Genomic DNA, 136,763 nt, shown 5'->3' on the forward strand with positions numbered 1-136,763 from the left:
AAGTAAAGTCTAACACTGCTTCCACTGTTTCCCCATCTATTTCCCATGAAGTGATGGGACCAAATGCACTGATCTTAGTTTTCTGAATGTTGAGTTTTAAGCCAACTTTTTCACTCTCCTCTTTCACTTTCATCAAGAGGCTCTTTAGTTCTTCACTTTCTGCCATAAGGGTGGTGTCACCTGCATATCTGAGGTTATTGATATTTCACCTGGCAATCTTGATTCCAGCTTGTGCTTCTTCCAGCCCAGCATTTCTCATGATGTACTCTGCATATGAGTTAAATAAGCAGGGTGACAATATACAGCCTTGACATACTCCTTTTCCTATTTGGAACTAGTCTGTTGTTCCATGTCCAGTTTTAACTGTTGCTTCCTGAGCTGCATATAGGTTTCTCAAGAGGTGGGTCAGGTGGTCTGGTATTCCCATCTCTTGAAGAATTTTCCACAGTTTATTGTGATCCACACAGTCAAAGGCTTTGACATAGTCAGTAAAGCAGAAATAGATGTTTTTCTGAAACTCTCTTGATTTTTTGATGATCCAGTGGATGTTGGCAATTGGATCTCTGGTTCCTCTGCCTTTTCTAAGACCAGCTTGAACATCTGGAAGTTCACGGTTCACGTATTGCTGAAGCCTGGCTTGGAGAATTTTGAGCATTATTTTACTAGCGTGTGAGATGAATGCAATTGTGTGGTAGTTTGAGCATTCTTTGGCATTGCCTTTCTTTGGGATTAGAATGAAAACTGACCTTTTCCAGTCCTGTGGCCACTGCTGACTTTTCCAAATTTGCTGGCATATTGAGTGCAGCACTTTCACAGCATCATCTTCCAGGATTTGAAATAGCTTACTGGAATTCCATCACCTCCACTAGATTTGTTCGTAGTGATGCTTTCTAAGGCCCACTTGACTTCACATTCCAGGATGTCTCACTCTAGGTGAGTGATCACACCACTGTGATTATCTGGGTTGTGAAGATCTTTTTTGTACAGTTCTTCTGTGTATTCTTGCCAACTCTTCTTAATATCTCTGCTTCTGTTAGGTCCATACCATTTCTGTCCTTTATTGAACCCATCTTTCCATGAAATGTTCCCTTGGTATCTCTAATTTTCTTGAAGAGATCTCTAGTCTTTCCCATTCTGTTGTTTTCCTCTATTTCTTTGCATTGATTGCTGAGGAAGGCTTTCTTATCTCTCCTTGCTATTCTTTGGAACTCTGCATTCAAATGGGAATATCTTTCCTTTTCTCCTTTGCTTTTCACTTCTCTTCTTTTCACAGCTATTTGTAAGGTCGCCTCAGACAACCATTTTGCCTTTTTGCATTTCTTTTCCATGGGGATGGTCTTGATTCCTGTCTCCTGTACAATGTCATGAACCTCTGTCCATAGTTCATCAGGCACTCTATCAGTTCTAGTCCCTTGAATCTATTTCTCACTTCCACTGTATAGTCATAAGGGATTTGATTTAGGTCATACCAGAATGGTCTAGTGGTTTTCCCTACTTTCTTCAATTTAAGTCTGAATTTGGCAATAAAGGAGTTCATGATCTGAGCTACAATCAGCTCCTGGTCTTGTTCTTGCTGACTGTATAGAGCTTCTCCATCTTTGGCTGCAAAGAATATAATCAATCTGATTTCGGTGTTGACCATCTGGTGATGTCCATGTGTAGAGTCTTCTCTCGTGTTGTTGGAAGAGGGTGTTTGCTATGACCAGTGCATTCTCTTGGCAAAACTCTATTAGCCTTTGCCCTGCTTCATTCTGTACTCCAAGGCCAAATTTGCCTGTTACTCCAGGTGTTTCTTGACTTCCTACTTTTGCATTCCAGACTCCTATAAAGAAAAGGACGTCTTTTTTGGGTGTTAGTTCTAAAAGGTCTCATAGGTCTTCATAGAACCATTCAACTTCAGCTTCTTCAGCGTTACTGGTTGGGGCATAGACTTGAATTACCGTGATATTGAATGGTTTGCCTTGGAAATGAACAGAGATCATTCTGTCATTTTTGAGATTGCATCCAAGTACTGCATTTTGGACTCTTTTGTTGACTATGATGGCTACTCCATTTCTTATAAGGGATTCCTGCCCACAGTAGTAGATATAAGGGTCATCTGACTTAAATTCACCCATTCCAGTCCATCTTAGTCCACTGATTCCTAGAATGTCAACATTCACTCTTGCCATCTCCTGTTTGACCACTTCCAATTTGCCTTGATTCATGGACCTAACATTCCAGGTTCCTATGCAATATTGCTCTTTATAGCATTGGACCTTGCTTTTATCACCAGTCCCATCCACAACTGGGTGTTGTTTTTGCTTTGGCTCCATCCCTTCATTCTTTCTGGAGTTATTTCTCCTCTGATCTCCAGTGGCATATTGGGCACCTACCAACCTGGGGAGTTCATCTTTCAGTGTCCTATCTTTTTGCCTTTTCATATTGTTCATGGGGTTCTCAAGGCAAGAATACTGAAGTGGTTTGCCACTCCCTTCTCCAGTGGACCACATTCTGTCAGACCTCTCCACCATGACCCATCCATCTTGGGTGGCCCCACACGGCATGGCTTAGTTTCATTGAGTTAGACAAGACTGTGGTCCTGTGATCAGATTGGCTAGCTGTGATTATGGTTTTAGTGTGTCTGCCCTCTGATGCCGTCTCGCAATACCTACCACCTTACTTAGGTTTCTCTTACCTTGGACGTGGGGTATCTCTTCACGGCTACTCCAGCAAAGCACAGCTGCTGCTCCTTACCTTGGACGGGGGGTATCTCCTCATGGCCGCCCTCCTGACCTTGAACGTGGAGTAGCTCCTCTTGGCCCTCCTGCTACTCAGCAATAAAAATGAAATATTTGCCAACACATGTAATACATTGGCAGACACATTGAGGGAGAGAAGCCAGACACAAAAGAATACCTGGTAGGAGATTTTCCTTAATACATGCAGAAGGAAGACTAATCTATGGTGTCAGAAATTAGATCAGTGTCTGCCTGGGTCAAGTCAGGTTCGGGGAGGAGATCTGCTGCAAAGAGAGAAGTCTCTGGCATGATAGGAGTTTTCTGTATCATGATCTGGGTGATATTTACATGAGTATATATACTTGTCAAACCTCAACAAATTGTAAACTTAAAATGTATAGCAATGATACCTTAATAAATGTGACTACCAAGAAAAAAACAGAAAGACCAAAAACCAAGGTGGGAAATGGCAAAGGGCTCGGCTATCGGACCCCAGGAAACACTCAGGGTGTGAGATGAGAGCATCTCAACCTCCGGGTCCACGGGGAGCACGGACAGAATCACTCGTGAGGTTGACCCGTCGTCCGGGTTGGCACAGAACAAGGGGCTTCACTGGCCTGGCGTTCTGGAGGACCACTTGGCCAAGTTCATTTAAAACATGAAAACACACACCGCGTAACTCAGCGAATGTTTTTCTGATCATTTGTTCTACAGAAGAACTCACCTGCTCACACAGAGTGCCTGGCAGGTTTTTAATGTAACTTTGTTTGAAATAACAAAACTCTGGGGCTTAAAATAGAAGGAAGAGGCAGCCCTTTTTCGGAAATCAGGCAACAAATGGAAAGGAACAAGGGGGGAATCACCAGGACATGAAACTGAAAGTGTTAGTCGCTCAGTCGTGTCTGAGTCTTTGTGACCCCATGGACTGTATCCCGCCAGCCTCCTCTGTCCATGGCGTTCTCCAGGCAAGAATACTGGAGTGGGTTGCCAGGCCCTCCTCCAGCAGATCTTCCCAATCCAGGGATGGAACCCAGGTCTCCTGCATTGCAGGCAGATTCTTTACCAGCTGAGCCGCCAGGGAAGGACATAGGGCCCAGCTAAAAATGCACAACAATGTGCCTAGTAGACCCAAACTACTAGGGTCTCTCGGCTGCCCAGAGACGACTCACAGAAAGTTCTAGAAGGGTATGCCTGCAGTGTTAACCTCAATACTCTGGGTGGAGGGTGTGATTTGAGGTGTGAACAGGGACTATTTTTTTTCACACTTCTGAATTTGGTTGTAGCAATCACATATACATTACTACTAGAGAAATTTTTTTAAGTTTTTAGGTTAGGAAGTTTTAAATTTTGGCAGTTGGTCATGCAAACTGGATCCTGTCTGACAGCAGCGGCCTTCAGCCTACTGGGGCCTCCGCCCACTCAGGCAGGGGCTGCAGCAAACACTCCCCCTGCCTGAGACCCTCCTGAGGGTGGCGGACCCTCCTGAGTGGGCAGGCCTGTCACCTGTCCAAACCAGGCACCTGGAAGCCCCAGGGTCCTGGCCCACCCGCTACCCTGCACATAACAGCAGTCTGAGTGACGATCGAACTCAGCCCTGGCAGGGGACACATTGCCGGGTGTCCCCTGGCTAACGGCTGCAGGGCTGGGGGGCCAGGACAGTGGGAGAGGGCTCTGTTTTCAAAGTGTATTTTCTACAACTGCAATTTAGTTTAAATACCCCATCTAGACAGTTTGAAGGTGCAGACGTAGAAACGGCCTTTGGGTGAGACTAGCTCCTTCTAGGAAAATCTGCAAGCAGGGTGGGAAGGAGCCTGAGGCTAGGGGTCTCTCTGAGGCAACGAGAGGGTCAGCAAGCCTGCTGGCCGGAGACCACGGCTCTGAGCCCCATTCTGAATAACTCTGAGGGGCGTGTCCCCTCCCCACCGGAAAGGCCCCCGAGGATGAAGAAGCAGGATGTGTGGGGGGGTGCCTTCATGGTCTGCACCAGAGCACGGGGTCCACGTGCAGGGTGAATGCTCGGCTGAGGGCCAGCCTGAGGGTTCAGGGCAGAGGTGAATGCCTCCCAGGAGCTGCCGAGCTAGGCAGCCAGAGCTGGGGTCAGGGGAGGAGGGGGCAGGGTGCAGCCTCGCTCACCTGCGGCTGGAGGAACAGCAGATGCGTCAGCTTCCCCTCGAGCTCCAGGCCCCCCATGGCCCACGGCCTGGCAGGGACGTGTCAGCAGCACCTGGGGCGGCCTCTATGGCAACTTGACGTTGCGAAGACGTGGCTCTAGTTTGTTCTGCTCTAGTTTGCTCCATCCCCAGGGTCTGGGAGTCTAAACACTCAGCGTTTGAGAAGCTCTCCTCTTAGGCGCTGTCCCTGCCCACCCAGACCCTCTCTCCATCCAAGGAACCTGCCTTCAGGGGCCGGGGGAGCTTCGAGGTGACAAACGCAGGTCTCCATCAGGTCTGGAGCCATGGTGGACACACAACTCCGGAGTGCTGCCCCCATCCTGGAAGACGCTGGTCTCAGGGACGTCCCAGGGGATGGCTCACACCAGGCACCCTCTCAGGCTTCAAACAAGTTAACCAGGTGTACAAAGGATGACAACCCTGGTTTGGGGAGGGAGGGGCGGGGTAAGAAAGTTCACACAACATAAATTAACCGTTTTAAAGACCCAGCGGCATCTGGGGCATTTGGAACATCGTGCAACCGCCACCTCTACCTGGTTCTAAAACTCTCTCATCGCCCCAACAAGGTCACCCCAACTGACCCCGTGAGCAGTCAGTCCACGTTTCCCCTCCCCCAGTCCCTGGCTCCCACCAACCTGTTTGCTGTCACCAGAGATTTCTCTCCTCCAGACATTTCACGTAGGAGGGGGTTCCTGTGACCGGCTTCTTTCATGGAGCCTAACGATCTCGGGGTTCAACCAGGCTGACGGCTGAGTCAGCACTTCCTTTTTATGGCCAAATACAACTCTGCTGGAAGGCCAGAGCACATTTGTTTATGCTGTCATTAGTGGGGAGACATCTGGGTTGTTCCCATCTTTTATCTCCTGTGAATAACGCTGCTGTAAGCAATCACGTGCAAGTTTTTAACCACTGTTTTCATGTCTTTGGGGTACATGTACCTAGGAGTACGTGAGCTCGGTCAAAAGGTATTTCTGTTCTTCATTTTAAGGGCCCGCCAAACTGCTTTCCCAGGGGCTGCACCATCACACACATGTGTCAGCAATGCACGGCGCTTCCGACTCTCTGCATCCTGGACAACGTCAGCTACCTTCCATCTTTTTTATTATATCCACCCTGGTGGGTATGAAAAGGTACCTCATTGTGGTTTTGATTTGCATTTCCCTAATGACTTAACCACGCTGAGCCTCTTTTTATGTACTTTTTGGCTATCTACATATATACACGTGTATCAAACTTGTCTATGTATTAATTTGTTGGTATTATATACACACTAGATTTTTATCAGAGTGTGAACTGCAAACGTTCTCTTCCACCCCAGGGGCTGTCCTTTCGCTTGCTGCATAGAAGTTTCTAGTTCTGATGAAGTCCAGTGTATCCATTTTTTTCTCTCATCAAATGTGCTTTTGGTGTCCTGTCTAAGAACCTATGGCCAAATCCAAGGTCATTAAGATTGACCCGTTCTCTTCAGAGTTTTAAGGTTTAGCTCTTCTCTCTGGGCCGCTGACCAGGGGGGGCTGGCTCTTGTGTGTGGGGAGAGGCAGGGCTCTCCCTTCGTGGCCCTGGCACCACGTGTTGAAGGGACTAGCCTTGCTCTCAGCGAACGGCCCAGCACCCCTGTGGGAACCGGCCGGCCACAGACACCCACGGGCTGACTTCTGTCTCACCGGTCTGTGTTCATGCCTGGGTCACGCTGTTTCATTACGTAGCTTTGCAGCACGTTTTCAAATTGAGAAATGTAAACCCCACCACACACAGACTCTGTTGCTCTTTTTTGGCTACTTGGCTATTTGGGGAACAACCCTGTATTGTGCCCATTTTTCCTACAAGAAAATGGAGAAAGGAAGAGACACGTTGCCCTCCTGGAGCAGCTCAGCTGGCCACTGTCGGTGTCGGGACCAGCAAGGCTGCAGGGGACGAAGGCGCAGGCCTGGGGGCCAGGCCAGGGTCTGTGGGGCCAGGAGCCCCTTTGGGGGCTGCCTCACCCCAGCTCTGGGCTCCCTGAACTGAGGCCAAGGGCACAGCGGGCAGGCGTCCCCACTGCCCTCCCCGGATCCAGCCCTGGTCTCAGGCCTGGGGAGCACTTGGATCAGGGCTGGTGTCAGGAGCCACATGCTGGTCTAAGTGCCCACCTGCCTCTGGGGGGGGGGGGGGACACTTGACCTCCAGTGCCCCCTCCTCCCAGCAAGGGTGGACCCCCGCCCTGTCCCACTCACCCAGAACTGGCCAGGGCTGGGCACTCGGACTGAGCTTGGCCGTAGGGCTGACCCCATGGCCGGTCATGGCGCAGGCTGTGGCCCCGGGCCCCCCCCTTCCTCACCCGATTCCAGCAAGCACCCCTTTACGTGTGGGGACGTCCCGGCTGTGCTGGGGGATGGAAGAGCTGCAGCCTCCAACGAGCAGTGCCGGGGCTGGGACCCCACACCCTGGGCTGCACCCATAACAGCCCCTTCCCCCAAGACCTGCAGCGTAACCCTGACTCTGGAAGCGCCCCCCACCCTCCACGGGCCTCAGGGCCTCCTCTTCCCGCCTGCAGCCCGTTCTCCTGGGCCGGGGGTCCTGGGCTCAGCATCAGATGTCCCCCCCACCCTGGAGGACTTTACTCTTGCACATTCAGGCCCCAGCAGTCGCAGCGGCAGACCGCGGGGGGCTGGAATCTTCTTGCGGCCTCACCTGCCAGTGCCTCCCCCCAGGGTCCAGAAGACCCCTTAGTTCACACCCAGGTCTCAGCCCTCCTGCCGAGGCTGCAAGACCCTGCTCCTGGGACCTTGCAGAGCAACACCCCCCCAGCCCAAGAAGGCTCCTCCCTGGCCCTGCCCTGCCCCCCCAGCCCCAGACTGGGCAGGCGGGTCTGGGCCCTGACCCCACGCAGGTGGGTCCTTCTCAGTCTGCGGGCGGCCCGCCAAGGCCGCCGAGACCACAGTCACCTCCTGACTCGCCAGCCCATGGCACCTGGCTCCCAACAGGCGGATGGATCCTCCAGGCAGGCCAACCAGGGCCCCACCCCAGCCCCCTCCCTCGCCCTCCCGGGAGAAGACAGTTGAAACCACAGCCCTGCCCCCCCGGCCCCTCTGTCAGGAGCAGCAATGGTGGGGCCAGCCAGCCAGCCAGGGTCTGTTCCGGGCACCCCTCCACAGCCACGTAGCCTGGCGGAGTCCCTGCATCCCAGGCCCAGGGCACACCTGGGTGAGCGAGCAAGGTCACCTCCGGGGGGCAAGGGGATGGCCTGTTTCAGACGCGGGTTTGTTTCTTCCTAAAAATGACGGCTGGGATCCCTGGTCTCCTCCGGCAATGTGGTGGGCCTTCTGGGCCAGCTCCTCCCCAGGGTGAGTCCTCCACTGGCTTCTCAGAGGACACCTTGAACTTGGCCAAGCCCTGGAAACGGCTCTTCGTTTGGGGGATCCAGAGGGCTGTGCACAGCCTTTGGGCGACGGTGATGAAGAGATGCCAGGAGACCTCACATTCAGGAGACCACATTCACCAAGACCCTCAGGCGCCACCCCTGCCTGGACACACATGCCCTGGGCCCCAAATCTCTGGAGATGGAAGCAACCTCAGACCCGCCCTGAGACTAGTGGAAGATTCCAGGGCAAGCCGTGGACGTCTGGGGAAGAGAGGCGGGCCTGGTTTGGTTCAATGCGCCGGTCAGCCGCGAGGTGAGGAGCGGCTGGGAGCTCTCCGGCATCACTAGCAGGCAGCCTTTGTGGGCTTTTCATGGGAGGTGGTTGCAGAACCATCAGCCCAGCGGTGCAGAATGGAGACGGAAAATCTGAGAAGTCGGCGACGGTGCAGGATGGAAGGTGTGCAGGAGGGACAGACAGAAGCCAGGCGGGCAGGGAGGGCTGGTAGGGCCCCGGAGCACAGCAGCTCCCTTGCCAGGCACACCAGGAGGGCCTCGCCCCAACACATCAGATACTGCCTGGGCGCCCCGGGTCCCAGCGCAGCCCTTGCTCCGGGGCCAGGCCAGGAACCGGGCAGGGAAGGAGGCACAGGGGAGGCTATGCCAGGCGGGCCCAGAGCTGAGCGTGAGGCCACCTCCTCCAAGGGGTGCACGGACCCCACACTCGCCCGCAGTTCCTGCCCCGCCCCGCCCAGGTGCCCGAGCCTCGCGAGCTTGGGAGGCCTGCCCCAGTTTCTGGCTGATCAAAGGGCCCCTGCGGAGCTGAACGGGCTGCCAGGATGTCTGCCTTGAGGTCCAAGCCCCTGCAGGGGTTGGAGCAAGGGACAGGGGACAGGCAGGACCGCCCTTGGGGGCAACGGCACCCCCGTTTCATCTGACCTGCAAACCCCGTGCTCAGCATGGGCCTTCGCCACCCTCCCTGCTTCTGAGGGGTGTCCCCCACCCCGGTTTGGGGGAGCGATTCAGACTCAGAGCCGAGTCAGCCTTCTGGGGGTCAGGGACGAGGCCCTTTTCTGTGGGGCCTCCAAGATGCTGCTGGGAAGAGCCCAGGATGGTGCCACACCTCGGGGACTCTGCACTGGGGCGACCCTGGGGCGAGAGCCTTTATAAGGACAAGAGCCGCGTTGCCGAGTGGATGCGTGGGCGACTAGGAGCGTTTGCCCACCTCCCCGTAGAGGCAAGGAGCGCAAGCGGACCAGCGGCAGCCACGAGGCCCGGGGGGCTCCCCCTTCGCCCCCAGGCTCAGGTAGCCATCAGGGACACCGGTGATGCCTGCCCGCAGAAGCCCCTGCTCCACCAGAGTCCCATTCCTCTCCTCCGGCCACGCCCGGGGCACCCACTTCCTCTCTCAGCCTGCTGCCCGGGAACCCCCAGGGCCCTATGGAGGAAGGGGACCCTGTGTCCTCCGCCGACCCCCAGGGCATCACAGCAGCTCTGGGGCCCCAGCAGGTCAGTGGCAGCCCAGCTGTCCTGGGCCCAGCGCCCCCTGACCCCGCCCCGCGGGTCTCGTTAGGGACACGGTGGGCAGAGACAGTCCCGTGGATGGAGGCGACCGTAACTGCTCAGTCTACCTGGACACTTGCCTCGGGGGGGGTCCCGAAAGACGCCCACCAGAACACAAACCCCGTTACTCCCCAGCAGCTGCGGGGGGAGCCCCAGCCCGCGGAGTCCGGGGTGGAGCCCAGCAGGCCCGCAGCCTTAACAGCTGGCCCCTCACCGGCCAGAGACAGGAAGTGGGGGGCAGGGCGCTGCCCTCTGGGACTCGGGGTCACTCCTCCAGGAGACGGAAACGTGGGAGAGCACACGCCCCCTTCTGAGATGCCTCTAAATGGTCCTTTTCTTCTCAGCTCAAGCTTGGTGTCAGCAGAGGGCAAATCCAGCCTCCGTCACACACCCACTCGACGGGTACGATGCTGTTTCTCTTTATGAGCAAACCACTCACTCCTTCCTCCCTTCCTCCCTCCCTTCCCACATCTGTGCCCCACGTCTGGCGGACCGGGACTCCAGAGCAGAAGGTGGCGGTCTTGGCCGGAGCCACAGCAGCCACCTGTGGGCTCACGAGGCCCTCCGCAGTGTAACCTAGTCCTAGATCCCAAAAGCCCGGGCTGTGCGCTCTCCCAGGGGGGCGCTCAGTCTGCACGGCAGGCCCAGGGCCGTGAGAGGGGGCCGCGCACAGGCCGCTGTGTCTCCGGAGCAGTGGAGCCCCAGCAGCTGGCACTGGGGTGTTATGACCCCGAACAGGGCCCCTTCCCTCGCCCAGTAAGGTGTTGGCGTCTGAAGTCTTGAGAGCACGCCCCTGGATGGTGCAGCAAGGAGGGAGGCTCTGCGGGGCAGAGAACAGGGAGGGAAGAGAGGAAGGAACTTGGGGGTGCAGGTGGCACCTCCTTCCAGGCCCCAAGGCCTGTGACCTGCTGCCTTCAGCAGAGCCACCCCGAGCCTGACCACCCAGCAGTCAGCTGCCCCCGCGCCTGACCTCCAGCTCCTGGTCACAAGGCTCCTGGCAGGTGCTGGACCCATCTGGAGCCGGGGGGACAGTCCCGCCTCCCTCCCTGTGGGACACGGGCCAACACCGGGCCCTCCACAGCGTTCCGAGGACAGGCCCCGCACCGGATCTCCGCAGCAGCACCCGGCCTGTGTGGGCACGGCCAGACCCCCTGCCCTCGATCGTCACGAGGAGACACGGAACCCGGGCAAGCGCAGCGTCGGCAACCACACGGCTGACGAGTGTGGGGCCGGGACTTGGACTCGGGTTTGGAGCTCTCACTCCGGGACGGAACCAGGGAGCCCGCTAGTGCCGGCGACGAGACAAATCATGGGCTTTCCTCCCACCACTTTGTGTCACCTTCAATCAATGACCTGGTGATGGAGAACCGGAAAGACTGCACCCGCTGGGGGGGGCGGACCCTGGTCCTCTGCCCACACCGCACCCTGGCCGCCCCGCCATGCCCCAGGCGCATGGAGGCTGAGCACCCAGGCGGCCCCCCAGCGTGGGGCGGAGCAACAGCAGCACAGCCAGAGCCCCGAGCCACGGGAAGGGGGGCCACACCCAGCTGTCCTCGCAGCTCTCCTCCAGAGGGGCACCGTGCCCCTCACTTGCCCGGCTCCCCTCCACGTCCTGGCAACGAACGTCAGAACTGCCTGGGGACAGCTCCTCACTAGGGGAAGGACCCTGGCTCTGAAGGGGAAGGAACACAGGACTGTAGGGCAGTGGTGAGGGTTCCTCTACGGGGCGGAGTCGGCACACACCTGGGAGGGGCTGGGCAGGGGCTGTGTCCACGACCACCACATCCGGGATGCCAGCCCCGTGAGAGTCGCCCACCAGGCTCTGCACCGCACTGACCCCACCCTGAGGAATCGCACGGCCTGGCCGACATTACAGGGGACAGACTCCAGCGAGGGTGGGTGACCCCATCACACCTCAGGCCAGGTTTAGCCCTCCGGCTCCTGCCTGATCCGGAAGCAAAGATGGGGGGAGCCCGAAGCTGCTGCACGGGGATCCCCGAGTCACCGGCCCGACAAAGCAGCAGGTACAGGCGGAGAGCTGGAGGCCTGCACACCGTGGGGGCCTCAACCCCGTCTCCACACGACTCGGGGGTCTCTGGGCGAGGGGCTAGGAGACCCTCTAGGGCTGCCGAGGCCACCACTCTGGGAGCCCCAGGGGATGGATGGGGTCCTCCCTCCTTCCAGGGTGGACAGACTTGCTCCTGAGAGGTGAAACGATAGGGCCCCAGGTTCAAGGTCCAGGCACATTATTGGCTCACCGTGATCTCGGGGTCCTCTCCCAAGGGTGCTGGTTTATTTGCTTTCACCCCATTTCTGCCTATCAGGCAACTGGGCTTGGGGCCTGGTGGCCTCTGGGTCCTGCCCTCACAAAGCAGGAGGGCAGGAACGCGAAGCAGGGGAGGGCAGCCGCTGGGAGGAAATGAAGCAGCCCTCCGGGTGCCAGTACCCAGCTTCTGACCTCCCTTCCCGCGGCCCCCGCCCCCTCTCCCTCCTTGGCCGACAGCACTGCGAACCCCCGGCGCGGTACCGGCCAGCCCCTCCTTCTGCGAGCGCTCCCCGCCCCCATACACCTGACCTGCTCTTGGCCCCGACCCCACCCCTTCCCCAAGAGGTCACCTGCCACCACCCGGCGGCCCCAGCCCACAGACAAGCCCCTGCCCCCCTCTCTCGCTTCTCGAGCATCCAGAGCATCACGTGGAGGGGACAAAAACCGGCCGACGATCTCCGACAACTAAGCAGTGGGTTGCCTCTGCGCGTGAAGGCGAGCGGATGCGGGCTGCTCTCTTGGCTCGTTTCCCGCCTACAGCCCCCCCACCCTCCTCCACAAAAGAATCAAGAGCGCGCTGGAGCCGCGGGTGAGGAGGCTGAAACGGGCGCGAGGCGAGGGGCCGGTGAAGGGGTGCGGGCCAGGTGCGGGCGGTGGACAGAGGGGTCCGAGGAGGCTGCGGGACCCGGCGCGCGAGGCACGCTGCCAGGGCGCAGGCCGGCAGGGCCGGCGCGGAGCCCGGGGAAGAGGGGAGGGAGGCCGGCTGGGGGCGGGGAGGCCCCTGATAGGCGCGCGGGAGGCGTGACGTCACGTCCGGCGGGGGAAGCCCTGCCTCAGCGCCCCCGCCCCCGCCCCCGCAGGTGGTGTCGCCGCCCCGGGCACCGGGCGTGGGGGGCCCGCCCTCGGGACCCCGGACGCGGCCCCCCGCTCTCCCGCCACCCCGCTCTCCTCCTGCAGTGGGCAGACCCGCGCGAGCCGGGCAGCCCCCCGCCCCAGGCCCGGGAGCCGGAGGGGCGCCCCGTGCGCCCGGGATCGCGCCCCCGCGCCGCGCCCCGCCCCGCGCGCCCCGCCCCGCGCGCCCCTCCCCGCCCCTCTCCCCGCCGCCCAGGGGCCGGGCCCGGACTGCGCGCTCGCCTGCCGCGCTCTGGGGCCGCCCGAGCCAGCGGCAGGACCTCGCGCCCCGCGCGCCCTGCGCCCCGCGCCCCGCCGGCTTTTGTTGTCTCCGCCTCCCCGGTCGCCGGCGCCTCCGGACCGCCAGCCGAGTGCGCGGGGACCTTGGCTCTGCCCTTCGCGGGCGGGGGCTGCGCGGGCCCGGCCGGGGGCGCCGCCGGCCCCGCCATGGAGCTCCGGGCCCGAGGCTGGTGGCTGCTGTACGCGGCCGCCGCGCTGGTCGCCTGCTCCCGCGGGGACCCTGCCAGCAAGAGTCGGAGCTGCGGGGAAGTGCGCCAGATCTACGGGGCCAAGGGCTTCAGCCTGAGCGATGTGCCCCAGGCGGAGATCTCGGGTGAGTGACCGGAGCGCGGCTGCGCCCCCTCCTCTCTCCCGCCCTGCGCCCCCGCGCCGCCCTCCCTCCGCCCGGGTTTCTCCACTCCGCTCGGCCTTCCCCGGTCCCCGGCGCGCACACACCGGCCCCTTCCCGGCGGAGCTGTCCTCGCCGCGCAGCCAACTGGGCGCTCCCCGGCCCGGTGCGTCCTCCAGGGCAGCCTGGGCTAAGCCGCGGAGTCGAGGCGCAGCCGACCGCGGCCGTGGGCTCGGGACTCCCCCCGGCCGTGCGGGCCTCCCCCGGAGGCCCATGGGGTCGGGCCGGGGATTCCCGGGGGTCCCCAGCAGAGACAGCCTAGGGGCCCCGGCGAGGCAGGGAGCGAGCCGTGCGCTTGAGGAGGAGCGAGGGCCGGGCCGGACGGGCGCGACCTCGGCCAGCGGGAGCGGAACGCCGCCTCGCAGGGACTCCTGCCCGGGGAACTTGTGCTCGCCTGGCGCTCCGGGCCGCCTCAGGCGGGGAGTCCAGCTGCAGGTGGTCGGCGCCTTGGATCCCGCCCAGGGGCCGTACCGTTTCTTTGTAAGAGCAGCGCCGTCGCTGGCGGCCTGGGCCCTGCAGCTGCCCGCAGTCCTGCACACCCTCCCTGCGGGCCTCGGAGGAGCTGTGGGGACCGGAGCGAGGGTAGGGGGGAGCGCGGAGCCTGCGGAGCTCGCAGACACTCCCCCCAGCCCCAGGCTCCTTCCTCAAACTGCAAACGTGTCCAGAGCCACACCGGGTGTGCACGGAGGGGCAGGGTTCCCGGGACACGGGGTGGGGGGGGGGGCGGCCAGGAGCAGAGCTCCAGGCTCCTGCCCTGGGGAGGCCTCCCAAGCCGGGGGGCGGGGAGAGACCACACTCAAGTGGTGACACGGGGGACAGGGAAGGACCGCAGCCACAGGAGTTCTGAATGAGAGGAGACAGGCCGCGTCCATGGCCGGGCCTGGCTGGGGAACGGCGAGGGGGGTGGGGGCAGCCAGGCCCTTGACCCCTGCCCGCAGGAGGGCAGAACCCACAGATCACTGCCTGGGCTTCTTGACAGCCCCCTGCCCGGGGCTCTGGAGATCCCCCCTCTCAAGTCCCCCAAGGCAGGCTTTCGTGTGCTTCTGCTGATGGAGCCCTGCCATTGATCGTCAGAGCTGCCTCCTCCCTTGGAGGGAGGGCAGTTTTGGTGGGTGCGTCTGGGCACCCGGGACCAGCACAAGACCCCCTGCACAGTCAGTTCAGGCTCTTCCCCGACCCTGCCCCATGCGGGGGCCGATGCCTGGAAATGCTTGACCTTTGGGGTGAATCCCTCCCCAAGCCCCAGGGTCTCCTAGCCCCAGTTTGGCTGGCACGCCCCCAAGTCCCCTGGACCCCATGGCCCTCCCTGAGACGTCCACTCCGACTCGGCCTTTGTGTCCTTGGGGGCCATCCTACTCTCGATCGCATCCACAGGCCTCTGTCCCAGTTAGGCTGAGACAGAGTGGCAGAGTTTGGGCAGCCGCCAAGGGCTGGGAGCGCGGCGGGCAGGCTTGGGAAGGCGAGGTGGGCTGGCGGCCGGGCTGTCTCCGCCTCCTTGGGCTGCAGGGTGCAGGGGCTTCGGGGCCGGGATAGGCAAAGCGCGCTGCTGTGCGTGTGATGGGGGCTTTGCAACTGGGGAGCGTTGTGCCAGCCGGAGCTCCGGGTTCCGCCCTCACGGGGCCTCCCTGCCTGGACTCCCTGTGACTCCTCCGCCCCAGCTCCCTGGGGTCCTGTGGCTGCACCCCGCCCCCCGTGAATGCCCCGCAGGGCCCCGGCACCGAGAGGAGTGCCAGCGCCACTTGGGGTGAGGGAAGCAGGGTGACCTCCCGAGGCAGTGGCCGACCCTGTATCCGCTCCTGCTCCGGCAGCTTGGCGCGGCTCCGCGGGCCGGGCGCCCCCTGGTGGCCGCGTGGCGGCACGACGCTCTCCGGGAGCCGGGCCTTCCGTGTTGAGTCTTGGGGGCCGGCGGGTGGACTCCTCTGGCCTGCGGGTCCCTGGGGTGGGCGTCCGCGTCAGCTGGTGGTGAGGAGGCTCCGTGCTTCCCAGGACTGGAGGGGAGGGAGGGCAGCCCTGAGCCTGTGGGCGACCTTTCCAGCCTCCACCTCCCCTGGAGGCGGGAACGCCATGGGCTTAAGGAAGAGGGGCCATCAGAGCACAAGGGGCTTCTGTTGGTGACCTGTGTAGTTTTTCAGTGGACAGCCCGGCCCGGCCAGGGTGAGGAGGGCAGTCATCCCATTTTACAGGTGGGCCTTCCCCTAGCCAGAGCCCTGCGTAGAAAGTGAGAGGGAGCTGCCCCTCAACCTCGATCCGTCTGCACCGTTGGGGAAAAGCCCAGCCCTGGGCTGCATCTCACTCACACATACACGCACACACACACGCACATGCACACATACGCACATGCACACATGTGCACACCCACGCACAATACACGTCTACATGTGTGTGCACACGTGTACATGTATGCTTCACATGTGCACCCACATGTGTACAGGTGCCTGTGGTCTTTCGGCCTCCACCTAGAGGCTTGCTCCTGGGGTGCCTGCTGGCTCTCCTGACCCTTTGATGCCGTGGTTCATCATGATCTCTCTGACCCTTCACTGGGGTCCTGGGGGGCAGAGGCGCATCTGTCTACTCTGTCCTCTGCGGCAGCCGCAGAACCTCGCCCAGTTCCTGGCACGGGGAGTAGGTTCTCAGTCCACACCCACACACGTCCCACTTTATGCCAGCCATGGTGGGGGCCTTGGGAGACGGAGGGCCCGGGCCAAGGACCAGGGACCTGGCTGTCCGCCTTTGGGGTTGGAGGTCGGAGGGGAGCCCGGTGCTGTCAGCGGCTCCTCTGCTCCTGGACCCCAGCTGACCAGGGGCCCCCAGCAGGAGCCACCGCTCAGGTCTCCCAGCAGAGGCCATTGCTTCTCTGTGCCGCCTGCCCAAGGCTGTCGCTCGGTCGTGGTCAGCAGGACTCTCACAGACCACCTGGTGCCCAACCAGCCCCAGACCAGACAGTGCGCGTACCCCACCCCGTTGAGGGGGCAGAGGCCCAGGTGCCCGCCTTGGGTCCCCAGGTGGTCCCCAGCCTCCGCCGAGCCACTGATCAGCCCCCCCACCCCGGAGCTGCTGTGGTTTCATCATCCCCAGCCTGAGGACAGGGCTGGAGGGTGGGGGCCCAGGGGAGCCGGGAGCCGACAGGGCCACTGCATGATGCAACGGCCTGGGCCCCTGCTGGAGCCCCGGACACGCCGCCGTGCTCCTGGGAGGGACAGGGCGTCCTCCCTGGGCCTGGGCGCAAAGGCCAGCCCTGTTGTTTCGCCCGCCTTCTGCCACCTGGGCTCTCTGGGCCCCTGTTTCTTCACGTGTAACAACGGGCATAGTCCCGAGCCCCCCGAAAGCCACAGGAGGGGTAGCGTGCTGACCTCGTGTGCTCTGGGGGCTGCCTCCAGCCCTGGAGCCCATGTGGGCCCTTTCTGCAGTGGTGTCCAGCAGGTGGGCGCTCCATCCTGCCCCGGACTCACGGGGTCACTCCCCGCGACCGTCCGGTGGGTGCAGTGGGTGGGGGGTCTGGACCTGATTCAGGGGTCACTCCCTAGGACCATCCAGTAGGTGAGGGGGCTCTGGACCTGATTGAGGGATCACTCCCCGGGACCATCTGGCGGGTACAGAGGGTGGGGGGTTCTGGACCTGATTCGGGGGGTCACTCCCTGGGATTGTCTGGCGGCTGTGGTGGGTGGGGGGTCTGGATCTGACTCAGGGGTGCCCGAGGCCAAGAAGACGCACCGCTTCTCCAGCTCCACACGTGCCCACTGGGAGCTCAGGCCCAGAGCCCGGTGTGCTGACCCCCAGGCCCGTGGCACTAACCGCTGAGCAGTGCTGGGCTCCGGGCTTCTGGACACCTCACGCCACCCCAGCCTGGAGCCCTGCTGCGGGGCCTCCAGGCCCAGGCCTTGCTGGACAGCCAGCTGCCCTCTCCACGGCTCCCCCAGTCCCAGCCCACCTCTCAGGCTGGGTGGGAAGCCTCTGCACAGACCCCTCCCCGGGGCCTCCCTGCCCCTCCCTCACCGAGCTGACGGCGGCCCTGCCTTCCCCGCAGGCGCACCCCTGGCCAGCCCCGGCGCGTGTCCAGTGAAGGCCCGCTGCCCCTGCCCTACTCAGGAGGGCTCCTCCAGGGGCGGGACCCTTGGGGCAGACCTGGCGTGTCCCCAGCACCACAGCAGGCCCGGTCCCCCGGCAGTCACGAGGACATCCTGTCCGTGGTGGGTGACGGGAGAGCTGGCTGGCATTCTGGGTAAACGGGCCCCATGCTGGCCCTAGTTATGAACAGCGTGAGCCTGCAGTGGACAGGCCTCCTGGCAGAGGGGCTGGAGCACGCTGGCCAGGCAGCAGGTGGACCCCAGAGCCAGTGGTGGGGGGAGCACAGAGGGTGTGTGGGTGCACCGGACCTGTGCTGGGCCCCCCAGAGACATGGGCACAGATGTCGGCGGGCCGGGCCAGGCCAGGGGCACAGGCCAGGGCTGGGGGACAAGGCAGGCCAAGGGGCCCGGCCAGGGCTGGGGGACAGGGCAGGCCAGGGGGACAGGCCAGGCCGGGGGGCACAGGCCAGGGCTGGGGGACAGGCCAGGGCTGGGGGACAGGGCAGGGCTGGGGGACAGGGCAGGCCAGGGGCACACGCCAGGGCTGGGGGACAGGCCAGGCCAGGGCTGGGGGACAAGCCAGGCCAGGGCTGGGGGACAGGGCAGGCCAGGGGGACAGGCCAGGCCAGGGCTGGGGGACAGGCCAGGCCAGGGGGACAGGGCAGGGCTGGGGCACAGGCCAGGGGGACAGGCCAGGCCAGGGCTGGGGGACAGGGCAGGCCAGGGGGACAGGGCAGGGCTGGGGCACAGGCCAGGGCTGGGGGACAGGCCTCGCCGGGTCATGTCGGGCCTGGGCCAGGACTTGCCCCCTACAGCGAGGCCGGCCAGCTCTCCCCGAGGCCTCGGCTTATTTCCGGAGCATTTCAGACCAGGGCTCAGGACCAGGCCCGGCCTGGCTGACATCTCCTTGCCCGGTGCCTGCCCTGACCAGGTCCAGCCACCAGGCTCGTCCTGTGGGGCCAGGCCCCTGCCCACGTTCGGGTAGGGCTCCAGCGCAGGGCCACCCACCCCGTGCCGGCTGGCGGCCTTCTCATCACGAGCGCCTAGGAACAGGTCTGGGCAGGAGCCCCGAGCTGCCTGCAGCCTGTGCAGTTCGGGCGGGGCGGGGGCTGTGGTCGTCCCCCGTCTCCCCCTGTGGGGTGGGGGGCGCCGGCCTGTCCTCCCAGCGTGGCCTCTGCCCGGGGGCACAGCTGGGGCCTCCTGCTCTCCTGACTGTTCCTGCTCCAGCAGTGGGCGCCGTGGGCACCCTGGGACCGAGGGGTGCGGGCCTGCTCCGCTGGCAGGAAGCGTGGGAGCCTGGGCAGGTCGGGAAGCCCCTGCAGGGCCAGGCCAGCCTCAGCCCAGCCCGCGTCTGCCTGTGGCCTCGGTGTCAGCTCCCCCTGTCCTGACACACACGCCCCCTCCCGCAGGCTGGCCCACCTGCACCATCCTCCCTAGGGGGTGTGGTGCCCGGCGTCCCGAGCACGCCCCCCCCCGGGCTCTCTGCCCCCCAGGGTGCTCCCCCAGACCGGACAGCCGCAGCAGTGAGGTCTCTGGGCACCGGCTGCGTGGTGCCGGGCTGGGCTGGGCGCTGGGACCCGGACACGAAGCCGCTTCCCCGGGGCTGCCCACAGAGGTGCCCCAGGCTGGGCGGCTCCACGGGAGGGGGCTGTGGCCTTGCACTGCAGGGGCTGGAAGTCCGAGATCTACGTAGTTCCTCCCAAGGCCGTACGGGAAGACTTGTTCGGGTCTCCTCTGCTTCAGGAGCTGGTGGGCAACCTTTGGTCTGCGGGTCTCTGCCTCATCTTTAGGAGGCCTGTGCTAGCCTACATCCGGATTCCCCCTTATGGAAATACGGACACCAGTCCCATCAAGTTAGGAGTAGAGCAATTGCGTCTGCAAAGAACTCACACTCAAACGAGGCCCCGTTCTCAGGTCTGAGGGCTTAGGACCGATGTGTGGACTAGAGACGGGGTTCAGTCAAGTGTCCGGGGCGCTTCCCATCCAGTGAGCAGGGGTCCTGGGGTCCCAGTGTTCCGTGGGGCATGGGGGGCTCCTCGGGCCAGGGCCTCCGTGGAGCTGTGGGGCCTTGTGACAGGGTGGGGGGTCAGGCCATCCTTAGCTCGCTCCTCACCCGCACCGGCCCGCAAGCCCTGCCCCCGTGGGCCTGAACATCCCCACGGGAGGCGGGTGGGGGGCAGGGAGCAGGGTCCTCTGCCTCTGACCTTCCCGGCGGTAACTGCTGCCCTGCTGAGGCGTCTGCCTGGTGGCGGGGCCCACCCAGAACCTGGTGCACAGTGAGGGCCCGGCGTGAACACCTCCACAGGAGTCAGGGCCCCCGGGCTGGGCCCGTCGTGACTCAGCGGCGCCGCTTTGCGTGGACAGGCTTGGGGTCCCTGCCGACGCGTGGGAGGCCCCGGGAGGGGACACAGCGTGCGGGGCGGGAGTGAGTGTGGGGGGCGGGAGGCTGGGTCCTGGCTCCGCGTCCTCAGGACCCGGCTGCTCTTTGTGCAGAACACTCCCTGCGTTCTGGAGGCTTGGCCGGGTGACCGGGCAGCCCCGGGGGGTCCATCACGCGCTGTGCCCCCGACCTCAGCCCCCAGAGGCCCAGAACCCCACCTGCTGCCCCCGCCGCGGCTGGAGGAAGGGGCCCTGGGAGGCTGGCGGGGCTGGCCAGCAGGTCTGGGAGGCAGGCCCCGTCCACACGGGGTTGTGCTGTGCCAGGCCCCGGGGCCTGCAGGTGGACCGGGTGAGCGCAGCCAGGCCTGGGGCCGAGGAGGGGATGGGGCTGGAGCCGGCCGCACAGGAGGCCCTGCGGGAGCGCCGACTCTGGGCCCTGCCTTCCGCAGCCCTGCTTCCCACCAGGTGCCCATGAGCCCGGCCATGGCCGGGTTGCGGCCCTGCCTCCTTCCTCCATGCCCTGGCCTGTGCCCGGCCCTTGCCTGCCAGCCAGCCCCGCCAGCCTTCCGGAGCTGGCAGGTCAGGGGGCTTGTGGGGCAGGCCGAGTTCCACCTGGTCCAAGCGCTTAGAGTGTCGGTGGGGAAACTGGGTCCCAGCGAGGGGTCCCCACCGCTCAGGGCCCTGTCCCTGGAGTGGCTGCTCCCCCATGGCCTCCCCGCCCTGGCCCCACTGTGCCCCCGGTGTCTGGTGTGGGCACCAACGGGGTGCCCCAGAAGGGAGCAGGTCAGGGGCTGGGCCATCACGCCGCAGGGGCGCTCGGGGGGCATCTGTGTGGCTCTGTCCGTGGGCACTGGGCACGCGTTCCAGGCTGCGGGGCGTGGTCGGTCAGAGGAGGTGAGGGCAAGGTCACAGAGCCCCTGGCACCTGCCTGCAGAGACGGGCCCTGGCAGACCGTGAGGACCAAGGTTCTCCAAGGCTGGGGGGCAGGTGGCCAGTCCCAGGTGGGACCAGGAGAAGAACAGGCCAGTGAGACCCCCACATGGACTTCGGGGTCCTCCTGAAGTCAGAGCCGGTCCTGCTGACGGTGCCCGAGGTTCGAGCCCCGCCCACCAGGAAGGCCCGGCAAGAGGCAAGGACCCTCACCCTCCCACCCACCTGTCCTTCACTTCACCGCTCTGCACGCATCCAGAAGCCGCGGGCCCCTTCCACAGGGGCAAGGTCTAATGAGAAGCTCGGCCAGGGCTGCCAGGCCCCCCCACTCCCCCAGTCCAGAGCCCGGCCACCAGCAGCTGTACCCCACGCCTCGTGTGCCCAGCTGTTGGCCCCGGGGCGCGTGTGACCACAGTCACACCCTCAGTTAGCCCAGCAGCTGTACCCCACGCCTGTGTGCCCGGCTGTTGGCCCCGGGGCGCGTGTGACCACAGTCACACCCTCAGTTAGCCCAGCGGCTGTACCCCACGCCTCGTGGGCCTAGCTGTTGGCCCCGGGGCACGTGTGACCGCAGTCACACCCTTGGTTAGCCCAGCAGCTATACCCCGTGCCTGTGTGCCCGGCTGTTGGCCCCAGGCGCGTGTGACTGCAGTCACACCCTCAGTTAGCCCAGCGGCCTGAGGGGTAGGCCGGCACGTCTCCCTCCCACGCGGGCAGCCAGCCCTGGACAGGTGCCCCTATGCCTCCCCCGTGGGGACATTCTTCCGGCTCACTGTCAGCCCTGGAGCCCGTGGCGGCCGCCTTCCCCAGCACCGAGGACACGGTCTGAGCCTGGCAGTGGCCGGCCGGGCTGGTCCCTGGGTCTAAGCACGTCCTGGGCACCCGGGGCCGCTATGCTGGGCCACGTGCTGCGTCTGTGCGTCCTGCAGCGATGGGGCTCTGGGTGCCCGTCCAGGCTCTGGGCTGCGGGGAGTAACTCCCGCCACCTGTGACCGCCCGCAGGCCCCCCGGGACAGGATGACGCCACCTGCCGCAGGGTTGGCTCAGGCGTTCACGCCCGCCCCCTGTTCCCGCGGAGCTCGGGACACACTGGACCCACAGACGTGTTTTAGAGTCTCTTACGACGTTTAGCCCCACCATCCCTGACCTCCTCCCTCGGCCTGGCAGTGGCAGCCCCCAGGGCACTCAGGAGCCATGGTAGCCTCTCAAGTGACCTAACTAACACCCAGGGACCGCCACCTCCCTGTCACCATGTATTCGGGGGCTAGGGGGACACTGGGGCGGCTGCAGGTCAGACGCACAGCTCACCGTCCTCCGCCCCGGGGTAAAGCGGTGTCCCCGGGCCGGAGCAGTTCCCTGGGGTCGTGTCTGGTCGTCGTAGTGTGCAGGGGAGGGACGGGGAGACCAGGGGCCCCATGAACTGCAGGCCGCTCCTGAGCAGGTCGAGGGGCGGCTTCCAGAAACACCGGTCACTCCTCACGGGAAGCACTTGAACCACAGCTCTAGATGGGACGCAGTATGCGGTCAGGGGAGTGGAGGGGAGGGGACGGCCCTCTGCTTGGGGCCAGGACAGCCTTCCTGGTTGGGGGTGGACTCAGCTCTAGAAAGATCGGCGAACTGCGGTGGACAGATTCGGGTGTAAAGGCAGGTCATTTGAGGCTAGGGTCCTTAACCAGGGTACCCAGGGGAGGCTCAGGCTTAGAAATCCAGGAGTTCATGAACTCAACAGAAAGACAGTACATCTCCTTTTTTGCTCACCTTTAGCCAGGATTTAGCATCTCTTGTCATTATGAACAAGGCAGCGACAGCATTCTGGACTCCATGCTCGCTCACCGTGATCCGCTGGGTCCCCTGCCCCTTTGTGTCTCGAGCACGTGTCTCCAGGTGCCGCTTCCACTCACGCAGCTTCGCGCTCCCAGTGGGTGTCAGCCAGCTCGAAGGCACCACCTTGCTCGCCCGTCCTCATATTTCAGCAGCTGCGTCACCGCACCTGGGGCTTCCTTCAGGACCCCCTGCATAATCTTTTCTTTCATAAGCGTTATTCTGAGAAGGGGTCTGCAGGCTTCAGCGGACAGTCAAGGGTGCAGAGGAAAGGAGGCCTCTGTGTGGTGGGCTGGACCCTCAGCCCAGGCGGGGTGCTGGCAGGGCCCTATCTGCTCCAGGAGAGCCTTCAGGCCTGGAGGTGGGAGCCCTGGGCCCAGCAGCCAGCCAGCTGCCAGGGGTGGGGGTGTGGGGCACCCAGATCAGTCTGAGTCCTCCGGAGGGAGTGTCCTTGAGCTCCTACTGTGTGCTGGGTGCTGTCCTTGGTGCTGAAACGCAGCCACACCGCTCTCCGCAGGGTCTGGGCGGCTGTCAGAGGTCTCACATGAGCTGCAGCTCTGCTGGCCGTGGTGACCACATGTTACTTTTGTAAGTTACAAGTGAAGAGAACGTGTGCAGGTTTAGACGGATGCATGTGGCTTACAAGAGCGTCACAGGTGGTAAAGAACCCGCATGCCAATGCAGGAGACATAAGAGACGCAGGTTCGATCCCTAGGTGGGGAAGATCCCCCTGGAGGAGGCCACGGCAACCCACTCCAGTATTCTTGCCTAGAAAATTCCATGGACAGAGGAGCCTGGCAGGCTATGGTCCATGTGGTCACAAAGAGTCGGACACGACTGAGCGCCTTAGCACGCACATGTGGTGTGCCATCATACATGCCCCCCGCCTTGACTGTAGAGCAAAGACCTCCCTCAGCCTGGGGTGGCCCAGGGCCCCACGCTGCACAACCGCTCTTGCTGAGAGCTGAGGTCTTCCCGCCCCATCCTCCCTGGGGACTTGAGATGCTCGCTCCCCTCCCAGCCCAAAGGCCCTGTGCTGCCCGTGCAGGACTCTTGCCCTGGGTGGACCTCCCGCCCCCAGCGGTTCCTGGCCCAAGAGCCCAGCCCCACCCCCTCTACTATCTGGAGTTTCCAGCTGGAGGCCAAGGGTCGTGGGTGCCCTTGGTGTGCAAGGCCAGAGACGGAGGAGGACGATCCCGAGACTGGGCACCCAGAGGGGGGACACGGAGGGCCCCTCTGAGGAGGGCGGGTGCTGCCCACAGGGCTCTGAAGGAGGCAGCCTGCTGGGCTAATGGGCAAGGCCCCTCCCCTGGCCCAGGGCCACGTCTTTTGGATCCAGTGGCCAATGTCTTAGGTTTTAGCAGAAGCTAAATAAAACCTGGCTGCCTGGACCCAGCCATCCTGCCAGGGTTCAAGCCCAGCTTCAGGCTCACGCGCTGTGACCTTGAGCCATCACTGAACCTTTCTGAGCCTCAGAATGCCTTTCTGTATAATGGGGATGGAGCAGCACCCGCCACGTGGAGTGAGACTGGGTTCTCGCGTGGCGCACACAGCCCAGGGCGGCCAGAGTGCATGCGTGTTGTGGGGGCGTCACGTCAGGGCGGCGCCTGTTGGAGAGGCAGGCCCAGCCTGTGTCCAGAGGCGGGGAGACTGCCTCCTGGGGGGGAGGGAGGTCGGCCTCCACCAGCCAGGCCCAGGGGCCACGCTGGGGGTCAGAGGGGTGCGGGCTGGAGGTGGGGGACCCCTCCGTCACCATTGCCACATCCTGGGGAGCACCATCTCAGTGTCTGTGCTCCCACTTGGCTGGTCCAGAGAAGCTGGGAATTTCAAGATGTGTTAGCTCTGGGCCTCCCAGGAGGAGCAGCCCACAGTGTAGGGGGGTCCGTCCCGCCCCCCGAGCCCAGGGCCAACCAGGAGGGCTGTTTATCACTTCACTGGACAGTGGACGCTTGGGCTGTTTTCATCGTTTGGCCTTCTGCCTAAAGCTGCTGCGCACAGGGGTGGACAAAATTGTATTCAGGTCCTTGCTGTCAGCGCTTTGGGGCCAGACACTTTTATTCTGGAAGATAATGCATCGTTGATCTGAAGTGCACATTTAACTGTGTCCTGACCATATCTGTGCCCCACCCCAGTCGTGCCTTCGGGGCTGGGCTTGGAGGCGCCCACGCGCGGGAGGGAGGGGGGCGATGCTGCTCCTGGAGGTGCTGCCTGGGTGGCAATGCTGAGTCAGCACCGGGGGGGGGGGGGGCGGGCACCCCACCTGCTCCTGCCCGGGGCCCTCCGGGCGGGCCAGCCACGGGTGACCGGCTGGGTGGCAGAGCGTGTCGGCTCCTGCCTCGGCCTCCGCCCTCCTGCTCAGGAATTCCCCTGGGACTGGAATTGAGGGCGGCCTTGTGCTGGGAGAGGCGGGGAGGCCTGGGTCCTCCTGGGTTCTATGCACTCCGGGCTGAGTGCCCTAGGCCTGTGGCTCGAACTCCCTGAGTGGCTCCGGCAGGAAGAACAGGAGGGGACAGTCGTGAGCATGAAAGGCTCCTCGGACCCTTGTGGGCCCCCAAGAACAGGAGGGGACAGTCGTGAGCATGAAAGGCTCCTCGGACCCTTGTGGGCCCCCAGTGCGCGCTGCACCTCGTCAGGTGGTGGTGGGGCCCCTGGAGGAATAAGGGGGTCTTCACGGGCGGTGGAAACGCCCCACGGACCCCCGTCGCACCAGCAGGGAGCACCAGCTCTGGGGAGGGGTCAGTCAGGGAGGTGCTGGCTTTCCAGCAGAGGCAGAGGCCCAAGGTTGTGGGTCTGCAGCCACGTTGGTGTTTAGCCTCATCTCCCGGAATGCTGGCATGGCCCAGAGAGTCTCTCTTTGGACACAGGTCCCTGAGCACCAGGTCCAGCTTGGGCCTGGGCAGAGAGGCCCCACCGGCAGGCCCAGCAGCTCTTCTGCTGCCAGGGAGGGTGGCCAGGCGGGAAGCCCCCACTGAGGCTGCTCACGCTCCGGGAGGTCAGAGGCTGGGCAGGCGCTTTGGCCCAGAGGAACCTGGAAGGCTTCCTGGAGGAAGTGGGAGATGAGTGGGTCTTGAAAGAAAGAGTAGGGCAAAGGGGAGGGTGCGTGTGACCCGGGGGCTGGGGGAAGCAGCAGGTCAGATGGGGCGCCAGCAGGGGCGGCCGTGACCTTGGACTTGGCTGCCAGGTTTCCTGGGGAGCAGCCGGGTTGGGGGGTTGGTGAGCAGCCGAACCCATTTGTCTGCTCCATCCTCATTATTGGGCGTGGCCAGGGATGACTCCTGTCCCTGCAGGCTCCTGCAGTGGCACCGGCGTCTGCTGTGTTCTGGCCCCACCGGAGCCTGTGTCCACCGTCTCTCTGTGATGGACAGACGGGCCAGTGTGGGGCCTTTGTGGGGAGCCTGCTGAGAGGACCCCGGGGCTGCAGCACCCCGTTCTGCTGTTCTGGGATCGCCGGGGCAGACACAGCAGAGGGGGCGGCACCGGTCCGCCTCCTGGGCTGCTCTTGGCCCAGCGGCTGGGTGGTTGGGCAAGGGAGATGCAAGAGCTGTACAGAGCCCGTGTTCCCCAGGGCCCCTGTCAGGGACAGGTCTGCAGCGTCTCGAGTGAGTGCCCTCTGCAGCCTGGCCTGGGCCCAGGATGAGGGAGCCGCACGGAGCTTGCCCTGGTGGGCGAGGCTTCCAAGGGGCACCTCACTCTCGGGCCCCGAAAGGACCACCTGCCCTGCAGCAGGGCCTGGGTCACGAGCAGAGCAGACACCCCTTCATCCCCAGTTTATCCCGAGGCCTCGGTGTGAGCCCTGGACCCTGAAGCACTGTGGGAAGGCCAGTGGGAGGGGGCTTGGCCCCTCAGCCAGAGCTGCATCCAGGCCCACACCCAGGGGGGCCTACCGCCTCAGCAAGGCAGCCCCCAAGGCCAGTGCCCACTGGCAGGGTGGCCTGCTCAGGGGTCTCTGAGCAGAAGGCAGGCCGCAGGGAGCAGCCTTGCGAGCTGCCTGGTGGAGCCCCTTGATCCGGGACCTTGGGTGCTGTGGGCTGCCTTGGACAGGCCACTTTGCTGAGAGCTGCCTGTCCAACAGGTCTCTGCGCTGCGGGGAGGTGGGCCTCGGCGGGCGGGCCCTGCAGTGGGTCTGGCTCGCGCTGTGGCAGCCAGGACCAGGGCTGGGGCTGCAGGGAGTGGCGGGGAGGGGTGAGAGCCAGCCATGGTGACCCTAGGTGTGTGGGAGGGGGACCCAGGAGGTAGGGACTGGGCCAGGCGGGGGCCTTGTATTTCCCAGGGGAAGCAGACAGGACGTTAGGATGCAGGCTAGGGGCGGCTAGAGAGTATGGATGACTGACGGTGGCCTTTGAGCGCCCAGCGTAGGGCTCTGGTCGTAGTCATAGGGAGAGGGGGCTCGCTGGCGGGGAGCTGCCGTGCTCCTTGGGGAGCGAGCTGGCGCTCCCTCCCCTCGCATCCCCGTGCCGGGAGGAGCCCCGTGGGGCAGGAGCCAGGCAGAGGCCCGGGCCGCGGGAAGCTCCGGGGCAGAGTGCTGCTGTCGCGGTTTCCGGGGGGGACAGGGGCGGCGCCGCGGGGCGGGGGCTGCGGGAGGAGGCGGCCCCGCGCGGGAGCCGCGGCCCCGGACCGTGCGCGCCGGGGCTGCGCGGGGCTGCGCGGGGCGGCGGCCGCCAGCGCGTCCCGCTCTGCTGCGCTTGCCCTCTCCCGCTCCGCCGCTTCTCCCGGGCGGACCCCAGACCTCCACGCACTAGAGCCCGGAGTCGCACGCCGCCTGCCGGGACCACCGCCGCCGCCGAGAAGGGGGTTCGGGCTAAGCCCGGGGGCTGGGATCCAAGCGCGGAGACCCGCCGGCGCCCTGCACCATCTCCGTCGCCCGCGTCCCTCGGCACTTCCATCCCGGGCGGGCGTCACCCCGAACCCTCCTCCCGACCCTCTCGCCGCTCACTCTGTTGCCCCCATCACCACTGCCCAGACCCCACCTTCAGTCCGGCCTACCCCACTCTCGCCCCCAGCGCAAGCCCCTCGCCGTCTCCGTGTGCGCCCCATCGGCCCCGTCCTCACCGCGCCCATCCGTCCCCCACCTTCGCCCCGTTCCCACGCCCCCCTCCGCTGCCTCCTCGCCACCCCTCCCCCTCCTGCCGCAGCCCCCTCCTGCAGCAAGCCCCCCTTCCTCCCCATCAAGCCCGTTCCCCTCCCCTTCGCTCGCCGCAGCCCCCGTTCGCGCCCCGCCTGCCGCCCCCAGCCAGGCCCGCCTCGCCCACTGCGGCAAGCCCCTTCCCCGCCAATCGCAGCGCCCCCGGCCCCCCTCCTGCGGCGCGGCCCCCCTCCCCTCGGCGCTGCCGCGCCCACTGCGCCAGCGCCCCCTCCTCGCTGCGCCAGGAGCGCGGCTGCCTCTCCAGACCGCACCGGCTGCGGCTCCGCGCGTGCGGCCCTCTGTCCCTGGCCGGCGGCCGCTGAAGCCCGGGCGCTCGGCCTTTGTCCCGCCGCCGGCGCTGCCGCCCCGGGGCGGCGGGGTCCTGGACCGGCCGGAGGGCCGGACCCCTCCCGCCGGGCGCGGGGGTGTCGCAGGCGACACCCCTGGGTTTCGGGTCCCCGCCGGTGACGGAGGCGCGGCGGTAGGGCCGGCTCGGTGATGCTGGCAGGTGGCCGGAATGGTGGAGGGATTTGGGGCCGGCGGTGAGGTGCTCCGAGGGGGCTAGGGGAGCGGGGCGGGGCGGTGGCGGGGTCTGTTGTCGCGCTAGGAACCGGGGAGGGTGGCGGTTGAAAAGCCCTGTCCGCGGTGGGCCTGTGGCTGTCCCCCGGGTGAACCCCAGCCCTCAGGGCTGACCCTGCCGCAGACAGAGGCCAGGACAGACGCCTCTCTCGGGTGGCAGGTGGGGCGGGGTGAGGAGATGCGAAAAGGCGGCCTGGGGCTCCTGCGGTGGGCGGTGCCCAGGGAACCCGGGCGTTTCTTGTCCGGTGCCTCCCCACCACCTGCAGGCTGGTGGACGTGCTCGGGGGCCCTGCAGCCCATCGGAGCAGGAGTGGGCACGCACAGTCGTCCAGCGAGGGCTCTGTGGCTTGGGGAAAGCCTCTGCCCACCCTCTGCCGGAGGCCCGTGGGGTCCCGGGCAGAGTGGAAGGCCGGGTGGCCAGGGGCCCCTCCCTGCTCTTACAGCCCCGGCCTCCCCGCTGGTGTTTGGGGGCCTGGGTGCCCGGAGCTGCCCGCATAGCCGTGTTCCCCCCGGGGTGGGGGGGTGTCCGGGGAGGCTGGCTGTCTCCACTGAATTAGCCAGTGCATCCTGGGGGTGGCTGGGGGAGCTGGTGCCTAGCACCCAATCGTGGCTTCAGAGGCCAGTGCCGCAGGCTGTCTGCCTGCTCCTGCGTGAGCCACAGAAGCTTCTGGAAAGATGGGCTTGGCCTGGCGCCATCTTCCTGCTGCAGTCTCCTTGGGAGGGCTCCCGGGCACCAGTCAGGACTGCCGGGCTGGGCCAGCACGGATGCGCGCTCTGTCCAGCCTTGGAGGCGAGGACCGCCACTGGCATGGGGTCTTGGGCTCCAGTGCTGGGGTCACAGAGCTGGTGGGCGTGAGGAGGGCTGGGGCTGTGGCCGTGAGCGCAGGCGGCAGGAGGCTGAGCCTCAGAGACGTTTAAGCCGTAGATTGATGGGGCCTAGCACCCCAGGAGCAGGAGTCTGGGGGGCCCCCGGGAGGTCTGAATATGGGGGGAGCTGGCTGCTGTCCAGCAAGAGGAGGACCTGCCCTGGGGTCAGCAAGCGAGTGTGGGTGTTTTTAACCTGGGTTCGGAAACGTGGGGTGGGGTCCGGAGCTGGGGGAGCAAACCCAGCATGAAACAGCCCTCCCCCTCTCACCCAAAACCTGGATCTCGAAAGGAGGTATGGCAAAGGCTGAGGAAAGGGAGAACTCTAGAAGGATCTAGTCGGCTGTCAAGAGAGCAGCAGCTACTGAGAAAGGAGGGGCTGTTGTGGACCAGCCTGGGGCCGGGGGGGGGGGGGGGTCAGTGTAGGTGGGAGGGGTCAGCGGGCAGAGGGGCAAGCTGATGCCTCCCAGTGGGGATGGGGGGGACAAGAGGGGGAAAGCGGTGATGAGAGGGGTGGACTGGGCACCTCTAAGGTGGACAGGAAGCCAGCCGTGCCCCCACCTGGCCCGAGGATCCCCTCTCCAGTCTCCAGGCGTTTAGCCGAGAAGAGGTGGGGTTTGGGGATGGGGGTTTGAAATGATGAGAAGAGAATTGCATCCGTCCACCTTGCATATCTCCAGGGACCCGGAGCTCACGCCCCCCTCACACTGGCAGATCCCCCAGCCCCCTGCTATTTGGCTAACATCGGGGGAGCAGGCCTGGTGTGCAGAAAGGCGCCCTGCAGTCTACCCTCTGCCCAGCAGGTGTCCCGACCCACAGGTGACCCCAGGGCGCGTGGGCCACCACGTCCGCCCTGCAGCGGCTCGGGGCGCCTCGGCCCAGCCCGCCCGGGGCCCCAGGCCGGCGTCCAGGCTCTGGCTCCGTGTCTTCACTCCCGTGTGTGTCCACCGAGGGAGGGAGGGACGGGGGCTGTGCTGGGGCGGCCGGGAGAGCGCGGGCCCCCGGGCGGCTGGACGAGGTGGCAGGGGCGGGGGGGGGGGCTAGGGCGGGCAGCTCCCAGCTGCGAGCAGTGGGTGGGTGGGCCCACAGTGCCCAGGAGCCCCTCCAAACCCACCCAGAGGAGGCTTCCTGTGTGTCCTGGATCGGGGGTCGGGTTCACCAGGGACCGGGAAGGTTGGGGAGGGGGGCCAGCCAGCCCAGGACGCCTCCCCCAAAACCCGCCCCGTGGCACAAGTGCTTAGGTGCGGCAGCCTGCAGCCCCCTGCCCGCCCCACACGGGGCTGGTGGTCCCAGGCAGCAGGGGAGACTCAGGCCCGTCTGGCTGGGTGCACAGCCTCCAGCACCTGGGAGACGGCCAGTCTCTGCCAGCTGGCCCCGCAGAGACCCCGGGCCTGCTGTCCTCCCCCCACCGACCCCCCGCTCCCGCTGTGAAGGGCCAGGCTGAGGTCAGAGTCAGCAAAGGTCCCCCGAGAGGAGGAGGAATCACCTCCTGGCGCCTCCTCAGGCCCCAGCCCACCGGCCTGGTGCTGTCTGCTCACCTCCACCCCAGGCTGGCACAGGAGGAAGTCTCCTCCTGCACTCCTTAGACAGGAAGTGTGGCCTGTGCGGGGTGGGCCAGGGTGAGGGGTGGGCCGGGGTGGGCCGGGGTGGGCTGAGGCAGCCCAGTGGGGGTGGGGCCTGAAATTGGGCAGCCTGAGCCGCTTGGCCCCTCGCTGTGTAACTTTGGAAATGAAACCTAACCTCAGCCAGCCTCAGTTTCCTGGTCTGCAAAGTGGGCTCACAGCACCCACTCAAAACCCGGACCGGCACGTTTTGAAAGGTGCGCCCTGCACAAGGGCCACAGGGCCAGCCTCAATGTCGCCCCTGGCGCTGCTGTAAGCTGGGCCCCCAGGAGCCAGGGCTGGACAGCAGCAGGGGGCGGCGGGCGCCCTGAGGGGCGCAGGTGTGTCCTACCGATCGGGGTGGGGCTCATGGCAGGGCCCCATCGGACGTGCGTCCCGCTTGTCCTGACGAGAGGCCCCTGCCTCCGGCCAGCCCAGAACTGTGGGTGGGCAGCCCCCCTGCCTGCAGGGCCCCCCGCCCTCAGTGGGAGCTGGTGCCCCGAGCTGGTATGGGGGAGGCTGGGGCTGTCCTGCCCCTCAGCCCCTCTTGTCCCCCTGCCCTCAGCCTGGACGCAGGGGAGGGCCGTCCGCAGTCCTGGATGCCCCCCACACTCCCCATGAACCTGGAGTCTGACGGGCCCGCCCCCCACAGGCCCTGCAGCCTCTGTGTTGAGTTCAGGGGTTGAGCCGAGCTGCTCGGGGCGCCTGGGACACCTCCTCACGTGGATGGGGGCAGCGAGGGGGCCTGGGGGGCGAATTCTGCTGAGGGAGGGCGGCACAGCCCACACGAGGCCCGGCCCCTTCCCGGGTCTGCCTCCCCCAGGCGGCCCCCCACCCCCGCTGCGCCTCCTCCCGGGGCCGCCCCACCGCGACCCCTCCTCTCCCTCACGCCAGCCCCTCCCCACAGGCGAGCACCTGCGCATCTGCCCCCAGGGCTACACCTGCTGCACCAGCGAGATGGAGGAGAACCTGGCCAACCGCAGCCGCGCCGAGCTGGAGACGGCGCTCCTGGAGGGCAGCCGGGCGCTGCAGGCCACGCTGGCCGCCCAGCAGCGGGGCTTTGATGGTGAGCAGGCCTGGGGGCCGTGGACACTCACGGCGGGAGTGGGCACCTGGGGCATCCCCCGGGGGGCGGGTCAGAGCGGGCGCGGTAGCAGGTCGCCTGCAGGCCTCTTCCTCCACCCGAGGAGCCAGCGTGTCCCATCAGCCCTTCAGAGGGGACCCTCCGCCTCCAGGTGGCCCCCCGGCACCCAGAGCTCTGCCAGCGTCTGCCAGGACCAGCCTGGGGCTGGCCACCATGCTCTGGAGCCGGGAGCTCTGCGTGAGGACTGCAGGGCGCAGCGAGTAGGGCCCGTGGCGTGGTCCCAGCATCTCTGGGGCAGCTGTGTGTAGGTCAGCGGTTCCCTCTGGGCTTGGCCGTCATGTCTGGGCCCGGAGCGAGGAGTGGTGGGACGACTGGGTGATGTTTAGAGTGGGCCCCTCGGAGGGGGCGGCGGCAGGGGCCCCCGGAAGTGACTGAGCTGCCGTCAGAGCCTGCACGTCACCCACATGGGATGCTCACCTGTGTGAAAGGCGATTCTTCACCCGCTTCCAGTCCCACCTGGGCCCCCCACCACTCTGCGTGCCACCTCCCACCCCAGCCCCACCGCTGCACCTGGTCAGGTCACCCACCGCAGGGTCCCTGGTCTGCAGCTCCCCAGGCCCTGAGCCCAGCGGGGCTGCGCTGGCTGTGTTCCAGGACATGGCTCTCTAGCCGCAGCCAGGGCCGTCATCTCCTGAGGATGGGGCGGGGGGCAGGGGGCCAGGCATGCTCGTGGCAGCCCCACGACCACCCTGTGTGCTGCTGGGCTGGTCGCTGAGCTGCGGATGGCCTGTCTGGAGGCCGGGCTGGGGTGGGGACCAGGCCCCCAGGGCCATGGTGGGAGTCGGGACGGGAATATGGACTGGCTGCTTCCTCCCACAGCTCCCGCCCTGGGGGCTGCAGGGCTCAGCCAGGCCTGTGCCAGGGTCTCCTGCCCGAGGCCCTGGGTGGGGCGGGTGTGGGCACTGGTCCGGGGGCCCCAAGTCTGACATCCCCGCCACCTCGGAGCAGATCTGAGCTGGCCTGGACACCCGAGGGTGGGCCTGGGTGGGGAGGGGTGGCCACAGCTCATGAGGACGCATCTGAGCAGGCGGGCGATGTGCCACAGCTCCTGGGGTCTCCCTGCTGAGAGAGGAGGATGATGTTGGGGCCCTGGTTCTCAGCACACAGGGCAGAAGCATTTCCCCCAAATCCCCGGGGTCTGCTGTCCACGCTCTCCCCCGACCTCCACAGCTCTGTCTGGACTCTGGGAATGTCCTGAGGGCTGCAGGGGCCCCTCTGGAGCCCCCCAGGCTGGCCGGCTTCCAGAACCAGAAGGAGCTCCCTGTAGAGAGGCTGGAGGGCAGGAAGCCCAGGAGAGCCTCAGAGACCCGTGGGGTGGAGGGTTGGGGGGGGAGGCGGCAGCTCAAGACTGCCCTGGACTGGTGGCTGGCTGGGTGACAGGCGGGGGAGGAAGGAGAGCTGTTGGGAAAGAGAGCAGGTGAGGGGATCCCAGGGCCTTCTCCCCCAGTGGGTCCCACTCCAACTCTGCACCCTCCTGCCCTCGGAAGCAGTCCCTTCCAGGTGCTCGCATGCAGCTCAGCTCAGAAATAGATGCTGGACACTGCAGCCCCCAGGCCAGGAGGGGGAGGGCTCAGGACCCCGTGGGGGCCGGCATCCAGCGCCCCCACAGGTTCTGATGACTCAGAGCATCGGGGGAGTTGGGGGGGTCGCCGGCGGAGCCCCCGGGAATGCCGGTCGGGGCTGCCGCAGCATGTGGGTGGGCAGGGGGCCCCCAAAGGCCTCACGCCCACCTCCCCGCGCACCCAGATCACTTCCAGCGCCTATTGAACGACTCAGAGCGCGTGCTGCAGGAGGCCTTCCCGGGCGCCTTCGGAGAGCTGTACACGCAGAACGCCAAGGCCTTCCGCGACCTGTATGCCGAGCTGCGCCTCTACTACGGCGGCGCCAACCTGCACCTGCAGGAGACGCTGGCCGAGTTCTGGGCGCGCCTGCTCGAGCGCCTGTTCCGGCAGCTGCACCCGCAGCTGCTGCTGCCTGACGACTACCTGGACTGCCTGGGCAAGCAGGCCGAGCCGCTGCGGCCCTTCGGCGAGGCCCCCCGCGAGCTGCGCCTGCGCGCCACCCGCGCCTTCGTGGCGGCGCGCACCTTCGTGCAGGGCCTGGGCGTGGCCGGAGACGTGGTGCGCAAGGTGGCCAAGGTGCGTGCCGCGGCCCCGCCCCTGCCACGCCCCTGGGCACCGGGCCCAGGCCCGTCGGAACGGGAAGGGGAGGGGCCTGGGGCTGGACGCCCCGGGGGCTCCAGGGGTCAGGTGGACGGGACATGAGAGGGTGGCCCGCTCCCAGGCAGAGCAGCTGTGTAGGGGGGCATAAGCGTCAGACCCCTGCGGGCCTGGGTAGAACTCGTCTCTCCACCCCCGCCCCCGCCAGCGAGGGCCCTCAGCAAGTAACCCCAGCCTCGGGGCCCTCGTCTGCATGGCGCGCAGGGTTCCCGCTTCCCAGGGGAGGATTCATGAGCGCAGTGTTCCAGGGGGAGTCCCAGCACGGTGACCGGACTGGTTGGACTGTGCGCCCCCTGCCCCCGCCCCCGCGTGGGCCGCAGGCCTGCTTGGTCATCTGGGAAGAGACAGGGCCCCAGAAAAGGCCCCACCGCGGTAAGCTGGGCACCGACTCCCGCCCGGCCCTGCCCGGGGCTCCCGCCCGGGGTGCGCACGCGGTGGCGCGGGCTCAGGCTGCCTTGGCCCTGCAGGTGCCCCTGAGCCCCGAGTGCTCGCGGGCCGTCATGAAGCTGGTGTACTGCGCCCACTGCCTGGGGGTGCCCGGCGCCCGGCCCTGTCCCGACTACTGCCGCAACGTGCTCAAGGGCTGCCTGGCCAACCAGGCCGACCTGGACGCCGAGTGGAGGAACCTTCTGGGTGAGCGCCCACTGCCATGACCCCTCGCAGCAGCCTGGCCTCTAGAGCGGCTGGTCCCCGAGGCTGGGGGGCAGGGTTCCCTCTGAATCTCCCAGAGAGGGCGGTCACGGCCAGCTGCCTGGGAGGGCGCCCCGGGGGTCAGGTTCCTGTCCTTGCCCAGTGAGCGAGCGTGCCAGGGCACACACGTGGGACGCGCGGCAGGGCGACCTGTGCGTGAAGTCCCTTGTGCGTTGCTGCCACGGGGTGAGCCGGCTGGTGTGTGCTGACACGAGGTGGGTCACCAGACATGTGCCGACACGCTTGCACTCCTGTGTGCATCTGCTCGTGTGAGGTGAGCCAACACACACACATGCCGAAACACATGCTAACGTTGGACGTGTGATGGCATAACGCGAACATTGTGAGACACGAGGTAACGTATGCACACAGTGGGCCAGGTGTACGTGTGTGCGCTGACAGGTGTAAGCTTAGACACACGTGCTCAACCTACACGCATGCCAACACGCAGGAGCTCCTATAGGTGGGCTGGCCTGCAGTGAGCAGACATGCAGAAACACTGTCGTGTGGGCTGACGTGCCTGCGCATAGCACAGCCATGAGCCAGCGTGCATCCGTACAAACCGCCCCGTGTTTGTGTTCACACCTGGGCCAGACTCCATGGTGCTCATCACGGACAAGTTCTGGGGCCCGTCGGGCGCAGAGAGTGTCATCGGCGGCGTGCACTACTGGCTGGCCGAGGCCATCAATGCCCTCCAGGACAACAGCGACACGCTCACGACCAAGGTGTGGCAGGGGGAGAGCAGTGGGCAGGGGAGGGGGGCCCCCGGATGTGGCCTCGTGCCTGTCGGGACCTCTGTGTGCTCCCCCAGGTCATCCAGGGCTGTGGGAACCCCAAGGTGAACCCCCAGGGCCCCGGCTCTGAGGAGAAGCGGCCCCGGGGCAAGCTGGCGCTGCAGGAGAGGCTGCCTGCGGGCACGCTGCAGAAGCTGGTGAGCGGCCTCACCGGGCGGGCCCCGGGGGGCGGGCGGGGCAGGCGGGAGGGGTCGACTGGTGGCCTAACTGCCGCCCCACAGGTCTCCGAAGCCAAGGCGCAGCTCCGAGACGCTCAGGACTTCTGGATCAGCCTCCCGGGGACGCTGTGCAGTGAGAAGCTGGCCATGAGCTCAGCCAGTGACGAACGCTGCTGGAACGGCATGGCCAAGGGCCGGTGAGTGTCCCGCCGCTCCGGCCCCTCGGCTTGTCCGTGGCCCCGGGTGCATCGTGCCCTGGGCCAGGTCTGACATGGGACACCCTGCAGGACCCAGAGCCAGCACGAGGGCCAGGTCCCCACCTCACACACACACACTCAATGCTTCCACGCTCCGCTGTGGGGCCCCATGTGGGCTCCCGGCAGCCCTTGAAGGCCTTGGGTGGGGGGTGGTCTCAGGCTTGCCACCACCCTGACTGGAGGAGGGGCCTGGATGGGTGTTGCTGGGGCCAGGCCCCTTTGTGGGGAGCAGGGCAGTGATCCAGAGCTTGTCTTTCTGGCTTCCAGGTACCTCCCGGAGGTAATGGGTGACGGCCTGGCCAATCAGATCAACAACCCTGAGGTAGAGGTGGACATCACCAAGCCCGACATGACCATCCGCCAGCAGATCATGCAGCTGAAGATCATGACCAACCGCCTGCGCGGTGCCTATAACGGCAATGACCTGGACTTCCAGGACGCCAGTAAGGGCGGGCCGGGGGGCGGCTGAGCGCCCGGGGTGGGGCCCCGGGGTGGGCGTGGGAGTGCCAGGGAGCCCCTAGCTGGGAAAGGTGTGGGGTGGGGGAGGCCCTAGATGGGAAAAGGTGGGCGGGGGGCAGCCCCTCCAGCCCCGGGCCCAGGTGACTCTGAAGGCCCGGCTCCTGCCCAGCTGTGGTCAGGGTCCCCCCGCCCTGTCTCCGGCACGGCTGTGAGCCGGCCAGGATGTCCGCCCAGCCTCGGCAGGCCCCAGGAACCGCCGTCCCCGGCACGGGAGGCCCAGGCAGAGGGTCGCGGCCCTCGGGGTCTCCCAGAGCCTCCTCTCCTTCCCAGGCGACGACGGCAGCGGCTCAGGCAGCGGCGAGGGCTGCCCGGACGAGGTGTGCGGCCGGAAGGTCGGCAGGAAGAGCGCCAGCTCGCGGACGCCGCTGACGCACGCCCTCCCGGGGCTGTCTGAGCGGGAGGGCCAGCAGACGTCCGCCGCTGCCCGCCCCCCGCCCCGCGCCTGCCCCCTGCTGCTCCTGGGGCTCGCCCTGGCCTTTCTGGCAGCCGCGCCCCGGGGGCGGTAACTGCCCCGGCCCCAGGGACCGCGGCCAAGGACCGACTTTGCCAAAACCCGCAGCAGACGATATTTAACTCCCTGTGCCGGGAGGCCCCAGGGCAGGACAGGATGGGTTGCCGAGGGACCCGGCTTGTGACTGTGCTGGAGGCGGGGCGGGGGGCTTCGCCCGGCCCCCCCCGAGCTTTTACTTTTGTACGGGGCCCTCAGGTCAGCCGGGGACGGTGTCCCCCAAAAGCCATGCGTTTCAGGGACCTCGAGGTGCCGCTGGCCGTCTCTCCCCCCAGCCCCTGCGGCACCGGGCGGGTGAGGCCGCCACCTGGGCGGTGTCCCGCTGAGCGCGGGCTGTGCCCTCCTCCCCTGCCACCAAGCACCTGGAGCTCGGGTGTCTGAAAGCCAGGCCCAGGCCTCAGGCCCAAGAACCCCCCAGAGGGGGTCAGGGTTCCCGCCAGCCAGGGCCGAGCGGGGCCTTTGGGATGATGCATGAGCCCTGACCCCACCCCCAGGACCCCGTCTGGGCCCCTCTCAGCTGCGGCGCTGGGCTGCGCTCCTGGCTGACCGCGAGGCCCGAACGCGGACTTCCGGAGACGCCAACTGTCCCCGCCCTTCCCCACCCCCACCCAGACCAGGGCCACGTCCCAGCTCAGGACGACGCGGGCCAGGGCCGCAGCCGACCCCTGGCCGCCGCCTGGCCGCGGGGACGCTGGGTGGCTGGGGAAATCTGAGCTCAGGGCCAGCGAGACCCGGCGCCCACGCCGAGGGCCTTCCTTTCCCTGACCTTGCCAGCCGCAGGCCAGGGCGCTCCAATAGTTAAGGGCTTTCCCAGCCATGCCTCCTCTACCGGCTCCTCCTGCCCTTCTCACCCAGAGCTGCCTTCTCGGCTCCTCCCCGGAAGCTTCTGAGGGTCCCAGGTGACCTTCCGTGGCCCAGGGTCTCTGCAGGCCCCTCCCCAGGCCGGGGCCCGCCCTCCTAAGCCCCGTCCACTACAGGGTCTGGGGAGGGGCCGGCTCCCTGCAGGAGAGGGCTCGGGCCGGGCAGGGTGGTCTTGAGGGTCGGGGGATGCCGAGCCACGTAGCCAGGCCAACATCCTGACCAGCCCCTGTGCCCTGAGAAGGCTGCTTCCTGCCGCTTTGCTTTTCCTCACTGGGTGGAGGGCTTCCGGCCTCGGACATGCGGGGTCCAGGGCCACTCCCACAGACAGGCCAACGCTATCAGAGCCTTGTGCCAGGGTGGGGCCGGGTCGGAGCTTCCCTGTCTGCGGGTGGAGACCAGCTGGACTCTCGGCCTGGGGCAGCATCACCCGTGTGCCCGGACAACCACTCGGGCCCGCCCACCATTCGTCTCTGGACAGGTCAGCCCTGCGCGGTCAGTGGCCAGGCCGGCTGCGTCTCGGGCCACACGGCATCCGCAGGTGACGTGTGTTCTTCAAGTCCTCGTATGAATAAAAGGCTGGAGACCGCGTGTTGCTGCAGTGACCCCGGCGACCCCGCCTGGCCGCAGGTGTGTGCCATGGGCATGCCCGGCACGCTGGGACCGGTGGGGAGGTGAGGGCGGGCTCGCCCACAGGTCTCTCCTGGTGATGTGGCTCACGGCTGGGGAGTGTGCGGCCTGGCCCTGGCCCTGGCCCGGGTCCTCCTGCCGTCCACCCTCCTGCTCCCCGCTCTGGATGCACACATCGGGGCACATCCAGGAAACTTCCCGTTTCCAGTTCCTGCCGAGCAGCCTCAGAGATACCTCGGAGGCCACAGCATGGAGGGACCAGCGTTATCCCGTGGCTGGGGCTGGCCATACATCCTGATGGTCCCGTTAGCCCCCAGAGCCACAGAGAGAGCCCTGCCTAGCTGGCATCTCTCACCAGAGCAGGGACCCCTGCCCAGCTGCCCTGCCCGCCCAGGCACAGTCCTGCACAACCCCTGAGTGAGGCCACCAGCCCTGCCCTTGTACCCCCACGTGCCCTGCAGCCCCAGCGGGGCGGCCTCTCCAGCATCACACCGCGTGCGGGCCCTGGACCTCAGCCAGAGGCTGTAGCAGAGGCACGAGCCACTGACAGTCACTTTATTCGGGCATCGCCGCCCACACTGGCTTGCCGTGCAAGCGTTCAACAAAGCTTCTCGGTTGTCCGGGCCCTGGAGCGCCAAGGGCCCCCGGCTCAACGAGGGGCCGGGCAGCACACTCCGGGAGGAGGAGGTGGCTCCTCGGAGGGAGACCTGCAGGGCGCGGCCCAGGCTTCCCGTCGGGCCACGTGGGGTGCTCACCTGCCTGCCCCTGCTCGAGTCCTGACGGGCCTCGGTGCCCAGTGGCCCAGCTTCTCCCGGAGGCCAAGGTCGCTGTGAAGGCCGTCTTCCCTTGGCAGGCCAGGAGGAAGCCTCGGGGGCTCTGAGAGCCCTGTGGAGTCCGCGAGGCACCCAGACGCTCACTCGTGACTATAGGTGGAGTATGAGATGCAGCACCTCGACTTGCTTGAGGGCTTCAGGGCCTCAGACCCCTGGGGCTCGTTGCCAAGTTGCTTCAGGGGTTTCTTTATGAATGCCATTGGGTACATTCTCCCTGTCAGGGGAAAGGAGGGCACAGGTAAGGCAGCGTCCAGCACGGGACAGCCCCCAGCTCAGGGGGGGAGGGGGCTGTCCTTGTCCTAGAGCACTGGGCCCTCCCCGCCCTGGGTCAGGCCCGGGGAGCTCCCAAGCGCTGCCCGCTCCAGGCCAGGTGCTGGGCAGTGAGAGGCTCCCTCGTTGCCTCCTGGTCCTGTTCATTTCTCGTGGGGATCCGGAAGTCACAGACATCCTGACCCACGCTGATGGGTGCAGAGCAGCCAGCGCCTCGGAGCCGCCTGTGCGTGGCCTGGGCACGGGTACACACTTAGGCACGCATGCGTACACACACACACACACTCAGCATTCCTTTACCTGGAGACAACCCTTCTGTCTAGAAATGATGGTTATCATCACAGCGCAGCTACTCAGGTTCTGAATGGAGAACTGACTCCCCAACCCTAAGTCCCTAGTGAACAGTGGAAGAATGTCTGTGTCCCTATGAGAAAGTGAAGACATCGCAAGTCACGTGTCAGAGCCATCAAAGATGGGGCACGTGGGTGGGACCCCTGCAGACACCCCCTGCACGGCAGGGACTCCTTCCAGAGAGGAGCCAGCCCTCTAAAGTGAGACCTGTGTGTGCGCACTAAGTCGCTCAGTCGTGTCCAACTCTTCGTGACCCCATGTACTGCATCCCACCAGGCTCCTCTGTCCATGGGAACTCCAGGCAAGAATACTGGAGTGGGTTGCCATTTCCTTCTCCAGGAGATCGTCCAAGCCAGGGATCAAACCCAGGTCTCCCGCATCACAGGCAGCTTCCTTACCAACTGAGCCAGTAGGGAGGCCAAAGTGAAACCTCCATGACCCTGTTTCCCTCCTTCCTCTATTGGCCTAAAAAATAACAAGAACCTTCCCAGTTTCTATTATACCACAAACCTATTTCTATACCCAACCTGGGAAAACAGAGAAAAACCAGCAAGAAACTTATCAAAATTCTCAAAATATGCACCAGCATCTACCTGGGGAATCAGACCGACTGGCCCAAGGTGAGAGTATCAAGAAAGAGAGGTAAGTATTCAGAAATGTCTATTTTGAAGAAGTCATAGCAGCATGGTAACTGTTGAAATGACCGCATTCCTGGCAGACACATCAAAATGTTGGGCAAAATCAATGTTTATTAATATAAAGTCAATGGCCACCTGAAGTCACGGGAGAGCTAAGTCCCACACACTTAAAAAACCTGTATGGCCGTAGTGAGTGTGTGGGTGGATATCAGATGCAGAAGTATCTCCTTCAGGGCATCACAGGTATGGACCTGGCAGCCCTGTGCGGCCTGGACTGTGGAAGGAAGAAAAAGTTTTCCCTGTGGGCAGAGGGGCCAGGAAAGCTTTGCCGCCAGGGCTCTGAGCAGAAGAGACTTCCAGGAGGGTGGGCATCCCACTGGTCCTCAGCTGACAGTGGAGAGGAGCAGATATGAAAGAAGCCATAGGATTCGCCCAGTGTCAGGCAGAATGTGATTCACTTGGGGAGAGAGGGAATAGAAAATCCCCCTTGGTAGGAGCTCAGGTTTTAAAATTCCAACACACCAGCGGAGAGAGCACACCGAGAACATTAGGTATTAGGGAAACTGGCACAGTGGATAAAGTGTGGATAAAGCTCCCACGAGGACGTGCCTTTAAAACCGGCAAAAAGTTTGCATAATTTCGTAGAGACAGAGAAAGCCAAACAAACTGAGGAGACAGAGGAACATGTTCCAAATAAAAAAACAAGATGAAACCCCAGGGGGAGAAAGACCCTGAAGAAACACAGATAAGTAATCTACTGGATAAAAAGTTCAAAGCAAAAAAAAAAAAAAAGTTCAAAGCAACAGTCCAGAGAAATACTGAGCAAACTTGGGGAAAGAATTTAGGAGTACAGTGAGAACTTCAACAAAGAATTAGAAAATACAAAAAAAAGAACCAACCAGAGCAAAAGAAGTCACTGAAATGAAAATCACACTACAGGGAGTCAACTGCAGACGAGCTGATCCAGAGGAACACATAGTGACCTGGGAGACAGTCACGGGGATCACCCAATCAGAACAGCAGGAAGAAAACATTTCTCTTAAAACGAGGACAGTTTAAAGAACCTCAGACAACATCAAGCATACTAACCTTCGCACTGTAGGAGCCCCAGAAGGAGGGGAGAGAAAACAGGGCAGAAAATGTATTTGATAAAATAATGGCTGAAAACATCCCTTTCCTGAAGAAGGAAGCAGATATCCAGGTAAAGGTCACAGAGGGTCCCAAACAAGATGAACAAGAGGGACACACACCGAGACATATCATAAGTGAAATGGCAAAATGTGAAGGGAGAGAGAGGACGTTAAAGGCAGCAAGAGAAAGTCACAAATAAGGGAACCTCCATAAGGCTACCAGCTGACGTTTCATTAGAAACTCTGTAGGCCAGAAGGGAGTGGCATGATGTATTTAAAGTACTGAAAGGGAAAACCTGCAACCAAAGATACTCTACCCAACAAGATCACCATTCAGGACTGAAGAAGAGTGCCGCAGACAAGCAAAAACTAAAAGGCTTTGTCACCACTGAACTAGCGTTACAAGAAATGTTAAGGGGCCCTCTTTAATCAAAAAAAGAAAAGGCCATAAAAAGAAATAAGAAAATCTATGAAGGAAAAATATTTCACTGGAAAGGCAAATATATAGTAAAGGCAGTGGATCAACAACTTAAAATTTAAGCTATTACAAAGGTTAAAAGACAAAAATCATAAAATTACATACAACTACAATAAGGACTTAAGAGATACACATAGAGATGTAAAATATGACATCAAAACAAAATTGTGGAGTGGGGGAGTAAAAAAAATGTAGTTTTTAGAATGTGTTTGAATTAAAATGATTATCAGTGTAAAACAAATTAGATAAAGAGATATAGATAGACATCAGTTCAGTTCAGTTGCTCAGTCGTGTCTCTTTGCGACCCCATGAGTCACAGCACGCCAGGCCTCCCTGTCCATCACCAACAGACACAGTTATATAGAGACATATATATGAACCTCCCAGTAACCACAAAGCAAAACCCTACAACAGATACACACAAAAAAGAGAAAGGAAAGCAAAAATAACATTAAAGAAAGTTATCAAACCACAAGGGGAGAGAAAGACTAAAAAAAGAAAAGATCAGAGAAGAACTACAAAAACAGCTAGAAAATAAGTAACAGAATGGCGGTAAGTACATACCTGTCAAGAATCACTTCCATTAAAAAGATATTACATAGCTGAATGTGTTTGTTTAAAAAAAAAAAAAAACCCTATCCATATGCTGCCCATAAGAGATTCATCTCAGAACTAAAGACACACAGGCTGAAAATGAAAGAATGGAAAAAGATATTCCTTGAAGACAGAAACAAAATAAAGGTGGGTTAGTAATATACGTATTAGACAAAACAGAATTTAAAACAAAGTCTATAACAAAAGACAAAGAAGGCATCATATAATGATACAGTAACTATTCCAAGAACAGGATATAACGTTCATAAACATATATGCATTTGACATAGGAGCACCTAAAATATACAAAGCAGACATTAAGACAGAAAGAGAAAAGCTGAAAGTAATACCTGACATACGTCAATGAATTGTTCATCCAGATAGAAAATCAATAAGGAAACAAGGGCCTTAAATGACACACTACGTCAAAAAGACTTGATAGATGTCTATTGAACATTCCATCCCAGAACAGCAGAATACACATTCTTTTCGAGTGCATGGGGAGCATTCTCCAGGACAGATGACATGCTAGGCCACAAAACAAGTCTCAACAGATTTAAGACTGAAATTGTATCAAGCATCTCTTCTGAACACAGTGGTATGAAATTAGTACTCTATCGCAGGAAGAAAGTGGGTAAAAAACATGTGGAGACTGACTGACATGCTACTGAAAAAGAGTCCATGAAGAAATCAAAGATAAAAAACACCTCAAAATGAATGAAAATAGAAACACAACTCTCCAAAATCTGTGGAATGCATCAAAGCAGTTCTAAGAGGTAAATTGGTAGCAACATAGACCTTTGTTGTTGTTCAGTCATTAAGTCCTGTTCAAATCTTTGCAACCCCATGGACTGCAGCACACTAGGCTTCCTGTCCATCACAATCTCCTGAAGTTTGCCCAAACTCTTGTTCATAGAGTTGGTGATGCTATCCAACTATTTCATCCTCTGTCTCATCCCCTTCTCCTACTGCCTTCAATCTTTCCCAGCATCAGGGTCTTTTCCAATGAGTCAGCTCTTCACATTAGGTAACCAAGTACTGGAGCTTCAGCATCAGTCCTTCCAATGAATATTCAGGGTTGATTTTCTTTAGGACTGACTGGTTGGATCTCCCTGCTGCCTCTCAGGAGTCCTTCAGCACCACAATTCAAAAGCATCAAACCTTCAGGGCTCAGCCCTCTTTATGGTCCAACTCTCACATCTGTACATGACTACTGGAAAAACCATAGTTTTGACTAGAAGGACCTTTGTTGGCAAAGTGATACCTCTGCTTTTTAACATGCTATCTAGGTTTATCATAGTTTTCCTTCCAAGGAGCACCTTTTAATTTCATGGCTGCAGTCACTGTCCACAATGATTTTGGAGCCCAGGAAAATAAAATCTGTCACTGTTTCCACTTCTCCCCCTCATTTGCCATGAAGTAATGGGACTGGATGCCATGATCTTAGTTTTTATAATGTTGTATTTTAAGCTAGATTTTCACTCTCCTCTTTCACCCTCATCAAGAGGCTCCTAAGTCTCTCTTCATTTTCTGCCATTAGAGTGATACCATCTGCATATCTGAGGTTGCTGATATTTCTCCTGGCAATCTTGATTCCAGCTTGTGATTCATCCTGCCAGGTACTCTGCATGATGTAATTTGTATATAAGGTAAATAAGCAGGGCGACAACATACAGACTTGACATACTCCTTTCCCGATTTTGACCCGTCCATTGCTACATGTCTGGTTCTAACTGCTTCTTCTTATCCTGCAAAGAGGCTTCTCATGAGACAGGTAAAGTGGTCTGGTATTCCCATCTCTTGAAGAATTTTCCAGTGTGATCCACACAGTCAAATGGAGCAGATGTAGATGTTTTTCTGGAATTCTTTGCTTTCTCTATGATCCAAGGAATGTTGGCAGTTTGATCTCTAGTTCCTCTGCCTTTTCTATATCCAGCCTGTACATCTGGAAGTTCTCAGTTCACATACTGTTGAAGTCTAAATTGAAGGATTTTCAGCATTACCTTGCTAGCATGTGAGATGAATGCAATTGTGTGATAACTTGAACATTATTTGGTATTGCCCTTCTTTGGGATTGGAATGAAAACTGACCTTTTCCAGTCCTGTGGCCACTGCTGAGTTTTCCAAATTTGCTGCCATATTGAGTGCAGCACTTTAATACCATCACCTTTTTGGATTTTAAATAGCTCAGCTGGAATTCCATCACCTCCACTAGCTTTGTTTGCAGTAATGTTTCCTAAGGCCCACTTGACTTCACACTCCAGGATGTCTGGCGCTAGGTGAGTGGTTATCCAGGTCATTAAGACCTTTCTTTATAGTTCTTCTCTGTATAGCTGTCACCTCTTCCTAATCTCTTCTGCTTCTGTTAGGTCCTTACCTTTCTCTCCTTTATTGTGCCCATCTTTGCATGAAATGTTCCCTTGATATCTATCTCCAGTTTTCTTGAAGAGATCTCTTTCTCATTCTATTGTTTTCTTCTATTTCTTTGCATTGTTCACTTACAGCTTTCTTATCTCTCCTTGCTATTCTCTGGAACTCTGCATTCAGTTAGGTATATTTTTCCCTCTCTCCTTAGGCTTTCACTTCTTTTCTTTTCTTAGCTACTTGTAAAGCCTTCTCAGACAAACACTTTGCCTTCTTGCATTTCTTTTTCTTTGGGATGGTTTTGGTCACTGCCTCCTATACAATGTTATGAACCTTTGTCCACAGTCCTTCAGGCATTCTGTCTACCACATCTAATCCCTTGAATCTATTTGTCACCTCCAGTGTATAATCATAAGAGATTTGATTTAGGTCGTATCTGAATGGCGTAGTGGTGTTCCCTACTTTCTTCAGCTTAAGCCTGAATTCTGCAATATTTCAGTTCAGTTCAGTCGCTCAGTCATGTCTGACTCTTTGCGACCCTGTGGACCGCAGCACACCAGGCCTCCGTGTCCATCACCAACTCCCGAGTCTACCCAAACCCATGTCCATTGAGTCGTTGATGCCATCCAACCATCGCATCTTCTGTCGTCCCCTTCTCCCCCTGCCTTCAATCTTTCCCAGCATCAGGGTCTTCAAGTGAGTCAGCTCTTCGAATCAGGTGGCCCAAGTACTGGAGTTTCAGCTTCAGCATCAGTCCTTCCAATGAACACCCAGGACTGATCTCCTTTAGGATGGACTGGTTGGATCTCCTTGCAGTTCAAGGGACTCTCAAGAGTCTTCTCCAACACCACAGTTCAAAAGCATAAATTCTTTGGCATTCAGCTTTTTTTTGTTGTTTAAATTAATTAATTTATTTTACTTTACAACATTGTATTGGTTTTGCCATACATTGACTTGACTCTGCCATGGGTGTACATGTGTTCCCCATCCAGAACCCCCTTCCCACCTCCCTCCCCATCCCATCCCTCTGGGTCATCCCAGTGCACCAGCCCCGAGCACCCTGTATCATGCATCAAACCTGGACTGGCGATTCGTTTCACATATGATAATGTACATGTTACAATGCCATTCTCTCATCCCACCCTTGCTCTCTCCCACAGAGTCCAAAAGACTGTTCAATACATCTGTGTCTCTCTTGCTGTCTCACATACAGGGTTATTGTTACCATCTTTCTAAATATATGGAATCTAGAAAAATGGTAACGTTCAGCTTTCTTTATAGTCCAACTCTCACATCCATACATGATCACTGGAAAAACCATAGCCTTGACGAGATGGACCTTTGTTGACAGAGTGATGTCTCTGCTTTTTAATATGCTGTATAGGTTGGTCATAACTTTCCTTCCAAGGAGAAAGTGTCTTTTAATTTCATGGCTGCAGTCACCATCTGCAGTGATTTCAGAGCCCAAGGAAATAAATTCAGCCACTGTTCCCACTGTTTCCCCATCTATTTGCCATGAAGTGATGGGACCAGATGCCATGATCTTAGTTTTCTGAATGTTGAGCTTTAAGCCAACTTTTTCACTCTCCTCTTACACTTTCATCAACAGGCTCTTTCTCCTTCACTTTCTGCCATAAGGGTGGTGTCATCCGCATATCTGAGGTTATTGATATTTCTCCCAGCAATCTTGATTCCAGCTTGTGCTTCCTCCAGCCCAGCATTTCTCATGATGTACTCTGCAATAAGGAGTTCATAATCTGAGGCAGAGTCAGCTCCAGTTGGTTCTACCCAAAGAAACAAATAAACCAAAAAAACTTCCCAAATAAACTACCTAACTTTCCACTTAAAAGATTAGAAAAAGAAGACCAAAGTCCGAACTTAACAGAAGGAAGGAAATAATAAAGATCAGAGTGGAAATAAATAAAATAGAGACCAAAAAGTATTAGAAAAGGTCAATAAAAATAATAGCTGTTTTTTTTGAAAAGATAAAATTGATAAACCTGTAGCCAGAGTTATCAAGGGAAAAAGGAGTGGCCCAAATTTTAAAACTTAGAAGTGAAAGAGAAGTTACAACCAATATCTCAAAAATACACACCATCATATGGAAATACTATGAACAGTTATATGCCAACAAATTGCACAACTTAGAAGAAATGGGTAAGTTCCTGGAAACACAATCTTCCATTCTGAATCAGGAAGAAATAGAAAATCTGACCAGACTGACTACTAGTAATGAAACTGAATCAGTAATTTAAAAACTCCCAATAAATAAAATTCCAGGGCTAAATGACTTCACAGGTGAATTCTCTCAAACATTTTATAAAGTAGTAACACCTGTCCTTCTCAAACTATTACAAGGGAACACTTCCAAACTCATTCTGAGGCCAGCCTCACTCTGATATCAAAACCAGACAAACTCACTATAAAAAGAGAAAATCATCAACTAATATCCCTGATGAACAAAGATGCAAATAGTCTCAACAAAATATTGTCAAATTGAATTCAACAATAAATTAATATGATCACACATCATTATCAAGTGGGATTTATTCCAGGGATGCAAAACGGTTCAATATAAGCAAATCAATCAACATGAAACACCACGTTAGCAAAACAAAGGATAAAAATCATGTGATCATCTCAATAAATAACAAAAAAAGCATTTGACAAAATTCAATACCCATTTGTGATTTAAAAAAAAAACAAACTCTCAACAAAATTGCTATAGAGGGAATGTACCTCAACATAATAAAGACCATTTGAGACAAACTCACAGCTAACATCATAGTCAATGGTGAAAATCTAAAAGCTTTTCTTTTAAGATTAGGAACAAGACAAGGATGCCTACTCTCATCATTTCTATTTAACACAGTATTGGAAGACATAGCACTCAAGACAACAAAAGGCATCCAAACTGGAGGAAAGAAGGAAAACTGTCACTATTTACAGATGACTTGATACTATATAGAGAAAACCCTAAAGACTCCACCAACAAACCATTAGAAATATTATAATAAATAATTTCAGTAAATTTGCAGCATACAAAATTAATATTCAGAATTCTGTTGCTTTTCCATACACTAATAATGGATTATCAGAAAGAGAAAATAAGAAAACAATCTCATTTACAATCAAGTCAGATAAAATAAAGCTCCTAGGAATAAATGTAACCAAGAAAGTAAAACACCTGTACTGTGAAAACTGTAAGACACTGAAGAAGGGCGTTGAAGACTATACATACAAATGGAAAGCTATCACTTGCACATGGATTAGTAGAGTTAATACTGTTAAAATAACCATACAACCCAAAGCAATCTACAGATTCAATGCAATCTCTATCAAATACTAATGACATTTTTTTTCACTGAAACAGAGAAAATGATTCCAGAATGTGTATGGAACCATAAAAGACTTCAAATAGCCAAAGCAATCTTGAGAAAGAACAAAGAAGGCATCATACGTCCTGATTTCTAACTCTATTACAAAGCTATAATTATCAAAACAGAGTGGTACTGACAGAAAAACAGACACATAGATAGTGGAGCAGAAAAAGGAGCCCAGAAATAAGCCCACTCACACATGGTCAATTAATCTACCACAAGGAAGAAAAAAATATGATGGGGGAAAGACAGACTCTTCAATAAGTGGTGTTGGGAAAACTGGGCAGCTACAGGTAAAATCATCAAACTGGACCACCATGTCATACTGTATACAAAAAGAAATTCAAAATGGACTAAAGACTTGAAAGTTAAGACCTGAAACCATACAACTCCGAGAAGAAAACACAAGCAGTGTTGTCTCTGATATCATCATCCTTAACACTATTTTTATGAATCTGTCTCTTCAGGCAAAGGCTTTTAAAAAAGCAAAAATAATCAAATGGGACTACATCAAGCTAAAAAGCTTTTGCACAATGAAGGAAACCATCATCAAGATGAAAAGGCCACCTACTGAACAGGAGAAGATATTTGTAAATGATATGTCTGGTAAGGCGTTACTACCCAAAACATATAAACAACTCATACAAGTCAATATGTTTTTAAATGCCCAATCTGATTTAAAAATGGGCAGAGCACCTGAATAAGCATGTTTCCAAAGCAGACAGACAGATGGCCAACATACACATGAAAAGATGCTCAACATCACTAACCATCAGGGAAATTCAAATCAAAAACTCCTGAGATACTACTTCATACCTGTCAAAATGGCCATCTTCAAAAAGACAATAAATATGCATTGGCAGCGATGTGGAGAAAACGGAACCCTCAGGCACTGTTGGTGGGAATAGAAATTGGTGCAGCCACTATGGAAAACAGCATGGAGTTCCCTCCAAAAATTAAAAACAGAACTATCATACAATCTATCAATCCCACTTAGGTATTTAGAACCCAAAGAAAAGGAAAACACTAATTTGAAAAGACATATGCACCCCAATGAGAAATCTAGATAGCATATTAAAAAGCAGAGACATTACTTTGCCAACAAAGGTCTGTCTAGTCAAGGCTATGGTTTTTCCAGTAATCATGTGTGGATGTGAGAGTTGGACTGTGACGAAAGCTGAGCACCGAAGAATTGATGCTTTTCAACTGTGGTGTGGAGAAGACTCTTGAGAGTCCCTTGGACTGCAAGGAGATCCAACCAGTCCATCCTGAAGGAGATCAGTCCTGGGTGTTCATTGGAAGGACTGATGCTGAAGCTGAAACTCCAATACTTTGGCCACCTGATGTGAAGAGCTGACTCATTGGAAAAGACCCTGATGCTGGGAGGGACTGGGGGCAGGAGGAGAAGGGGACGACAGAGGATGAGATGGCTGGATGGCATCACCAACTCGATGGATGAGTAACTCCAATTTTGAGTAAACTCCAGGAGTTTGTAATGGACAGGGAGGCCTGGCATGCTACGACTCATGGGTCGCAAAGAGTTGGACACGATTGAGCGACTGAACTGAACTGAACTGATGCACCCCAAAAATGCTGGGAAAGATTGAAGGCAAAAGGAGAAGAGGGTGGCAGAGGATGAGATGGTGAGATGGTATCACCAACTCGATGGACATGAGTTTGAGCAAATTCCAGGAGCTGGTGATGGACAGGGAAGCCTGGCGTGCTGAAGTCCACAGGGTTGCAAAGAACTGGACATACTTAGCAACTCAACAATGACAAAACACCCCAATATTCACAGAAGCAATGTTTACAACAGCCAAGACACGGAGGCAATCTAAGTACCCACCGACAGATGAAGGTAAAGAGACCGTGGTCTATTCACACAATGGAATACTGTTGCTGCTGTTCAGTGGCCACGTCGTGCCCAGTACTCTGTGAATCCATGGACCGCAGTGCCCCACACTTCCAGCGGGGGGCTTTGTGGCCGGGAAGGACACCTGAAGCTCCAGGACACACAAACCTGTTTTCTGCATCCTTCCTGAGACTCACCCTGCCCCCACCCCACCTCTGCAGAACACAGAATGCTGGCTTCTGGGCAGAATCCTGACACCCACAAATTCCGGGCCCTTTATGTCAACCACCAACATTCCAAGCCCAATGCCACTGCCCTTGCCCATCCCAAGCTGCCTCCCAGGCTGCGCCCCACCTCCAGCTCCCCGGCCATCTCCTCCGGAGGTTCCCCTGACCTTATCTGGCCCAGGCTCCAGCCTCCATCCCCAGCACCGCCCCTCCCCTCATGCTGAGGACATGGGCTCCCCGTGTAACGTCCCCGTGGCCCGCACCCAGCCCCGGACTCCCCTGCTCGAAGAGGGGCCCATCAACCCCTGCCCGCTCCTGCCTCGCTCCACCTCCCGGAGCTCGCCTGCTCTGGGGCACGCCCACCTCGGGCACCGCCGGCCACCGGCCTGCTCGCTGGCCCCTCCGCCTGCACCCTCGTCTGGCCCCCTTACTCCTCCACCGTCCTCATGACCGAGTCTGGACTCTGAAGGTCCCCACGGCCCCGCGCTCTGCAGTCACCCACGATTACCCTGGGACACTGCGCCCTCCGCGGTCCTGCCTTCCGTCTGCCCCCCCCTCAGCTGCCCTTGGGGCGGGTCTGGGGCAGGGGGCAGGGCTTCTCTTCTCAGCCCGAAGGATGAAGGACGGCGGGGCAGGAGTCCAGGTGGGTGGCCGAGAGAAGCCTGGAGGGCAGGGAGGTGGGAGTGAGGGTCCTGGAGGGCGGGGTGAGCCGGGCATCGGGCACAGACTCAAGTTGGGGGAGGAGGGGGCGGGGGGGACGGGAAGGAGAGAAGCGGAGGGCGCCTCGGACCACTCACTCCCCGCAGACTGACTCCTCAGCAGCTGCCTGGAGAGGCAGCCCCGGGGAACTCGGCTCTCCACCCACTTGTCATGACCCTCTACACACTCACAGGCGCACATGGACACACACACTCACACACGCATCCGCCTCAGTTGAACAGGGCAGGAGAAACCCCAACCCGCCACGCCCTGTCTCCCCTTCCTGCTGTCTCCCCTTCCCGCGTCTGTGGGCGGCCCCCTCCCCTCCCCTCCCCTCCCCCTCCTTCTCCTCCACCTCCCCTCCCTTCCCCCTCCCCTCCCCTCCCCCTCCTTCTCCTCCCCCTCCCCTCCCCGTCCCCTCCCCACTTTTCTCCGCAGCCCCGCCTCCCAGATGCTCCCACACACTGACCACTTCTGCACTGAACTCTGGCCCCTGCAACCCCCCTGGCCAAACCTTGACCCCCATCAGTCACTTTGACCCCTGCTTATCACTGCCATGTGGTCCCCACTGCCTCTTGGTGGGCTGGTCTCCCCTCTCCCAAACGCTCAGCCAAGCACCCGATGGACCAGACCAGGCCGGCTCTCAGCCCAGCCCCTGGCAGGCAGCCAGAACTCTGCGGCCCTGAGCACCGCCCCGCAGGGACCGGGCGTGTTCCCCGCCCACCTGCCCCCAGCAGGTGACGGACCACCCTCACGACGATGGGGCGGGCCCACGAGGGAGGGTCTGCAGGCTCCTCTGCCCCAGGCCATGGGGGGACAGGTGGGGTCACCCTGGCCTGCCGGGAGCCCTCCCGCTGCAGCCAGGCCTGACTGAGGCAGCTCCAAGTTCTCAGAGAGCTAAGGGGCCAGGTGGCCCGCCCAGCAGCCAGAGGAGGCAGGCAGGAGGTGGGCGCCTCCTCTCACTCAGAGGGCAGAAGCGGGAGGAGGGCCTCAGTAACACCACAGAACTTTGTGGAAACGAATCTTGGCTTTGCAGGAGCCCCAGGGATGACTGACATCCACTTTGCTCCACCCACACTGGCAGTGCTAGGCCCCTACCCTGTCTGACTCTGTCCATGGGAGGGAGGAGCCCAGCCTGAGCCATCCCCACGTCTGAAATCCCAGCCGGCTGCCCGAGGCACTCGGGACCTGAGGGGGAGGCCGTCCACTTGGCTGCAACCCTGCTCCAGCCGGAGTCTCTGCGACGGCAACGTGGGAGGGGAACGGCCAAGGGAGGACCCTCGGCCTAGAGTTGGGCACGGACGCGGGCTGACGGAGCACAGGCTCCCATCACCACGGTGACCCCCACGGCAAGGTGGGAGGCGCGGAGGTTCCGGGAGAGAGAGGGAGGTGAGTGCAGCACTGGCCTGTGGCCCCAGTGAAAACACACAGGGGCCGGCAGCCGCTCAGGAGCAAGATAACGGAGCAGGGTGCAGCCCAGGGGAGGGGAGATGCGAGCCGGGACGGCTGACTTCAGTGCGGCAACCACAAGAAGGAAGGCCGTGCGCCCTGCTGTTAAACCGGAGGCCGAGAGCGCCCCGGGAAAGTCACAGACGGCGCGGCATCCACCGCGGCCTCGGCCTGCGAGCCCAAGAAGGGACGGACCGGGCGTCGCTGGCCGCAGAGCCCACAGCCGACCGCAGAGAGCTGGGGACAGCTGGCGGCTACGCTGCCTGCGCGCCGCCACGCTGGGGGCCTGCGGCCAGGCCCCCGGGAACGGCACTGAGGCTCGCCGCACCAGCTGCGGGTCGGCCGCGGTGGAGGCATCCACCACTGCCCTGGTGGAGGCCGGCAGCGGGGGCCTTCTCCACCCCAGGGCTCTGCCTCCTGGAACATGGGCCCTGCAGGGCGGGCACCGGTGTCCTTCTCCTCTGCAGGGTCCCAGGTGCCCGGAGCACGCCGCGCGGCGGGGAGGCGCTCAGGGCACAGGTTCACTACAGAGAGTGGGCATGGCCTCAGGGCGGCAGGGGGCGGAGGGGACGCCGGTCGAGGCAGCACCGGGGAGCCCACAATGAAGGCGGAGCTGAGCAGCTGAAGGCTGCGTGTGACGTGTGAAAGCCGATGACGGGGATTCCCATGTAACAGAAATGATCAACAACGGCAACACGTGGCTGACTGGAAAACAACACGTGAAAGATGCCAACTGTCTCCCAGACTAAACACTGAAAATAATTAGAGCATCCTGACAAGACATTCTCGAACTGACACCTGACCCATCAACTGAGTGAGTATGGACAACACTGCATCTCACAGGATGGGAGCTCTGGTGCGCTAATCCCGGGCAGTGACCTCCAGCCAGGCGGGTCTCCTGCCCTGCACCAAAATGAACTTTAGGCTGACTATACAGTTACAGGTTCAGTTCAGTTCAGTGGCTCAGTTGTGTCCGATTCCTTGAGACCCCATGGACTGCAGCACGCCAGGCTTCCCTGTCCATCACCGACTCCCAGAGCTTACTCAAACTCATATCCATTGAGTCAGGGATGCCATCCAACCATCTCATCCTCTGGCATCCCCTTCTCCTCCCGCCTTCAATCTTTCCCAGCATCAGGGTCTTTTCCAGTGAGTCAGTTCTTCACATCAGGTGGCCAAAGTATTGCAGTTTCAGCTTCAGCATCAGTCCTTCCAATGAATATTCAGGACTGATTTCCTTTAGGATGGACTTGTTGGATCTCCATGCAGTCCAAGGGACTCTCAAGAGTCTTCTCCAACACCACAGTTCAAAAGTATCAATTCTTTGGCGCTTAACTTTCTTTATAGTCCCAACTCTCACATCCATACGTTGACTACTGGAAAAACCATAGCTTTGACTAGGAAGACCTTTGTTAACAAAGTAATGTCTCTGCTTTTTAATATGCTGTTTAGGTTCGTCATAACTTTTCTTCCAAGGAGCAAGCGTCTTTCAATTTCCTGGCTGCATTCACCATCTGCAGTGATTCTGGAGCCCAAAAAAACAAAGTCTCTCCCTGTTTCCACGGCTTGCCCATCTATTTGCCATGAAGTGATGGGACTGAATGCTGTGATCTTAGTTTTCTGAATCTTGAGCTTTAAGCCAACTTTTTCACTGAACAACTTCAGTTCTTCACTTTCTGCCATAAGTGTGGTATCATTTGCATATTTGAGGTTATTGATATTTCTCCTGGCAATCTTGATTCCAGCCTGTGCTTCATCCAGCCCAGCGTTTCTCATGATGTACTCTGCACAAAAGTTAAATAAGCAGGGTGACAATATACAGCCTTGACATACTCCATGGAATCAGTCTGTTGTTCCATGTCCAGTTCTAACTGTTGCTTCTTGACCTGCATACAGATTTCTCAAGACGCAGGTCAGGTGGTCTGGTATTCCCATCTCTTTAAGAACTTTCCACAGTTTGTTGTGATCCACACAAAGGCTTTGGTATAGTCAATAAAGCAGAAATAGATGTTTTTCTGGAACTCTCTTGCTTTTTTGATGATCCAGCAGATGGCAATTTGACCTCTGGTTCCACTGCCTTTTCTATATCCAGCTTGACCATCAGGAATTTCACGGTTCACGCACGTACTGTTGAAGCCTGGCTTGGAGAATTTTGAGCATTACTTTACTAGCATGTGACATGGGTGCAATTGTGCAGTGGTTTGAGCATTCTTTGGCATTGCCTTTCTTTAGGATTGGCATGAAAACTGACCTTTTCCAGTCCTGTGGCCACTGCTGACTTTTCCAAATTTGCTGGCATATTGAGTGCAGCACTTTCACAGCATCATCTTCCAGGATTTGAAATAGCTCAACTGGAATTCCATCACCTCCACTAGCTTTGTTTGTAGTGATGCTTCCTAAGGCCTACTTGACTTCGCATTCCAGGATGTCTGACTCTAGGTGAGTGATCACACCATTGTGGTTATCTGGGTCGTGAAGATCTTTTTTGTATAGTTCTTCTGTGTATTCTTGCCACCTCTTCTTAATATCTTCTGCTTCTGTTAGGTCCTTATCATATTTGTCCTTTATTATGCCCATCTTTGCATGAAAAGTTCCCTTGGTATCTCTAATTTTCTTGAAGAGATCTCTAGTCTTTCCTATTCTATTGTTTTCCTCTATTTCTTTGCATTGATCACTGAGGAAGGCTTTCTTTTTCTTTTCTTTTCTTTTTTTTTTTTTTTTTTGAGGAAGGCTTTCTTATCTCTCCTTGATATTCTTTGGAACTCTGCATTCAAATGGGTATACCTTTCCTTTTCTCCTTTGTCTTTTATTTCTCTTCTTTTCGTAGCTATTTGTAAGGCCTCCTCAAACAACCATTTTTGCCTTTTTGCATTTCTTTTTCTTAGAGATGGTCTTGATCCCTGCCTCCTGTACAATGTCATGAACCCCCATCCATAGTTCTTCAGGCACTCTGTCTATTATATCTAATCTCTTGAATCTATTTGTCACTTCCACTGTATAATCATAAGGGATTTGATTTAGGTCATACCTGAATGGTCTAGTGGTTTTCCCCCTTTCTTCAATTTAAGTCCTAATCTGGCAATAAGGAGTTAATGATCTGAGCACAGTCAGTTCCCGGTCTTGTTTTTGCTGACTATATAGAGCTTCTTCATCTTTGGCTGCAAAGAATATAATCAGTCTGATTTCAGTGTTGGCCATCTGGTGATGTCCATGTGTAGAGTCTTCTCTTGTGTTGTTGGAAGAGGGTGTTTGCTATGACCAGTGCATTCTCTTGGCAAAACTCTATTAGCCTTTGCCCTGCTTCATTCTGTACTCCAAGGCCAAATTTGCCTGTTACTCTAGGTGTTTCTTGACTTGCTACTTTTGCATTCCAGTCCACTATGATGAAAAGGACATCTTTTTTCGGTGTTAGTTCTAGAAGCTCTTGTAGGTCTTCACAGAGCCATTCAACTTTAGCTTCTTCAGCATTACTGGTCGGGGCATAGGCTTGGATTACCGTGATATTGAATGGTTTGCCTTGGAAACGAACAGAGATCATTCTTTCGTTTTTGAGATTGCATCCAAGTACTGCATTTCAGACTCTTTTGTTGACTATGATGGCTACTCCATTTCTTCTAAGGGATTCTTGCCCACAGTAGTAGATATAATGGTCATCTGAGTTAAATTCACCCATTCCAGTCCATTTTAGTTTAGTGATTCCTAAAATGTCGATGTTCACTCTTGCCATCTGCTGTTTGACCACTTCCAATTTGCCTTGATTCATGAACCTAACATTCCAGGTCCCAATGTAGTATTGCTCTTTACAGCATCAGACTTTACTTCCATCACCAATCACATCCACAACTGGGTTGTTTTTGCTTTGGTCCCTACTCTTCATTCTCTCTGGAGTTATTTCTCCACTGATCTCACAGGTGCTGGAGCAACTGTGAGGAGATATGCCACATCCAAGGGCAAAGGAGAAGCCACAGAGATGGTAGGAGGGGTGAAATCACGTTTGGAATCATCCTCATACCCGCCAGAGACACCCGGAGGGCTCAAACATACCTTGTGCGCACGAGGACCCAGAGACCCCACAGAGACCGAGACAGACTGTGTCTGAGTGTCCCCTGCGGAGGAACAGGTCAGCAGTGGCCTGCCGCAGGGGCAGGGGCTCTGGGTGCAGCAGACCTGGGAGTGGCATAAGCCCTCTTGGAGGAGGTCGCCATTAACCCACCATAGAGCTGCCAGAACTCACACAGGACTGGGAAAGGAGACTCCTGTAGGGCACAAACAGAACCCTGTGCACCAGGACCCAGGAGAAAGGAGCAGGGGCCCCACAGGAGACTGACTCAGACTTGCCCGTGTGTGTCCAGGAATCTCCGGCAGAGGCGTGGGCCGGCCAAGGCCTGCTGCAGGATCGGGGGCACTGGGTGTGGTAGTGTGTGCATGGGACCTTTGAAGGAGGTCGCCATTATCTTCATTACCCCCATAGTTTGGCCTCAGGTCAAACAACAGGGAGGGAACACAGCCTGGCCCCTCAACAGAAAATTGGATTAAAGATTTACTGAGCACGGCCCCGCCCATCAGAACAAGACCCAGTTTTCCCCTCAGTCAGTCTCTCCCATCAGGAAGCTTCCATAAGCCTCTTATCCTTCTCCATCAGAGGGCAGACAGACTGAAAACCACAATCACAGAAAACTAACCAATCTGATCACATGGACCACAGCCTTGTCTAACTCAATGAAACTATGAGCCATGCTGTGTAGGGCCACCCAAGAAGGATGGGTCATGGTGGAGAGTTCTGACAAAACGTGCTGTGGTCCACTGGAGAAGGGAATGGCAAACCACTTCCGTATTCTTGCCTTGAGAACTCCATGAACAGTATGAAAAGGCAAAAAGATAGGACACTGAAAGATGAACTTGGTCAGTAGGTGCCCGATATGCTACTGGAAAAGAGTGGAGAAATAACTCCAGAAAGAATGAAGTTACAGGTAAGCAGGTGAAAACCACAGTGCAAGAAAATCATTTGTAGAATCTGGGTGCAGCCTCGTACAGTCTCATCCAGGGTTGCTTCCTAAGCACGCTAGCAAACTGGCCCCTGAAGGACAGGACGGACAGAGTGGACAACAGAGTAGACATTTCCACGTGGCCAAGTTCAACCGGGAGAAGGCCCTTCCCATGGGAGCTGGAGACGGGGTGGCGTGTGCTTTAGGGAGTCCTCACAAGTCAGGGAGAGCAAACCTCCCCAGGAAACGCGGGCAAGAGGAAAGACAAGTGTGGGATCGACGTGTGGAAGTGAGCTGTGAGCTGAGGGGTGCGGCACCCCAGGGACTGGACGGGCGACACCTCCAGAGCCCAGGGCTGGCGGGGCGGGGGAGGGACATGAGCCAGGACTTCCAGAGGGCGAGCCAGGGGTACAGAACAAAGGTGTGAAGAGCTCAGCCCCGTGAGTTCAGACAAAGCGGAAATGGGCCACCAGCCTGTGTGCCGCGGCCCTGCACGTGTGGACGGTGAACCTACATGCCCATCAAAGCGGCATCAGGCAGACACGCTGGGTTTCCGGCGTGGGAGTGACAGGACCACACAGGGCGCTAGGAAGGCAGGTGAAGGTTCAAAGTGAACCTTTCTGTTTTAATGGATGGATGGATGGATGGAGTGCATGGAAAAGCACGTGTGTGCACAGGGTGCTGGAGGACATATGTGCACGTGTGCACAGATTAAAATCTAAACACGTTCAGGGTCGTTATCCTTGAGTACACTGGGATGCTTTATGCTGATTTCATCTTGCACAACCACAATAAAGACTATTTTCATTTGGGGAAAATGATGTTGCAGATAAACAGCACACAAAGATGTTCACGGCCTAGATTACAGCATGACCATGCTCCCACTTTAGATATGCATGTGCGTGGTGTGTGCACACATGTTACGTATGATGTCTTCTGTTCAGTCACTAAGTTGTGTCAGACTCTTTGAGAACCCGTGGACTGCAGCACGCCAGGCCTCCCTGTCCATCACCAACTCCCAGAGCTTGCTCAAACTCATGTCCATTGAGTCGGTGATGCCATCCAACCATCTCATCCTCTGTTGTCCCCTTCTCCTGCCCTCAGTCTTTCCCAGCATCAGGGTCTTTTCTAAGGAGTCAGTTCTTAGCATCAGGTGGCCAAAGTATTGGAGTTTCAGCTTCAGCATCAGTCCTTCCAATGAACACCCAGGACTGATCTCCTTTAGGATGGACTGGTTGGATCTCCTTGCAGTCCAAGGGACTCTCAAGAGTCTTCTCCAACACAACAGTTCAAAAGCATCAATTCTTCGGCGCTCAGCTTTCTTTATAGTCCAACTCTCACATCCATACATGACCACTGGGAAAACCATAGCTTTGACTGTACAGACCTTTGTCAGCAAAGTGATGTGTCTGCTTTTTAATATGTTGTCTAGGTTTGTCAGAGCTTTCCTTCCAAGCATCTCTTAACTTCATGGCTGCAGTCACCATCCACTGTAACTTTGGAGCCCAAAAAATAAAGTCTGTCACTGTCTCCACTGGTGTCTATATAGACTCACATGAAATTGGAAGCACAGACACCGAAGTGTCAGCCGTGGTAATTCCCAGGTGCTGGGATAATTGTCATTTCCCATTTCTTTTGTGTATACGTGTTCTCTAACTTTTGTACAAAGAACAAGTGTGACTTGTAAGAAGTCATCGTTAGGAGAGTTTCCTTCTGGCAGATGTAGTGGGAGGCGCCCCCGTGCTCCCCACCCAGGAAGGTGCTCCACAGCCCCGTTACGTGTCCCAGGCTGGCTCGCAGCCAGACTGGCTGAGGCAGGTCCAAAGCCCACCCCCAGCCTCCACGGGGAGCCCCTCTGCAAAGCTAGCCCAGCTCCAGGGCAACGACCAGGTCCTCTCCTCTGCCCAGGTGTCTTGCTCAGCCCTGCTTCTGGGAGCAGGCAGGGTGGCCCCCAGCAAACTTCCTCAGGGAAGGAGGGAGCCCCACTAGGGAGCCTGGTCCTCAACAAGAGACTGGAAATCAGGCAAAATCAGCATGGCTGCAGACACCGCCTTGACCAGCGAAAAACCTGCTGGGTTGGGGTCCTCCCCTGCTGGGCTCCAAACCCCCATTTCCTCTGCCACCTGCCCACTCCCCCACCCACCATTCTGCTCTCAGCAGCAAGCCCCTCCCTGGAGCACCCACCACCTTCCTGCTGAAAGATGGGGTCCCCAGACCTCACCACTCCTCCTCTCGCCCCTCCATGGGGGCAGATGGACCACCCGGGGACCCCCCTTCCTGGCTCACGGTCACCCTCTAGTTTCCCCTCCCTCTCAATTGGGGGTGATTCCCACATCCACCAGCCCCCACCCCAGAACAGCCCTGGCAAAGCAGACACTCAGGAAATGCACATGGAAGAAATGGAAGCCCTGGACACTAGTGGACAGCCTGGAGCCCGTGGGCAGGGACGGGAGGTGCCACCCCACCCCTTGTGAGCCGTGATGAGCTCAGACACCCCACCTCCGGGCGGTACCTCCAGAGCACGCTCCAGTCCTGGTGCGCACCCACCGCCCTCCTCTCCCGACAGACGGCCAAGGCCAGGGGGCCAGCGAGACCACTGGCCGGACACAGAGCCCCCGGCCGGGGTAGGGGTGCCTGTGTGCATGCCGTCGATTCAGTCGTGTCCGAGTCCTTGGGATCCCAGGGACTGTAGCCCGCCAGGCTCCTCTGTCCATGGGGTTCTCCAGGCAAGAATGCTGGAATGGGTTGCCATGCCCTCCTCCAGGGGATCTTCCCGACCCAGGGATCCAGCCTGCGTCTCTTACGTGTCTTTTACGGGTTCTTTTACCACCAGCACCACCTGGGAAGCCGGGTCGGGGTGGAGCGGGTTGAAACCCCTCCAGGGAGGCTGCTTTATTTCGGGGTCGGGGGCGACACTGCTGTGTATCACGCTGTGGAAGCAGACCCCTGGCCCTAGAGTCCTCGGGGCCAGCAGCCCAGAGGCGGCCCCACAGGCAGGTGCCAGCAGCGGGGGACCGGCGGCCCAGCCCGCCTGGCCGCGGAGCCCAGCGCTGCTTCTTCACTGAGATCCATCCACCCTCCAGGACTCCTCCTCCTGCTGCTCCCCTGGACAAGAAACTGGCAGGGAGTGGGGAGCCTGGAGGTGAGGGGCTGGGCCGTCCCCGAGGAGCCCACGTGCCCACGCAGGCCGCAGGCTGCTGTTGGAAGCGCCGCCCAGAGCAGTCTCTGCTCTTGGGGCCCCCCACTTCCCACCGCAGCAGGGGCGTCCAGGGCCCAGGGCCCGACGTGGGGTGAGGGCTGCACAGGCACGCTCTGCTCAGAGCTCACACGTGTGCGGGATACACCGCGAGAACCAGGTGTCAGGGTAACTGCTCCTCAGAGACAACCCAGGCCCCTGTCCTGCAGCCCCCGAGGTGAGGGCGCCATGGCCAGATCCAGGGTGCACCCCACAGGGACCTGTTACTAAAAGACCCATTTCACAGAGCTGGAGATGGAGGTGATGCTGTGGATCAGAGCTCCGGGGGCACAGGCCCAAGGGCAGGGGTCTGTCCGGCCTCTCCCCTGGAGCCGAGGACAGATTCTGAGAAAGAACAGGACACCCCTGCGTCCCCCCCGACCCCAACAGGGCCCAGGCCACCTGGCCGTGTCCCAGAGGACAGTTCTACCAACCAGCGGCCTTGCCGGAGCTCCAGGGCCAGCGAGAGTCTCCCCTGCATGCCTCCCTGTCCCCAGACAGGCCCCCTCCCCGGGAATGCTGCACAGGGGCTTGGACTGGGGAGGTTTCGGGGCGTGGCCGGGCTCGCCCTCCCGGCCGCCCGCAGCAGCCCAGCCGCCGCCTGGACTCACCGATGGCCACCAGGGCGTTGCAGTCCTTCTTGTGGAAGTCGGCCCAGGACTTGGTCTTGCAGTACTTGCTGCAGGTCAGGATCCCATAGCAGCGGGTGCAGGGTGCCAGGCGCACCCCGATGGAGCGGCCGCACTGGTAGCAGAACTTGAAGAAGGGAATCCTGCAAGGGAGCAGGCGGGCAGTCAGGGGGCGCCCGGCACGTGTGCCTGAGGCCCTGGGCACCGGGACCCGCCATGTCCCGTGCTCAGAGCGGCCAGCTCGCGAGTGCTGGTCTAAGTGTGTCCAGCCCGGTGCTACTAGGAACAGGAAACAAGCCCCCACCCTGTGCTGGCCAACCCGACCGGGCAGGAAGTGACAATCCCCAACTCGGGGACCCTCACGTCATCACCATGGCGAGGGGGTGGGAGGAGTCTGTGGTGGGGGAGCCAGTTCTGGGCAGGCCTGCCGTGGGGCCGGGGGGCAGTGAGCTGGGTAGGTGCCCTTCCCCCGCCTGCCCACCCACCCCCATCAGGGTTTCCTGGGCAGAAACTGTCCAGGATGCCCACGGGGATAACACAGCGCCAGGCACGCAAAGACTGTCCAACAGCAGGGACAGGGCAGAGCTGAGACTCGAGGGGGCCAGCAGTGGAGGGGCAAGGAGGGTGTGGGGTGCAGGGCAGCACCTCCACCTTGACGAGGGTGGGGGGGCGTCTCCGAGCAGCAGAGCTGGGCTCACCCCTGCTTGGCCACTGCCCCCGCCAGGGGCCATGGAACCCACCCAGAGCCACCCAGGCCACTCCACGAGTGAGCTGCAACCCCCTTGCCCCCATCCTGGCTTAAGCTACGGCCCACAGCAGAGCTGGGCCTCTCAGGCGTGACCCTGCCCGGGCCAGGGAGGTCACGGCAGGCTCAGCAGCACCACCCAGCCGGGCACCACCCAGCCACTTACTGCTCCTGCCCCAGCAAGTCCTGCCCCTTGGGCATGTCGGTGCCCTTCCGCTTCAGCCGGAGGCAGGGGGCCAGCTCCGCTGTAGCGAGAGAGATCCGTGTTAGCCTCCATGCCCCCTGGTCATGCGCAATGCCCACGCGTGGAAGGCGGCACTGCGCTGCCCGCCTCCACCGCCCGGTGAGCCCCTTCCCGGCCCTGCGAGGCTGGCGAGGCGGGCGGCACAACCCTTGAGCAGCCCCCAGCAGGTCCAAGGGCACAGAGCACAGTGCGTACCTCTGCTTCTGGACCCACGCCCTGAGGTCTGCAAGCCTCCTGGCCGTCGGCCCAGCTCCGCGTTCCCAACTCTGCCTTTAATGGCCACAGGGCGGCACCAGGTTCCCTCTGGCCGTGGCCAGCTCACATGCCCCTCTGGTCTGGAGACTCTTGGCTTTGCTCTCTGGCCACTGGCAGCAGGACGCCCAGAGGGCTGGAGGACAGGACAGCAGCGAATCCCACCCACAGTAATCACCTGATGCTCAACCACACCCCTCTGCTTTCCTGTCCTTAGACAACACATCAGTCCTCTCAAGAAAGGCCACCCATCCTCCACTCCCCCGGCACCCCTTAAGACACAGGAACCCCACAAAGAAATACCTGCTGGCCAGGAGAGTAGAGAATGTGGGAGACCCTCCTTCCCCGCTCTCCATGCCCCCCAGCCCCCAGGACCACTCTCCATGCTGTTGTGGGGTCCAGAAGCAGCTCTGTGAGTGACAGTGGGCAGGGCCAAAGCGCCCTCCCAAACCACCTGGTGCCAGAGTGATGCTTCTGGGGGAGCTGGCGATAAACCAGGTTGTAACTTTAACTCTCCTTTCCAATTCAGATGCCTTTCATTTATTTTTCTTGTCTAATTGCATAGCTTACAACTCCAGTACAATGTTACACAGAAGACGTTTCTGTCTTCTTCCTGACCTTGGGGTGAGAATGCACCCAGCCTTTCATCATTGACTTGATGTTAGCTGTGGGGGTTTTCTTGCAGGTGCCCTTTATCAGGTTCAAGAAATGCCCTTCTGTTCTTTGTTGTGAGTTTCATCATGAAAGGATGTTGGATTTTCTACATCAAAATTTTTTTAACATCAATTGAATTTTTTCTTTCATTTTAATAGCATAGTATATTACATTGACAGTTTTGCTGTTGTTAAACCATCCTTGCAGACCCCACTCGGTCATGGTAGATCATTCTTTGGCACGAGGCTGAGTTTGGTTTGCTACTGTGTGTGTATTTTCAGCCACACTGTGCAGCATGTGGGATCTCAGTTGCCCAGCCAGGGATGGGACTCACGCCCCTGCATTATAAGCACAGAGTGTTGGCCACTAGACTGTCAGGGAAGTCCCAGTTTGTTAGTATTTTGTTGAATATTTTTGCATTTATATTCATAAAGGATATTGGTCTTTAGTTTTCTTATAATGCTGTTGTCTGGCTTCGGAATCAGTAATGAGGCTTCATAAAATAAGTTAGGAAGTGTTCCTTTCTCTTTAATTTTTGAAAGAATTAGAAAAGGATTTGTGCTCATTCCATGTTAAATGTTTGGTATAACTTACCAATGGAGCCATCTGTACCTGGGTTTGTTTGGGAGGGTTTTGTTACTCTTTGTTGGGAGGCTTTTTGTTACTTACTCAATCTTTCTAACTGTTATAAATCTGGGAAGGTTTTTTATTCCCTCTTTAATCGGTTGCGGTAGATGCTATGTTCTCAGCAATTTGTCCATTTCATCTTGGTGCTCCAACTCCTTGTCATAAAGTTGTTCATAGTATTCTCTCATAATTCTTTTCACTCCTAAATGTTTGGTAATAATGTTTATTCTTTTAATTCTGATTTTAGTAATTTGAGTCTTCACTTTTTCCTGGTCAATCTAGCCAAATGTGTCAGTTTTCCTGATTTTTTCAGTGAACCACTCCCGAGGTTTACTGATTTTCTCTATTATTTTCCTATCCTCTATGTCACTAATATTCTCTCTAACAGACACACATACATTTATGTAGCTGGCAAACCAGCTTACTCTAGGTTTAGTGCGCTCTTCCTCTGCCGGCGTTTTAAGGAGCAGGGCTGGGCTGGTGACTGAGACTGCTTTCTTCTTAATGAAGGCACTCACAGCTGCACGTCCCTGTGGTCGCCGCTTTAGCGGGTTCCGGTATATCGTCTTCTTCCACCTTCACATCACAGCGCTTTCTAATCGCTTCTTTCATTTCTTCTTTGACCCCCTGGTTATTTAGAAGTGTATTGTTTTATGTCATATCTCCAAATGTCTTCCTATTATACTCATTTCTAATTCCATTCCGTTGTGGCCAGGGTACATAATTTGCATTCTTTCTATCCCTATAAATGTGTTAAGAGTTTGGGGGCGGGGGTCTTATGACTGAGCACATGTCTGTCCTAGGCAGTGTCCCACGTGCACTTGAGAAGAATATACCTTCTGTTGTTTGGTGGGCACAGCGTTCTATAAATGCCTTAGGTCTCGGAGTCCAATGTGTCTGTGTGTGTGTTCAGTCACACAGTCGTGTCCGGCTCTTTGTGACCCCACAGACTGTAGCATGCCAGCATTCCCTGTCCTCTGTAGTCTAACCGTGTTGTTAAATCTCCTTTTCTCTATAATTTTGTGCCTAAATTTTCTACAAATTATTGTAGAACATTTGGAATTGACATCTCCAACTATTTTATTATTGAATTATTTATTTTGCATTTCATGTGTGTTTTTTCTGCTTTGTTTATTTGGGTGTCTGCTGTTAGGTGCATATAGGTTTATAATTACTTTACCTCCCTGATTAATTGACTCTTTCATCATTTAAAAATGTCCCTCTTTATTGTCAGTAATATTTTTGCTTTAAAGTCCATTTTTTTGTAATATAAGTATAGCCATTGCAGCTTTCTTGTGGTTGTTATTTTCATGATGTAAGATTTTTTTTATCATTTTACTTCCAATCTATTTGTATCACTGAGTCTAAAATATGTCTCCTGTGGGAAACATGTAAATGGACTTTTCTTATTTTTATTCAGTCTGATGGTTTCTGCCTCTTGCCTGGATTATTTAGTGCACTCATACTTAATGTTATTACTGACATAGCTGGGTTTACATTTGCCATTTTACATTTTGTTTTCTATATGTCTCATATTTTTGTTCTTCTACTCCTCATTTATTTACTTTTTTGCATTAAGTGAATACTTTTAAATGTAATGTTTAATTTCTTTAATTATTTTAAACTATACTTTCGTTATTTCCTTGAAAGTGAAAGTGAAAGTCGCTCAGTCGTGTCCAACGCTTTGTGACCCCATGGGCCATACAGTCCATGAAATTCTCCAGGCCAGAACACTGGAGTGGGTAGCTGTTCCCTTCTCCAGCGGCTCTTCCCAACCCAGGGATCGAACCCAGGTCTCCTGCATTGTAGGTGGATTCTTTACCAGCTGAGCCACCAAGATTATAATAAATAAAATCCATACATATATGCTTATAGTAATTTTTCTATAAATTGCTTATATATAAATCATGCAAATTTCTTTCTTTTTTTTTTTTGCAAATTTCTTTTTAAATCTAAGGAAACATGCATTTCTTTTTTATTCTTATAATTAACTTTGCCAGTGCTCTTTATTCACATGGAGGACTTAATTTCTGGAGTCATGTGCTTCAGTGCTTCCTGTAAAGCAGGACTACGAGGGACAAATTCTCAAGGGTTCTGTCTTCGGTAATGCCTTTCTGTCACCTTCATCCAGCTTCGCTGGATCCAGGATTCTCAGCTGAAGCTTACCGCTTTGAGCACTTGACTATGACATCCCATTGCCTTCTGGCCTCCGTGGCTTCTGACGAGGGGCCAACTGCTGACTTCACTGGGGTCCCCTTGTGATGAATCATTCGGTTCTCAGCATTTCAACTATGGTGTGTCTGTTTGCAGCTGTCTGTGTTTATCCTTTTGGGAGTTCATTAAGCTCTCTGGATATACAGGTTGACGATTTTCACCAAATTCTGGATGTTTTCATCATGGTATCTTCCACTACATTTCCTGCTCCCCTCTCTCCATCACGCACACGTCAATGTGCTCAGGGGTGCCCACTTTTCACTGGGGACCTGTTCATTTCCCATCATCGCTGTCCCCCTCTAGGGCTGACTGTCGTTATTTGTGTGTTGGGTGGTGTGTAAGTGAGAGGGCAGGGGAGGCTTGTGCTTGAGTCGGGGGCGGGGGGGGGTGTTATGGACATACCTGTGTCCTTCCAAGATTAATTTGCTGAGAGCCTAACCCCAATGCCACGGGACTTGGAGGGGGGCTTTGGGTGATGGGGGCGGAGCCCTCTGGTGGGATTAGCACCCTGTAAAAAGAGGAAGTGCACGCGCTCTCTCGCGTGAGAACAGGACAGGCAGACGGCGTCGAGGAGCCAGGAAGCGGCCCCCCAGAGCCGGCCACAGCGGCTCCCGGAGCTCGGTCTCCAGCCTTCTGAACCGAGCAAACACCTGCTTGTTGTCTAAGCATCCCCCGCCCCACCGACCTGAGCTGACGTCCTGAGGTCGCGTGTGGGCACGCAGGTACGAGGAGGTCGGCGGCCACAAGCTGGTGTGAGGGTGAGTGGATATGCGTGGCTGTGCGTGGGCTGGTGAGCGTGGGGGTGGGGAGGGTTATGATGGATGGTGTGTGTGCGTGTGTGACAGTGTGCAAGGGGGTTCTGTGGGGAAGGATGGGATGAGCGTGCATGTGGGGAGGAATGAGTGGGCATGTGGGGAGGGGGTGAGGGGGGTGGTCCCTGGGGGCTTGTGTGGGGGCTGGCCTGGGGTGGCAGGTGTGTGAGGACAGGGGTGTGAGGGGTGGTGGAGGTGAGCAGTTGGTAGGGATGTGTGTGAGCGGGTAGGTGGGCATCTGGTTAGGAACTATTTGTGGGGTGGGGTGTGGGGGTCTTATGATGTGTGTGCAGGGAGCTTGGACATTGGGGTGTATGTGTGCAGCGGAGGTGGGGTGAGGACCTGAGGGTGTGCAGGTCTGTGAGTGGATTTGGCAGGTTTATGTTAGTGTGTGGGTGTGTGTGCAGCAGTGAGGAGCGTTGTGTATGAAAGGTGGGTGTCTCGGGGCTGCAGGATGGGTCCAGGCGTTGGGGGACAGGGTGCAGACGGTCACGCGGTGTGTGGAACGGTGGGTGGGGGCGGGCTGGTTGTGTGTGTATGTACATGTGCAGGTGGGGGAGGTGGGGAGGCTGGTCCATGTGTGTACACGTGTGGGTGGTGGGGAGGGCAGGGGTGCTGCCGGGGGGGTTATGGGGCGGGGTATGTGTAAGGGAGTCGGGCAGGGCGGAGGGGCCGGGGTGGACGCGGGGTGTCGGGGAGGGGACAAGCGGGGCATGGCCCTCAGACAGCAGCCCGACTCCTGCTGCCGTGGGGCCCTGTGTCAGGGCTGAGCTCAAGGGCGGAGGGGCATCAGGGTCTCTCAGCAGCCCCCGGCGCCACCTCTGTCTCCCTATCACCCACTATGCGGGTTCCGAGCAGCAGATGGGAGCAGAGGTGTGGCTGAGGGAGACCACCGGTCCCGGGCCCCCCACACAGGCAGCTGTCACCGCGTGCCCCGCCCCACCCCCATCTCCTGGAAGGCACAGCCCCTCCCCTGGGCCTGTGGGCTTCCCCAGGAGCCCACTTTCTTTCGCCACCTGAGCAGACTGTCAGCCAGGAGACAAGCTCCCTGTCTGTGCGCCACGGGGTTCTGGATCCTTCGCCCACGCCTGAGGACCCGCCAGGCTCTCACCCGAGACTGCAGCTCAGGCTGGCTCTGCCATGGGGCTAGACCACGCAGGGCCCTCGGGGGAGCATGAGCCAGGGCTTCCCCCCCCAGCTCAGGCTGGCTGCCAGCTCCACCCCCGGGGCGTAGCTCACCAAGCAGCCGCAGGGCAGGCTCCCTCCCCCCAACCCCCGTGCAGGCAAGTCGCCCTCCTCAGGGGGCAGGCAGAGGGCGGGGCCGGCAGGGCACTGGACACAGGTGATGCTCCCAGACCTGGGATGGGGCCCCCCAATTCCTCTTCCCAGGCCCACCCCACACAGCCTCCTGGAGCCAGACCCTCAGGGGACGCAGCCCCTAGTACGGGGCACCAATGCTCTTCCACGACGCATGAAGCCTGTCACACACACTCAGGCCAAGGGGGCCTCTGGGTCAGCTCTGAGCTGCGTGAAGAGCCCGCTGCAGCCGCCCACCCCGCTGGCTGCCCACCACGCCCACGCACCCACCCACGCACCCACCCGGCCGAGCACCCACCACGCCCACCTCGCTTGCTCAGATGCAACACCTTCAGGTCCCACTGGCCCTCCTTGGCAAAGACGGCCTGCCGCAGCTGGAGGCCCATGTATTCCAGGAGCTTCTTCCGGGCCAGAAATGTCTCCCGCTCTGCAGGCATCAGCATGTGGAAGGGGCAGTGGGCTATCTTCCGGTCCTGCAACCCAGCACCAGTCACCACCTCTGAGCACGGGGCACCGGGCCCCCAGTCCACCAGGGGGAGCAGGTCCAGCAGCCCTGGGCCACCGCCAACAGTTTGGGGTACACTGTGGTCATGGCGATGAGTGTGAGGACAGACCAGGTAACGCTCAGAGAGCTGGTGCACAGGCAGTCAAGCTGGCAGTGCTTGGGGGGCCTGAATTTTCCCTTCTAGGAGGCTGGGGGAGGACTTTGGTCAGAGGCATGAGGGACCTTTGGCCCGCCTTGCCCAAGAGATGCTAAAGGCCCCAGCTCCACCCCCATCGCCAATGAGAGACTCAACCCACCTGGTAGAATCTGAAGTACCCATAGTCCACCGCTGTGCCCACAGCTGTTTTGTCCCCCTGTGAAAGTGTCACAGGGCTCAGGATGTCAGCCCCGTAATTAATGAGCCGGTCAATCTGTGGAGAACAGAGCCCACGTCAAAGGCTCGCATTTGCCCCAGCCACCAGGGGGCGGGGCATGGAGCAGGGGGCCCTCTCCCCCAGCAGGAGAGCAGGGTCAGGCTCCTGCCCCCTGCGTGACCCAGCTGGGCCATCCTCCCAGGTGTGCGGAGTGTCAGCAAGACAGACAGACGGACAAGACATTAGGGTGGTGTGTCCTCAGGGTGACCCTCAGAGCAAGGTTGAGTCTGGGGGCTGGCCGGCTCCTCGGGCGGCCCTCCCTCACCCAACCGGACCCCAGGGCACCCTGCTGAGGTCTGGTCCCACTCCACTAGAATGTATGTGGTAGGAGGGCAAACCCCAAGCTGGTCTGTCTGAGACACACTGGGACCTGGGACCCTTGCTGCAGTGCTTGCACCTGGACAAATGTCTCCTTCGGAAACAAAATACAAAGAAACCAAATAGACTAAAAATAGCTGGGTGCAGGTGCAGTTGAGGCAGACTATGGACAAGATACATAAAGACCACAAACTTGCAGCTGCCACTTCTGAAGAGCCAGGAGCAAAAGCAGGGTATGTGCACGCACCCTGCACTCAACACCACCGAAGGGCGGGCAGACCACCTAAGCCTCCAGACTGACCCTTGGACACACCCCTCCACTCACCCCATATAAGGAACAAGCTCACCCCGCCTCGGGGAATGAGCAAGGGTGCCTGTGACTTGTTCTCAAGTTCTGTAGGTTAAAGAGGCTAAGAGCCCTAGTCCATACCGTGTTCACCATCCATACGACAACCCGAGGGCGCTCAGTAAGACCACAGGTGCTGTGAGACCAGCTATGTGAGTGTGTGTGTGTGCTTGCACATGTATTCAGAGGCCTGTGGATGTGTGCATGCATGTGTGTGGTTTCAAAGAGCAGCTATGTGAGTGTGTGGTTGCATGCACACGTATGCACAGGTGTGTGGACATGTGTGTGCATGCTTGTGTGTGTGGTTGCAGACAGCAGCTATGTGAGTGTGTGGGGATGGGTGCTTGTACACGTATGCACAGGCATGTGGACATGTGTGTGCATGCATGTGTGTGGTTGCAGAGAGCAGCTGTGTGAGTGTGTGGTTGTGTGCACATGTATGCATTGGTGTGTGGACATGTGTGTGCATGCATGTGTGGTTACAGAGAGCAGCTATGTGTATGTAGGTGCTTGCACACATATGCACAGGTGTGTGGACGTGTGGGCATGTGTGTGCACGCATGTGTGTGTGGCTGCAGAGAGCAGCTATGTGCGTGAGGAGGGTGCTTGCACATGTATACACAGGCATGTGATGTGCCTGTGCATGCACATGTGTGTGCATTTGGACCCCTGACACACCCCGAGGCAAGGTCCTCCGCTCCTGACGCAGCACCAACTGCATTCACAGCAAACAGCATCCGTCAGAGGCGCCCACCCCGACCACGACAAGGAAGGATGCCATGCTACACAGAGGTTCTTTGGTTTCACAGTTCCATCGAGAAATGCTGACAAAACCACAAACCACAAGGCTGGATGTGACAGACAAGAATCAGGCTGTCATCTACAGGAAGTTCAGAATGCACACTTGCCGAGCAGGTGTCAGCAGGCTCGTTATTTGGGGAGACACAAGGCGGCCTCAATGACTGTCACCAGCCTCTCATCACTCAACCTTCCTTCCTCACAAACAAAAACCCTAGGTTCTGGGGGCACTGCCAGTGAAGCTTTGCTTCCAGCAGAGAGTGCACCCCCACCCAGGACACAGCTCCCCCATCCCCCACCCAGCTCCCCATTCCCCATACCCCCCAGGACACAGCTCCCCCATCCCCCAGCCATCTCCCCATTCCCCATACCCCCCAGGACATAGTTCCCCATCCCCCACCCAGGGCACAGCTCCCCATCCCCCACCCAGGGCACAGCTCCCCATCCCCGCCCCAGGATACAGCTTCTGGATCCCTGGTAATCTGGTTCTGTCACTGAAAACTCTAGACTCCTGCAGCCAGACCAAAGCCAAGCCCAATGTCTCTCAAGACAAACTAGGGACTCTTGTCTGGCCTTTTGAGTGGGTTTGCCACTAATATATTTTAGGTCTATAAACTATAAAAGGCAAGAATTACTTGTACTTTCTCAAGTGTTTGGAACATCAAGTCTTGAACACAGAGCAAGAGCCCGTGAAGTGCCATGAAGCAGCTTGCTGCAAGCAAGGGCCAGACAGAGGGTCCAGTGCAGACCCCAGACCTGCCCGCCAGGGCCTCCCCTTTCCACCCTCCCCGCCCCCGGCTCACCAGGGCCAGCCTGCTCTCCAGGCTCCTCTGGCTCTCATAGATGATGTCACAGGCGACACACAGGGCGCTGCCCAAGCCTTTGGTCAGGAGCATGTTGGGGTCAGCTCCGCAGGACAGCAGCTCCTTCACAATCTGGGCACAGACAGGCCTGTCAGCACCCGCCGCGCCCCTCCCCAACGAGCGGAGGAAGCGCCCGGAGCCAGGCCACGCGGGGCGACTTCCCTGCTTCCCACCCCCAGGGGCCGTGGCTCAGACGGTGAGGCTGGGGGTGCACACGGCGGCTCCCTAGGGAGGACTCCCACTCCCCCGGGCGGGCGGCCCAGGTCCAGCACTTCCTCAGAACAATGTCCAGTTGCTCAGAAGTGGTCCCGGCGCCTCTCTGCTTTCCACCTGGGGACGCAGGGGATCCTGCCGGGCCTCTCACCCCACAGGGTCAGGCGCACGTCCTGCTGGTCCATGTCCCTGGGACCAGCTTGCCTCTACCCAGGGCAGCCGGTCACCGTGATCACCTGACCACGTGCAGAGGACGGGGCTCCCTTGCTCCCTGCTGCGTCCCCAGTCGCCCAGGGGCCCCCGGGGAGCCTGGAGTCAGAGCAGCTGCTCCAGACACACGAGGCACCGAGCTTGGCCCTCCGAGAGCTTCTGCGCCGGGGGTAAGGCTCTCCTCCAGGCTGCCCGCCCCCCAGGGCCGGTCACAGAGCAGGTGCCCGCGTGACCCGCTGAGTGAGTGACTCGGTGCATGAGCCAAGGCAGGGGGCGGAGGGGCCGGGCAGAAGGGACGCGGGAGCCCCAGCCGCTCAGCAACAGTGGCTGCCTCAGGCCTCCCCGAGCTGCCCTCTCACCAGAGAGGCCCTCCCGCCGCCCAGCTGAAGGAGCCCCCGCCATTCTCCTCCCTCCCCCATCGTCACTTTCTTCATGAGCTGAGGGCCTGATACTGTCACACACCGGACTGTGGTCCATCTGCCCCAACTAGAATGTAGGATCCTTGACACTTCTGTTCTGTTCAACACCTGATGCCTGGAATGGTGCCTACCTGGTACATAGAACATCCTCAAAAAATAACAGCTAAATGAAAGGATGAATAGGTGGGTGGATTATAGGTGGATAGATAGAAAAAAGGAATATCAACAACCTCATTTATGCAGACAATACTACCCTAATGGCAGAAAGCAAAGAGGAACTAAAGAGCCTCTTGATGAGGGTAAAAGAGGAGAGTGAAAAAGCTGGCTTAAAACTCAACATTCAAAAAAATGAAGATCACGGCATTCGGTCCTATCACTTCATGGCAAATAGATGGGGAAAAAATGGAAAGACTGGCAGATTTTATTTTCTTGGGCTCCAAAATCACTGTGGATGGTGACTGCAGCCATGAAATTAAGACACTTGCTGCTTGGAAGAAAAGCTATGACAAACCTATACTGTGTATTAAAAAGCAGAGACATGACTTCGCCAACAAAGGTCCATACAAAGTAATGGTTTTCCTAGTAGGAGTCATGTATGGATGTGAGAGTTGGACTATAAAGAAAACTGAGCACCAAAGAATTGATGCTTTTGAACTGTGGTGTTGGAGAAGACTCTTGAGAGTCCCTTGGACTGCAAGGAGATCCAACCAGTCCATCCTAAAGGAAATCATTCCTGAATATTTACTGAAAGGGCTGATGTTGAAGCTGAAACTCCAATACTTTGGCCACCTGATGCAAAGAACGAACTCATTTGAAAAGACTGTGATGCTGGGAAAGATTGAGGGCAGGAGGAGAAGGGGACGACAGAGGATGAGATGGTTGGATGGCATCACTGACTCAATGGACATGAGTTTGAGTAAACTCCAGGAGTTGGTGATGGACAGGGAGGACTGGCGTGCTGCAGTCCATGGGGTCACAAAGAATCGGATACGACTTAGCGACCAAACAACAAGACAGAAGGAGGGATGGATGATGAAGAATGGATGGGTGGAGGGGTGGGTGGGCAGGTGGATGTGTAGGTGGATAAATGAATGGAAGGAAGGAAAAGTGCAGGACTGGGAGGATGGATGGATGGATGGATGACTGAGTGGATGAGTGGATGACTGGGAGGATGGATGGATGGATGACTGGGAGGATGAGTCGATGACTGGGAGGATGGATGGATAGATGACTGGGAGGATGGATGGATAGATGACTGGGAGGATGGATGAGTGGATGACTGAGTGGATGAGTGGATGACTGGGTGGCTAGACAGGTGGGTGGGTGGATGGGTGGGTGGAAGAACAAACACGGTCCTTGGCAGCCACAGAAGGTGGGAACCACCCAGGGTGCCCTCCCAGTGCTCTGTGGCCGAGTCAGCACCTCCCGGGTAAACCCTCACCCTCATGCTCACTCCCTCCCTCCATCCTTCTCTCTGTGGGGCACTCTGTCCTCATGGGAGGGGACCCTCCGGGCATCACACCATGCTGTCCCTAGGGCACTTCGAGGACAGCAAATCCCAGAGCCTGCGTTGGAGCGGGGGCACGAGACAGCCACGCAGGTACGCCAGCGGGGTGGGACTTGCTCACCAGGTCGTTGCCGCTGGCGATGGACAGGGAGAGCGGGGAGTGGCCACTCCACAGCAAGTTGGGGCTGGCTCCGTGGGCCAGCAGGAGCCGGACGACGTCCCTGGCGCACTGGGCAGGGAGAGAGGCGGGAGGACGGCGGGTTACAGGGGCGCCTCCACTCCAGGGGAGACACACACCGTGAGGCCATCCCGGCCACTGACTGCTCCTCCCTCACACTAGGGCCCTGCCTGGCACACACAAGCGCCCTGAACGCCGGGTAGTGAATGGTGGGTGGATCCTCAAGCGAAGAAGAGGTTTTCCAAACGTCAATCATTTCAGATGGAAAACAAGGATGTCGGTGACGAGTAAGTTGATTTGAAGGAAAGAGGAGAGTCAGGGCCGCTCTACTGCAGCTGTTGCAGACTCGAATACAGCTGTTGCCGCTGTATCGAGACTACTGCAGCTGGGCCGGGCACACGGCAGGTGGGGCAGAGGGCGAGCCCTTCACCGGGACACACCAGGCAAAAGAAACACAGGGGCACTTTCATCCCTTTGCCCCCAAGGAAGCTCTCAGCGTCCCCCTCCTCTCTGGGAAGTGCCCACGGGGAGTTGACCCAGGCTCCCCTCACCACAAGGAGCGGTCTGCTGCTCTGCGGACTTGCAGACCCCAGGGGCCGGCTGGGCCACCTTGCAAGACCACCCCCTTTGCCAGCCTCACTGGCCAGGCCAAGGGGAGCCCACAGAAGTGTGCCGAGGGGTTCCTGGGAAGCTTCCCCTCTTCTCACTCTCCCTGGTGGAATGCAGGCGTGGTGGCTGGATGGCTGCAGCCCTCATGTCTTAGCACTGGACTTCACACTGGTGATCTGTCCTTGATCTGATGAGAACGTGGCCTATGGTGCCTCCTGACTTTGTTTCCCCTTAACTTTTCCAAATCCGAAATCAGTACAAAGGACAAAGGCGTGTGAGCTAGAAAGAGCTGTGCTCCAAGCCCAGGCCTCCAATTTACTGACCAGGGGCCTTGGGCAGCCCCGCCTTCCCGGAGCCTCGCTGTCCCCGGCCTCAGCCTGGGCTTGCCGCCCCGCTCTGGTGGGGCAGTGACACAGCCCGAGGATGCATTGACAAGACGGGGGGTGTTCTGGAGCGGGTGGTCCCTTGCCAGCATTGCATGGGCGCCCACCCCCACGCAGGCCCTCACGGTCCCCATCAGGGCGGCACATGTGATCCTCATCCTGGGCACTGACAAAGACGTCCTGCCGCAGGCCCATGAGGCTGCTGCTGTTTCATTTCACAGGCAAGTAAACAGAGGCTGTGTATCAAGCACTCAGGGGCTCGCTGGCCCGCCTCCCCAACTCCCCTCGCACCCATCCTCCAAGGGGTTCCTGCACCTGCCGCGGGCGAACTGATCCCAAAGCGGACAGGAGGCAGCGGCACCAGATGGGGTCACCGCCCGGGGGGGTGATGGGCGGGCTGCACAGACGTGTGTGACTGCCACCCGCAGTAACGCAGTGACTTCACGAGGCGACCCAGGCCCCCACCCCCAGGTGCACAGGCCTGTGTGTGGACGCGTGTCCCCAGCACGTGCTCTGAAATAACACGTCCGTGCACATGAGTTCCATGATGCTTCCTATCCTATCTCCACACAGCGTGTCTCAGCTCACTGCCGACCTGACCCAGTCCCCCGAGTCCGGGGCCCACTTAGGGAGGATGACCTGTAGCTGGAGGACCCTGGTGTGGACCATGGCACGCCCAGGTCTGCTCACATGGCCACGGGACCTGAGGCCTGGCTCAGCCCACCAAGCCTGTGGGCTCACCGCCCTGCACGTGCACGTGTACACACGTGCATGCAGACATACACACCGACCTACAAGCTCACACACACGCCTGCACACAGACGCACGCACACACTCACGGACGGGCACTCACGGGTACGCTTCAAGGCGCCTGTGCACACCCCCCGGCCCACCCGGAAGGCCGCCTCACCCTGTGGTTGTCCTCCCGCTCACAGGCCACGTGCAGGGCCGTCCTGCCCCCCTCGTCGGGGACTGACGTGCACCTGCTGTAGTAGATGCTGGGCGGGCCCGCTTCACTGTTGAGCTTCAGGCTGGAAGGCAGCAGGTCCAGCTGTGGGCAGACAGAGGGGTTGAGGGTGGCCCCAAGCCCATCCCCCCAGAGCAGAGACCCGCCACATGCCGCCCGGCCCTGCACCCACTGCAGGCACCAGCTCACACCCAGGGCCCCCCCAGGGCCGCGCCGCCCCCCAGCCCACAGGCCTGCAGCGGTGCCCCGTGAACTACCCTGACTCCTCGAGCCCGCCCTCCCCTCCCCGCCCCAGGCCCTCGGGCGCTGGGGGCTGGATGAGGCTTGGGTGGACGCAAGGATGAGACAGCAGAGCTGCTGTGCTCCAGGGGCTCGGCCTGGAGGAGGAGGGCTGGGAGGGCTGCATGGCGGAGGGGGCCTTGGCATGGCCTTGCAGGGGGCGGGGGCGCTGCATGTGCCAAGATGCAAGCTCTCCCTCTCCAGCCCTGCACCCCAGAACCCCCGCCCGGCAGGCTCCAAGCCCCACCTCTGGCCCCCAGGCCCTTCTGCAGCATCACCACCCCACCCGGCAGCCTGCCCTGCCCCCTGAGGGTCCACTCCCCTCCCTGTCACGTGTTGGAGCAGGTTGGCAGGGGGCACCGGGCCCTGAGCCCTGGTCTGGGGACACGAGGCTCCCTGAAGGTGGGGCAGACCTGGAGGCTGAGGAGGCCCACAGCTCGACTCCCCCAGCCTCGGCAAGGGCAGAGCCCGTGGCCCGACTCCCCCCGCACATCAGGAGCTCAGAGCCCGCGGGGCTCGGGGCCGGCCTTCTCAGATGGCGGCAGCCTAGAAGCGGCCCAGGGGACGGAGGGGCGGCTGGGAGGCAGGCGGGGTGGGAGGACCCGGCCAGGGAGTGCGGCCCTGGGCAGACGCGTCTCCAGGCAGAGGGGCACCCCCCAAGTGGAGTGAGACAGAGCCTCCTACAGAATGCCCTCCTGGGGGCCCGGCTACCCCAGCGAGGACCCCCGGGCTTTGTGAGCTGCCTGAAAAAGCAGGTTCTCACTCACATTCATCAAGTGCGCATGCCTCTCCCACACCACAGGCCTGTGTGCGGAGTGTTCACACTCGGGGCCCAAGTCACACTGCCTCCCTCTGCTCCGGACAGGCCCCGGCTCGCACAGACTACCACGGGTGTGTCCAGGCACACGCTGCCCGGATCCAGGCCGGCCTGTGGCTCGCAGAGCGTCCGGCACCCTCCTTAGGGACCTCACGCTGCCTGCAGAGGGACCCCACCCTCCACGGCGCAGATGCCCACCTTAGCCTGCTTGTACACATCGTCCTGGTCGGCCGCCCTGGCATCCACGTCAGTGATGGCGTGGAGCAGCAGCTCCGTTATCTTGACGCCCTCCTCCCCAGGGAGGGCAGCTGCGATGTGGAGAGGGGTCAGGGCCCCCAGCTGCAGGGGAAACATAGGCGGGTGAGGGTGCAGCCCCGGCTCCCGAGGAGCGACAGCCGTCAGCCCGAGGGTGGGGCTCTGTGTGAACAAGGCCCGTGGGGCCCCGGTCCAGGGCGAGAGCATGGCCGCCTGCCCCCCGCCTGCCTCGGGTTCCCAAGGCACCACATACTTGTCATCAGGGACATTCGGGACAAGAGGCCCGCCCACAATGGACCACAAACACACCACACAAGCCCAGCCGTCTGCTCTGATTCATAAGAGGCTTTCGTCCGCCAGGGTGACAGACAGGAACACAGGCCCTGGTGGACCAGCTTCCTATTAGACCAAATGTCTCCGCTCTCCTCCAGGAGGTTTCAAAGATGGAGGCCAATCAGTGAGCACAAGTCCCTGTGAAATCCTCCTGGGTCTGACGCCTGAAATCCCGCTTCCCTGCACCCTTGCACTTACACCCAAGAAAAAAGAGGAAATAAACAACCCGGCTCAGGGGCCCAGAAGGTGAGCAAGTAGCCTGAGCAAGACTGGCAGCCTTTTCAAAAGCCAACACCCTCTGAGTATAAGAGGCCGAAGTGACTGACAAGCATCGACACAACCAGGGAGGAAAGCAGACGCTGCGGGAGACCGTCAGAGTCGGCCCGTGGCCCCCACGGCCTCAGGCCCCCGGCGCGGCCCACCTCGGGCGGGAACTGGATGTCCGTCCTGGCCCGGTTCTCCAGCAGCAGCCTCACCCCGTCCACGTCCCCGGCCTTGACGGCGAAGAAGAGGACCTGCATGGGCACGCGGCTCAGGTTGGGGTCGGCGCCGCGGCGCAGCAGGAGTTTGATGGTCGCCCACCTGTGCCTGTCTCTGGAAGGAGCAGGGAGACGGTCACGGGCTGGCGGAGGGGCACGCGTGGCCCGTAGCCCGGACATGCCCCGGGCCGGAGGAGGCCCCACCGGGGGTGCTGGCGAGGCCTGACGCGGAGCACCCTGCCCCCGGGGTCCTGCCTCGCCAAGACTGCAGCCCTTCCCTGCACCAGGGCAGCCCAAGTCCAGCCGCGGCCCTGCCCGGCTTCAGCCTGGCGCTCACTTAGCCTCCCTGAGGTCACCTGGGATGCGGGGTGGGGGTGGGGGCCAGGAGGCCTCCCGGGGCGGCCGTGAGGGGACGGTGTACATTGCCTGGCACCCATGGGGTCCAAGGTTGTACACACACAGCAGATGTGCACATACATGTGTAAACACACACACACCTACACACACAGAGACACAGCATAGCACGTACTCACACACGCATAGCACACAGCATGTACACACATGCAACACACATACACATGCAGGCACAGTGTGTACATGCAACCACACATGTAACAGTGCACACACAAACCTACCACACACACTCACACTGGCACACACGTCTCTCACAAGCAGCTCAGAGCAGCACACCCAGCCTCTTGTGGGGACGCCGTGAGGGCTGGGCCTGAGGGGACTGGGCGGGTGGTGGGCAGGGAGAAGGTGGGGGTGCAGAGTGGGGTGTGCGAGAGGCCGAGTGCGGCAGGTGGGGGCCCAACCGGCCCGCTGACCCCCGGCAGAGCAGAGGGAGAGCGGAGGCTGGGTCAGTCAGGGCGGCAGCACTCAGACGGCCTGCCCTCCGACCCTCCGCACTTGAACCATCCTTCCAGGCTCCCAAAGAGCTTTCTTTACCCAGGTTCTAGCCATCCCTGTCTACTGTCTTAAAAATTAAGACTGAGAATGTGTTCAAATATTTAGTAATACACTCAAAAAGTAACACTAACCATTGCATATTCGCACAGATAACCAGTTTTTATGAAAAACTTGGCCACCTCAGAGCCCTCACCGCGAGGGGCCACTGGCCCTGAAGATAATTCTATGTGCTCGGGACTGGGTGGAGGGGCAGCCCTGCTTCCGTGAGAGCCTCCCTGGGCGTGGTGCGCGTGCGCGTATGTGTGCGCGCGCCTGTGCGCGCACGCATCCACGGTGAGTGACCGTGTGCGGGTGGGTGTGCACAAGAGGACGCGTGTGTCCCTGGGTGACTAAGGGTGAGTGCTCGCCTGTGCGTTTCCGGTGCCAGCGCCCCCTCCCACGCTCCGCCCCAGGGAGAGCACAGAGGCCAGCCGCTGGGAGCCACCCCCGGCGTGCAGAACCGCCCTCGGGCGGGAGCGGGGCTCGCGGCTCTCTCTGAGGCGCGCCCTGGGCCCGCCACCTACTGGACCATGCTCAGTGCCATCCTCCTCATGGTGCCCCGATCGGCGGGCCCAGCGCCCGGGGTCTGCAGCAGGCTGTGCCCCCGCGCGCCGCACTCCAGCAGCTGCGGCGGCAGGTCGATGCGGAAATGGTGCATGGCCCGGCCAGACTCGAAGTCCGAGTCGTTGCTGCAGGCCGAACTCCGGCCCGGCGTCCCCGAGGCCATAGCCCGAGAGCGCTCGGAGTCGCTGGCGCTGCTCCTCCCTGACGTGGAGCCCCGCTCCTGAGCCCCGCGGCGGCTGTCCGCGATGTTCGGCCTGGCGGAGGACTGCTTCCGCTCCGGGCCGCCCGGTGCCATGACCGGCTCCTCCAGAACCACCGGCTCCACGGGTGATTCCGAGATCGACAAGGAACGCTGGGTCGTGGTTACGGGCTTCGAAGCTTCCTTTGGAAAGGACCGAGAAAGCGTCTTTAGGACAAAGCGGCGAGTGCTGACCAGTAAGCCGCCTCTGTCTGCAGGGCCGGCCCGGGCCTCCCAGGCACCTGGGCCCCCCAGGCCCCGGGACCCTCCGCGCGCGGGTGCCATGCAGGCTTCCAGTGCAGACCCCCGCATCGTAGGCGAGGCGACCGGAGAATCAATGCCGAATGTCTCCCCACGGGCCGCTGTACTGATTACACACCAGAACGGGGAATTCTGGATACACGGGTTAAACAAATGGCATTATTACAATGAATTCCACCTGTCCTGACTTTTTCTAACGTGAGCCCCGGAAACGTCCGAATCCAGCGGGTGCCGGCGTTGCGCTCTGCGGCTTGGCGCGCCCTCCACCTGCCGTCACAGCCTCAGTTCTCAGCAGTGGCCCAGGGACAGAGGGCAGCAGCGCCAGATAAGCAGGGTCTCAGGTCCCACCGCGGACCATCCCCAGGCAGAAAGGCGGGGGCTAGGCCCAGCCCTCTGTTTTTGGTGTTTTTGTTTTTTTCCATTTATTTTCATTAGTTGGAGGCTAATTACTTTACAAGGGACCCAGCCTTCTGTCACTAACTGCTTCTGTGAAGGGCCCAGCAGTTCCACCCTGAGTACCCACCCAGAACCACCGAAGCAGGCATCCCGCAAGGCTCAGGGGCCTCCAGTAGTGCCGGTCACCAGAGGCCTCGGTGGGCCCTGTGCGTGGTCCACAGCGCCCTCTGTCCTGAGGCCCCAGCGGCTGCGCATGGCCTCCTAAGGGACACATCCTCTGTGCCGTAGCAACAAGCTCAGGGCACCCAGTGACCATGACAATTTCCTCCCATTTTGCTGCCTGCCCACCTCAATTCATCCCACTTGAGCCTGGTCTGCACAAGAAGGCCAGGGAGCTGGGGGACAGGAGTGGGAAACCGGCGGACTGGGGGACAGGTAGACAAGTGAGCAATGAGTGGTACTGGACCAGTGGACAGTTGGACAAGGGAGAGTTGGATGGATGGATGGGGGATGGGGATGGGAGGGGGGGCTGAGGAGGGGGGCATGATGGCAGGGGATGGGGAGGGGGGACCGCTAGATGGGGAGTGGGGGTCTGAGGACAGGGGCTGGGGGCCTGAGGATGGGGTGGATGGACAGCAGGGGATCAGGGAGGGGCTGGGGCCTGAGGATGGGGGGATGGACAGCAGGGGATCAGGGAGGGGCTGGGGCCTGAGGATGGGGGGATGGACAGCAGGGGATCAGGGAGGGGCTGGGGCCTGAGGATGGGGGGATGGGGGAGGGGGACAGCTGGATGCGTGGACAGCTGGACAGGGGACTGGTACCCAGGGATGGGGGCGGGGATGGGCTGGTGCAGACCCTGAGCCAGGGCGCAGGTTCCCCTGGGCTGACCTGGGGCTCGGGCACCGTCCTCTCGGCGATGTTGGGCTTGAAGGACGCGGTTGGGTAGTGGAGGAGGAAGCACATGTTCAGCGGGGTGAGGCCCTCGTCCGTGCACTTGTTCACGTTGGCCCCGTTGTCAAGCAGGAGGTTGACAATGTCAATGTGACAGTGAACCTGCAGGGAGGGGCCAGCCTGGCGAGGACAGCGGGCACTCTCAGCAGGGGCCAGGACCCCTGTGAGGCCCCATGCCCCAGCCAGCTCAGAGGTGGCCCCCACTCGCGGCTGCCCCAGGAGGAGGCACCCCGCCCCCCTCCCTGTCCAACCCTGCACGCCCATCCCACAGTGGGGCATCACGGGGGGAGGGGGAGGGCAGGCCCCGCCTACGAGGGGCCATCGCCCAGGGCCCTCTGGGTCAGCGGTCCTGTGAGTGACCCTGCCGCCCACACAAGCACCCTGCGGGGTTGGGGCGCTCACAGCAGCGGCGGCGAGCACCGTGTAGCCCTTGGCATCGGCCACGTCGGGGCTGGCAAGGTTGTCCCTCAGGATCCCGTAAATCCAGTCGTAATTCCCTTCCTGGGCCTTCAGGATCATCTCCTTGGAGAGCCGCTCCTTGGGCCCATGGCGTGCAAAGCCACTCCGCCGCCCCTCCAGGATGGCATCCATGTTCCAGCTGCTGTGAGCCCTCTTGTTCCTGGTGGTCAGGGAGCCTCGGTGGGGGAAGCCTGACTCTGGATACCAAGCCCTGCCACCAAAGGGCCCTCCCTCCCGTCCACACTTCCTCTTTTGTGCCTCTGCCCCGGACCACCCCCCTTCTCCGCCATCACAGTCTGCTCCTAGGGCACCCTAAGCCCTAGGCCTGCACAGCTCACCCGCCACTGGGGGACATGCTGCCCACAGGTGAAGATGCTATGGCTAAGCAAGCATCTTTCCTCAGCGAGAAGAGCTGTATCACTTAAAAAAAAAAAATTTATAGGCTCAGCTGATCTTTGCATGGTGGGTAGATACATGGGTGATAGATGGGTAGATGGATAGGTGAATGGATGAGTGAATATAGATGGATGGATGGGTAGATAGGTGGATGGATGGATGTGTGGGTGGGTGGGTAGGTGCATGAGTAAATGGGTGGATGGATATGATAGGTGGATAGATAGATGAGTGGGTGGATGGATGGACTAATGGATGGATAAGTGGATGGATGGGTGGGTGGATGGATGGGTAGATGGATGGATAGGTGGATGGATATGATAAGTGGGTGGATGGATGGATGGGTAGATGGGTGGATATGATAAGTGGGTGGATGGATAGATGGATGGATGGATGGATGGGTAGATGGATGGATAGGTGGATGGATATGATAAGTGGGTGGAAGGATGGATGGGTAGATGGATGGATATGATAAGTGGGTGGATGGATGGATGGATGAATGGATGGATGGATATGATTAAGTGGGTGGATGGATGGCTGAATGGACGGAAGGATGGATAGGTGGATGGATATGATAAGTGGGTGGATGAATGGATGGATGGGTGGATGGATAGGTGGGTGGATATGATAAGTGGGTGGATAGATGGATGGGTGGATGGATAGGTGGGTGGATGTGATAAGTGGGTGGATAGATGGATGGATGGATGGATAGGTGGATGGATATGATAAGTGGGTGGTGGATGGATGGATGGATGGATGAATGGATGGATGGATAGGTGGATAGATATGATAAGTGGGTGGATGGATGGATGAATGGATGGATGGATAGGTGAATGGTTATGATAAGTGGGTAGATGGATGGATGGGTGGATGAATAGGTGAATGGATGGGTGGATGGGTAGATGATGTATGCATGAGTAGCATTTGTGTTCACAAAACATGCATTCCAAAATAGTTTATAGATATTTGAGGACAAAGTGTAGGAAAGGGGTTTAAATATTCTTGAAAACTTTAACTTAAAAAATAAGTCTTCCTCAAGTGGCTGCTGACTTCCCCAGGGCCATTGGGGCAGGCGGCGGTGATCTTTGTAGACCAGCAGAGCGCTCCATCTTTCCCCTGCCATCTGTGGAGAAGCCAGAGGCCAAGCCAGCCACCCAGCCTCTTCCTGCCCTGCTCCCCCACAGCCCTCAGCACTTGGACAGTGTGTTCCAGCTCCAGGCACAAGCTCCCCCCGCCCTTCGCCACTGGGCTGCATCGGTCAGTCAAACAAGGCAAGCCTGACAGCCAGCCAGGACAGCCAAGTTGCGGGGCCAGCCGCCAGAGGCCTTCAGGACCCCCGGCCTGAGTGTGCCCCCATCGGAGGGCAGGAGGGCCATCGAGCTCTAGGGGTGAAGAGAGAGGACAGGCCAGTTTACCTGAACTTGTAAGCCTGCTTCTGGATTCTGACCATCAGAGGGGTCTCGTTTCTGATAAACCAGGGCTCTCCATCATCAACAAACGGAGGGATGTCGTTCAGAAAGATGCGGGCATCCAAGTCTTTGCGGAAGGAGGAGGTCATGGGCAGGTGGCTATTGTCGGTCGAGTAGATATAGATTTCCAGAGGCAGAGTGAGGTCGTCATTCAAGAGAAACCGCTTATAGTCGTAGAAGAACGGGTCCCGCCCCTCCTCTAGGCCCCAGTCCATCTTCTCCTCATCCGCGAGGGTGACCTTGGCGGGCGTGTGCGTCAGGAAGCCTGAGAACTCGGGGTAGCTGTGGACAGAGAGGCTGCCGGGGATCTCCACGCACAGCTTGATGAGGTGGTCACGGAACCACAGCCCCACATCCTGGCTGCCGTCCCGGTAGGTCTCAACGCCTGGTCCAAATCGCTCATCTGCCTTGTACAGCCCCTGCAGGACGGCACAACGGGGCGGAACGGGTGGCTGGGCAGGGCCTGTGCTCTGCGGCCAGTTTCTTAAATCAGAGGAAGAAAACATTGTCCTAAGAAATATGTTCATTCAATCGACAGTTTACTGAGGCTTTGGATGCTCCAGGCCCAAAGCACGGGCACTGGGACAGACGCGTTGTGGGCAGAGGGGCTGCGGGCCCGGGGGCCTTGCGCAGGGAAGCCGGGGATGCTGTGTGCCCCCTGCTCTTCTAACATGGTGAGCCCGGCCCAGGCAGCCACCAGGCTGGGAAGGAGCACGCAGGCAGAGGTGCCGGGCGCCGAGTCAGACACACCCCAGCAGGCGTGAGCCGAGGAGGAGGAGTGGTCAGCCTGGCTTGCCTCTAGGCCAGCAGAGCGCAGCCACCGCCGGGCTGCTCTGACGATCCTCTGACGCTGGGCGTTGGTGCCCGGTGATGGGTGTGAAGAGCAGGGGGAGCCGGGAGGGTCTCAGTGAGACACCGGGTATCAGTGCCTCCCAACAGCGAGGGACCTGGGACAAGGGTTCTGGCGCGGGGACCACAGAGACCCGGCTTCCTGGGAAGGACGCGCTGCATCTTCCCTGAGATGGTGTCGAAGGATGATGCCTGGAGGTCGCTGGGCAGGCAGAAGTACCGCCCAGCAAAAGCACAGAGGCCTGAAACCCTGGGGACACACACGTCACTCCCCACCCCCCCCATCTGAGAGCCCCATTCTCGGGAGCTCCCCATTGTCCAACGTGCCCATGGAGCACCTCTGGCTGCAAGCCTGGGGCTGAGCACTGTGGATGGACAGCCCTGCCCACGAGAAGCTGGCCGGCCAGACCAGGGGGCAGCAGATGAAATGAGGGAGGAAACGTGTGAGGACCACTGCACGGCACACAGGCTTGGGCTGGGGCCACAGGTGTTTCCAGGAGAAGCTGCGGATGGGCCAGTGACAGGGCGGGACGCACCATCAGACTCTGAAAGTGGCGGGGTTGGGGGACGGTCCCCCAGGAGCTATGAGCCTGGGAAGAGAGGCAGGCGTCCTGGGACAGAAAAGCAGCTGCCCCAGGAGTCCGCTTCTAAGAATCTGTCACAGGAAGTAATCCCAGCTCGTCAAAGCTGTAATATGTTCACAGCCTTACGTGAACAGCAGATGATGATCCAGGAACCTTGATGGTTCAATAAAGAGGGGCTGTCCACCGGCACTGGCTTTGAAAATTCTGTTCTTAATATGCATTCAATTTTGACCAAACAATCCCGCTTCTAGGAATGCATGCCACAGATCATAGCTGAAAACATGGAATCCGCAGTGAGGAAGGCTGCTTGGTGACGCAGGCCTTCCGGAGCTGCTGGGAGGGGGCAGGGCTGCTGGGACCAGGTGTAACCACAGATGGAGGACAGGGAGGACAGGGTGCCCTCGGGGGAGGAACGTGTGTGCCTGTCTGCCCGTCGTTTGTAAATGCAAAGCTAGAACTACAAAGATGATCACCAAGGACCAGGGAGGCTCGAGAAGGAAGAGAAGGGACTCCTGTGGGGGGACCGTGTTTGATGGATTTGACTTGGGAAAAGCATCAGGTTTTTGCATAATCACAAAATGAAATCAAAACAAGCTTTTAAAAACAGAATGCCAAAAATATGAAAGCAAAATAAAGCAAGTGACTGCAGCTCTGTACCTACGTGGAGGAGGGGGGTGGGGTGGAGGTGCCCACACCTAGAGGAATTATTTCCTGTGACTGGACCCAGCCTCTCCGGTGGGGCCACCCCGGGGACAGGACGACAGCAAAGGAACCTGAGACTGTTTTTAATCATCAGAGTGGTGCTGATGAGGCTCTGCCCTTTTCTGAAACTGTTATACACAAGTTCAGAGATAAAGCAAGTAGGAAATCTTGTTAGAAACCAAGATTGTTAAGACTAAGAGATAGGCAAACACAGCACCACAGCTGTTGAGTGCCAAGCCCGCACCCCTACATTGGAGCTGGAGATATCAGTATGAACTGATGATGTATTTTCTCACTTAAAAAAGTGTACTCTCAAACAAAAAAGGAAGCAGAGACATGGGTACAGAGAACAATCTAGTGGTCACCAGTGGGGAGAGGGGGAATAGAGGGGGAGGGCCCAAAAAAGGGTTGTTGTGGGATTACATGAAATCACAAAATCAAGACTGTGAAACGGTGGAAGGAAATTGTAAAGAGCCATAGTAAAGCACTGTGGTGTTGGAGAAGACGCCGGAGAGTCCCTTGGACTGCAAGGAGATCAAACCAGTCAATCCCACAGGAAATCAACCCTGAATGTTGACTGGAAGGACTGATGCTGAGCTGAAGCTCCAATACTTTGGCCACATGATACAAAGAGTTGACTCATTGGGAAAGACCCTGATGCTGAGAAAGACTGAAGGCAGGAGGAGAAGGGGGCAGCAGATGATGAGATGGTCGGGTGGCATCACCGAATCAATGGACATGAATTTGAGCAAGCTCCCGGAGATGGTGAAGGACAGGGAAGCCTGGCGTGCTGCAGTCCATGGGGTCACAAAGAGTTGGACACAACTTAGTGACTGAACAACAATAGGATTTTAAAAATCATTCGGTTTTAAAATGTTTTTTTAAAAAAAGAAAAAAGATGTCATATAAATAATCCATGAAAAAAAAAGTTTTGAAAGGTGTTCTCTAGATCTGCTATTGAAAAGACCTAAAAATAAAAACTAACCCGTGCGGTGGTGATGAGCAGCCAGACCGTGGCTTCTAAATTCCGCATCCGCTAAAGCAGCCAGGCCCCACCGAAAGCAGGGCAGGAAGCGTCTGAGTGAGGCTGGAGCTCCTTGCAGGCAGAACCAGGCCTCTTGACGCTTGCGCCCACCCGTCAGTCCTGACATCACGTAACAAAAGACAGCCAGGCAGCTGTCTCCAGACACGACTTCTGACGAAGAGGCAAAGGCTGGGCGGGAGGGGAGTCCCTCCAGCAGATGGAGCTGGAACACCTGGACGTCCCGCGTGGCGCAGGAGGGAGCCTCACTTCGCGTGACACACCAACAGTAACGCACACACAGACGGGCACGTAAGAGTCAAAACCATAAGCACAGAGGAAAACGCAGACGATGAGCTCATGAACTGGCAAAATTATCGGCAAAGACGCAACAGCCGGGCACTGGGGGCAGGAGGAGACCCGCTCCAGAGGGACTGGGGGCGTGCTCCGGGACTGACGGGACTATTCTGACCCTTGACCGTGGGAGTCACCACACAGCACCGTGTTTGTCAAAACTGTCAGAAGTGAAATTTGCTCAGTTGTGTCCGGCTCTTTGCGACCCCATGGACTATACAGTCCATGGAATTCTCCAGCCAGAACACTGGAGTGGGTAGCCTATCCCTTCTCCAGGGGATCTTCCCAACCCAGGGATGGAACCCAGGTCTCCCGCATTGCAGGCAGATTTTTCACCAGCTAAGCTATGAGGGAAGCCCCAAAACTTTCAGCACTACCCACTAAAGCGGGCGAGTGTTACTGTAATGAGTAAGGCGGGGGTGGGGGAGGAATCTGTACTTGCAAAGCCAGGAATGTTCTCCCGGAAAAAGGGAACTTTCAGAACAGCACGTGCGCCAGGAGCCAGTCTACGTGTAGAAAGGTAAATGTTTTTGCTGAGCTTACTGCTTCATCTACAGGACACACAGCAACTTGCTGGTAACCCTGGGCCTGTCCTGGGGGACAGAACAATGCCCAGCTCTCGTGTCCTCACTGTGTGTTCATTTTCTTCTCATGCGCCGTATTACTGGCACGATCACAATCGCTTAGACTAGGAAAGGCGCTTCTCGTCAGCACACCCAGGACCCAGGAGTGCCCAGGCCGGCCCCTCACCTGGAAGAGCCTCTCCTTCAGGCACATGGCGCCATAGCCCTCCCGGGCGCTGAGGTAGAATGTGCCCGTGAAGCTGGTACCGTCCGGCCACATGTAGGTGCCCAGGCCATGCCGGTGGTCCCGGTAGAACTGCCCGTGGTAGGACTGTGAACAGAGAGCGGGTGGCCGGTCTGTCCGAGGAGCCGCCCCTTACCGCCCCAGAACCTTCCAGAACGCCCTCCCGGCTGAGCCTCTGGGCCTGGGCCACGTGGACCAGGACTGTGGGGCTGCCCTGGGCTCACGAGGGGCGGTCACCGACTCACGCGGAGTGGGCGCCAGGCACACTTGGCCCCCCGGTGGCCATGCTGCCCCGTCTTGGCTCGGCGTCTGCACTGCCCGGGCTGGGGCATGACCTGTCTCCACGCGTGAGCCCTGGCCCCGGCTGGCCCAGGGAGTGGGGGGCCACCAGCCCTGGGGTCACCAACCTGGCCCTGACTTAAGACCCCTGGCTTCTGAGGCCACGCACATGGGCTGCTCTGTGCTCTGGTCCCGAGCCCCTGGGGGGTGGGGTCTGATGGAGACACCCCTCCAATGGGACCCCAGGAGGGAGAAAGAACGCAATGTCCATCCTAGGCACTTCTCAGCCACTAGACCTGACTCTCACGTGTCAGACTGCTGCCTTCCACACCAGAAGCAGGCGGACCAGGTGCTCAAGTGGCTGGTGGTCGTACTCACAGACCCCTCGCCACCCCCCGCACCAGCAGGCCAGTGACTGCCGCCTGCCCAGTGCCCCCTGTCGTCCTCTGGCGAAGGAGACAAGTCCCCACGGGTAGGTGGTGCCCTGACCCCAGCCTCCCTGGCACAAGTGGCCAAGCAGAGGACTCCCACCCCCGGCCCAGCCCTGATTCGCAATTGGCCACAGGACCCATCCCCGAGTCACACCAGTGTCCACGGGCCTCTTCTCTCTTGCAGGAGGCTGGGACCCCAACACCATCCCCTCTGCTGGATGTCAGGTCAACCTTGGCCGCCCCCAGGGTGGTGGGAAGAAGCGACCTGATGGAGTCATGGGAGCCCCTGGATCCAGCCAAGCCTGGGGCCCCAGGACCCCGGTGACGGTCTTTCCAGGCACCACAGCCAAGAGAGGTGTTTTCCGGCTCATCGTTTCACTCCTAGAGTGGCCGGAGCAGGGACACGGAGAGCAGAGAGGCACCAGGCAGGAGACAGCCCATTGTCTGCCCACATCATTTCACTGGAATGATCTGGGGGGCGTACAGTTTACCCAACTGAAAGAAGTCCTGAGTGGCAGACCATCTGTGTAGGCCTGTAGGGAGAACCTAAGCCTTGCTCTTCAGCTTGCCCGTAGAAGACGGGGTTTCTGTCCACCCCAGGAGGGCCCTCCCGATCCGTGCTCCACACAGACCAGGAGCCTCATCTAACCAGCCCGATGGGTGTGCTGGGGCCCGCTCTTCAAAGACGTTGCCCTCGGCCCCCACACCCTCTCGCCTTCCTACTCCCTCTGGTTCCAGAGCCACCATGGCGGCAGGAGCGTCTCCTCGGTGGACCCAGAGGTCCCCCCAGGCAGTACCGAAGCGGATGCTCCACTTGCCACCGTCTCCCTGCGCGGGGACATCTGGGGCAGCAGGCCCGGTCGGCGGGCCCCCAACCTCCACAACCGGGAGCTGGGGCTGTCTGACCACTGGACCCCACAGTGTTGGGGCAAAGAGAAGCCAACCGAGGACTAAAGCAGCAGAGGCTGAACAAAAGCAGTGCTGCGTCATCGACGGCACGGACCCTCGCACGCCGTGGCAGAAGCTCAGGTCCCGGCCTCTGTCCTCTGCTCTGGGCGTGCAGTCCAGGTGGGACTGGGCTGGGAGCCCTGAAGCTCCACCTGCGCCTGCAGCTGCTCCTGCCGCCCCGCCCTGCCCCCACCACTCCCCAGGCTCCAGCCCAAGACCCCTGCGCACCTCCTCCCGTCTCGTCCCTGAGCCGGGGAAGCTAAGCGCAGGAGGTCAGGGACTGGGTGAGGTACCCAGGCTGGGGCACCAAAACCAAGCAAACAGGGCCCCTGCGTGGAGAAGCGGGACAGAGCCGGGACCCCTCGCAGCCCCGGGGAGCCTGTGCCAGCCAGTGCCCGTCTCTCAGCAGGGCTTCGGGGCCACGGGTCCTGCCTTCTGGGTCCCCTGGGCTCCCCCAGATGCTTTTGTAACCCCCCAGATGCAGCCCTGCATTGCCTCCAGACGGTTTTTATGACTTGTAAGGAAAGACCAGGGCAAGCAGCGCGGAACCGCCAGCAGTGCAATTGCGGCTGGCAGGGAGGGACCCGCACACCGTGGGGAGCCTTGGGAGCCCAGCCCACGGAGGGAGGCGCACTAAGCCCGCAGGCCGCGGCACACTCCAGCTTCGCCACACGCGGCTGCTTCTCCCCCCGGGGACACCAGGTGGCGCCAACAGCTCCTGCCACGGGCCCCTCAGCGTCCCCGTGGTCCCCAAACTCCGCCTACCGCGGGCGCACAGAAGCCCGCGTTCACTGTCTTTAAGAAGATCCATTTCTTCTGCTTGAGCTTAAATACAAGACAGTGTCACCAGTATAAATAAACAATTCACTGCAGTAGTTCACAATTAAAAAAAACAAATTTGCCTAGATTAAGAATTTATCTTCTGGAGTCACCGTTTCCCAAGCTGAAGCCTGGGGACACCAGGTGAACCTCGGACGTGATCTCAGGAGTCTCCCTGGGTGCTGCTCACACAGGGATGTTTGCCTAGCCTCCTTCCGGATCCACAAGCTCACAGCACACGCCTCTTGAGAGAGGCGGGCCAGGGCTGGCCGAGAGGGAGGACTGGCCATTACCTCGCCCGTGGGCCAGGAGAACTCTCCGTATCCCAGCTTCATGTCCAGCCCGAACTCCCCTTGGTAGACGCAGCCGTCCTGCCACTCCTGCATGCCCTGGACCAGCTGGATGTAGGCCCCCTTCAGGTCCTGCTCCTTGAGCGGGCCCTCAGCCTCCTCTTCCTCCTCTGGGGCCTCCGGGAGGAGCCTAGGGAGAGGAAGGGGGCGGGGAGGGGAGCCCGATGCCGAACGAAGGTCTTCAGGGCCACCAAGTCCCGAGAACCGCACACCGTCGTGCTTCGACCGACAACCCCCAAGGCTGAGCAGGCAGCTGTCCCTGCTCTCCAGGGAGGGGAACTGAGGCACCGGGGCACGGAGCGTGCTCAGGGTGATGCAGGAAGCGGAGAGGGCAGTAAGTGTGCGGCTGTCTGACAAGGCTGAGGGCTGCTGTGCCCTCTGCCGCCCAGGGCAGCCCCACTGCCCGCGATCCGATGGCTGCCCCACCCCAGCTGTGCCCTGGGGAGGGGGGAGCTTGTCTGGAACCAATGGCTGTGCACTGGGGGGCTGGGTGGGGGCCTTGTCTGGAACCCGACGGCTGCCCCACTCCAGCTGTGCCCTGGGGGTGGGGGGCTCATCTGGGGGCCTCTCTACTTGGCTTGACATTCCATCTGGACAAGGACAGCGAGCTTCAGGCCTGAAAGGATCCAAGAGCAGCTTGAGAAACAGCAAGCCAATCACCAAGATGGACATGGGAGGATGCTGGCAGGGGTGGGCGTACAGCAAGGTGCAGAGCATGCACCAGGGCAGGTTGCCTCTTTGTTGCTCTTACTGTCTCAGAGTACACATCCTGACTTAAAGTGGGCCCGAGCCTAGACCATCACACACACCCCCACCTGTCTCCGAACTCTAAAGGGCTCTCTGGGTGCTGCAGTGGGGTGTCTCTGTGCTGGCTGGCGTGCACACACACGGGAGCCCTCAGGCTCTGAGCCCCTCCACCAGCTGGCCCTCAGATGCCAGCCGTGAGCCACAGACACTTTAACAAAGCACCTGCCCGACAGCAAAGGGCTACAGCTGCTGTGAACATGTGGTTATTTGTTTAAATAACCACATGGAAGGATATAGACCCTCATGCAACAATGATAAAGTCTGGGGGCTCAGAACTGGTTTGTTTCCCTTTTTCTTACCTGTAGCTGTGGGTTGAATTGTGTTCCTTCCCATGCACCCCGCACCCCAAATTCATATGTCAGAATTCTAACTCCCAGGGCCTGGCTGTGTGACTGTGTTTGGAGTCAGAATCGTCACAGACGCTGTCTCCAAATAATCACTTTATGTAAATAATCAAGTTAGAGGTCATGAGAGTGGGCTCTAGCCCAGTGTGACTGAGGTCCTTATATCAATAAAAGGGGAAGTCTGGACGCAGGGAAATTCACGGAGAGAAGACGAAGTGAAGACTCAGAGAGAGGACAGCCGTCTACAAGCCAAGGAGAGGGGCCAGCCCGATTCCACACTCTCGCGGGAGGGCTCCCACACCTTTTGGCGCCGAGCATGGAGCTCTCTAGGGTGCCGGCAGCCGCAGGCACGCTGCCGCCCTCCTCCACTTGGTTTTCAGAATTGCCAACCTCTGGGACCTCGTCATGTGGGACCAAGGAATAACGATATTCCATGTGTCTCCTCTTTGAACCTGGAAGCAAAGTCAGGGAACCACATTCTCCCTCGGGGTTCCTGGCGGGCGCTCAGACCGCCGACAGCACTGCGCGCCTCAGAGAAACAAGGACCCCTACCCTAACACGGCGGACGCCCGGATCCTGTTGGAACGCCACCCCCGCCCCGCCCCGTCCCAGGGAAACCCCCTCCAACGCCCGAGGGTGTCCCTGAAACCAAGGAAGACAGCCTGGGCCACCCTCCCGCGACCTTAAATTAGGGCCACGTTTTGGGCCACAGACAGCGGGCCCCTCCTCCCCCCGAGGGCCTCGGGAGACGGGGCGGCGAGGACACGGTCCCCACGCAAGCCCGCACATAAAACAGCCTCTCACGCACGTAGGGCCCCAAACCTCCTCTCCGCCCCTCCCAGGGAGAACGGCGGTCCGGGCCCAGGGGGCGTGGGGCCCACGCGCCGGCTCCCCGCCGCCACCTCCGCGGACCTCGGGGATGCCCCCGCTCATCCCCCTAACAGGGCCGCACCGAAGCTCAGAGAGTTCTCACCGACCGCACAGGGTCCGCGCGGGGATGTGGCCAACGCAGCGCAGCCGCGCCGGCCAGCCTGGTCTCTGCACCGCTCAGGGTGCAGAAGAGTCAGGTTTCCCTGGAGACCGGACCACCGCCCACGTGCCCGGGTTCCGCCAATCCCCGTCACGCCCCAGGGCCACACCCCCTGGCTCCTGGCCATGCCACGCCCCTCCAGGGCCACACCCCCTGGCGTCCCGGCGGGGCAGGGCTCCACTCTGTGACCTCACAGAGACCCCGCCCCAGCGCCCGCTCCCGCTCCCCGCCGAGACCCTCAGCCCAGGCTTGCTGAGCCCGGGTCGGCCGTCTCCACTAGGATACCCATCTCGAGGTCAAGAGGGGCACGGTGGGTCGGCCTCTGGATCAAGCCTCCCTGACTCCAGAGCCAATTGGTGGCTCTGTTAGTGTTTATGGAAGGCACCGAGCTCACAGCCTGGTGGGGGGACAAGATCGGGGGCAGCCGGGGTCACGGGGGAGCCTTTACGGGGAGAAGGTGCCTAGGTATAGTTTCGGGGGATGAGTAGGAGCTCTCAGAACAGAAGCGAGCACATTTCAAGGAACTGGACTAGAAGCAGCCGGGAACAGCGCGAGGGCTTTCCGCGGCTTCCTGGACAGAGGAGGGGTCTCTGGAGGCGCAGACCACCCCTTCTTAGGACAGTGGAAAGGGATGACAACAGCTGATGCCCTGGCCGCCCCCGCGAGCTGCAGTGGCCCGAAGGCGGCTGTACCCGGACCCCAGGGTTCGGGGATCGCTCCCCCCACCCTGCAGTCTGTCTCCCAATTCATCTCTTCTCCCCTCAGCCCCTCAGCACCAACTGGGCTCCTAGAGCCCTTCTCTACCTCTTAATCCTTCCCCTCACGTCCCCTCTTTGCCCTGCTCCAGGTATCACTTGTGAAGCTGAGCAGAGACAAACAGAGCCACCTTTAAAATTTGTTTCTGAAAAGAGAAAGAAAAAGTCACCTAAAACTTCCTGTCAGAGTTCTAAAGAATAGCAAGGAGAGATAAGAAAGCCTTCCTCAGTGATCAGTGCAAAGAAATAGAGGCAAACAATAGACTGGGAAAGACTAGAGATGTCTTCAAGAAAATTAGAGATACCAAGGGAACATTTCATGCAAAAATGGGCTCAATAAAGGACAGAAATGGCAGGGACCTAACAGAAGCAGAAGATATTAAGAAGAGGTGGCAAGGATACACAGAAGAACTGTACAAAAAAGATCTTCACGACCCAGATAACCACGATGGTGTGATCACTCACCTAGAGCCAGACATCCTGGGATGCGAAGTCAAGTGGGCCTTAGAAAGCATCATTACAAACAAAGCTAGTGGAGGTGATGGAATTCCAGTTGAGCTATTTCAAATCCTGGAAGATGATGCTGTGAAAGTGCTGCACTCAATATGCCAGCAAATTTGGAAAACTCAGCGGTGGCCACAGGACAGGAAAAGGTCAGTTTTCATTCCAATCCCAAATAAAGGCAATGCCAAAGAATGTTCAAACTACCACACAATTGCACTCATCTCACACAGCAGCAAAGTAATGCTCAAAATTCTCCAAGCCAGGCTTCAGCAATATGTAAACTGTGAACTTCCAGATGTTCAAGCTGGTTTTAGAAGAGGCAGAGAAACAAGAGATCATTGCCAACATTCACTGGATCATCAAAAAATCAAGAGAGTTCCAGAAAAACATCTGTTTCTGCTTTATTGACTATGCCAAAGCTTTTGACTGTGTGGATCACAATAAACTGTGGAAAATTCTCAAAGAGATGGGAATACCAGACCACCTGACCTGCTTCTGAGAAACCTGTATGCAGGTCAGGAAGCAACAGTCAGAACTGGACATGGAACAACAGACTGGTTCCAAATAGGAAAAGGAGTATGTCAAGGCTGTGTATTGTCACCCTGCTTATTTAACTTCTATGCAGAGTACATCATGAGAAACGCTGGGCTGGAGGAAGCACAAGCTGGAATCAAGATTGCCGGGAGAAATATCAATAACCTCAGATATGCAGGTGACACCACCCTTATGGCAGAAAGTGAAGAAGAACTAAAGAGCCTGTTGATGAAAGTGAAAGAGGAGAGTGAAAAAGTTGGCTTAAAGCTCAACATTCAGAAAACTAGATCATGGCATCTGGTCCCACCACTTCATGGCAAATGGATGGTAAAACTGTGGCTGACTTTATTTTTCTGACCTCCAAAATCACTGCAGATGGTGACTGCAGCCAGGAAATTAAAAGACGCTTACTCCTTGGAAGGAAAGTTATGACCAACTTAGACAGCATATTAAAAAGCAGAGACACTACCTTGTCCACAAAGGTCTGTCTAGTAAAGGCTATGGTTTTTCCAGTGGTCATGTATGGATGTTAGAATTGGACTATAAAGCTGAACGCCGAAGAATTGATGCTTTTGAACTGTGGTGTTGGAGAAGACTCTTGAGAGTCCCTTGGACTGCAAGGAGATCCAACCAGTCCATCCTAAAGGAGATCAGTCCTGAGTGTTCATTGGAAGGACTGATTTTGAAGCTACAACTCCCATACTTTAGCCACCTGATCCGAAGAGCTGACTCATTTGAAAAAACCCTGATGCTGGAAAAGATTGAGAGCAGGAGGAGAAGGGGACGACAGAGGATGAGATGGTTGGATGGCATCATCGACTCAATGGACATGGGTTTGGGTGAACTCCGGGAGTTGGTGATGGACAGGGAGGCCTGGCATGCTGTGGTTCATGGGGTCGCAAGAGACGGACACGACTGAGCGACTGAACTGAACTGAATTGTTGTGGGTTGAGCAGTGGTCCCCCCGCCCCCCGGCCCCACAAATGATAAACTGAAGTCCTAACCCCTGAGAATGAACCTTATTTGGAAATAGTGTCTTTACAGATGTAATTGAGTAAAGACCAAACAACTGGTGTCCTTACAAGGACAGGGGGATTTGCAGACAAAACACAGAAAAATATATTTCTGTTGTTTGAAGCCTACTGGTTGGTTGTGATGCTTTGTTACATTCAGCTCAGTTCAGTTCAGGTGCTCAGTTGTGTCTGACTCTTTGTGACCCCATGGACTGCAGCACGCCAGCCTTCCCTGTCCTTCACCATCTCCTGGAGCTTGCTCAAACTCATGTCCATCGAATTGGTGATGCCATGCAACCATCTCATCCTCAGTCGTCCCCTTCTCCTCCTGCCTTCAATCTTTCCCGGCATTAGGGTCTCTTCCAATGAGTCAGTTCTTCACATCAGGTGGCCAAAGTATTGGGAGTTTCAGCTTCACCATCAGTCCTTCCAATGAATATTCAGGACTGATCTCCTTTAGGATGGACTTGTTTGATCTTCTTGCAGTCCAAGGAACTCAAGATTCTTCTCCAACATCACTTCAAAAGCAGTTCTTTGTTACACTGATTCTAGGAAACTCACATGCTGTGCTGTACTCTGTTGGTCCCAACTCTTTGAGACCCCACAGACTGTAGTCTGCCAGGCTCCCTGTCCATGGGATTGCCCAGGCAAGAATACTGGAGGGGGTTGCCATCTCCTCCTCCAGGGGATCTTCCCTGTCCAGGGATGGAACCAGCATCTCCTGCACCTCCTGCGTTGCAGGCAGATTCTTCACCACTGAGCCACTGGGGAAGCCCCAGGTAACTCACATGAAAGACTCTATAAACAACAGGTAACAGTATTTTTTAGCAAACCTTACAATTTCAGAAGACTGACAAAGCAATTCTAAATACTAACATGTGGCCACAAAGGAAAAGGTGTTCTGGGAGCTTCTATAAACTGGAAAAAACAATATAAAATGCTGAAATGTTGTTTATGTTCATAAGAATATGTGCACTGGTATTTTTAAAAAAACAAAGATTAAAAAGCCTTATTTCCATAAATTGATACAAATCCTACAATGATACTAAAGAATATATCCAAAAAGAAAATTTTCATAGGAACAATACGTTAATATTCATTGACAATATTCAAGAATAATAGTTTTTAAAGTTTTTGGTGAATTGGTAAACTTGATAAAAATTCAGCAAATTGACCTTTAGGACGACTGGTTTTCAGCATGTTAGTTGCTCATGTTACCAGCCACAGTGTTTGCAAACCTGAAAATGCTGGCTGAACCTATCATAGTTATGAAATTCAGTGAAGTATGACTGATGACATGCGGATGGGGAAGCAGAGTTATGTTTCTATTAAAATTCAGCTGAAGGCTTGGAAAAGTCAACAAAAGTCACTTTATAAAACTGCAATCAAAATTAGATGCATGTGAGACAACTGTAAAGGATTTACGGGGGGAAAAAAATCTTTTAAAAAATTCCAAAAGGATTCTTTCAGCAGATTGTTTCTCAAGTGCTTTTAAGTTCACAGGAAGAAAGGACGGGAAACTGGAAGGCACAGCCAGGAGCCAAGTGCGCTATGAGCAAAGCCTCTGCTGACCCAGAGAGAAAAGCTTTAAGTGGCTTTTCTTTTTTTTAAGTGGCTTTTTATATTGACCAAATCATGCTTAGATTTTTGTCTTGTATCAGAATCACTGGAGCGCATGGTAACACGTAGCTTCCTGCGTCTCACTCCTAGAGCTTCTGGTTCAGCAGGTCCGGACTAGATAGACCCTGAGAATGTGCATTCCTACCATGTTCCCAGATGCTGCTGAAATTTGGACCACACTTTGAGAACCACTGGGCCAAGGCCTAGTGGGCAGCTGGTTTCAACTGAAAAAAATGCCCAACCTGAGAATCTTGAGTTATGTTTTCAGTTCAGTTCAGTCGCTCAGTCGTGTCCAACTCTTTGCGACCCCATGGACTGCAGCACACCAGGCCTCCCTGTCCATCACCAACTCCCGGAGTTTACCCAAACTCATGTCCATTGAGTTGGTGATACCATCCAACTGTCTCATCCTCTGACGTCCCCTTCTCCTCCTGCCTTCAATCTTCCCCAGCATCAGGGTCTTTTCCAATGAGTTAGTTCTTCACATCAGGTGGCCAAAGTATTGGAGTTTCAGCTTCAGCATCAGTCTTTCCAATGAATACTCAGGACTGATTTCCTTTACAACCCACTAATGGATCCTGCCGACCTGCTGAATCAGGACCAACATTCAGAAACTCAATGCTTTAAAAAGTGTATTCTGGCTGCAGTGAGAAAGGCTAGAAGGCTCCCTGCACGAGTATGGTGTCAAGTCCAAAAGAGTGTCCTGTAAACAAACATAGCAATCAAGGGAGAGAATGGACTTGAGATACTCAGCATGAATTGTTACCCATTCATTAACTCAAGGTGGTGAAAGGAGTGTGAGGTTATAAGTTAAAAGGCCTTGGAACAGAAAACTCATCTCAGACATCCAACAATAAAGGATGACTGGCTGGCTCAGGAAACCAGAGTCCAGAAGCTGGAGGCTCTTCAGGTTTGGTTTGCTTCAGTACCCAAGTGTCATTGAGGATGGTTTCTTCCATGTGGTTTCATCCAAGGCTGGTTTCCCTTTGTGGTCATAAGGACAGGACAGGTTTCCAAGCCCCTCTCCCATCTTTGGTTCATGAAAAAAAGTGAAGTCGCTCAGTTGTGTCCGACTCTTTGTGACCCCATGGACGGTAGCCTACCAGGCTCCTCCATCCATGGGATTTTCAAGACAAGAGTACTGGAATGGGTTGCCATTTCCTTCTCCAGGGGATCTTCCCAACCCAGGGATCAAACCCGGGTCTCCCAGTTGTAGGCAGACGCTTTTACTGCCTGAGTCACCAGGGAAGTCCTCTTTGGTTTCTATGACAGCCCAAACCCTGCCCTAAAGCAATCATGGGGATAGATGTCACTGACTGGAGTGTCATCAGAAGCCTGATTCTGGAGCTGGGGGACCAGTACTCCCACCTAGCTGGATGGCTCCTGTGAACTCTGGGGAAATGGGAAATGAGAAACCCATTCAGGAAAAGTCAGAATCCCTCCTTAGGGCACAGAAAGGGACGTGGATGCTGGAAATTAGGTGATGTCTGGACCTACAGCCAGTGAAGACCTGGTTACAGACCAACATTTCAATCTTCAGCTCAAGAGAGAGCACCAAGTAGCAAAAAATATCTGACAGTTACCAAGCTTGGTAGCTTTGGCTGGAATGGAGAGAATTGAGGTCACCCAGAAAGACTGCAGAGGTTCATTTTACGAGTAGTGTGTGTTCATATGTGTGTGTGGGGGGGGGGGGGTAGGGAAGTACTAGAGCAGTGGTCTCCAACCTTTTCGGCACCAGGGACAAGTTTCATGGAAGATAAGTTTTCCATGGGCTGGGGTTGGGGGTTTGTTTGGGATGATTCAAGCACATTACATTTCTTGTGCCCTTTATTTCTAACCTAATGCTGCCACTGAGCTGATAGGAGGTACTAGCCCATAGGCCAGAGGTTGGGGATCCCTACACTGGAGAAAAATTTCTGGTCCAACAGATTGAAAATCAGAAATGTTTCAATATTATTAGAATAGAATTGAAACACCAATAACTAGATGCATACACAACTGCAAAACAGCTAATTTTCAGTGAAACCGGCCCCTGAAAGACACTGGACATCAGAAAAATCTGTTGAAGAGGTCTTCTTAAGTGGAAACTGTGTAACTCTTTAAAGCTACAGTAATAACCCAAAAAAGAGGAAAAATCACAGAAAAACTCGTCTATGAAAAATGGAAATACTAAAGGTAAATAGCTTTATTTTATATATCCATGTTTTACAATAAAATAAAATGCAGAAATGACACAGAGTGATTTATTAGGAAGCAGAGAACATAAAGGAATAAACATAAAGCTGTACTAAGGGGAAGGACTGATGCTGAAGCTTTAACTCCAATACTTTGGCCACCTGATGCAAAGAACTGACTCGTCTTTAAAGACCCTGATGCTGGGAAAGATTGAAGGCAGGAGAAGGGGACGACAGAGGATGAGGTGGTTGGATGGACATGAGTTTGAGTAGGTCCAGGAGTTGGTGATGGACAGGGAGGCCTGGCGTGCTGCAGTCCATGGGGTCGCAAAGAGTTGGACACGACTGAGCGACTGAACCGAAGGGGCATCTCACCAGGTAAATGCGCTTGTAAGAGAAGTAATGACTGGTCAGTGCCCAGATGAGACTCTGCGATAGGGCCCTGGCTCAGCGCGTCAGCCACAACCTGAGAAGCCGGCCGCCCGCTGCCCGACCCAGCTGGAACCCTCACGGTGCAACAGGACCGCGAGGTCGAAGCTCTCAGACCTCGCGCGCCTCAGCCAGCCCGGGTCTGGCCTCCAGCACAGGTGAGGGCTTATTCAATCCAGGAACCTGAACCCGCCCACATGTCTGCGGCCAATCAGACTCTCCCGATGACCACGCTAACGGCCGCACCCCCCACCGCCAGCCAATCAGAGGAGGCCTCACTCGCTCAGACCTGGCCAATGAGGCGGCGGCCAGGGCCTTTTGGGCGTGGCCGCTCCCGCACACCCACCCCGGGGGCCTGTCCGGGGATGGGGAGGGGCGGCCTGCGGGACCCGGGGGCGTCGGCCGGCCACCCGACTGCCCAAAGTAAGACTCCCGGGCCGGGCGCCCGGGAGCCGGCCATGGACCCGGCACAGGCCGGACGGCGCGCGGACGCCACGGCGTCCCCGCCGCCTTTCGTGCGCGTCGCCCCCTCGCTCTTCCTCGGGAACTCGCGCGCCGCGTCCGCGTCGGAGCGGCTGGCGCGCGCGGGCGTCACCCTGTGCGTCAACGTCTCGCGCCAGCAGCCGGGCCCGGGCGCGCCCGGCGTCGCCGAGCTGCGCGTGCCCGTGTTCGACGACCCGGCGGAGGACCTGCTAGCGCACCTGGAGCCCACCTGCGCCGCCATGGAAGCCGCGGTGCGCGCCGGGGGCGCCTGCCTCGTCTACTGCAAGAACGGCCGCAGCCGCTCGGCCGCTGTCTGCACCGCCTACCTGATGCGTCACCGCGGCCTCAGCCTGGAGCGGGCCTTCCGGGTAGGGCGGGACTTCCGGCGGGGAGCGGCACGACCTTCCGGGAGCGGCGGGCTCCGCCGCCTGGGGAGACACTTCCGGGCGGGGCGGGGCGGGGCGCGCCCATGGGGGCGGGGCCTCCGGGCGTTGGCGGGGGCGGGGCGTCTGTGGACCTCGCGGGGAGCGCTGCGCGGGGGTCTAGCCGCAGCCTCTTCTTTGCAGACAGTGAAGAGCGCCCGCCCAGTTGCCGAGCCCAACCCGGGCTTCTGGTCCCAGCTCCAGAAGTACGAGGAGGCCCTGCAGTCGCGGTCCCTCCTGCCCAGGGAGCCCTCGGGCCCGAGTGAGCCCTGAGCGGTCAGCCCTGGAGGACGACCAACCAACCCCAAAGTAGGACGCTCGGGGGTCTCCTGCATCCTCGAGGTGGGAAGATGTAGTGCATGCACTGACGGGAGGCTGGGCCGTCCTCTCCTGTCTCACGTCCCACGGAGTTTTTATTTTCTGCAGCTTCCCAAAGCTCTCTGTCCCCGCTTGATGGTAGTGTAGGGGTATGTCCGCAGAGAACTGGGGAACCGTTCCTCCCCTGGTCCTCAGGTTTACTAAACAGGGCTTGATCAGGAACATCAAAACCACTCGGGAAAACTGAGCCAGAAAGACATTTACTACGGAGAGGTGGAGGGCGGGGAGCCAAGGTCAGGAGATGGGGAAACCACAGGAGTCACGAGGGCCTGCCACCCTACCCCTGGCTTCCTTCCACATTCGAGCCTGCCACCAGCTCAGGCCACCGTGGCTTTCCGAAACAGACTCGGAGCTGCTGTGCCACACAGGTGCGGGTTCGAGGCTCTGTGACAGACTCAGCTTGGGCTCCCTTGGGGCTCTCTGTGCCCACACCCACTTCCTACCTTACTGACCTTCCAGTTTTGGCCAAGGTCAGGCCCAGACCACACTGACCACCCATGTGTCTGAGTGCACTGATTACTCTGGTTCAGAGGCACCTCATCTGGGCATCCTACAGCCTGAAGACTATACTAGAAAATTAATCACCCTCAACACTCCCTAAATAAGATAAAGGGGAGAGAGTAAAGGAAAAAAGGGATAATACATGAATTACAGATGATGTAGTCCCCGGTTAACACATACAAGTGTACAGATAACAAAATAATGGATAAAATACCGCAGTTGGTGTTTATCATTTCCCTTGACCCTCAGCCAGTGCCTCAGGTCCTGGTCCTCCTAGTGGGGTGTGTGGAGCCTTCATCTCGAAGGGCCGAGTGGTCCCGCCTACACTGTGCTGTGCCCTCCATGGTCTCCTGCACAACCCGGGAGTCCTGAGCGGCGTGAGCGCAGTACCCCAAGTTCCAGCACAGCGAAGCCCTGCTGCCCCTTCAGAGTCAAGGTCGGGGAGTTTCCTGGAGGTCTAGTGGTTAGGATTCGGCGTTTTCACTGCTGAGGCCTGGGGTCAGTCCCTGGTTGGGGAACTAGGATCCTGCAAGCTGCACAGCAACCCCCCCCCAAAAAAAAGTGTCAGTCATTGAGCAGAGCAACTCTGATGTGTGCCTTGAGGACCCCCAACTGGCTAAGCGGGGTCTCAGCCTCTGTCCAGGTGTGTCCCAGATGGAAGCATCCTACCTGCAGATGAAAACCTCTGACCAAGCAGAGCCCAAAGGGTGAAGCTTGGGAGCCTGCGCTGTGAGCGAGGCCCTGGGGCGGTTGTGAAGGGGCCTCGTCCTCCTCAGCCTTCCTGCTCCTGCTCTGCCAGCGCGATGGCCCCTGGCTCAGAGCATGCCCCACCCCCTGCAGGTCAGCAGCGGCGCCCATCTCTAAGAGCCACAGCCCTCGTCATAACCCGACTTCTGCCACCTTTATGGAGGGCTCGCCAGCTGCCGCCCAGTCCCCGCAGGCCCCTCACAGCTCGTGTTGCTTTCCCATCTACCTGTAAACAAGCGCCTGCCGTTGTCTCCGCGTGGCAGGTGAGGCCGCTGTGGCTCCATCTGTGCCCTCAGGCGAGCTGAGTGGTGTGCCCAGCTGGGAGGTCTACAGCCAGGACCTGAGCCCAGATCTTTTCCCTGTGTGCTCGTGGTACCCTTGCTGCACACCCCCTGACCTGCTGACGTGGCCTCGGGTGACACGGGTGCATGGGTGTCAGAGCCCGGGTCAGGCTTTGGTCTCCCAGCTCCAGTCGGAGAACCGTCCACGTCTGCCTGCCGCTAGAGGCCAGGCATGCCTCAGACCTCTGTCCCAGGGACAGCACAGCCCCCACCTGACCCCCACGGGCCTCCTGGAAGCCCTCCCACTGCCGTGTCCACCCGCTAACAGATGAGGCCAGGGACCCGCTCCCCTCCCAGTGCCCGCACACTTTAACAGGGGCACCCAGTCTGTGTCCATCGGGAGAAGGCTGGGTGCAGGCGCTTCCGCCCACCAAGCCAGTCAGGATTGGACCATCCACAGGCTGGTGTATGGGGCTTCCCTGGTGGTCCAGTGGTTAAGACTGTACCTTGCAATGCAAGGGACACTGGTCCAGGATGATCCCACATCCCGCGGGGCAGCAAAGCCCGTGCGCCACAGAACTGCGGAGGCCTGCGCTTTACAGCCTCTTCTCCACAAGAGAAGCTATTGCAGTGAGAAGCCCGCACACCGCAAGAAGAGCAGCCCCTGCCAGCACAACTCAGCAGCAGCAAAGGCCCACCACGGTCAAAAAAAATAAAATAATTTTTAAAAAAAGCTGGTGTATGAAAATTCCTATGGGAGAAACCCCAGCCTCCGGCAGTCCCAAACTCCCGGCTCCTCTCCCCCAGGTGGACTGGGGGAGGAGGGTACATTGCACCCTGGACCTCTGTCAGCAAAGCAGCGCCCCTGACCCCCAACACCGAAGGCACCGTCCTCCGCTGGACAGGGACGAGGTGGAGAATGGAGACGACCACTGTGCCCTTCACAGTTCACAAGTGCCTTGGTGGGCTGCCTTTAGTGCTGTGAAACATGTTTGCTCCTTCAGACTGACTGGTGTTGGTTCCTTATAAAAACGTGGGGTGGAAGGCACGGCCCAGGGAGGAGCTAACAGCTCCTCCAGACCTACACGACTGCACCTACCCCACTGGTCCTGTGTGTGGGACAGACCACCGGGAGGTGCCCAGGGCCCTCCAGGAGAGAAAGGACGAGACCCAACCCCTGCTCTCGAAGGCCAGGGCAGCAGGAGGGCAAGAAGCCCCCTGAGGTTAACTTAGCCTGTGCAGGGGGCTGGCAGATGTGCCTGCAGGTGCTTAGGGCAGGCCGGTGTGGGTGCCCGCACACAGTCCTTGATGGTCTTCCAGCTCCAGCCCCATTGGCCGGGAGAATTTTAAGGATGGCTCCAAAAGGCTGCTCACGCTGGGAGTGCCATCTAAAACACTCTGCCCTTGGCCTCTGGGCAGGCGCTGGGCCCCCTAAAGGCACTAAGGACTGATCAGACCCAGTTCTCCCCCATCTTGAGTCTCGGATGCAGGGCTGAACCCCTTCCTCTAAGTGGCTGGTGAGTTTGGGGTGGGGGCCCCGACAGGAGCTTGTGTCCCCGAGGCTAAAATGACACACAGGGCAAGTTGAAGAGATGCCTCAGTGCGGGTGCTGACTCCGTGAACATGGGTCCTCAGCTCGGCAGTCCCACCCTGCCCGCCCCCCAGCCCCAAGTAGGGAAGGCAGGCAGGATCACAGAGTGACAGATGGAGATACTGAGTCCAAAGCGATTAAACACCCCTCAGGGATGCCATCGAGGTCGAGTGCAGCGTGCGTCAGGCCCCAGCTGTGCCACAGACACGGAGCAGGGAGAGCGGTGGGTGGGACTCCAGGCCAAAAGGTCCCGTCTCCCTGAGGACCTCAATTCTCCCACAATGATGAGAGCAACACCTTGGCGGCCCCTCTCGTTCCTGGCTTTGAACCAGCATTTGACCAATGCTGGTCTCTGAGCATCCTCACTGGTCTCCAGCCACCCCTCAGGCCCAAGTGTCTGGACGGGCCTGGGCGAGAGTGGAGTGACAGGCTGGCCAGGTCTCGTGACTGCCCAGCATTCACCACCTAAACAATCATCCTCCAGGGCCTGGACAGCCCTGAAGGCAGCAGAGTCCAACAGGACTTTCTCTGATGATGAAATACCTGCTCTGTCCAGTATGGTGCTACTAGCCTGTTGCATGCATGCTTGCTCAGTCGTGTCCAACTCTTTGCAACACCATGGACTGTAGTCCACCTGGCTCCTCTGTCCATGGGATTCTCCAGGACCTGAACCCTGAAATAGGTTGTCATTCCCTTCTCCCGGGGAACTTTCCGACCCAGGGATCAAACATGCATCTCCTGTACTGGGGGGCAGATTCTTTACCACTGAGCCACCGAGGAAGCCCCACTAGCCTGACATGACCCTCCAAACACACATGGAGACCCTGAAATAGGGCTAGTGCAACGGAGAACCTGAACTTCTAATTCTATTTAATTTCAATCTAAGAAGCCTCATACATCTGAGGGTACAGTCTCAAGGTTCCAGAGCCACCACCATGCCCCACATGGCACATAACACAGACCACTGGTCTCACAGGGGAACGGGTCAGGGTGATGGGAATCACTGCATTTTTCTCCAGGCCCGAGGTTCTGGAACGGACGAGTAACACTTCCCTGACCCAGGTGTCCCAGCAGTGGGTGCCCGAGGAACCTCCAGCGCGCCCGGGTCCCCGCGCCTTCCCCTTCCTCCAGCCCAGTGCCGGGGCCACCTGCACACAGCGGCCGCGCCGGCCCCACGCATCGCACCTGGTTCAGGGTCGCAGCCCAGCGCACAGCGCCCCCGGGCCCACGCACAGCGCCCGGGCTCACGGCCCCCAGCCGCGCTGTCAGCCCTCCGGCTCCTCGGTTTCCCCACTCACTGAGCCGCGGGCGCCCCGGCCCCCCGCGCACGGCGCCCCAGGCCCCGCGTCCCCAGCGGCCCGGTCTCCCCGCGCACAGCGCCCCCGGCGGCGGCGGCCGAGCGGAGCCGGAGCGGGGCGGCGCACGGCGCGGGGCCGGGCCGGGCGGCTCCCGGCGCGACTTCCTGTTGTGCCCGCGCCCCGCCGCCCGGCGCCCGGCGCCCCTCGCCCGCTCCCCGCGGCCCCGGGCGGCCGCCGCCCATGGATTTCACCTAGCGCGGCGGCCATGGCGGCGCAGTGCTGCTGCCGCAAGGCGCCCGGCGCCGAGGCCGCGCCCGCCCGCCCGCCGCCCGAGCCGCCGCCCGCCCTGGACGTGGCCTCGGCCTCCAGCGCGCAGCTCTTCCGCCTCCGCCACCTGCAGCTCGGCCTGGAGCTGCGGCCCGAGGCGCGCGAGCTGGCCGGCTGCCTGGTGCTCGAGCTGTGCGCGCGGCGCCCCGCGCCCCGCGCGCTCGTGCTCGACGCGCACCCGGCCCTGCGCCTGCACTCGGCCGCTTTCCGCCGCGCCCCCGCCGCCGCCGCCACCGCCGCCGAGCCGCCCTGCGCCTTCGCCTTTGCTGCCCCCGGGCCGGGACCCGCACCGCCGCCGCCGCTGCCCGCCTTCTGCGAGGCGCCCGGCGCGGAGCCCGCCTGCTGCCCGCTGGCCTTCAGGGTGGACCCGTTCACCGACTATGGCTCCTCGCTCACCGTCACGCTGCCCCCTGAGCTGCAGGCGCACCAGCCCTTCCAGGTCATCCTGCGCTACACCTCGACCGACGCCCCCGCCGTGAGTCCTGCTGCCGGGCTAGGGGGGCGTTCTTGGGGGCGCTGCGCCTGCGACACCTGCAGAGGGTGGCCAGCCCGGCTCTCCTCGAGCCGGCCACGGAGTCCTGTCCAGGCGCCGGCGGGGCTTCCCAGCTGGTGCCAGGGGAGCCCTTAGGAGTCCTGGACCGAGTGAGCCGCCGGGTGCTGGTCCCGGGGCCCAGGGACAGGGCCCTGCGTGCCGCCAGGGACGCCTCTCCCTTCAGCTGTGCAGGGACGGGTCCCTGCCTGGGGACAGGGGCAGCTTCTGGTGAGCGCATGCCAAGCCATGCATCTGCCAGAGCCTGGCACTGCGACCAAGGGCCTCCGTGTGACCCGGGCTTCAGAGGACTGTTCCCTGGGGGTGGCAAGAGAGACAGACTTGCCGGCGTGGGAGACCGAGAGGCCTGGATCGGCTCTGATGCTTCAGGCCGCCTGGGGGCTGGCGGGCACTCCAGCAGGTTGACCCCACGTCCCCAACACAGACACACACAGGCTCTGAGGGGCTTTGGACACGGAGCACCCGCTGCCCAGAAGTTCGGCAGGAAAACTGGGCAGCTCAGACAGCACCCTTCCACCGCAGGGGGGCATTCATGATGGAGCATGGGGGTTCCTGGGTCCCTGTGTGGACAGCACATTTGTGACTGTAACCCACAACACACAACATTCAAGTAGCTCTGGGAGGCCCCAGGAGGTTCCATCCGTCACCGCCGTGGCATGTGAATAGACGGTGACGGAAAGGCATCAGGCCAGGAGCCATCAAGGAGAAATCAGGAAGAGCCTAGGCCAGACACACACCTGCGGGCTTTCTGCACGTCTCCCAGGAGCCCCCAGCTGCCACCTCACCCCTTTGTGAGCTTCTGCAGGTGTGCCGGCCTGGCCCTGCCCTGCCCGCCTGGCCCCTGCCCTGCTAGTCTGGCTTCTGTCCTGCCTGCCTGGCCCCTGCTGCCTGCTGGCCTGGCCCCTGCCCTGCCTGCCTGGCCCCTGCTGCCTGCCGGCCTGGCCCCTGCCCTGCCTGCCTGGCCCCTGCTGCCTGCCGTCCTGGCCCCTGCCCTGCCAGTCTGGCCCCTGCTGCCTGCCAGGGGCCTTCTGGGGCTCTGACAGCTGGCGCGCATGGCTCCCACCACAGCCGTGAAAACAGAGGATATGGTTCTCCCTGACCTTGGAGCCCACGTGTCTGGTCCACCTAAGACCAGCAGAGTGGTCGGAGAGTGGTGGGACCAGGGCCCACAACAGGCCACCCTGCTGGCCTGACTCTGTCCCCAGCAGCCCAACCACGGGGACCTGTCCCCAGCATGAGCCAGGGACCGCTTATCCCAGGACCTGGGGTGGGGGTGGGGGGTGAAATGCAGGTTCCTAGGTCCCACTCCTAGGTGGCCAGACCCAGGAGCTTGCATTTTTGAACAGTCTCCCCAGAGAGGCTTTCTGAACATCTGGGTCAGCCCTAGGGGTCAGCAGAAAAGGAAGATACCGCCGCAGGCTCTGCACGGGCAGAGAACAGAGACATAGAAGTCAAAAAGAAGTTTTGTAGAAGTCCATGAAGGCTGACAGTGGCCTGGCTGGTCTGCAGGAACTGGATAGGCAGCCCTGCAGGCCTGGAGGACATCCGCTAGGATCTGGGGTCCCCACCTCTGGGGTCTCGGCATGGACAGCCCCCAGCGGCGGTCCTGGTCTGGGGCCCCCACCTCTGGGGTCTCAGCACATATAGCCCCAAGCAGTGATCCAGGGTCTGGGGTCCCCCACCCCTGGGGTCTCGGCACGGACAGCCCCCAGCAGCGGTCCTGGTCTGGGGCCCCCAGTGGCAAGCAGCTGTGGCTGCTGTCCTGGGGCCTGTTGCTTGCAGGGGGCTGGGGGCCCTCCGTCACGGCCCTGAGGGGACCTGTGTGCATTTGGTCACTGAAGACCCGTCCAATTGGCCTCAGTGACCACATTGTCCCGGCAGAGGGGACGTGGGAGACAGATTCGGGACCCCACAGAGTGGGTGCAGCTGGGTTGGGGAGACCCCCAGCCTCCAGACGCCCTTCCTGGAGACATCATGATGCTTGGTGGCATTGAGAAGGAGAGTGCTGAGTTGGCCTGGGCAGGCTGGGGGCGGTGGTGTGCCGGAGCACCTGAGGGACGGCTCCCTGGCGGGGCGGGGCCATCTGCCTGCAGCTGTGGTCTCCAGGAGGGCTCAGCCCGCTGTCCTGGGGAGGGCGCCCCGGCCAGAGCTGACCCCTTGCCCACCACCCACTGCAGATCTGGTGGCTGGACCCAGAGCTGACCTACGGCAGCGCCAAGCCCTTCGTGTTCACCCAGGGCCACTCCGTCTGCAACCGGTCCTTCTTCCCGTGCTTCGACACGCCTGCCGTCAAGTGCACCTACTCAGCCGTGGTCAAGGTCAGTGCCGGCAGCTGGCCCTGCTCCTGACCTTTACCTTCCTGGGCCTGCTCCCCAGCTGCCACCCAGGCGGCCCTCTGAGAAGGAGCACACCCTGCCCGCCGTGCAGGAGGGGCAGCCTGCCCACGTCAGGGTCCTCGACAACCTGAGCCCCGGGACGCCAATGCAGGGAGGGGGCAGGCAGAGTGGCCGGGTCCCAGCGCTCCTGGCAGCCCCCTGGCCCCACGTCCACTCCTGACTGGGATGAGAGGTGTGTGGGCCAGGAGCTGGGGGTGCCCCGAGCAGCGTGGGGGGTCCCTGACGGGGAACGGGAGGCTCCCTAGCGGTGTGGCTGCCTGACCCAGGTGGTGGGGCCTCTCCCACGGACATGGGGCTTGCCAACCGGGCCATGGGGTCCCCACCGGGGACACGGGGTGGCCCCCATGGGGGCGTGGGGCTCCCTGTGGGGGACACGCTGTCCTGATGGGCGGGGCCTCCTGGGACGCAGGCCCCGTCGGGGGTGCAGGTCCTGATGAGCGCCACACAGAGCACCTACGTGGAGGAGGAGGGCGTCTACCGCTTCCACATGGAGCACCCCGTGCCTGCCTACCTCGTGGCCCTCGTGGCCGGGGATCTCCAGCCCGCAGACATCGGGCCCAGGTAGGCCCGCCTCTTGCTTGCTGCCGGGGGTCCAGGCTCAGGAGATGCTGGCGGGGCCCGGCGTGCAGCCTGCCTGTGCGGCCGCCCTGTGTGATCCCGCCCAGTGGGGCCAGCCCTGCCCCTGCCTGCCTGTCACTGCACGGGGGCCGTCCTCCCCCGGCTGCGCTCGCCCTGTGGTCGGAAGGACCGGTGGGGTGGGTGGCGGGTGCCGGCTGGACGGTTGGCCGGCCCGCACTGGGCGTAGGCAGGCAGTCTTCATGCCCAGAAGCAAAGGGAAGGCCCAGTGGGGGGCTGGGGCTGGGGGCAGGCTGGCCCCCGCCCACCGTGTCCCCCGTGACAGGAGCCGCGTGTGGGCCGAGCCGTGCCTCCTGCCCACGGCCACCAGCAAGCTGTCGGGCGCGGTGGAGCAGTGGCTGAGCGCGGCCGAGCGGCTCTACGGGCCCTACCTGTGGGGCAGGTATGTGTGAGAGCCCGGCCGGCCGCGAGAGGGGTCCGAGGGCATGCGCGCCACTCCCCCAGCCTGCCGAGAAGCGGCAGGAGGCGAGGCTCACCTGCGGCCCCCACCTCTGGCTCCGCGCAGGTATGACATTGTCTTCCTGCCCCCGTCCTTCCCCATCGTGGCCATGGAGAACCCCTGCCTCACCTTCATCATCTCCTCCATCCTGGAGAGCGACGAGTTCCTGGTCATCGATGTCATCCACGAGGTGGCCCACAGCTGGTTCGGGAACGCCGTCACCAACGCCACGTGGGAAGAGATGTGGCTGAGCGAGGGCCTGGCCACCTACGCCCAGCGGCGGATCACCACCGAGACCCACGGTGCGCCGGGCGGGGCGGGATGGTGGTGCCCCGGGTCAGGGCGGGACCGTGCACGGGGCTGGTCCGCGGCTGCAGCCGCCCTGCCGCGCGCGTGTGTCTGTGTGTGTCCCCCGCGGGTGGAGGCGGGGAGCAGCTCTTGGGGCGCAGGACGGGGAGCAGCCTGGGCAGCGGCCTTGCCCCTGCCCGTCCAGGTGCGGCCTTCACCTGTTTGGAGACAGCCTTCCGCCTGGACGCCCTGCACAGGCAGATGAAGCTTCTCGGAGAGGACAGCCCGGTCAGCAAGCTGCAGGTCAAGCTGGAGCCAGGTACCCGCCCGGCCCTGCGCGCGTCACCCGCGGGCGTCGGGCCCCACCCCAGCCCAGCCAGGCGGGGCCTGTGTCCCCATGAGGCTTCTCTGCGGAGGCCGGGGCTGGGGGCCTTCCCCCCTCAGCCTGCGCCGCCTCTCGAGGGCACTGAGCACCCGTCTCCCCAGTGTGTGGACCCGAGGCCTCCACCAAGGTCCCCCAGCAGGGCAGGCCCCCCCCACGCTCCGGGGCATCTGGACGTGAGCAGCGGGGCCCTCAGTGGCCCCTGCCCTGCAGCGCCCCACCGCCATCCCGCCCCCACCCCTGGGGACCCGCGCGGCTCAGGGCGCCTCCCAGAGCCACAGTTTCCCTCACAGGCGTGAACCCCAGCCACCTGATGAACCTGTTCACCTACGAGAAGGGCTACTGCTTCGTGTACTACCTGTCCCAGCTCTGTGGGGACCCCCAGCGCTTTGACGACTTCCTCCGAGTGAGCAGCCCACTCCCTGGGCCCCTGGCCCCCTCCTGGCTCCCGGGGGTTGGGGTCGGGGTGGAGCAGTGGAGGCCGTGAGCGGGGCTTTCATCGGGCTCCTGGCCCTCCCACCTCTCAGCTTCAGCCGCTTGGCAGGCCCCTGCGGCAGCCGTGGGCGCTCCCGTGCCCGCCCTGGCCCTGCCTCCCCCTGCTCAGAGCCCTGGGCGCAGGGCCCTTTCCCGCGGTGTGTGCTGGGCCCGGCTCGGGGGGAGGGGGACAGTGGCGCACCCAGCCCCCGGGCTTGCTGAGTCCGCTCCGCCCGGCAGGCCTACGTGGACAAGTACAAGTTCACCAGCGTGGTGGCCCAGGACCTGCTGGACTCTTTCCTGACCTTCTTCCCGGAGCTGAAGGAGCAGAGTGTGGACTGCCGGGCAGGTGAGGCCCCCCGCACCGGCTGTGTGTCCACACTGGCCCGCCCTTGGCCTGTCAGGGGGCAGGGGTATAACAGTGGGCCTGGGGGCTCTGGCCGGCCAGCAGCCACTTTCACTCGTTGGTGTAGAACTCAGGCTGGACCACGTGGCAGGAACAGAGAGGAGAGTGCGATTCCCAGCCCGGAGGGGCCCCAGGCGGCTTCCTGGAGGAGGTGGCAGTTAGGCTAGGTGGCTCAGTGGGTAAAGAATGCCTGCAACGTGGAAGACACAGGAGACTCCGGGTCAGGAAGATCCCCTGGAGGAGGGCCCCACTCCAGTGTTCTTGCCTGGAGAACTCCATGGACAGAGGAGCCTGGCGGGCTACAGTCCGTGGGGTTGCACAGGGTCAGACACGACAGAGCGATTGAGCACGCATACATGCAGAGCTGAGTAGGCAGTTCCAGAAAGAGCCTTGGAAACTGCACAGCGGGCCTGGGGCAGGATCCAGGAGCAGAGAGAAGTTTGCCTCAGAGCAGGCTGAAGACAGCCAGCCTGTTCGCGAGGATGTCCCTGGTCCAAGAGCTTAGGCCAAAGCAGAGAAGGGTCTGCTGTCTCAGGGAGATTCAGGATTTGAGGTAGCGCAGTGAGGTGTGGGCCGGGGACCCTGTGTTGGGGAAGGTTTGGGAAGCGCTCCAAGGGTCTGGGGGGCAGGAATGGCAGGACTTGCCCCCACAGCTGCCCAGGCTCCAGTCTCTAAAGCAGGAATGGCCTTCTCCCAGGGCAGTGCTCCCCACCCCGCCCCTCTGCCTATGGGCTCACGGCACCTCACTGTTTCTGCCCGGGAGACGCAGGCGGGCAGGGAGTCCCTGGTCCCCAGCTCCAGCCCTCTGTGCCCCCTTCCCAGAAGCCACCTGTGGCTTGCAGGGTCTGCAGCCGACTGCGGCATCCCCAGGCCACCCCTGCCCTTGGGGCTCCCAGACCCTGGCAGGGTCTCCCCCAGGCACACCCTCGGGGTCTGCAGTCTCCCAGGCAGGCCTGCTTGGGAACCCAGGAGTGTGTCTGTGCTGCAGGGCTGGAGTTCGAGCGCTGGCTGAATGCCACGGGCCCCCCGCTGGCCGAGCCGGACCTGTCTCAGGGATCCAGCCTGACCCGGCCCGTGGAGGCCCTCTTCCAGCTGTGGACCGCCGAGCCCCTGGACCAGGCAGCCGCCTCCGCCAGCGCCATCGACATCTCCAAGTGGAGGACCTTCCAGACGGCGCTCTTCCTGGACCGGCTGCTGGATGGGTCCCCGCTGCCCCAGGGTGAGTCCCGCAGCTGCCAGGGTGGGAGGGGTGGGGGGTCACCGGCCCTGACCTGCCATGGCCCCAACAGAGGTGGTGATGAGCCTGTCCAAGTGCTACTCCTCACTGCTGGACTCCATGAACGCCGAGATCCGCATCCGCTGGCTGCAGATCGTGGTCCGCAACGACTACTACCCAGATCTCCACAGGGTCCGGCGCTTCTTGGAGAGCCAGGTGCGGCCGCACAGGCCTGCCCTACCCCCACACGGCCACTCAAGCTGGTGACCCCTGCCCTCCCCCCCACCCAGCCACTCAGACTGGGCAGCCCAGAGAATGGGGTGGGGCCCAGACCTCAGCAGACCTCAGGCAGGCACCGGCCAAGCCAGGAGCAGAGTCCGGGGGCCTCGCTGCAGGGCGTGCACGCCAGGGGCATCTTAGTTCCTTAAGGCCTAAGGGTCGCTGGGTCCCCAGGCCTGAGCCCTGGCAGAGCCCCTGCAGCCCGAGCGCCCTGGGGCGGGGAGGGGAGGATGTGGGGGGCTGGGGGAGGACCAGGGCGCCCTGTGACCCGCAGCCGCCCGCAGATGTCGCGCATGTACACCATCCCGCTATACGAGGACCTGTGCACTGGCGCCCTCAAGTCCTTCGCCCTGGAGGTCTTCTACCAGACGCAGGGCCGGCTGCACCCCAACCTGCGGCGGACCATCCAGCAGATCCTATCGCAGGGCCTGGGCCCCGGCGCGGAGCCGGGCGGGGCTGCGGCGGACTCGGAGCCAGGCCTGCTGCTCGGGGATGAGGCCCCGGGCGGCGCCATCTCTCTCAGGGATGTCAACGTGTCTGCATAGCGCTGCGCCTCCCAGACACCACGATTGTGCCTTCTGGGCCCCGGGCCCGGCCGGGGGGCTCTGCTGGGCCCTCCCAGGGCCGACCGAGTCCCGTGGACCCGTCTCTCCCCTACCCCCCCAAGCGCTCTTGCACTGCGGGCCCTCCTGTCTCAACACTGACTGCCAGGCACCGCCCTGGATCCACGGCGACCACCACACTGTGCCTTCTGCCCGCCAGGAGGGCCCGGCTGCTGCGCCCGCCCCGCACGCCTGCATCCACGGAGCCCTGGGCCCCCGCCCCCCGCCCCCAGGGCCGGCAGCCCTAGGGCCGAGGATGCAGACATGCCCACACCCTCCCCGCGGGGGACGGGGCACCGGACAGACGGTGGATGTCCCTGGGGAGGGGGGCCCCGGAAAGCCTTAGCTCCTCAGGGAACTCAGGGTCCCAGGCCCCGGGGCCAGGGCAGCAATAACACGCAGGAAGGCAGGCGGCGCTGGTGCTGTTTCTAGGCCCACCCTGCTGGAAGAGGCCCAGGAAGCCCGGGGTCCACGCTGGGCCCCCTGAGGGACCTCCACTCGGGGTCACCGCGATTGTCCCATTAAACCTCCACTCGCAGACTGCTCCCCGGCCTGTCTGTCCCGCCTCTTGTCCTGCGCAGCTGCCCAGCGGCCGAAGAGCCGCTCACAGCCCTGTCCTCTGACCCAGGCTTCCAGCCAGAGGCGGGGAAGGAGGGGGCTGCCCAAGGCTGGGTCTCTTGCCTGCATCCGGTCCCTCCTGACCACCCCGCTCTGCACCCCAGGGTCCGAGCACCAGCCTCCCCAGGACCCCCAAACACCGAAGCCGGGGGCACTTGGCACGGCACCCCCGCTGTGGGCCTTTCTCCCAAACTGGAGTAAAGGGCTAGGTGAGCAGCAGGCATGTGACCTGGGAGGACAGAGCGCAGGGGCTGCGGCCCTTGCTGGCCCAGGGGAAGGTGGGGCTGGACGCCCCTGGGGGCACGGCCAAGCCGTGGGTGCCAGGAGCAATGCACCACGATGACCAGGGGCAATGTCCAGGCCCCCTCCTCCTGGCCGCCCACGGGGCTGGGTTCCTGGGGCCGCGCCTCTGCTGTGGGTCCACTCAGCGCTGCAGGGTCTCCCCCAGGGTCACACGCTCAGACCCCAGAGTGACCTGTCAGCTGGCCCACTGGCAAGACCCGGTCACAAGTGCCCCAGTGACTGTCCTCCCTGCTACACCCCCCACCCCCGGGAGCTGACCCGAGCCCACCCAGTCGTGGCCCAGACTCTTGGGGGCTGTCCTAGCGCCAGGGCCAGGTGTGGCTCCTCTGAGCCCAGACACTTGGAGCAGGAGGGCCAGTCACCTGCTGTGGTGAACAGGAAGCCCTGTGGGGGAGAAGCAGGGGCCCAGGAGCGCTCCCTGCAGCAAAGCTGGAGCCCGTGGGCCCAGGCCCCCGAGTCCTGGGCTCTCTGCAGCCCTCGGCTGTCCCCTGGGAAGGGCCTGTCCTCCCATCTTCTGGCCAAGCCCTCTGTGGGGCTGACCTGCTTCCTTAGCCTCCTCCCTGCCACGGCTGTTCTCAGGTCTCCAATCACACTCTTTAGTCCTAGGCTCCTGGTTTCTTTGGCAGTTCAGCCCTCAAAAACTCTGTGGTTCCCTGAGGTCCCGATCCCAGCTCAGCAGGCAGTGGCCACGTTTTGCCCCGCACGGCCCTGCCTGACATTGGGAGGCTCAGAAGAAAGCCCACGGCCTCGTGGGGGTGACCCCCACACTTCAGCGGCATCGTCGCCGCAGTCCGTCCTGGCTCTGACCTGCCCTTCGGGACGTTCCAGCCTTTCTCCATTCCTTTTACCCCACGCTGTGCAAACCTGGGAATGTTTTCCTCAGCCCATCTTCTCCCACGTGGTATCTTGCCAAACACAGCCTGTGACCAACGCACGCTGCCAAGGTTTCCCAACCCCTTCCACCGGACCTGCGAGTTATTCTGGACGTCATTTGCCCCGTGAGTCATCACAGTTGAGTCTTACCAGATGTTTCGAGGCTGCATACCACGGCCTCCAGTGGTGGGCCCCGCCAGCGCCCCACCCCCACCCCGCCGCAGGCCTGTGTCCTGTGTCCTGACAGGGCCGCTCGTCCCTTCTGGGGCTGACGTCTGTGCCCCGGCAACAGGCGAAAACACTCTTAAGACACCAGTGTTTTAAGCGGTGAAGGTTTATTTCCCGCTTGTGGCCCGTGCCCACTTCAGGCCAGGTGGGGGTGGGCTTCCCGTCACTGGCTCCTCGGGGCCCCTGGCAGATGGAGAAGAGCACCTCGGCAGAGGTAAGGGGGGCGTGGGGGGCTCAGGCCGGCAATCGGACGCACCGGGGCCACGTGCCACGTCTGTCCACGGCATTCACGCTGGCCCTGCACGCCTACTCCCACCCGGCGCATGGAGGTGGGGGGTTTCTGCCAGCGGCAGTAATGACCACCACAGGGGCTGGGGGCACGGTGCTGGGAGACAGAATTTGGGGGGCAGAGAAGGGAGCAGTCAGGCAGGGAAGTGGAGCCCAGGGGGTGGCCGTGAGCACGGGACCTGCTGGGGTCAGGAGCTGGGCCCGTGTGTGGAGGGCCCACGCGGCCTGGAGCCTGTAGCCCAGGGACGGCATCCTCGCCAGGCCTCCTCTTCGGGGTCCACCCTCGCCCTGGGAGACCGTCTGCCCTCCCCCGTCTCACTGGGCCTTCCTGGTGGCAGTCCCCTTAGGCCAGGTGCCTCAGGTGGAATGTCAGATGTAAAAGGCCCACCCAATCGAGCACCCACCCAGGAGTGTATAAACCACGTGCACCAGGGCCAACACTCACCAAACTGATCCCCAAGGAAGCAGAGCCAACACAGCAACCAGAGGAGGACTTTACAACCTAGTGTTAACATCTCAGCCACGTGCATGGAGGAGGGGGTGTTGAAATAAACCACGAACAGGTACTTGTGAAATGACCGGGACTTGGGCCAAAGAACCTCTCAAAGACCTGGAAGTTTTTTAAAGGGACAATTCTTTAAAAATGAAAACTAGGAAGAATGGTCACAAAGAAGATGGGTCACAGACTGGAATAGCAGACAAAGAGCATTCTTAGCATCAGCAAACGGACCCATGAAGGGAAAGTACGCAGGAAAAGAAGTGGGACTCACCCCAGACCTGGGGTCATGACCTGCCCCCACAGAGACAAGCAAACTGATAGAGGTATCCCCGTCCTGCACGCACCGGGACGCCACCCTCCTTTCCTTAGCCATCGCCCCCCGGCCACCTGAGGCCACCTCACCCTGGGGCAGCCTCTCTAACCCAGCTGGTGGGTGTGCTCCCTGACACAGGCTGTTGTTTCACCAAGAGCAATCATGTCAGCTGCTAAGGTTTTTTTTTTCCCCACTTTCTCTCTAAATAATCCCTGACCAGACACTGGGAGAATGAAGGCCAAGGCAGGGCAATCGCAGGGCATGGCAGGGCTGCCCCCGGGGCCAGCCCAGCGTCTGAGAGGGGCTCTGACAGGCACAGGCGGGGTGCTGAGAGGATGGCCGCCCACTGGCCAGGCCTGGACAAACCTCCCTTGTTCAAAAACGCATGAGCAAGCGGCGAGGCACAGACTCCACGACCTGAAGTGAATGTGACGGCTCGCCCACACTGCAGAAAACATCCAACTTTGGAAAAATGGTCATCCCAGGGGAGGGAAGTCAACAAAGGAAATTATCTGTATTGTGTTAGTAATAAAATTAAAGGACACATGACCATTCTGGAGCAACAGGCGGAAATTCGTCTAAGAACATCTATTATTTGTAACGAGGTTACAAAACCCCAAAGTGCATCTAAACCACCACCCTGCAAGCATCCGTTCCTCTCAGTGAGCAGAGTGACCTGGGCCTGCCTGGGCTCAGAACACTGGCTCTGTCCCCCCCACAGCTATGGGGTCCTGGGCTGCCGCCTCCTCCCAGTGAAGTCCAGGTTCCTCGTCGTAAGACGGGACAGTGACACCTACCGCTGAGGTGCGTGAGGACCACGCAGACTCCACGTCTCATCGCTGTGAAAGGAGCCTGACCCTCCGGCCCTCAGGATGGACCCCTCCTCACCTCTGTGAACTGACGGGGCCACAGGAGAGACACAGGGGCCTTTGTTCTGGCCCTCCTGGGACCGTTCCTCAGTTGGACCCTCCAGATGGGCAGGGGAGAGACTCAAGCTTCCAGAACCCCTCCCCCCCACCAGCTAACACCACCCCACGGGGAGCAGTCCACGTCCCCAGTGCTCACGACTGCTCCCCACAGCCTAGGGCCATGACCCCCGCCAACTGGCCCCCTGGGCCTGGGCCCAGGGTTGTTTCTCACAAGCCTCAGCCCAGCCTGGGCCCTTGCACCACGGGGTTTGCAGTTGCAGACGGGCCCGGAGCGCAGCCCGGACACCCGCCCAGCGGGGCACAGCCTCCGGTGATCCTGCTTAGGTGACTTGTGGCCCTGCTGCGGTAGACGTGGTGGAGGCTGGTCCTGTGGGCCCAGGCCTTTCTCAGGTGGGGGACCTCTCACCTGTCCCGTCCCCTCAGGAGGAGAGTCCCAGACGGAAAGCCCTGCCCAGAGGGACAGGCACCCCGCCGCTCGCAGGCCCAGGACACTGGGGCAGATTCTCCGGCTGCCTCTGGTGGGGACCTGCCTGAAACTGCCCTGCAATTCAGATGCACCAGGGAAATTGAGAACATGTCTAACCCAAGTCCGCCTCGAGGCGTTTTTCCCAAACACTGTCCTTCTGCTGCGCGTCCAGCAAAGCTTCCTCACCTGAGGGGCCCAAGGCCGGTCCTTCCAGCTCCATGGGGCCTCCCGCTATCTCATTTGTGCCTGTCAAACATCGCCATGACGTGGAGCTGGCATTCCCACCTCAGTGAGGACCCTGAGGTCAGACTAAGTAATGGCCCATCTCAGGGCCTGCGGTTGTGGAGACTAGGGTCAAGAATCAGCCACCCCCAAAATAGTGCCTCATCTCCACAGTCCAGGCTGCTTCCAACTCCTCCTTCTACCCACGGGCCAGAGGCTCCACTCTGCGCAAGGCAGTGGTGCAGGGGTGGGCCTAGGAGGAAGAAGAGAATACTAATTGCCCAGTGGGCCATCTCCGCACCCAGGGATGGGGAATGGGACCCTGAAGGGCTCACGGGGTAAGTGTGGCCCAGGAGGAGCTGTGCCAGGCAGGCCAACAGGAGAGCTGCCTTCAGCCATCTCAGTGCTGATCACAAACTTGTGCCTACAGTCGTGGGCTGCTCCCTGCCCCAAATCAACTGTCTCCTGGCCCCTTCTCTGGGCATGAGCCCAGCTCTGGACACTGATGTGCCCACAGGAAACCGCCTGCTCTCCAGAGCTTGCAAGCCGGGGTTAAGAGGCCCAGCAGAGGCTCTCCCACTCGGGAGTCCAGTTCTTGGGCTGGCCCCAGATCATCTGCTAACCACCCCTCTGTGGTGGTTAGCAGACCAGTTGCCCAACACCCCAGGGCAGCGAAATCCGTCCCCTACTCCTTTAGGACACCCACACGAGGCAGCTCCTGGGCCATTCCTGACTCCCTCCAGCAACGGTGCAGCGTCCAGCCTGCCATAAACTCCTGTTAGTCAGTGCTGCAGGGTAAATCGTCATGAAGTAAGCTTTGCAGGGGGGAGATGTCAGATGATGCTGAGGTTCCAGAAGCTCAGCAGAGATGAGGATCCCAGACCCCCAAACCAAGAGGCTGGGGCCCGGTGGGGTCAAGGTAGCCCAGGTCACAGCACCACTAGCAGCTGCTTCTCATGCAGGCGCCACAGGGGCCTCAGAAGGAGGAGCTGCAGCTGTCACAGCCTCACACTGGAGGCTCTGGAGCAAGGTCGGCGGGCGCTCTTGGGTCAGGCTCAGCGCCTCATCAGCAGGAGGGCCTGTGGGGATCTGATCTGACCACCCTGCGTATGTGGGGGCTGGGCAAAGACGGCCTGGGGACGCAAAATCTGAACTCCAGGTGGTGGCAGAGAGCTGCCCTCGAGGATTGTGCCCTCCCCACCTGCCCCCGCGCGGCCCTCTGTGAAGGGTCCAGCCGCAGCGAAGCAGGCCTCTAGAGGCAGCCTGAGAACAAGCGTCAGGGTGGCTGTCTGCCCTCCTTCCCGGGGAACGGCAGGTTCCTGAACAGATCCCGAGGTCGGCCTCGTCACCAACCCGCAACGCTGAGCGGCCATGAGCTGCAACCGCATGCCCAGCGTGTCACTGTCCAGCACGCTAGGACCATCTAGATGGCCGGCCGTCTGGGGACCAGCACTGCGTTCCAGCCTCATCGCCTGCCGACTCACGGTCCAGGGCGTCTAACCGTAGCCGGCCTTCCAGGCCTGGGACGGCCGTCCCGGGGTTGCCACACTTCCCCGGACCCCAGCACACAGCCGCAGTAGCGGCGGACAGCGGACGGCCCACAGCCGGCCTTCCAGAGGGCGTCCCGTTGGCTCCCAGACACCCCTGCGGCGGGGCCGGGAGAAGTGCATTGTGGGAGGCAGCGCGGCATGCTGGGACCTGTAGTCCGCGGCTCGACGTAGTCCAAGGCGGCCTCTCCGGTCCCTTCAGCCTCAGGAGGCCGTCCCCACACCCCGGCCCGAACCACACCGGTCCGAGGAGGCGCCGGCGACAGCCTTCCAGGCGTGAGTCTCGGCTGAGACACCACCAAGCGCCCCCCCACCCCCCAGCCCTGGAAGGAGAGGCACAACCGACAAGGCCTCACGGCTCGGTGACGCGACTTCCGGCGCCCGGAGGGAGGGGCCACCATGCCACGTGACCAGGAGCACCGCGCCTGGTTGGTTGCTGGGACGACGGTTACCGGGGCGACGGGGCGGGCGCGCACCCGGGCCTTCGGGCGCTGTGGGTGGCGCGGGGCTGGGGGGCCGGGGGGCCGGGGGGCCGGGGGGCCGGAGGGCCGAGCTGGGCCGGGCTAGGGGGCGCGGGCAAGTGGGACAGCGCGCGGCCGGTTCGCCCTTCCCTCCGGGGCCGCGCGCCCGCTCTGCTGCGCTCGGCACCGGGTCGCGGGCTGCAGATGGGCGCCCGGGGTGCCCAAGATGCGGGCGCCGGCCAAGGAGCTCTTCCGCGACGCCGCCTTCCCGGCCTCGGACTCCTCGCTCTTCTCCAGCTTCTCCACGCCGCTGGCCCAGTTCCGGGAGGAGATCACCTGGAGGCGGCCCCAGGTGGGGCGGGCGGGGGAGGAGGGGGAGCGCGCGGGGCTGTCGGGGGTCTCGCGCCGCGTCTCCAGGCCGGCTTCCGGCTGTCCCCAGGAGAAGGCTCCCCGGCCCACCCCCACAGCCCGCTCCGAGTGTGCCGGACCCGAGTTCACAGCCCCCACCTGCGAGCGCTTCCTTCTGTAGGGGATTCACGGCCCCGCGAGCGTGGCGCTTCAGCACACGGCAAACTCAGCCCAACTTGGGTCTGCTGTGAAGGGCTTCTAGTCTGCAAGGCTCTTCTGACCACAAGCGGTCTTGCTCTGTTTTTCCTGCTCCCCTGGAAGGGCCCGGCTGAGCCTGCAAAGCCACGGCCGTTTTATTCTGCACGCTGGTGTGGTGAACGTCATGCCCTTTCAGGTGTAAACATCTCAAGGTGGCAGTTTAGAGGCACGCTCTCGCCCAGTGCTGTGATGATAGCTTTAGAAACGGCGTATCCGCTGAATAAGGCTGTCCCTGGAGCAACCTCATTCTCCCCGAGCGCATGCAGCCGTCTTGGAGACCTCGGCATGCACCCGCCCTGGAAGAGAGCCAGAACTAGCTTTCCTTGGACAGCACCGAGGGCCTGTTTGTCATGGAGGTGCCAAGGGGCAAAGAGCCTGATTGGCTGGGCCAGTGGACTCTAGGTGCAATGGGAGGCCATTAGGGTATTTTTAGTAGAGGAGTGATTTGGTTGGATTTATGTTTTAAGAAGCTCACTCTTCAGCAAGGTGTGCAATGGGCAAGAGTGCAGGGGGCCACTGCAGTGGTCCTGGAGAAAGAGGCAGGGGCTCGCATTAGTGTGACAGCCCTCAGGCTGGGGCTGTGGCGTGGGTGATTAAGGGAGATGTCCAAGGCAGGATTCATAGGTCTTAGTGACCACCTGGAAGTAGAGGGTGAGGATGAAGGGGGGGGATCAAGAACTTCTAGATTTCTAGCCTGAGCACCTGGGGGGATAGGGGTCCTGGTTGATGTGCTGCAGAAACAGGAGGTGGGCTGGAAGTGTAGGCTTGGGTTTTGCTCTCATAGGTTCAAGCAGAACTGACGGTAGGCAAGTGGGTGTGAGAGCCAGGAGCTCAGGAGGAGCGGGGCTAGACGATGCTCCTGGGAACAGGGACCGAACAGATGGCTTACTGTCTGGAGTCTGGGAGGACATCTCGGAGAAAGTAGGGGCAGAGAAGAAGAGACAGCTTGGAACCGAGCCTTAAGGAACCGCAGGTGCCTTGACAAGCAGACTTGAGAAGCAGCAGGCAGTGAGGGGAGAGGACAGCCGGAGCACGTGGAGCCGTGGATGCCAGGAGGGGGGCTGTTGGGCACAGGGGAGCTGCCGTTCTGATGCCGCTGTGTCAGGAAAGAGGCGCGCAGAGGATGCCCGTGGGAGGTGACGACACGGAGGTGACACTGATGCAAAGCGGCTTTGGGGCTGCAGACCTGCTAGGAAGCACGGGGGTGATGCAAGAAACAGGAGGGAGGAAGTGGGGGAGCAGCTCTCGGAGGAGACGGTCGGTGAAGCGCCCGGAGGGGAAGCAGTGCCCAGGGACAGTATCTCAGAGGCGGCGGGCCTCCTCTCCCAGGCCTGTGCTGGTGGGATCCTGCCTGCAGGGCTGGGGGAGGGGGGCCGTGGATGCACTCAGGCACTGAGAGCAGCAGGGGTCGGGTCAGGGGGCTTCTGGTGGAGCCCCGGGCAAGGCCGCTGCTCAGAGGGACCTGGGTGTTTTGAGGAGAGCAGGAGAAAGGTCGACTCATCTGGGGTGTGGAGAACTGAGCCTTGTAGAGAAGCAGTATGGAAGACCCCCTTGATACCTGCCTTTGTGAATTTAAAGGGAAACCGTTTTCTAGACCAACATTTCATTGTTGCACAGAGGTGGTGGGATTCGTCCAGAGTTGGGGGAGCGGTGCAGTTTGCCAATCAAGGAAGGTGGGCGGAGATAGGGAGCCCAGAAGCCAAGCTGGACGGGCTGATGTGCAACCTGGAGGGGCTGACGGGTACCGGCCGCAAGAGGTCAGCCTGTTGGCCCTCTTGGGCAGCGTGGGTGACCGGAAGAGCCCCTCCCCTAACCCTGTCACACGGGGCCTCTGCTTGTGGTTTCATGGCCAGCCCGAGCACAGTGTCACTCCGGACGATTTTCTTTATTTCAGGAAATCTGCGCCACGCCCCGGCTGTTTGCAGGTAGCCCGCAGGAAGGGCAGGTGAAGCAAGGGCTGCTGGGAGACTGTTGGTTCCTGTGTGCGTGTGCCGCCCTGCAGAAGAGCCGCCACCTCCTGGACCAGGTGTCTGCCTGCCGCCCGCGGCCGCCTCCCCTCCTCTCTCTTCCTGTCTGACTGCGTAGGAAGGAAGCGGGGTTGGGCGGGGGGCCTCCGCCATCGGGCCCAGCGGCCCCCTCTCCGTCAGGGACGGGCAGGGTGCTTTCCGCTGCACCTGCTCCACCACCTCCCAAGCCCTGGGTCAGCCGTGTATTTGTGACATGTATACATACACACACACATATATAAGTTTTAACTTGACAGCGCTGGGTTTAGTTGCAGCAAGTGGGATCTAGTTCCTTGACCAGGCTAGATCAAACCCAAGCCCCCTGCGTTGGGAGCGCGAAGTCTTAGCCCCCGACCACCAGGGAAGTCCCAGGCAGGCTTTTGGGAGAAAAAGACAAACATGCCGGCCCAAAGAAGGAGAGGGTCGGTTGAGGGATCCTGTGTGGGTTTGGAGTAAGTTTTCTGGCTAGTGGGGGTGGTGGTTCTCTTTTCTTATAGGTTTTGAATATAAATTGGAGAAAGAAATACCAGTCCACTCCAGTATTCTTGCCTAGAGAATCCCATGGACAGAGGAGCCTGGCAGGCTACAGGCCATGGGGTTGCAAGAATGAGACACGATTAAGCGCCTAAACCACCAGCGTAAATTGGCAAAGGTGGTTAGAACTGTTTCAGATGCAGGCGGACCCCGCAGGAATAGGAGGCCCTTGAGACTCCCCCAGGAGCACTCGCGGCCTGGCTGAGTGTGACTGGTGAAAGCAGCAGTGTTGACCGCTTTCCAAGCGGCTCCCATGTCCCCAGTGCTGGGCCAAGCCCACCACAGTTGCCGGCTTTCATTCTCACAGGCCTTGGTGGCCTGGACCCCCTCTTACAAACGAGGCGCTGAAACTGTGGTCATGTCCCAGCTGACAAGGGCAGAGCCGGGACCCAACGGGGCCGTGTGGGTGCAGACCCCGTCCTGTCTCAGCCCTGGGCCGGAATCGCGGCCCCAACCGTGAACATGAGCTGGGTGTTGGCGGAGCTGAGTGCCCGGGCTCCAGCCTGGGTAGGTGCCTCCTCCGCCATGCAGGACTCTGAAGTCATGCTTGTCGTGGATTCAGGGCCCGCGCTCCCTGGGGACGAGCTCATGATGGCTGGCTAGAGCCTCGGAGGCGATGGTCGCTCAGAGTGGCCCTGGCACCTTTCACTGGAAGGTCTGTGACCTTCTGTCCCCCAAGTGGCGTTCACGCAAGCCGGACAGCCAGGCGCGTGCCGGGGGTGCAGCATCCGGCGCAGTCACGCTCTGGCCAGGGCGCGGGACATGCCGCCTGGGCCTTCTCTCACCGTCTCCTTTTGCCTCCCCTCCCACGCACGCTAGGTCTTCCCTCCAGGACAGCCGAACTGGCTCGACCAGACGTACCGGGGCTCCTTCACCTGTCGAGTCTGGCAGTTTGGACGCTGGGTGGAGGTGACCATAGATGACCGTCTGCCTTGTCTTGCAGGGAGACTCTGCTTCTCCCGGTGCCAGAGAGAGGATGTGTTCTGGCTCCCCTTACTGGAGAAGGTCTATGCCAAGTACGCCGGCTGGCGTGGAGGGGCTGGGCGGGCGGGCGGGGGTCCTGGGCCGCAGCGCCCTTGTGGGCCCTGAGGGCCTCCAGGGTGGGCTGGCCTGTCCAGAGACCGAAGTGCTGAGGCTTGGCCCATAGGCTGCTGTCGCCTCGGTCCGCGCCCCCTTCCCTGCCCTCACGTCACAGTCAGGCACAGGGGCATTGCCTCTAGAGAGAGGGTGCATGTCGTCCTCTCTCTTTCCTCAAACCCAAGCAAGAGAAGCCTCTCCGTCCACCTGGTTCTCACCCTGGGGACAGGCGGCCTCTCTGCAGGTGGCTGGGAAGGAGTGAGGTGTCCAAGGTGTCAGACTTGTCTGTTGTGGTCCTGAGACCATGGATGCACTCCCTGGACGCTGGTGGTCGTGCTGAAGGAGGCTGGGTCGGGAGGTGAACCTCCATGGCAGGAGTGAGCCCCTCCATCAACCTCACGTCGGGCCGAGGGCCTTGATCGTGAGAGGCGGAGGGGTGGATGCTCATGGCCACTGTGCCCACTCCTGCTGGTGCCCGTTGTGGGCCTTCTGCCTGGAGGCGAGCTTGTGCCTGGACGTGGTGGGGACAGGGCGGGGTGGAAAGAGAGGTGATCGAGGTGGGTCAGAGGCAGACCATGGGGGGACAGGAGGGCTGAGGGCCCAGTGCCGGGCCTCACGCCACCTGGCTGTCTCCCTAGGGTCCACGGCTCCTATGAACAGCTGTGGGCGGGGCAGGTGGCAGACGCCCTGGTGGACCTCACTGGCGGCCTGGCCGAAAGGTGGAACCTGAAGGACGTGGCCGGAACCAGTGGCCAGCAGGACAGGCCCCGTGGCGCGGAACGCAGGACTTGCCGGCATCTGCTCAGCTTGAAGGACCGCTGTCTGCTGAGCTGCTCGGTGCTCGGCCCCAGGACAGGTAGGGGGAGCGGGCGGCGGCCTCGCGGGCGGCATGCCTGAGCCCTCGCTGCCTCCTGCCCGAGCTTTGTACTCAGATCCTGTTGGGACTGAGTCGAGAGAGGACCTTTGTCCTCAGAGCTGGTGTCCCGGGTGTGACCTTCCCTTCTGACCGGGCTTCTCCGGAGGGCAGTGTCCCACCTTCCCTTGACCAGGACTGGCCTCCAGGGCGAGAGGGGTGTCTGCACTGGGGTCCCCGAACGCAGAGTGGTGGCATCATCTCTGGCCCGGCTAGTGACCAGGCAAAACCAGCGCTTAGGTTTCCACGTTAGTGATATGCGTGCTCACGAAGCAAGTCTGTTGAAAGACAAAGTCACCCAAACGTGACTACTCTGACTTGTTACTGCCCTTTCTCAGTTTTCTTCGTGAGACGCGTGTGTTCTGTGTTAGGTGTCACTTTCTGTGTGCTGCGTGAACTTTGTCAGGGTCCTGCTTTATCCCCGTATCTGCCACGTTTTTCTGAATCCATCCCTTAGTGTCTGATATTTAAGGACTTTCCAGTTTCATGCTGTTATAGATGACATCACGGTGAGCATCTTTGTGCACAATTGCTTTCATATTTAAGATTATTTTTGTAATGGGACTTTTGTCCAAAGTGTCATCTGGGCGAGGACCGAGGCCCAAAGAAGGCAATGGTTTGCAGGCCTGGTGGCAGCTGAGCCCAAATCCAAGGCCACGCGCTCCCAGTGGCCCCACGCTGGACCAGGTCACATCCCAGTTGACTGGCCCACTGTGGTCAGGATTCAGTGCCCTGGCAGTGCAGCTGGCGGGCTGTGTGACCCAGGCAAGGAGGCGGGCCTGTGTCCGCTCGGCGTGTGGACTTTACGGCTGTTCCTCCCCCAGGGACCCGGGAGCTGGGCGAGTTTCACGCTTTTATCGTGTCGGATCTGCGAGAGCTCCAGGATCGGGCCGGCCGGAGCGTCCTGCTGCTGCGCATTCAGAACCCCTGGGGCCGGCGGTGCTGGCAGGGGCCCTGGAGGGAGGGGTGAGTGCGGGCGGGAGCTCTGGGTCTCCGTCTGTGGGTGGTGGGCGGCGGTAAGGGGGCCGCCGTGGCCAAGAGCCCTCTTGACCGTGCGTGTGCCTGCTGCCTGTGGCTTGGACCGTGGTCAGGACAGTGTTTGGTCTCTGGCAAGGCCCACTTGGCACCTGCTCTGTGCAGGGCCCCAGACGGCCTTGGGAGGCTGGCTTCGTGCTGGGCCCCGCGACCCCAGCGACGCTGAGAGGCAGGGCCTGTCCTGAGGGCACCCACGGACGGAGGATGCCCCCTGGGCTGCAGGTGGGTGCTTGCTCCCAGGCCTCCGCTCCGCTGAAGGGGGTTCCTTGCAGGGGTGAAGGGTGGAGCCAGGTGGAGCCGGCGGTCCAGGTGGAGCTGCTGTCTCAGCTGCAGGATGGGGAGTTCTGGGTGGAGGAGGACGAGTTTCTGCGGGAGTTTGACGAGGTCACCATTGGCTTCCCCAGCACGGAGGCTGGCCACCTGCAGAGCCTGCACTCAGGTGAGGGAGGCCCGGAGAGACCGCCCGCCCTCTGAAGTGGGGTGGGCCACCCGGCGCCCCTCTCGCCACCCGGCTTCTCTTGAGGGCGGAGCGCTGGTCCCATCCCTGCTGCCCAGGGGGACAGGTGGCCGGGTGGGATGTCCTCATGGTGCGGGGCTCCTGACGCCAAGTTGGGGCTGGGGGCGTGAGGGGAACCCCGTCCCCGCGGCTGAGCGGTGCATTCCTGCCCAGGAAAGGTGCTATGCCACACTCAGGAGCTGCCCGGGGCCTGGGTCAAGGGCCAGTCGGCGGGAGGCTGTCGGAACAACAGCGGCTTCCCCAGCAACCCCAAGTTCTGGCTGCGGGTCTGCGAGCCCAGCGAGGTGTACGTGGGTGTCCTGCAGAGGCCCCGGGTGCGTGCAGCCGGCCTCCCTGGCAGAGACTACCAGGCCGTGGGCCTGCACCTCTGGAAGGTAGCCCGCCTGGGCCTGGTGCCCCACCCCATGGGACGTGGAGGCCTGAGCCCCCGGAGCCCCCCGCCTGCCCTTTCCACCCCCACCCCATCAGATCTGAGTCCACAGGACTTGCCTCCCTCCCCCCAGCCTGGGTGTGTCTCCTGGCCAAAGGCAAACAGCGCGGAAACAGCCTGGCGGGGCTGCGAGGGCTCCAGGGGGTGGTCCTGGCCAGTGTCCGCTCCCTCAGCCCCTTCCCTCCAATGCGGATGGGAGGTCCCGGTGTCTTGGGTCACAGAGTCGCTGGCAAGCCTGGCAGGCCCAGGTGGCGTCAGCCACATGTCTTTACCGGCATGTGCGTCTCACGTGGGACGCAGCCGCTGACTCCGGGGCTGAGGGCAAGGCGCAGGTTCTCAGGGAGGGCCCTGAAGGCCTGGGTGCTCAAAGGGGAGGCCTCTGCTGGGGGCGGAGCAGGGGCCTCCCTGGCTCTGACAGGCGCTCTGGGGCCTCCCCTGCAGGTGGAGAAGCGGCGGGTCAACCTGCCCAGGGCCCTGTCTGCGCCGCCGGTGGCGGGCACCGCATGCCATGCCTATGACCGCGAGGTGCACCTGCGCTGTGAGCTCGGCCCGGGCTTCTACCTGGCTGTGCCCAGCACCTTCCTGAAGGACGTGCCGGGGCAGTTCCTGCTCCGGGTCTTCTCCACCGGGAGAGTCGCGCTCAGGTGAGGGCGGGGCAGGGGGCGTGGCCGGGCGGCTCCCGCGGGCTCCGGGCTCGCTCACCAGCGCCTCCTGCCTGTCTCCGCAGCGCCGTCCAGCCGGCCGCCCCGGGCCCCGCCCCCCGGGAGGTCCCGCCGGCGGGCGAGTGGGAGACCGTGCGGCTGCGGGGCTCCTGGAGAGTCGGCCGGACCGCGGGGGGCAGCCGCAACTTCGCCTCCTACCCCAGCAACCCCCGCTTCCCCCTGTCGGTGCCGGAGGGCGCGGGCCCGCGCTGCGTGCGCATTTCCCTCCGCCAGCACTGCGGCGACCGCCAGTGCCTCCCCATCGGCTTCCACGTCTTCCAGGCAGGCACCGGGCGGGTGGGGTCTGCCTGCGTCATCCAGCCCCTGCGAGACTCCTGTCCCGCTCTCCTAGAGTCTGTAGCCCACGGGGGTCGCGGGGTCACCGGTCAGCTCAGGCAGCCCTGGCCGCTCACCTGGGCCCAGAGCAGCTGGACGCCTGGGTCCTGTGCGAGGTGTGAAAGTGGCTCAGTTGTGACCAACTCTTTGCGACCTGGATTCTCACGGCCAGAATACTGGAGTGGGTACCTTTCCCTTCTCCAGGGGATCTTCCCAAGCCAGGGATGGAACCTAGGTCTCCCGCATCGCAGGTGGATTCTTTACCAGCTGAGCCCCCAGGGACTCCCCCTGGAGTCCTGAGCTGCCCTCAGAAAGGCGCCTCCAGCCAGGAGCCCCCACAGGGCGCGGTGGGCACAGGGTCGAGCAGCCGCCTCCCTGAAGCCACGGGAATCCCTGGCCCCTCTCCAGTGCCTGGACCAGTGGGGGCTTGGGCTTGTCGGGACAGGGAGGGGGGCAGCCCACACCGCCTCAGCTGGACAGACGGATGCGCCACCCACCCAGTGAGGGCTTCCAGATCAGAAAGGGGACGTAGAGTGGGGCCCCGAGGCACTCAGGGCCCAGTAGCTCAAGGCAGGCCAAGTCCCAGACAGGAGAGAAGGGACGCTCTCGGGAGAGAGTGCCATTTCCCCAACCCCACGCGGCCGGGAGCCGGGGCCCCACAGAGGAGAGACTGCTCCTGGGTCCTGGGGGCCACCGAGGATCTGGTGGCAGGCGGCCGCGAGAAGGCCAGGAAGTCACAGTGCCACCCAGAGTGCGTTCCCAGCTTCAGTCCGCCCTTCTGAAATGCAGGCAGGACGTGCTTTGCAGACCTGCGGTTGGAGTGTGGGGGGAAGTGCAGTGCCAGAGGTCGCAAACTCCCCACCCCTTATGGGGGCCCCGCTTGAGGATGGGGCTGGGCAGGGCCTGGTGTCCCGAGGAGGGTGTGGTCCAGAAGGTGGGCCAGAGCCGTGCCGTCGTGGGGCCTGGGTGGGGGCGGCTCTTCCCTGTGCCCTTGGGGTCCCGACAGTCGTGGGCACCATGCTGTGGCCATGCTCCCCAGGGCAGGTCCCCAGGGGCTGCGGGAGAGGGGCCAGTGCATGGACAGTGAGGTGCCCGCCTGGGGGGGCCGGCACGGCGGCGCTTCTGCAGGTCCCCGGGCACGGGGCCACGTGGGTGGTGGGGTCTAGTGAGGCGCCTGGCATGTGACGACGGCCAGGCAGACTGCCAGCTGCCCCCAGCCAGGGCGGCCTCGCTGGGAAGGAAGCCAGGTCGAGGTTGCAGGAAGGGACTGGCCCTTGCAGTCCTGGCGGCCGCAGCCGGTTTGGTCGCCCACAGGCGGGTCCCCCGTCTGAGCCCCGGCCTCCCCCAGGTTCCAGCGGACAGCAGGGGCCAGGACGCGCCCTCCCTGCTGCTGCAGGAGCCTCTGCTGAGCTGCGTGCCGCACTGCTACGCCCAGGAGGTGAGCCGGCTCTGCCACCTGCCCGCCGGTGCCTACCACATCGTGCCCTCCACCTACCTGCCGGACACAGAGGGCGCCTTCACAGTGACCGTGGAGACCAGAATCGACAGGTGGGCACCGGGGCTCTGCGCGTGCCCTGTGCCTGTGCGTGTCCCCCTGGTTCCCCCCCAGTCACCCACACATCCCGACTCACACCTGTCCCGCAGAGCACGAGGCCTGTGAGGAGAGCTGACGGCCCTGAAGCTCACTGCCCCCCGCGCCCCACCCGCCCCGGTGTGCGGGAGGCCCAGGGTGAGGGGCCTGGAGCTCACTGCCCCCCACCCCTGGGATGCAGGGAGGCCCGGGGTGACAAGCCTGGAGCTCACTGCCCCCGCCCCCGGGGTGCGGGGAGGCCCAGGGTGACGGGCCTGGAGCTCACTGCCCCCGCCCCTGGGATGCGGGGAGGCCTGGGGTGACAAGCCTGGAGCTCACTGCCCCCCGCCCCCGGGGTGCGGGAGGCCCAGATGACAGTGGCGTTCTCTCCCGCAGGCGCTCCATTCACAGCCAGGAGATGCTGGGGCAGCCGCTCCAGGAGGTGCGTGTGGGGCCCACAGGGGAGGGCCCTCCCAGTGCCCTGGGTCTTAGCTGCTTCCCAGCCCTTCCCTGCAGCCACCCCGCGGGCCCCAGGCAGAGATTCTCAGGGTGGAGACAGCCCCGGGACAGGCGAGGGGGGTGGTCTTCACCTGCCAGCCGGGACAGCGCCTCCCAGCCCTCGCCCCTCCTCCTGCAGGCCTCCTTCATGGCAGTGATGAAAGCCTGAGCGGCTGACCCTGTGTGCGGGCTCTGGTGACCCACGGCGGCCGGCCTGTGTGCATCCTAGAAGCAGCAGTCCTGGGGTCCAGTGGGAGTCGCGGGAAGAGCCCAGACGGGCACCAGGGTCCTCGTGACTGAGCCTCTGGAATCTCCACGCGGTCTCTCCGCTGTCCTGGAGACAGGCCGTACAGCAGAGGAGCACGTCGAGACAGATCCTGTTTGAACTATTTGTTAGAAACGTTTTTAGGATCACGTTTATAAATAAACACGAGTATCAAGCAGCGTCCAGCTGGTTCAGGTGGTCGGCAGGAGCAGGTGGGGGCTCCCACCGGCCGCTGACATGCGGGGGGTGACTGGGGCCCAGCGGGGCGGGGCTGGTGAGGGGAGGAGGTGAGAAGACGGGCGCATGACAGGTCTTGGGTGGGAGCGGTGGGGGGTGCCCATCCACACGAGGTCCCCCCACCACCTCCAGTCTTCTGGTCTCCCAGCCGGTGGCACTCAGGTGTGGACGCGCCCCCAGGTGCCCAGTGGCCATGTTGGAGGTACAGGGTTCAGTCCTCTGCTCGTGACTCGGTGGGGGTGTCCCTGCAGGCCTCGACCCCAGGCCTCTAAACCCCTAACCACTTGGGAGTGCGGGGCCCTGGCCTTGGCCTGGCGTGTCTCCTGTCCCCACGCGTCCCCTGACTCTGCACCGTGTTGTCAGCGTGATCAGGGTGCCTGGCCAGTTGGGCTCCTTGTCCGGAGTTACAACGTCATTTCCTGGGAGGGGCTGCAGGGCCTCTGGTCCTGGCGGGAGGTCTTCCTGCCCATTCCTGACTTGCCTGCAGCTCCTTGGGAGCAGGCGGTGTCCCTGGAAACCCTGGCTGTGAGTCAGGGGGAGATAGGGTGGGACCACTGCCCCTGAGGGGACCACCCCACACCTTGAGCGCCTCGAGGGGGTCCCCGTTCCCACCCTCCCCGAGGTACCGTCTGTGATTTGTTGTCTGGGGGGCAGGGCAGAGGCATCAGTCTCTCCCCTGGCCTTCCCGCCTGGGCTCCAACCCCAGAGAGGGAGTTGGACTTCTGCACGCGGCCGTCCCAGTTTCGTGCTTGGAGAACAGGAAGTGATCCCATCGCCCCCGTGAGCGGTCCTGGCAAGGGTGCACGGTCAGCAGCTCGCTGTGTCCCGCCGCGGTGCGGCGGCAGTGTCAGCTGTGGGCCTGAGTGCCTGGGGCCTGGTCCTCCCCGCCCCTCCCTGAGCACGGCCACAGAGCGAGGGCCCGCCGGCCTGGTGGTGGCAGCACGTGGGGAGTCTGTCCTGCACACTCACGGGGGAGGTGGCCTTCCTCTGGGGCCCGACCACCTCTGTAGTCAGCGGGCCCAGGCCTGCTCCCGCCCTGCTCTGGGACTGCTCCCTTCGCGGCCAGCGGCAGCCTCACCCCTGGCCCATCCCCTGGAGCTGCTCCTGTTCCTGCATCTCAAACCCACTGCCCCCTCGGCCCCTCCCCAATCCACCCGGTCAAACAGCGCCCGGACAGGACAAGACCACGTCTGTGCCAGGGCCGCCGTCTTGGTGCCCCCAGGGCCGGTGGGTGACCCGGCTCCGAACCCCATGGTATCACCTCTTCTCAGACTGTAGAGGCTGACACAAACAAGTCTGGGGTGCAGGATGTTTACAAGGGAAGGAGATCTGAGGTTTGCACCTGGGGGCCCGCGTGGGGCTTAAACGCAGGTCTTCTGGGAAGGTGTTGACCTCAGGCATCCTCAGGAGAAAGAGCAGGGCTTCATGTGGGCACATGGAAGCCCGCCTGCAAGCCTGGACGGGGTCTCCGCCAAGAACCAACCTGGCCTGGCCCCCGACCACAGACGTCCAGCTCCCAGAGTTGGAGACGTCAGCATCTGTGGTTAAGCCCCAAGCCTACGGGGTTTTCTTTTGGTTCCTAGGCCTCGGGCCGAGGGCTTCCCTGGGGTGGAACTTCTCTCTGAGCCTCCACGGGGTGTGCTGTTTGCAGCTGCTGCTGCCGCCTCGAAGAACTCATCCTGAGATCAGCTGGGGTGGGGGCCGGGGGCGAGGAGCAGGAAATCTCTCCAGACCCGCAGGTCCCCCCAGCCTCAGAGGCCTCTGCGGTTGGCCAGCTCACCCCTGCCCGACAGCCCCGGCCGGATGACCAATTTCACTGCAAGCCAGCCGTGGGCCAGACACTGCTCCCTCGGGCCAGCCCCGGCTGCCTGCTCCCTCCCCGGGCCATCGGGGGGCCTCTGGGGGCGCCCTTGAGCCAGCCACTGCGTCTCAGCTCTGGCTTTTCCCACCTCCTTTCCTTCCCCGCTTGGTCCTGGGAGGCTGGTGGCTTCAGTGAGAACAGAGAGCCGGGGCTTCAGGCAGAGGCCCTGCAGATCACTCCCCTTCCAAAGAAGCCTGAAAAGGAAGATGCTACCCACCGCCCGTCACCATCAGCCCCTCAGCCCCGGGCAAGGCGCCAGAACCCCAGAAGGAGGATGGAACGCTGCCAGCTTTTCCCCAGGCGCCCAAGGGGTGACCCACGGTTCTCCTCGGTTCCCCTCGGGCCGTCAGGGTCCCACGGCGGAGTCGGGTGAAGGCCAGGACCACGGTCACTGTAGATGGGAAGGCAGCGACCGCCTGGGGCAATGGGTGCCGGCCTCAGCCCCCGAGCCAGAGGAAGCGGTATCTGGGCGCGGAGAGGCAGGGCGCCATCGGGGGTTGTCTCCGTGCCCCTTGCACCAGGCCCCCTCCCACCGTCAGCCCCTGGGCCTGCACCAGCTGTTACACCATCCTTTCGCAAGAGGCACCAGCCCACGGAGCTGAGGGGGCCTTTCCTTCCCCAGGCCAGCCTCCGTGCCGGGCAGGCCGGTTCCAGTCGGGGCAGCCACCTTCTAGCTGAGCCGTCACAGAGCAGCTCGTGCTCTCTGGGCTCCAGTGTCCTTGCTGGAAGTGTGGGCAGGCTCTGGCCTGTCCCCTGTCCAGCCTCTTCCCCTTTGGTTTGCCCTGGAGTCCTCGGTCTGGAAGTGTCTGCTGACGAGGGACAGGGACCTGCCCTCAGAGGTCCCCACCATCTGAGCCCGTCCCCTCCTGCCCTGGGTGGAGGTGCTGATGCGTTAGAATCCTCGGGCCTGTCTAATGTCACATCTGATTCCTGCCCTGAGGCCCAGCGCAGAGTTCCCGGGCTGAGTGGGGCTGCAGAAGGCAAGACCCCGGGCTCTGGGAGGGCCTGGGGTCCCGGGCAGGCCCACTGCTGCCCACAGCCTCCACCACACTGACTGACGCGCACCCAGGCCCCGCTCTGGACTCCACGGCACCTGCGCCAAGCTGAGGGCTCTGCACGGAGCCCAGGGCTGTGTCCAGGGCCAGGGCCCACCTGTGGGGGGTCCCCATTCTGTGGGGAATGCCGCCTCCCTCCCGGGCACGTTTCCTGGCTGACCCGGGTGGGCGGGTCTGGGTGTGTGCAGGGGAGGCCGCCTCCTGTCCCAGGCTTTCCAGGCAGACTTTGCCCCGAACGCCTGCCTGAGTTTCCTTGTGGTCTTCACTTCCTGCTCCGGGCTCAGCGGGCAGCGCCTCCTCGGTGGCAGCCGAGTCCTTCCCAGTCTCGATCCTGGATCTCCTCGCTACCCTCCTCCCTCCCTCCCCGGGCCAGGTCAGCCTTGGGGGAGGCAGAGCTTCTAGGGTGAGTATCGGGATCCTAGAGCCCTGAAAGCAGGGGTCGGGGCAGGACGTCCTGGGCAGGAGGCAGGACGGGGTCAGACTGGGTGCACAAGGCCAGCCAGGCCAGGGCCAAGGCGCTCAGACGCTCCAGGCACGTTTTTCTGTCTGTGTGTGTGTCTCTCTCTCCATTCATAACCGTGCCTGGCTCGGTGTCCCATGTCTGCCTCATTTAGTTCTACTGAGTTTCTTTTTCTTCCATAATGTTTAACAGATTCATCCTAGCTTTTACTGCCTTTTGAAACGAAGGGAGAAGTCACTTTGTTCCTGAGGACCCTCTGGGTTTTTATGACCCCAACACTTGGACGTGGCTGCTCCATCAGACGAAGTCTTTTCTAGTTTTGAGGACAAGCTTTGAGGGCGGGCAGGGCCCGCCAGTCCCCAGAGTGCTCAGCTGTCCAGCCCCGGGGTCCTCTCCATCTCCAGGGTCCCCAGGGGAGCTCAGAGGCGGCTGGGGGTTCTGGCTGCAGCCCGGGGCAGGTCCAGCCTGTGCACTGACCTTCGGGGCATTCCTCTGATTCCCAGCAAGTGCAGACTGCGTGTGCCCAGACAGCACGACCCTGAGAACGGCACGCGAGCCGGCTTGCTCGGGGTCCCTCAGACCACTGCCCCCCACGCCCTACACAAAGACGCGGGCCAGGGCCTGTCCTCAGGTGCCTGGGACTCCTGGTCCTTCACAAACCATGCAGGAGGCGAGGCTGCTGGGCGAGCCTCCAGCACTGGCTTGGGCAGGCCCCTGAGGGTCCGCTGCAGGGTCCAGGGCCTGGGCAGGAGTGACGCTGGGATGCTGAGGCATGCGTGTGTAAGCCTGTGGGCTCAGCCCTCAGCCCAGCCCCACGAGGGGGCCTGCCGGCACCAACACAGCCCTGTGCATACCGTGCTCCCCTGGCTGGTTCGTCCTGAGGCCGCTCTGTGAGCCCGTGAGGATGAGGCCTCGGGCATCCCTGCCCTCCAGGCAGGCAGGCCGGTGTGCACAAGGTCACCAGAGAGGCCTGGCAGTGAGGTGACAGACAGCTCAGGGTTGTCGCAAGGCCACCCAGAAAGGCCTGACAGTGATCTACCGTACAACACGGGGTCGCACAAGGTCACCCCGAGAGGCCTGGCAGTGAAGTGACAGACGACGCACGGGGTGGCGGTGGGGTGTGGTTCGGCCTGCCTGGGGTAGCCAGCTGCAGGACAGGGCTGGGAGGATCGGGCACCCTCAGTGCTTGGAGCTCTCCGTGTCTGCGGGGAGTGGCCTGGGGCACGTGGCGAGAGCGGAGGGCGGAGGTGAGGCCGCGGGCCGCTGGAGGAGCTTGGTCTCACTGGAGGAGCTTGGGCCCAGTTTTGAGCAGGGCCAGGTGTGTGCCTATTTGACACATGTCTGGTTGAAGTCTCAGGAACGGACTGGAGGGAGCGCCCGGCCAGAAGACTGCTGCATTCTTCCAAGGGAGACAGCAGGGCATCCTGCTGGCAGCTGGCGAGGGATGAGGGCCGAGGGAGGGGGCTGAGCTGCGGTTCCTCGGGAAGCAAAGCTCACACAGTGACGCTTGCTGGTCCATCGGTCTGGCTGTCCAGACCGCCA

The 136,763-nt window shown here is 60.2% G+C and overlaps 6 protein-coding genes across 8 annotated transcripts in view; 5 read left to right on the plus strand and 1 right to left on the minus strand.

Moving 5' to 3' along the window:
• The first annotated feature begins 13,167 nt into the window (after positions 1–13,167).
• Positions 13,168–38,734, plus strand: GPC1 (glypican 1). The gene is made up of 9 exons (XM_043462169.1): positions 13,168–13,561; positions 31,904–32,062; positions 33,887–34,278; positions 34,827–34,992; positions 35,644–35,774; positions 35,861–35,980; positions 36,065–36,198; positions 36,526–36,701; positions 37,048–38,734. Exons 1-9 carry the CDS (start codon positions 13,396–13,398, stop codon positions 37,281–37,283), a joined length of 1,680 nt encoding a protein of 559 aa, XP_043318104.1. The 5' UTR covers positions 13,168–13,395; the 3' UTR covers positions 37,284–38,734.
• An 810-nt stretch (positions 38,735–39,544) lies between these two features.
• Positions 39,545–94,549, minus strand: ANKMY1 (ankyrin repeat and MYND domain containing 1). Its single transcript, XM_043462167.1, has 18 exons — positions 93,571–94,549; positions 92,920–93,070; positions 91,411–91,597; positions 88,584–88,727; positions 84,270–84,742; positions 82,405–82,621; positions 81,940–82,122; positions 80,117–80,538; positions 78,588–78,759; positions 77,776–77,916; positions 76,425–76,565; positions 74,466–74,573; positions 71,936–72,067; positions 69,554–69,667; positions 69,060–69,225; positions 62,799–62,877; positions 61,870–62,030; positions 39,545–39,820 (listed from the first exon to the last, which is right to left on the minus strand). Exons 1-18 carry the CDS (start codon positions 93,773–93,775, stop codon positions 39,687–39,689), a joined length of 3,330 nt encoding a protein of 1,109 aa, XP_043318102.1. The 5' UTR covers positions 93,776–94,549; the 3' UTR covers positions 39,545–39,686.
• Positions 94,550–100,965: 6,416 nt separating this feature from the next.
• DUSP28 (dual specificity phosphatase 28) lies at positions 100,966–104,212 on the plus strand. Its single transcript, XM_043462173.1, has 2 exons — positions 100,966–101,528; positions 101,727–104,212. The coding sequence occupies exons 1-2, from the start codon at positions 100,974–100,976 to the stop codon at positions 101,853–101,855; spliced, it is 684 nt and encodes a 227-aa protein (XP_043318108.1). The 5' UTR covers positions 100,966–100,973; the 3' UTR covers positions 101,856–104,212.
• A 2,313-nt stretch (positions 104,213–106,525) lies between these two features.
• Positions 106,526–114,918, plus strand: RNPEPL1 (arginyl aminopeptidase like 1). The gene is made up of 11 exons (XM_043462168.1): positions 106,526–107,180; positions 109,433–109,573; positions 110,061–110,212; positions 110,553–110,669; positions 110,793–111,028; positions 111,220–111,333; positions 111,690–111,802; positions 112,111–112,219; positions 113,265–113,495; positions 113,566–113,708; positions 114,056–114,918. Exons 1-11 carry the CDS (start codon positions 106,644–106,646, stop codon positions 114,314–114,316), a joined length of 2,154 nt encoding a protein of 717 aa, XP_043318103.1. The 5' UTR covers positions 106,526–106,643; the 3' UTR covers positions 114,317–114,918.
• A 6,207-nt stretch (positions 114,919–121,125) lies between these two features.
• Positions 121,126–131,789, plus strand: CAPN10 (calpain 10). 3 transcript variants are annotated; one of them, XM_043462171.1, is made up of 12 exons: positions 121,126–121,472; positions 123,621–123,752; positions 125,086–125,282; positions 125,982–126,199; positions 127,081–127,222; positions 127,564–127,730; positions 127,962–128,182; positions 128,680–128,882; positions 128,966–129,221; positions 130,624–130,823; positions 131,242–131,287; positions 131,483–131,789. In XM_043462171.1, the coding sequence occupies exons 1-12, from the start codon at positions 121,347–121,349 to the stop codon at positions 131,510–131,512; spliced, it is 1,938 nt and encodes a 645-aa protein (XP_043318106.1). In that variant the 5' UTR covers positions 121,126–121,346; the 3' UTR covers positions 131,513–131,789. The 3 variants fall into 3 exon arrangements, with proteins under 3 accessions (XP_043318106.1, XP_043318107.1, XP_043318105.1); XM_043462170.1 differs by lacking the exon at positions 121,126–121,472 and adding an exon at positions 121,498–123,483; XM_043462172.1 differs by lacking the exons at positions 121,126–121,472; positions 128,966–129,221; positions 131,242–131,287; positions 131,483–131,789 and adding an exon at positions 121,495–123,483 and having other exon boundaries at positions 130,624–130,814.
• Positions 131,790–135,044: 3,255 nt separating this feature from the next.
• The window catches only part of GPR35 (G protein-coupled receptor 35), a 25,793-nt gene continuing 24,074 nt past the window's right edge, over positions 135,045–136,763 (plus strand). The window contains exon 1 of the mRNA XM_043462176.1: positions 135,045–135,164. The gene's annotated coding sequence lies outside the window, so the exon portion shown is untranslated. The remainder of the gene's footprint in view (positions 135,165–136,763) is intronic.

Source organism: Cervus canadensis, chromosome 2, assembly GCF_019320065.1.
Source record: "Cervus canadensis isolate Bull #8, Minnesota chromosome 2, ASM1932006v1, whole genome shotgun sequence".
NCBI lineage: Eukaryota > Metazoa > Chordata > Mammalia > Artiodactyla > Cervidae > Cervus > Cervus canadensis.

What these genes read in the sequence shown, in the direction of transcription:
- GPC1 (XM_043462169.1), top strand. Translation starts at nt 13,396, where the DNA reads ATGGAGCTCCGGGCCCGAGGCTGGTGGCTGCTGTACGCGGCCGCCGCG. An exon ending in TGGTGCGCAAGGTGGCCAAG is followed by an intron (nt 34,279 to 34,826) that starts GTGCGTGCCGCG and finishes TTGGCCCTGCAG; the next exon opens with GTGCCCCTGAGCCCCGAGTG. An exon ending in CCTGGACTTCCAGGACGCCA is followed by an intron (nt 36,702 to 37,047) that starts GTAAGGGCGGGC and finishes TCTCCTTCCCAG; the next exon opens with GCGACGACGGCAGCGGCTCA.
- ANKMY1 (XM_043462167.1), bottom strand. Translation starts at nt 93,775, where the DNA reads ATGGCCAGGAGCCAGGGGGTGTGGCCCTGGGGCGTGACGGGGATTGGC. An exon ending in ATGGCACTGAGCATGGTCCA is followed by an intron (nt 78,760 to 80,116) that starts GTAGGTGGCGGG and finishes TGCTCCTTCCAG; the next exon opens with AGACAGGCACAGGTGGGCGA. An exon ending in GACTTGCTGGGGCAGGAGCA is followed by an intron (nt 62,031 to 62,798) that starts GTAAGTGGCTGG and finishes GCTCCCTTGCAG; the next exon opens with GATTCCCTTCTTCAAGTTCT.
- DUSP28 (XM_043462173.1), top strand. Translation starts at nt 100,974, where the DNA reads ATGAGGCGGCGGCCAGGGCCTTTTGGGCGTGGCCGCTCCCGCACACCC. An exon ending in GCCTGGAGCGGGCCTTCCGG is followed by an intron (nt 101,529 to 101,726) that starts GTAGGGCGGGAC and finishes TCTTCTTTGCAG; the next exon opens with ACAGTGAAGAGCGCCCGCCC.
- RNPEPL1 (XM_043462168.1), top strand. Translation starts at nt 106,644, where the DNA reads ATGGCGGCGCAGTGCTGCTGCCGCAAGGCGCCCGGCGCCGAGGCCGCG. An exon ending in GCAGGTCAAGCTGGAGCCAG is followed by an intron (nt 111,334 to 111,689) that starts GTACCCGCCCGG and finishes TTTCCCTCACAG; the next exon opens with GCGTGAACCCCAGCCACCTG. An exon ending in GCTTTGACGACTTCCTCCGA is followed by an intron (nt 111,803 to 112,110) that starts GTGAGCAGCCCA and finishes TCCGCCCGGCAG; the next exon opens with GCCTACGTGGACAAGTACAA.
- CAPN10 (XM_043462170.1), top strand. Translation starts at nt 123,265, where the DNA reads ATGGAAGACCCCCTTGATACCTGCCTTTGTGAATTTAAAGGGAAACCG. An exon ending in GGTGCTCGGCCCCAGGACAG is followed by an intron (nt 126,200 to 127,080) that starts GTAGGGGGAGCG and finishes TTCCTCCCCCAG; the next exon opens with GGACCCGGGAGCTGGGCGAG. An exon ending in TGGGCCTGCACCTCTGGAAG is followed by an intron (nt 128,183 to 128,679) that starts GTAGCCCGCCTG and finishes CCTCCCCTGCAG; the next exon opens with GTGGAGAAGCGGCGGGTCAA.